Below are 140,124 nucleotides of genomic sequence, written 5' to 3' on the forward strand. Positions count from 1 at the left end.
ACATGTGCAATATGCCAGGTACTTGATAGGCATTTTCTTTTTTTTCTGTTTGTTTGTTTTGTTTTTTTGAGACAGAGTCTCGCTCTGTTTCCCAGGCTGGAATGCAGTGGCGTGATCTCGACTCACTGCAACCTCCGCCTCGCAGGTTTAAGCGATTCATCCACCTCAGCCTCCTAAGTAGCTGGGACTACAGGCACACACCACAACACTTGGTTGGTTTGTGTATTTTTAGTAGAGACAGGGTTTCACCATGTTGGCCAGGCTGGTCTCGAACTCCTGACCTCAGGTGATCTGCCCGCCTCAGCCTCCCAAAGTGCTGGGATTACAGGCGTGAGCCACCGCGCCCAGCCAGGCATTTTCAATGCTCACAACAACTCTATGAGGTGTAGGTACTCATTTATGCCTATGAGGACACTGAAATTTGTGGAGAGCAGCATTTGTTCCAGATCACACAGCTGGAAAGAGGCAGAGCTGATATTCAAACCCAAGTTTGTCCCTCAAGCCAACACCCCACACTGCTTTGGGAGTAAACATAGTGTCTTGAGGCTTGCAGGGTAGGTCACAGACACCAGAGCAGTGTCTTTGGTGCTGGGGATGAAATACTTGTTGGCATTTAGTGTGTTTACTGGGTGCCAGTCCCCTCAGTGAGCACTTGTATTATGTCCCCAACATGGGATTCTGCAAAGTAGAAATTTTAGGTCTCACAGGTGAAGAATCAAGCTCAGAGAGGTTCACTTGCCCAAGGTCTCATGACTAGAAAATGGCAGAGCAGCCAGGATTTGAACCCTGGCAGCCTGGTGCCAGAGCCCACCCTGTTAATCACAAGTAGAGAGGTTCTTGATATTCTGATCCCATTCATTATGAGGGAGAAAATATTTCTCTGCTGACAAACCGTTAAGTGGAAATTTACCCTCATTTCTCCTGAGCCTTAGGGGTGTCACTTAAAATCACCTATTCAACAAACAAATGCCTTCTAAGTACTGAGCACTGTGCATGACGGTTTTATTGTGATGTGTCTTATTTTTACGACAATTTAGTGTCATGAGTGATATGCTAGAGGTGTGTCTAGGGTGTGGCTTGTCACTTATTAGCTGTGTGACCTTAGGCAAGCTTCTCAACCTCTGTTTTCTCATCTGGGAAATGCGAGTGATGGTGCCTGTCGGTTCTGATGTGTGTAGGTGCTTCACAAGACGCTGAAGTGTGAAGGACAGGCAGGCATCACGAAGCAAGCAATAGCTAGAAGCTGACTCCGGATAGACCTCAATCTCCTGGGTGAGGAAGGTGGTGGAGGTGGTCTTGGGACTTTGGGCCAAGTGGCAGAGTGGTGGGACTGGGAATTTTAGACCAGGGTGCTTTTCCTCAGCAGAGCTCGAGCCATCCACTCAGGTTTTGCAGGCCAAGCAGGCTAGAAGGGCAAAGGGGTAACAGGAGTGAGGAGGGAAATGAATGAAATGCAGACCATAGAATCTAGGGCAGATGGGGAGGGGCATTAGGGTGGGAAGGGGCTGAGAAGGAGGGTGGACTGAGGACTGGAGGGCAAGGAACTGTCACAGTGAGGAAGAGTTCCGGAATGGGAAAGAGCACGTGGGTAGGCAGGGGAGCATGCGTCTGGATGCTGAAGGCCCAGGGCTCAGCCGAAGTGGATCGAGAGCATAAGCCGGGGCCAAAGCCCTTAATGTAGGCAGATGGGGTCCCCTCTTCATCCCAGGCCTGTCTCCTCTCCCCTGTCCCAGTGGGGCTCCTTTCCTTGCTGTAGCCTTGGGAACTCAGCCCACTCCTTTGGGAGCAGTGAGGGCAGCCACTTCCCATCCCCTGACCCAGCCTCATGTCCCTGGGGCCCCACATGACTAGACAGACTTCATTGGTTTCAAGGTTTTCACGGCGAATTTCTGTAAGGAAACACACACAAGCGGATGTGCCACATTCCTAAAAGTGGTCACAGTTTCTTGCTGACAGGTTGTTCCCTTCTCAGAAGGCAAACATCAGCACCAAAGGGCTTCTGCCCTTTGCTTTCATTACCCTCAGCATGAGGCCCAGTTAAGACTAACACCACCTCCTCCCACCCAGTTCTGCTTGTAGGGGCCCTTACGGTCTGAAGCCCCTTCCACCGGGAGGAGAGTGCAGCAGACACCTGTCGAATGGGGCCTCTTGTGCTGTGCCGTAAGGGCCACATGGGTGTAGACAGGTTGGATGACCCAAGAACACAAGCCTCAGAGGTGAAGAAAAGACACTAGTGTGTGGTGCTAGTCTAGAAGCAGTGGCAACTGGGGAGCCTCAATGACGGGCCAACCCCTGCCTCTGCCCACAACATCCCTGCATGTTCCCCCTAGCTGAAGTGCATGGGCCCAAATGGGCAGCCTCCTTAGTGAGCCACATCCACAAGAAGGAGCGAGGGTGTCATTCAGCTGGCAGGTGGAGGCAGCCACAGTTGAGATGGTCACGTTCAACCCGGACCCCAGGTTCCAGAGGGCACAAGGGGAAAGGCATAGCGAGGTAGCACCCAACAAACAGGGACCAAGATGGCTACTGAGTGCCGTGCTTCATCGGGGATTCCCTCCCTAATTCCCTGGTCAAACCAATTCATCCTTTTTCAGGGATGTGAAAATCTGGGCAATACTATTTTAGGTCAGAGTGGTTTCCATTTTTATGTATTTATTTGTCAATCAAATGTGGTTTTTACAGGTTTGTTTGTAATTCCTATGTTTCGTGCACCTGCACTGAACTGAGTATATCCTGGAAGGAAAATAAGTCATTTGGGTTTCTGGATTAGGAGTATCACCTTATAGCGAGTCCACCAGGCAGAATGAAAAGACAGGAGGCAGGTTATTCATATGCTGCTTTATTTCTGTAAGGATACACTGAAACGTTAGATGATAAGAGCTAATGACAGAATGTAGAAATGAGGCATCAGCTTCTCTAACCACTCCTACAAGAATGTTAGTATGTATTGCCATTACATGTTTACTTTTGATATTGTCTCATTATACTATGTCATATAATAATGTCGAATACAGTAAGTAGGTGATCCTGCATTTCAGGTAAGCGGTAGGTGGAAATCCAGATTTCCTCTTGAGGAAAAGTCCTAGGAATCACAAGAGAAGGGACGTTGCAGTCCTCATGAACACATGGACAAAGAGCAGACAACTACTACTTTACAAGGGATTCAACTCGTCACTGTTGTGAAATGTCATATCCATGTTGATGGCAGCCCTGGCGCCTGCTCAACTCCCCCTCTAGAGTTTTGCGGTTACTTCTGTAGGATGAATTTCAACACTGCAGGAATATGTGAGGGGCCTAAAATATTTTCATGCAAGTTTCCAAACCCATAAACTATTTTGCTATCAATTAAAAATGTTAATTAAAAACAATAAAAAGGACAGCAGGGTTAGTTTTTTGTTAAGCTTCCAGAAGTATTCGTTGTGACGATGTTCCTCTGAAACAGGCTCGTTTTCTCAGGTCTGTCTGTCTACACTTCCCAAATCACCTGCATGTTCCATGCTTTAAAGTAGGAACGCTCAGAAAACACGCCACACGGGGAAACCAAACGTTAGTACGGGGAAAGGTCAGTTTAGAATTACAGCTAAGTTCAAATGTTAATTTTCTGGAAATTCGTGTTAGTCATTTGAAAGCACAAAAGAACAGAAGGAAGGGCAGAGTTCTGATGAGGAAGTTAAACCATGCATGTCAGTAAGTTCTTTTCCTGCTCACAGAAGAGGGTGAGCAGTGAGTTGGAGCAGCCGCTGCAACTCTAGCATGTCGTGTGTCTACACGGTGGGTCCCAGCTGAGGCACGAGAGGCACCTCAGTGGGGGCTTTATCTCCTATGCTTCTTGCTTACATCACTAAGTGGCTAAATGATTAGCACTTTTCTGCTCTATGAGAAACATGCAGAAGAGTCAATCTACCTAAGTTTTCATTTTTAAATTGCAGTCAGACAGAAATTCACTTTGCTGCAGGGTTGCTTTTTACTAAATGCTAATATGATCACTGTGTGCCCTTATTTGAGTAATACTGTAAAATGGGAGAAAAGACGGAAGGAAAACTTTAAAGAGGGGAAGGACCACTCTTCCCCTATTGATGGTATAGGGCAGAAAGTAAGGACACAAAGAACGAGATTCAAATGCCATTTTACAGGACAGGAGCCCCTGTCAGTTTACAGCTTTTTGGCACAGTCGGGGCAATACACTTGCTCCTGGTGGAAAACAAAGCGCTTGTTGGCCAGATTCACGGAGCATTTTTTGCAGTGGAAGCAGTAGTCGTGCCAGGATTGTCCTTCATAGGCCACCACACTGGAGCCTTTACCAAACCCTGGGGAAAAAAAAAAGAAAAAAAAAAAAAAAAGAAAGAAAACAAGGAAAACAGCTGAATGAATACAGGTGAGGAAGCCACGATTCAGAGAGATAAAATGACGACCTGCCCCACTCACAGACTGACAAGCACGCAAGAGCCAGTGTCTGCCTGGCTCCCAGACCCCCCCTCCACTCCATCGTGCACAGTCCCCCACGCCGCCATTGTCCCCCATGCCGCCGCAACCCTGCTATGGCTCTCAAAGACCTGAGAAGATGCCGGAGCCCGGTCAAGGGCTTCCCTGATGTAAAGACCCCACACGTTCCCATGCCACCGCGCTATTGCCCTGTGACGCGCACCGACCTCCCAGCATAACCAGTTTCTTTGATTTAGGTCAGGGCCATGACATCAAAGTGGCCACCAGGAGGCAAACTTGGGCTGTTCGTAGGGTGTGCACTTACCGGGCCTCGAGGAGCTGCTAAGCTTCGATTTTTTCTATAAAGAACCACCACCCACGAGGGACAAGTCCTCTCTCCACCCGGATGCCTGCCCCGGAGGTTGGCGCTGGGAAACAGGGTGAGAGGCAAGCGTTTCCCGTGGCACACTGGGGGCTTCCTAGCTTTAGAGACTGGGTGGCTCACTCTTGACACAGTCCTTTTCCCTGAGGATGGCAAAAGTCTTCTCAAATGTACATTTCAAGGCTCCCCGGGAAGATGGGAAAATTGGAGACAAGGGAAAGGGCCCAGGGCACGTGGATCGCGGCCGCGAGATGAGGAATGAAGTGATTAGCTTTGCTGATCGCAAAAACAAACAGCAAACCAAAAAACAAAACCAAAAAGAAATCCTGCCAACAGGCATCTCTGAACTAGCCTTCAGCTATGGGGTATTACAATCCCAGATGATCACTCTTCGGCCTCCCTTCCCCCTTTCCCTTCCCCACCTCCCCCACCCCCCTTCTTTCTACCCTCCTCCCACCCCTCCCTGCAGAATCCCCCTGCAAAGTAGCAGTGCCTGCCGGTGTTGGCCGGCAGGTCTCAGGCTTGTGAACTCTCGGCATTGTTAGTCAACAGTCAGGAAGTGTTCTGTATTGCAAAGGCTAACCTGGCCTGGGGACGAATCCAAACTCTTGGGGGGCCTTTGGGACCACAATAGCAGGGGAGAAGGGCATACTCTGGGGGCCTTTGTGGATGAAACCGACGACAGGAAAATGAGAGATGGTTACCATGCGCAAAACCTAGCCTGGCAGACTTAGCAAGGACTCTTTAGCCTACCAGTGATGGGGTTCTTGCATCCAGCACACTTCTTGGCCACAAAGTTCTTGTAGCAATCCACGCAGTAATACTGGTCCTCCACAGCGGTGAAACGCTGCCCAGCCAGCTTCTTAGAGCAGGTAACACACACAAAGCAATCGGCATGCCAGGGCTGATCCTGGTAAGTGATTCCTCCAGATGTGATGGCCTAGACCAGGGAGTGTAGCACCGGATTCAGATTCACCAACCATTTTGTTGAATGCCTACTGCGTGCCAGGCACTGTGCTGGGCGCTTTGGTATACAATATCTCATTTAATCTCCACAACAGCCATGGGAGGCAGGGGCTATTATTATCCCCACTTTACAGATGAAGACACCAAGGCTCGGAGAAGGTGAGCCCCTATGTGAGGTTACACAACCCCTTAGTGGTGGAGGCAGGCCTCTAGAGCCAGGGCTGCCCAGCTCAGCATGCCGTACGGGCTACCCACACCACCAGGCTGAGGATGCATACCGACAGCCTGACTTGGCTTCGGCACTGCTTCCTAATCCACGATCTCCTCATCTGTAAAACGGGAATAATAATTCCTACGTCACAGGGCTGTCGTGAGGATGGAATGGGATAGTGTGTGTGGAAGTGCTCTGCAAACTGTCAAACACTTCTAGAAACAACGGTCAATGCAGAACTCCCTTGAAAGCATACCTTGTTGCACTTCACGCAATGCTTGGCAAACTTGGTCTCATGGCAAGTCACGCAGTAGAAGTCCTCCCCTTTAGGGAAGAAGCTTCCAGTCCCGATGACTTGCTTGCAGTTACTACAGGTGAAGCAGTCTTTGTGCCAGACGGTCCCCTTGTACTCCACGTTTTGATCTCCTGCAGGGGGAAGCAATTGGATAGCCCCACTGACAGGCTCTGCAGGGGGCTGCATCCGCTCAGCTCCCCTCCCCAGGCCCTCCAGAGGTGAGGGGATGCAGGCCCTGCAGTTACTGGCCTCACACCTCCAACTAACCTACCTGTGTTCTACTTATGCTTGTGCCAACCCAGGATTTCTGTCATGGGCGGGGACCCCAGCATTATTGTTTTAGGATCCGGTGCCTGAATGCCCCACTCCCCCACCTCTATACCCTGCGTGCACTTAGACATTAAATCAGGGACTACATGGCCCAGAATGACACCCTGAGGAAGAAGCATGCTTTCATCACTTACTACGCCCAAATGAGAAAGCGCTACATACTGTTCACTTCATTCTCTTGCCACAGGCTGTTCTCGCCAGTGTTCTTTAGTCTCCGAGTGTGTGCGTGTGTGCGAGCATATATGTGTACGCATATATACGTGTATGTATATGTGTACATATATATGCTAATATCTCAAAGCAGCTCAGAGCAACGTTAGCCCCACCGTGTTAAGCAAGCCCACATCACGTCTGCCCTCAGGGCCTCCTCCCTGGGAACCCGGGGTGGGAAGGAGGCAGTACCTGCCACAATGGCCTTGAAGCACCCCTTGCACTTGGGGGAGTCCTCCCGAGTGGTGCACTTGTTGCACAGGATCTTGTTGTCCTTGGCCACAAAGGTCTCATTGGCCAAGGGGTGAAGGCACTTGGCACAGCGGAAGCAGGTGTCGTGCCAGAAGCGGTTCTTATAGTGCACCTCCTGGAAACCAAGCAGACAGGGTGGGCCACCATGAGGGGTGCTGGGGGTGGCGGCAGGAGCCCTCCCATAAGGCTAATTTCCCTGGGACTGACCACTGAGATAACACAGTCCCTTACACCTGGGGACTGCCCCACAGTGACTGTTCTTATGAGTGATAGGAGGGACGCTGAGGTGAGGATAAAAATCTCACAATTCTTGAAATATTTAGAATGCAATCAGAAGAGCTGGCAAGGGCCTTGTCACTCATCCAGTCAAGCCCCACATTAAACAGCTTGGGCCACTGTGGCCTGGGGAGTGGAGGAGGCTTCCTTGAGGCCTCAAGGTGGCTGCAGTGATGCTGGGAAATCCTAACAGCCAGCTGCTGCTGCCATGATTGGGGGTAAAGGACACTCTGAAGCCCAGCCCTTCCCACTGGCACATGGGGATGCCTGTTACCTTGGAGTCCGCACCGATGGGCTTGCGGCATTCCACACAGGTGTTGGCACAGAACTTGTCAAAGCATTTCAGGCAGCAGTGGTGGCCATCCTTTTGCACATACTTCTTCCCCTGCAAGGGGTCCCTGCAGTAGTGGCAGTCAAACTTCTCCGCCATGGTGCCCACCTTATAGCTGGAGGGACCTGTGGGGGCAAGCAGGCAGGACAAATGACCACTGGAAATGCCCCAGCACCCTGAGCAGTGGCTCCCAGAGGCACCTGCGCAATGCTACCTTGGAGTCCATGGTCTGGGGACCAGGACCCAGCTTCCCCTTCAGCCCAGCTGACGACCAGGCACCAAGACAACAGATACTTCACTATGATTCCAGGAACAAAAGTGCCCCATGGGGCCAGAAGGCCGATGGCTACTGATTCCCTTGGGGAGATAGTAGAAGCCCCTGCTCAGATATACCAACTGTGCTGATTCACAAAAGACACGGAGCGGGGCAAGTGGAACAGAGCCTGTGTTGGCCGAGTGACCGGATAGGGGACAGGATGCTGGGAGGTATGGCTGAGCAGTCCTATTGTGCTATTGAGCAGTAACCCAATGGAGTGGAGGGGGTGTGATGGGGCAGGCAAGAAGCAGTTGTTTTATACAAAGGAAGAGTGTGGGGCAGAGGCTCAAAGGGGTGCAGAAAAGCAGGAGCCCCGCCTGCAGGCAGCAGCTTCTCTAAGACCACCATGTGGTCATCAAGAAGCCTCTCGGCCCGCTTTCAGCTCTTCCTCCATCACTTTTTAGGGAGGGTAGTATCCTCTGGAGGCCTCCCGTTCCTCCTATCTATAAAATTCTATTCATCAGAATAGAAACTGACAGCTCATTCTGTACCACACCAGGCACCTAAGCAATCCTTGTTAATTTGTTTAACGTGTTTAAATTTACTTGCAATCTAGCAGAAAAGTGTTAAATCCCTGAATAGACCCTAAAGAGTTTTGTCCAAGACAGTTTACTGACTTTTGAGGGCAGAGCAATATAGCAAGAGAGGACTTACATAAACAGCATTGTCAATTGGCACAAGCAAGTTTGGCAACCTTGAATTATTTGTCATAGTCACGGGTGGCTTTGTGACCAAAATCAAAGCCCCGCTTGAATCAAGCAAGTGAGAATCAATATGCTCACAGAAGTGTAACCAGTATTACCATTTGGGATATTTGCTGTCTTAAAAATTATAATCTTAAAATAGAGTCTGGAAAAAATTATTCCAAGAATCCCTTCCACTCCCTCCGTATGAACAGCCCATTTTCCCTCCCTGGTCCCCTCCCCGGCTGTGGCCCTAGACAACACGCCTGCAATCCCAAGCATTACTGAGGCACTCTGCGGCTTCCTTTGCCAAGGCATTTCCTATAGAATCCTGCCACCAAAAAGGTACCAAATATGAGTTTCTATTAGCTTTCAACTTCTTTAAACATATGCTAATTTGTTCCTCTCCCCCTGAAAAAGAAATTTACACGGGTAAATAGATAGCAATTATTTCATTTGCACAGGAAACACGAGAATTGAGACTATTTTCTAAAACTATCCACAAACATGGTTATTGTGCTAGCAAACATCCAGTGTAATTTAGAGAGAAAGAATGAGAGAAAATAAATGAGCAGTTGCCCGGTACTCACCGCAGCTCTTCCACTAACTGAAAGCCCCAAACTCTCACTTTAGGTTCCATTCCCAGGTTTTTTTTTATACAAACACATGTCCAAGTTATTTGGATCCTGTTGCCATGAGCAACCAAACAGCAGAGAGTGAGCTAAGGAAACCACACCCTGTGTTTGAGAAGTGCCTGGGCAAAGGCTGTTGAACTCTCACTCAGAACCAAGCCTCCAAACAAAGGAAATCAGGCCACTGGATGAGCCACAGGGCCTTCTGCCTCCTGCTGACACACAGACCCCCCTCATCTCCAAGGAGTTGGCAGATGAAGCGGATGAGTGACATTCTTGTGCAAGGACAGTTGCTTAGGACAGTTGTGTCACAATTAAGAGACTTAGCAAGACCAGAGAATAGTTCTTACTTGAACTTTTCTCTAAAAAGCAAACTGGGATGTTCCTTTATAATCATGGGTTAGAAACAAAAACTAGAAACGCAATGGACACAGGGTCTGTCTCCTTGAACTATGTACTGTTTAGGTAAGGCAGCTTTTAAACTGCTTTTAGCCTCTGTGTCTATAGAGAAAAGTACCTGTCACGGTGACAGCATATGGAAAATCACTCTCCTTAATCCATTCTTGCTGGTCTTTCCAGTATCACATAGAAGCCTCGTCTTAGCTCTGTCATACTGATAATATTGTGCCATCAACAAAGACTTGCTTTCTTGTTAAGGGCTGAGTTGAGGTTGAAAAACTAAATAAATCTCCAGTAACAGCAAGTGGCAAGAAATAAATTATCAGTTGCTCCTAAATGCCATTTGGCAGGAAAACAGAATTTGTAAGATTAGATAGCACTGGCTTCCTGCATGGCTAGTAACCATTGCTGGTTTAGCCTTTCAGAGACTATCTTCTGGACCATATTTGAAAATCCCTCATTCTCTCTCACCAAAGTCTCTCTATTTAGTATACAACTTTGAACCTACTCGTTTTAGTATCACTTGCTTTTGATACCTTTATCAGCAGAAATTGATTCCAAATATTTCTACGTTAAAGTACTATATAAAGTTCCACCTAAGGTGAGTCAAACCTCTTAGTATTTGAGTCCTAGCTTTACGGTAAAAAAATATAGGTTAACTAGTGTCATACACAAAAGAAAAAACACTAGAAAACACAATGAATGCCATTTAGAAGTAGAGGTTTTGAAGAGAAGAAAGACTGCATTATGGTTCAGAGTACCTGAGAGATCTTACCTGCCATGTTTTTCACACTTTAAAACCACACACTTTCAGAACTTTCACATTACCAGTGCAAAGTTCTTCATCGTTTAGTCTCATAGTTCTAGAACATGACTTGCTCAGAGTTCTAAGCATCCAGATGATAACATAATCCACGACTCACCAGTGAAGACAGAAGTAACAAAGGGTGTTGAAAATGTCAGACAATGAAGTCACTGGCCACTGTATCATTCCTATAGTACATGGTCTTAAACCAAGCAAAAGGAAAATTAAATGAATCAACCCTCAGTTAACAGGATCCAGAAGAACAGTTTCATCTCTTGGTATTTTTGAATCCTAGCTTTAGGCAAGATTTTTTCACTCTGTAGTTTGAAAACTCTAGGGTCACCTTACACCTTAGATTCCCCACCATTGTATACTTAAACCTACAGTCTGTATCCAGATGGAGAATCATTTCAAAGGGCATATTCTTTTAGAATTGATTTCTACAATTCACTTGAGTCCTTTTAATGTGTGTGGAAACAATTAGTCAAGATAAAATAGGCACTTCTAGGAATGTTGGACTTATTGCGTAATAGGTAAACAGGCTAGAAATACTTAAAGTATGTTAACAATGTCTATGTCAAATTCATGAACTTTCGTACTTGTTTTGCAATAAATCAAATTAAGTGGAATTCTGGGCAACCCAAATTAGCTTACATCATGTACTTCTGAATTTATGATTATTTGTTACAAAACGATTTCAAACCCTCATGCACGCAGTGCACTCAGCATGAAGTTGGAGGAGATACTGATCACATCACAATTTGTATAAAATATGAATGATGTGCTGATGTGCACAAGATCAAAACCACTCTAAAAAGTCAGCTTATAAATGACAATGCTGAGACACACATGCAAAGATCCTGAGTGTGGGCTCCCTAAAAGTCTGAGCTATTGTCAAGCTTTGACTTCATGAGGAGAGAGAAAAGCTTGCCCTTTCTTTCTTTTCTTTTCTTTTCTTTTTTTTTTTTTGAGACGGAGTCTCGCTCTGTCACCAGGCTGGAGTGCAGTGGCACAATCTCGGCTCACTGTAACCTCTGCCTCCTGGGTTCAAGTGATTCTCCTGCCTCAGCCTCCTGAGTAGCTGGGACTACAGGCCACGTGCCACCACGCCCAGCTAATTTTTGTATTTTCAGTAGAGACGGGGTTTCACCATGTTGGCCAGGATGGTCTCAATCTCCTGACCTCATGATCCACCCGCCTTGGCCTCCCAAAGTGCATTTTACAGGCTTGAGCCACCGCGCCCGGCCCAGCATGCACTTTCTTTTCTTTTGTTAGGAATGAGAGAATAGGGAAAAATAAAGATAACATTTTACCTCTTTGTCGTTGTTGTTGTTGTTGTTGAGACAGGGTCTCACTCTGTCACCCAGGCTGAAGTGTAGTGGTGCAGTCTTGGCTCACTGCAACCTCCACCTCCTGGTTTCAAGCAATTCTCCTACCTTAGCCTCCTGAGTAGCTAGGACTATAAGTGAATGCCACCACGCCTGGCTAATTTTTGTATTTTTAGTAGAGACAGGGTTTCGCCATGTCAGCCAGGCTGGTCTCGAACTCCCGACCTCAAGTGATCTGCCCACCTTGGCCTCCCAAATTGTTGGGATTGCAGGCGTGAGCCACCATGACCGGCCAGCATTTTACCTCTTCTTTTGGGCTCTCTTTAACCTTACAGAATTACATGTACTTAGGCATTTATCTCTTAGGGAATAATTTTTTATCCCCTTAGCTGTTTCTAAGTACATGAAATGTGAAGGCTTTTAATCTTCCAAAACTTCTAGATACGTTTGCCTTGACCTATTGCTGTTATCTGGGAATGGGCGTGTCAGCCATCACTGAATGAAACATTTGCTACATATCATCACAATGCTTCTTCCCTTACCACCTGTCTTTGTGGAGGGCATGTTTGCCCTTGGGCAGCTCTTTGACTAATTTTAATGTCTCGGTGTAGCCCTAATCTGTACATAGTAGGGATGCTAGAGTAGGTATTAGACATGAGCAAGGCAAGAGAGGGCGCCCCTGAACCACGAATGTCAGGCAGCCATCAGGTGAAGGTCAGATGGTTGTTAAACTATCTCGCCCTAAAACAATAATTGGTTGCAGCTGGCACCAAGGAAACACGGTCCCTAACAGACAGAAACACCTGAAACTGATGATCAGCCGCGTCCCCATGAGATCTCAGGAGTTGGGTGAGTGGGCTCAAGCATGTGCACTAAGAGGCAAAATGGCGGCGTTTAACTGGTGTAAGACCTACGTCTGGGAATGCTCCCCCGCTAAGGGAAAAAATCGCTTAAAGTAAGCATGCACACAACTTCAGTAAACACCACACGCATGCGGCGCTTCCCAAGTGCTGGAGGGCCACTGGGCATGCAGACAGCCCACCCCAAGGGAAGAATTAGGAGAGAAGTAATATAACACCCGAATCATGCCAACATATAAAAGCCCAGGTCAAAGGTCAAACCACGCACTTGAATCTCTCAAGTAGCCTGCTTGGTCATCTTCTAAGTGTACTTTACTTTCATTCCTGCTCTAAAACTTTTTTTTTTTTTTTTTTGAGATGGAGTCTCACTCTGTCACCCAGGCTGGAGTGCAATGGTGCGATCGATCTCTGTTCACTGCAACTTCCGCCTCCCAGGTTCAAGCAATTCTCCTGCCTCAGCCTCCCAAGTAGCTGGGATTACAGGCATGCACCACCAGGCCTGGCTAATTTTTGTATTTTTAGTAGAGACACGGTTTCACGATGTTGACCAGGCTGGTCTCCAACTCCCAACCTCAAGTGATCCACCCGTCTCAGCCTCCCAAAGTGCCGGCATTACAGGCGTGAGCCACCGTGCCCGGCCTCCTGCTCTAAAACTTTTTAATATTTTCACTCCTGCTCTAAAAGTTGCCTTGGCTTCTCCCTCTGCCTTGTTCTTCCTTGAGGAGGCAAGACCTGAGGTTGCTACAGACCCACACAGATTCCCCGCTGCTAACATACTTTGGTGCCGAGTGACTTGGATATATTCCTTAGTGCTAACAAGTGAGGTTTCTCTATCACAAAAAGTTCTGCTCATACACTAGGGGCCCCAGTACCTAATCCAGGGCCTTGTATACAGAAATCACTCAGTATATACCTGCTGATTGACAGATGGAAATAAGTTACCACAACTAAGTTTCTAAAACTTCGGTATGTGGACAGTCACTGAAAGTGGCTTCTGATCCAATTATGTGAGCCTCCATTTTGTCCATACCGAGCCTATTTCAGGATCACACTGATTTCCTTTCTGTAAGGACTTCTCTTCTTTGTTGGGCCTATTCTCCTCTGCTTTCATGAACTTAAGAACCTAATGCAATATGACATGCTATTTCCTGATTTTAAAAATCATCTTATATGACGTGTAAGGTACTGGAGTCTAACCTACACCTTAGGGTAACATAAATGTCCCCTCATTTTCTAAGACAGAAAGCATTAAACAATTTAATTTTTAAAATTAATTAAATTAAAAAGTTTTTACAAGCTTAGAATGCAGTTAGAAATGTGGCTGGGTGATAGAATTTTAGATATTTATTCCAAAAGGGTAGCCTGAATTTCTATGCCTGCTTCAAAAGACACATCATTTTTTCACTTAATAAACAAGCTTCCTTTTTCAGAAAATTCCTGAACTACATCCAACATGCTGAGAGGTGCCTAAATAAACCTCAGTATCTTAATTAAAAATTTTGGCTTTCAATTTAATCATGTACACATACGAGTAATATAACAACATTTGATTTTTTCTTTTTTTACTATAAACCTCTCATTAAAGAAGATTTGATTTGTATTTAATAAATCTTGCTCGTGTTTTTACATGTATTTTCTCATGTATTTCTTCCTAGTGTTCATTTTCTCCCTCATGCCTGAGTTGATCAAACTATGAGTGTTTAAGGAGAACGTGAATATCATCAGTAGGTAGCATTTTTCTATGTGCTTTCTGTGAAGGGTGTAATGTACAGTGCAAACAATGAACAATAACCCAAATGGAAAAAAATCAGGTTATTTCAGATCTGTTCATCACTAAATCCAACATACCAGTACATTAGTGACTCCACATATAAACACTGGCTTCTAAAGAAAGGGTATAATGCTTTCCTCAGAACATTCAACAAATGGAGCGAAGCCTTAGCCAATGAATAGGACACTTGTGTAGCAGACATGCTAATGCACCTGGAGGTGTCGTCAGACATTTGGGAATAAATACCTAAGGAGCTGCAATGAGACGAAGCTCGTGAGTCACGGCTGAAAAGTAGTCTTTCATACAATTTCATACAAAAATCAGAAAGTGTTTTTTTCCCTTCAAAACAGAACGTGTACAGAATGATTCAATGTTATTAGCAACTTCACTGGTATGCTGCATTTAGAAAAAAACAAATCTTTTTTGGGTCACTAATGTATAACTAATGCCATTTTAGATTGTATCAGGTGTTAGGAGGGTTCGATATAGATTATTAAAAGAAAAATTATGTGCCACTGAACTTCCTGCAGTCCAGATTCGATTCTAGTACCATTTTGTCTGTATATGAAGATTTTTCATAATGTTGCACAGATTATGTGCAGCGCAGCCCCTCTTTCATATGGGAAAAAAAGCATTTCTGACCCAGCTGCAAAAGAGCATGTGTTTTTAGTTTCTCCAGCTGTGGTGAAGTGGTAGGCAGTCATTTGGTGGTCATTAAAAGTACAAAATGTTCAGTTTCACCCTCACCCAAATCTTCTGAATTTTAAGAAGCCAATCCAGTTGGATTACTCTCCTCTCATCCTACCCTCTCATTTTCCATCCCTGCCCCGAGAAAAGACGGGCGGGCTTGTGCAGCCCACTAAGTAGTGGCTGGTGAAGGGAATCGATGGCTGTGTAATATGTCAAGTGACCTGATCCCCCTCCACACCCTGATCCTGGTCTTTGACTTGAAAGGCCAAAGGCTAAAGAAATTGAATCTACATAATTTTGCAGACTGAAAGTCTTCAATGTCAGGAGTATACTTTTTTTTGTCCTTGAAATGTCCTCTCAGTATATGGATAGTCACTAAAAATGAATTTGGATCCAATTATCCAGCTTCTATTTTGCCCATACTGAGCCCGTTTCAGGGCAACACTGATTTTCTATGAGGACTTCTCTCTCTCATGGACCGATTCTTCTCTGCTTTCATGAACCTATTAACCTAATGCAATACAAAATGCAATTTCCTGAATTCAAAAATCATCTACAAGGTATAAATAATTGGTCTCATTTAGCCAGTCTTATAGTTTCATGAGACGTCCTGAAAAGGTAAAAATATAGTGGTAACATGTTTATTTAGTTATTATAGCCTCCAGACTTACGTACACAAGAACGACATAAGAATCTGGTGCAATTTAAAACCCAAGGTTGGGTATGCTATAAACTTTTGGTCACTACTTAAACTTTTAAACTTTCTGTCACTATTCTGTCAATTAGTAAACAAAATGAAGAGTTATTCTACCAGGTAACAAGCATTTAAGGTTCATCGGGACAACTAGTACAGCTGACTAGTTTGCCTACACCCAGAGAATGTGTATCTTGGCTGATAACCACAATCTCAAGCATTTGGTATCATGTTTGTGAAACAGCTCCTGAGGGTTGGAAAAAAACAAAACAAAACAAAACAAACAAACAAAAAAAAGCTTTTGAACACTTGGGAACAGGGAAGACATTACATATTAATTCATTAAGGTAGGGAATTCCATTGCGCATATTTACTTTAAAACCCCAAAAAGAGAAATTTCCTAAAGTATTTCCATTGTTTAATACTGACAGGCAGCGAGTTTTTAAAAAATGATTTAAAAAAAAAACAAAAAAAACCATAGATAATGACTTTGTCCCTTAATCTGAAAGCTGGGAGATAGGACGAAGTGCCTTCTTTATACCTAACTGTCTGACTTTACCAGCTCCAAGAAAGGGAACCATTACTTAGGCAGAGGGCCACAGGGCCACAGCCACCCTCCTGGCTTCAAATAACTGGACTTCTGTCCTCTCAGCCCCTAGTTCATAGATTCCTTGTCGATGGCCAAAGGGCTTCCTTAATTGTAAGGTTACAAAACCAGAAGAAAATGCTGATGGCCCAAGGAGTCCAAAATGTGCCCCTTTTTCTGCTAAAAACAATTAATAACATACTTATCATATCAAAAGGAACATAGCTGTTACTTTGGGAAGATTTAAAACATTGTCAGCAAAAGGGAGAAGATGTGCTAGGTCATTATGCACTTTTTTAGTTAAAATGTTCCTCCTTCCGGCTCCACATTCGCTATACCTTCTCCAAACACCTTGGATGCAAAGTCTGTCAAGATGAAGAATTGTATCTTATAAAAAAGAAAGCCAAAAATTCCTAACCAGAAAAACCTTTCCTCACACAATCTCTTATAGTTTCATGAGACGTCCTGAAAAAGGTAAAAATATAGTGGTAACATGTTTATTTCCTTCTTTTTAAAATAAGCCACTCAAACTGCTCATTGTACTTGAATAATATTTTGTCTTTGAAATAGCATGAAAGGCAAAGGCAAAACAGAGACAAGCTATAATTTATTTACTATTCAGACAAGACTAAAATCATTTCATCAAAAACCATCTTTTAGCCAAATGACGGATTCACTGCCCTAACAAAACTGTGCTCAATATAAGATAAAGAGCATTAAGTTTTTACCTGAGTGTCTATGGGAAGCCATGGCTCAGAGACCAAGTTCAGGAGCAGCACCTAGACCAGTCTTCCCTCAACCCCAGCTGATAAGGCTGTGGCTCATTTGTGAACATACATTTAAGGGGAAGCGGCTAACACAAAAATAACCGAGAGCAGATGTCCCACCCCTCCCCAGAGATCACAACCTTAATCCCACTAGAAAATTCTTAACCATTTTAGGTGATCCAAGGGAGAAGAATAGGACCCAGTAAAAATACCAAACGCTACATATAAATACCTGCGGGGCTACTCAGCATCCAAATTAGCTCCAGAGCCAGAGAGGCCACATAGAAAGTCATCCCTGTACCGGAATAAAATTTGGACTCGGCTCTGGCATAGCTTAACGCTGAGCCAACCTTATTAATCCACTTTATATGCCTCAAGAGCTTGCATTTGGCCCTATAAATAATACATTTTTGTGCTATTAATGATAAAAGTAGCTCTAAGAGATAGACTTATGTTACCAGTGTAACTCAAGGAGATTAGACACTATGAATATAGAGATTAAGGGGATTATAGATGTTGTCACTCAATGTCCTCCTTGGTATGTTCCAGAGATCAGCAGATTACTGTACCGGAAAGGGGAGCGATCCTAATCTCCCCGCCTCCTTAACGGCGGAGAGCACAGAACAAGATGGGGAGACTATGCCTATCCCCACCACAGACACAATGAAGACATTTTGTCTCACAAACTCAACCTCTTGCTTTGCAGCGTCAGGGACAATAAAAGGAAAAATATGAATGAAAATGAAGACATCAACCTAACATGTTGTAATAGCTCAACAGGCCATCAGACGGCTGGAGGCTGGTCATTAGGAGCACATTCTAGGAAAAGAAAGCCCCTAAGTCCCTCCAGGACCTTCTTCCATATTCCTTCTCTGGCCTTACCCTCAGCCCCCTTTCCCTCACTCCCACCTCCCTGGCCTCCTCACTGTCCCTTGTGCCCAGAGTCATGGTTGTTCCTTTCCCTACTTCGAGTCTGCTGGTATCGCACTGATTTCTCTCCTTGTTGTCTGATCTCCTGCTCTGCTCCATGAAGGCAGGGAGTTAGTACTGGAGCTCACTGCAGTGGCCCCAGAGGCTAGAACACTGCCCAGCTCCCAGGAGGCTCTCAGTAACTATTCCTTGAAAGAATGAACTAATAACTGAAAAGTCCATCAAGCCTCCAAAACACAGTCCCACTTGCAATCCTGAAAGTGGTTTTGGCTACTCAACTTCAAGGAAGGCAGCTGACCTTCATGCTGGTACAGACACCTTTATAGCCACTGTCTTGTTTAACAGTGCATGTCACTGGTTTTGACCCTATTCACACATCTCCCCTACCAGGTTGATGGCCAGGGCAGTGCTTTGTTGGTCTTCATGTTCCTAAAGCACAGAGTAGGAGAGCAGTAAATGCTCCATGAAAATGAATGAATGAGTTCCCCAATTCTTATGATCTTCAAATGTTTAAGGAAAAATTATTCTAAGAGACAGCTGACATCAGTAACTCCCAGTTAGCTAGAAAATGACACAATAAAAGCCAGGTTGTTACGAGCAAATTTACTACATGTTAAAGAAAAAAAATAAGCCTGGGAAAAGAAGAGAAGCTACACTGTGCTCTTGCTCCACGCCTTTCTAGTCTCTTTCTTATCCAGCCTGATTAAAATTATGGTGCAGAGATTAGCCAGTTGTAACAACACCACACCCCTAAAATAAACTGAAACTTTTCACCTAGAGGAAATTCTCTTACTTTATTAGATGATTAACCTTAATGAACCCTGAATTTTTGATTTTCGCAAGGTACATTTTTAGGAAGAGCCCATGTATGTTGAAATACCTCTCTTGCAGCGCTGTGAACAATAGGTTTGGTGTGCCTAATACTTTCCTTTAGGAAGTCAGTTCCTGTTTCAAGCTATGCGTCAGGAAGTGTCTTCTTTTAGCAAGTATGGTAGCTCTTTAGGTTTCCGACCATTTTGAAAAGCGACAACAGAATATGGATGGACTGCTTTATGAAAGTATCAAAAAACAAATCTGTTTTGCCTAAAATACAAGAGAAAATTCAAAGACAAGAGAATCACTTTTTGGCCACCATGAATTAGTCAACCATGACCAGCCAGGATGGGCTGGGAGCTTGGGCCTCCAACAATAGCATTTATTCCAGTTATTTCCATTTCCATCAACCAGGTAACTCGGCCTTCCTAAAAACTTCATGAAGCATGACTACTACCTGCTCTGATATCTGGCCCTACTGCAGATGTCCTCAAGCCACAGAATTAGACCTTTCACAAAACCAAGACAGAAATGACCCCTTGCATGATGAGAAACAATTTCTTAGGGAGAATAGTTGGTAACTTTGTCCTGTCTTCAATCAGTGGCTCGGAACCGTTGCTGGTTATTTCACAGGTACCTGGAGTCATGGGTTTCATTGGTATCTGAGTCAATCTTGTTACACATTAACAGTATGATGTTTAATAATATCTTTAAGAATTACTGTACTGTTTACAAAGCACCTTTACATACTATTGATGGAGCTGGCTGGTGTTGGGAGCAACTCTCCTTGTGTATGATGGTTACATTTCAGGCCTTCTAGTCTCACACTCTAGCAGTATCAGGACGACTTTTTCAGTGAGTGCTAAGTATCAAACTCCCTAAGTTTCCTTCCATGTGATCCTCTGCAAATCATTTACTTCAGGGTTTATCTACACATCCTTATGGTCCTACTATCTTCAGATGCATTATGACCTATTGTTGGGTTAACCTGTAGATAATGCCACCCCAGCCACTGCTTTATTGTATATGACAAGCACTTATTGGACAGATGCCCTACTATGTGGTGCAAGATTTTTTGCTGGTCACAAATACAGTCCTTACTTTCAAGTGTAACAAGATAATATACAATGACTACCATGCAAGGCAGAGCCTTACAAGTATTACAAGAAAGGTATAAAGTGTTACTGAGATTTATCACAGAGAGAGATCACATCTGGTTTGGAGATCAGAAAAGACTTGATGGATGTTATGGCATTTGACCTGGTCCCTGAAGAATGATTAAGACTTTGGCATGTGGACAAGGGGGAGGAGGATTCCAAGAAAATGGTACCATGTCACCTGAGGTATGAGAAAAACACAGGACGTGTTCAAGAAGCAGGATGCAGCTGGGGAGTTTGGGGTGTGACAGAAGCACAGTATAAGGAAGTAGTGGGACCCAAAGCTAGAGAAGAGGGAAAGTCACACACGGAGGACCTTTCTGCAACTGGTGCAAGGGGAGAATGAGATGGAGTCATGCAAGCAGTGATAAGAAGAGCAGATCTCAGAGAAGAGAGAAGGCAGGGAGACAGCACAGGGTACTTCCATTATCCGCTGAGATGCAAAGAAAGACTGAAAGAATGACAGGCAGAGGCAATGAGCATGGAAAGGAAAAACCAGATGTAAGGGACACTGTGACAGGGCTACAAGGACTGAAAGAAAGGGAAGGAGCCAAGGATCTCTCTGAGGTTGTGACTCTGGGTGACTGGGAAAATAATGGGGAATATGGGAGGCAGAGCTGGTGTCGGGAAGAGTGGCACTTTATTTTAGACTTCACAATGAGCTTCTTCTGAGATGTCAAAAATGAACCCCCTTCAATGGATCCCAGTTATCAAGGAGCGAGAGAGAACAGTAAGATTACAGTAGAATCACGTTTGTGGGATTTCTCACACTGCAATCTAATCCTAGCCTCTCTACCTCAGAAACACCACTGGGAGGATCAAACTTCAAAAGTTCAAAGTGGTGCAACCGAAGAATCAAACACGGCAAATTCAGTGACCCACTTGGCCCACATTTCAGGACTTCCTCATTCACAGCTTGACTTGTGGTCACCTTTCTCCCTTTACTAGATTTTTCTTTTCCTGAAGAAATTTCCAAATTCAGACAATTACTGGTCATTAGTCATGGCCAGGGGCAAGAGGCTGATTAACAAACTGTAATGGAGTCTTTGTGGATTTATCCGTGTTTCATGTCCATTTGTTTTTTTACATTACTCTTCTTTCCCTCATATCTACTACTAATAAATTAATAGACTGCAAGTTTTTTTCTCAATATAATTTTGTCAGGCTACTTAATCCCTCTGCCAACAATTTCTCCTGAGTGAGTCCAACTGCAAGATTAAGGCAACTAGTCATGCACTATGATATGATGTGATTCAATGTTGAGCTCTCCGGAGTATTTCTTGTCCTATGTACTCTTGCCAGAAAAAAGCCCAGGACAGCTTCAGCCATCTCATGTTCCCGTCAATCTTTAAGGTGGGAAGAGTACTTTTTCCTACTGACAAGTCCAATTTTGCAAAGTCACTGCTTAAATGTCACAATTCATGGCATACCCGCCAGAGAGTAAAATGAAGGAGCACCCCTGGAACCCCAAGAGGGGGGATTTGGTCATGTAAGGTCCTAATGAAAACAAACCTGAAATTCGGCCTCCCCAAAGGGTCTCTGAATCTCAGAGAAAAGGAAAAGGTGAGTATGAAAGGAGAAGACCTGTAACAAATGAGATAAGATACATGAAATAAAGGACACTGTAAACAGCAAAGCACCTGGAAAATGCTAATTAACTCAACTGAAGACCTGTTCATTTCACAGTTGACCAGGGCTTCGAAGTTTCCTTATAATATTCACAGAGAGATAAAGAAGCATGAGCCACAGCCCCTGTCCTTTGATTTTTGGTAATGTCATGATCAGTTTTAAATGTCTCTTGTCCCCAAAGTCTCTTCCCTTCCTGTGTTACTACCAGACTTTTACCAAGAGGTAGGAACTATCCCAACCACATCCTACAGATACTTTTATGGGCCTATAACCAGAAATCACTACCAGGAAAACACCGAACAAATGACTTTCAGAGTATGCCTAGGATGATATTTTTCAAAAAACAGAAGCAGCAAAAAAGTAAAAGAAGTAAAGAAAATAGAAACCAGAAAATGTTTTAGAAAAAAATGTACAACATAAATACAGAATCTCAAATCAAAGGAAAATAAATGTTTTAGGAAACTGAGAAGCTGGTAAGGATAAATCCTTGTCACATTTTAGATGTTAAAATTCTCTTCCAGTTTATTTCTACCACCTACTTGTGATATATCTGTTTTATTTCCATGTTGCCATGTACCATGACTCAAAACACCCTTTCAACCATGCTAAGTCCTGGCATTCACCAAGCCCACCTTTTATGAACATTTCAAGCCTCTGATAAATGCTTGAGGGCTAAACATTCCATGACCCTATTCTATAATTTACCCAGCTGGTTAACATCCATAACAGGAAAGAAGAGCAAATAAAATAAGCTTCCATCCATACCTTTATTCTTAAAGCTGATAACTGAGATCGACTGCCTTGTTCAGGGATGTTATCATAATAATTCATGAGCTCTGCTTCCTTGTGTGAAACATCAAGGCTAGTAACATACAATCTATCTATATTTACCAAAAATTATAATTAAAACATTACTTTATTATGCATTGGTGTCTTCAAACCCCAAATAGAAGATAGCCCTAGAATTCAAGGTAAAGGTTGAAAAGACTCATGAGTGGTTCGCTGGAGTTTGGTCAGTAGAACATCTGAACCTAACATGGTGCACAGAAGTGGAAGCGTGAACATAGCAGGAGGAAAGAGACCGAGCCGTGACCTGGATGTCACTCAGGAAGTCTATATTTTGTTAGGCAACAGCATTGTCTATTTTGATAGCAGGGGAAATCCAGATTTCCAGAGGACTGAAAGTACATAAAGTGAAAGCTCACTTGGCTTCCATCTGCCAAGTTTCCCCGAAGACCATCATTTGACTGCCTGAGCAGTGTCTTGATTCAGATTCAATGCAGAAGTAATTACAGGTGGACAGAGGAGAGCAGTGGCCCACAGTGATTCGTATCTGAGAGAGCAAATAATAACTTTCTGTGGAAGGAGCTCTTCTGTTGTGCCAGGACAGGCACTCTTTTGTGAAAACTCAGCTGCAGAACCAGAGTGATCTTGTTGGTGTGTGGTCTGCCATTAGATTACCACCCTCAATGGCAGCTTGTCTTCCCTGTTTTTCAACCTGTGCATGGTGAGGACAGACTATAGGCTCCTCCACAAGTTGGAGAGGCTTGGCGGACCTGAAGAAAAGTGAGCCAGGTCTGAGGGTGTCTCCAGCTTCATAAAGATCGCATGATAGAGTTGGAAATAGTCTTAGATACCACCTAATCCAATCATCTCATTTTACAGATGGAAAAGCTGAGACCCAGAGATGGAGAGATGACCTGCATCCCTGAGTTAACAGCTGCTCCAGGTCTAGAAGCTGAGTGGCTGGACTCCAAAGGCACTATTCCTTGTACCATATTAGCAAGGGATCTTTACACATGACAATGTAAACCTTAGGAATGCTATGTACGGTAAATGGGGCTTGTTATCCCTTGACTTTATATTCATCAACAGAGGTTAATCTGGGTCACATACCCTGAGACTAAGGGACAGTTGTGTGTGCAGATGACACATTTTGCAGATTCTCTCATGCAAGGGTCCAGTCAAGTTATCTCAGCCACAGTTATGGTTAATGCTGGAGTCTCTTAGCCTACTCTGGTTCGAGAGGCCGCCTGATTCGCGAATCATTCTTTGCTCAATTAAACCCTATTAAACTTAAAAAGAAAAACAAAGTTCACGGATAAACTTTGGCTAACTTGGAAGCAGTAGTTGACGCAGAGCTGAGAGAGATATGGACTAGGTTGGATGGGGAAGCAGAGGCTCTACCTAAAACAGCTGACACTTAAGGAACAAGAGTGAGTGATTTCAAAGCCTCTGAAGTCAAATAACAAGTTCACCATGCCAGGCAGCAAGTACATGAAACAGAATGACAGGAACACGAAGTCCAGAAAGGAGAACGCAAGGAGAGTCTGCAGCTAGAGGAGCAGAAGCCACCAAAGAACATGTACTTGGAAAGATCACACCCCATTCACCTCACATCCCCACCCTTCTGGCTCATTTCCAATCAGTGTGATAATCAACACGAACAAACATGGGAAGTATGTACCTGACTGGTATAAATAAGACCAGATTATCTAAGGTACAGAAAATGAAACAAGGAGTGGTTGTCCTATTGCGTTCAATGAAATTCAGGTAAAATGATTTAGACTGGACCATAACTATTTTTGAAGGCTTCCATGAAAGAAATTTAAGGCTTAACTTTATATGAGATTGGTTGAACAATTAACATGGTTAGTTCCAAGACAAATAATAGGAAATCTGCCCTGAGATAGTATCAGTATCTTTATTTCATAATGATTCAAGAGAACATAGTGCAGTGGCTAAGAGCATAGACTGAAGCCAGAATATCTAGACTCGAATCCTGCCTCCACCACTTACTGGTTGTATGACATTGGCAAGTTTCACTTAACTTCTCTGTGACTAAATTTGCCTATCTATAAAATGGGGACGATAATAGTACCTATGTAAGAGGGTCATTGTGAGAAATAAAGCAGTAAATATTTGTAACATTTAGAACAGTGGCTGACACACAGTAAGCACTATATATTATTATTAATTCAACTACATGATAAAAATGTGGCTGATCCAAGCAGCAGATTCCTACAAATAGAATTTATCAAGTTTACTAACTCACAGGTGATATGTGGAAAAGAGATAAGAGCTCAGGATGTTGGCCAAGAGCCCAGCTGCAAGGACCATGGGCCTGAGAATGACTGGGGCAGCAGAGAGCAAACCTCAAAGTCCTAGGGACTCAGAGGAATTGGCCTCTAGCAGCTTGACAGCCCAGTGGAGACAGTCTGTGGATTCAACATGGGTCAGGAGGGTTTATGAACAGATGATGGACACCTGGGGAGAACAAATCTCTCCTCTGTTGATCCTCTAATGAAATAAATACCCAATAGGTCTAGGTCACCTGCCCAGTCTTGAGCTGTGGAGAGTCTTCCCTACATCCTCCCTGCCAGGAAAGGGCCCCAGTTAGCCCAATGGATAATTAGACCTTTTCTGGCTACAGTCAATAAACTTTCCAACGCAACAAATAAGGGCTTACCTTATGAGCACTAATTCATCAGGCAGGCCACCCTTGCTTCACATCTCTGAGCTTAAGTTGGCTATAAAGGCCAACAACGAAAAGAGGCTACCTATATGCAGCTCCAGCCAGAATGCAGATTAGCATCGTATTACATGAGTTAATTCTGAATAAATCTCAAGGACATGGATCTGAAAGACCCTATCTCATCAAGCCACTTACAGAAAGGACTCTGCAGCTCAGGAGATGAGGTTGTTTGTGCTGAGACACAGTTTGGGTAAGTACAGCAATGCCCAAGGTCCCAGGGTGGCAGAACCAAAATATGCACCATCTACCCAACTCTGGACCAAAAATACGTTGTGGTCAATCCCCCATACCCACCCCAAGATGAACTCTGGCTAAAGCATCTAGAGTTGGGATGACTGTAAGAAGACTATTATCTGACCATTGTGTAGACAGACCATTGCTGTATGTCCACAATGACCGAGCGCACCTCACATTCCCACCCAAAAAGAAACCCCAGACCTCTTAGCTGTCACTCTCCATGCATGAACAGTGACTAGGATCAGAGAGGCTATATTTTCAGGTACACAGATCTCATCCCAGAGTCCCAAAGCTAATCTCCTCCTATCACAATAGGGTCCCTAAACCCTGTGCCTCAGCTCACCACAGGAGAATGCAAGGAAGGGAACAGGGGCATATCAGCCTAAGGAGGCAAGGACAGCTCTGGGATGAGCTGTGAGGAGAGAAAGGGTACACTGGTCCCAAAGATTCTCTGAGGCTCCATACCTCCTCTCCTACTGGCACAGCCTGGGCAAGGCCTGCAGCTACAACATCTCAATTCCAGATAATCACACATTCTTTCTTCAGTTATTTTACCCAAAATTTTATCAATCAGGGTTTCATTTGGGTTAACAATCTTCACTTATAAAATGAAATAATCCCAGGTGAGCGTGAGTGAAGGTAGCTAAAGAACATGAAGTTCTTTGTCATTATAGAGATAGTATGTAAAATATTTTAGAATAAAAACATTTCTTAGGTGAAAACTTTAGTTGTTCATTGTTTTATATGTTCACAGTGATTCTTTAAGTTTCCATGTTCATGACTTCAAGTTGTTTTGCTACGTTATCTTATTTATTGAGATATAATTTACACGTCTGTGCTTTGGGAGGCCAAGGTAGAAGGATTGCTTGAGGCCAGGAGTTCAAGACTAGCCTGGGCAACATAGTAAGACGCCCTTCTCTAAGTAAAATTTAAAATAAACAATTTATATATCATAAAATTCACCTTTATAAAGTGTACAATTCAGCGTTTTTAGTATATTCATAATGTATATCAATCATTACCACCATCCGATTCTACATTTTCATCGCCCCCAAAGAAATCCTGGACCTCTTAACCATCACTCTGCATACCCCACCCCACCCCACCCCCTGGGAAACACTAACCTACTTTCTGTCTTTATGGATGTGCCACTTCTGGCAATGGAATCATACAATATATGACCTTCTGTGGCTGACTTCTTTCACTTAGTATAATGCTTCCATAAAAATGGAATCACACAATATGCAGCTTTTTGTGGCAGATTTCTTTCCCTTAGTATAATGTTTTCATGGTTCAACCATGCTATGGCATGCATCAGTATTTCAGTTCTGTTTATGGCTGAATAATAGTCTATTGTATAGATACACCACATATCGTTCAACCATTCGTCAGGTAATGGACATTTGGGTTATTTCCACTTTTTAGCCACTATGAATAATACTGCTATGAACGTTCTTTTTTTGCATAGATTTATTTCCAAAGATGTATTTTTGAAGAAGTATGAAAGAATACATAGTGAAAAGTCTTCCTCCCCCTACCTATCCCCAGACATCTACTTCCCCTTCTCCATTGATAACCAATGATACCAGTGTCTTCTTTATGCTTCTGGAGATACCGGGCTTATAAAAGGCAGGCAGCAATATATATTTTTTGTTTTTCCTCTTTTTTTAAAAAAAACATAAATAGTGGTATACTATACATACTCTTCTGCACCTTGCTTTTTCTATTTATTCTATTGCTAGTTCCATTTATTATATTCAGAGAATTTTCCTTGTCAGTACGTAAAGAGCTTCTACTTTTTGAATACGTACATAGTATCCAATTGTGAAGCTATACCACAATTAACTTAGTCTCTTATTGACAAATATCACAAACAATGATGTAAGAAAAAAAAAATATATATATATATATATATATTTTAAGATGGAGTCTCGCTCTGTCACCCAGGCTGGAGTGCAATGGTGCTATCTCAGCTCACTGCAACCTCTGCCTCCCGGGGTCAAGCGATTCTCCTGCCTCAGCCTCCTGAGTAGCTGGGACTAAAGGTGCGTGCCACCATGCCTGGTTAATTTTTGTATTTTTAGTAGAGACAAGAGTTTCACCATGTTGGCCAGGCTGCTCTCGAACTCCTGATCTCAGGTGATTCACCCGCCTCGGCCTCCCAAAGTGCTGGGAGTACAGGTGTGAGCCACTGAGCCCAGCCTTGAAATATATATATTTTTTAAAGATAGGATGAACCAACTAAAAACAGTAGTTAGTTTAATCAGATTGCTTTCTTCTAACCCCCAAAAGAGATCAGCCACACTAAAGGAATGGGAGTTTTGATTTACAAGAAAGGGAGAGAGTAAAAGGAAAGAGGTGAAAAGATCTAGAGTGGATCAGGGAGCACCCACCAAAGTTTACTGAAATGGCACATTGTTTTTGTTCATGCAGAGAGGATGCCATCTGGAAATCCCATGCCAGCTATGCGAAGGTTACCCTCAGCTAATCAGCCACCCAGACAGGAAGTGGCTTTTGATTCCAAATCCATGCTCTTTGCACCAAAACCCACGATGCCTTGCCAATGAACTAAAAAACAGTACACTCAGCAAAATGCTGATACTGATGATGCACACAACATATCCTCACGCAGTGCCACACCATGATAGATTAGTAGCATTGGAGATTATACTTCTCAAAATTAAAGAGGCACCTTAGTGTTCATCAAGTCTTCAGGCTGAAAAGTTATAAAGTACATATAGTATTTGAGTTTCAAATGTTCGTGTTGGCTTCCTTATCTATTTTAAAAAATGAAAGGTGGCTTCTCAGCTGGGGATTATAATGGAGCAAGCTGAGCTGGGCACAAGCCCTTCTGGACGATTAGACTGGCAACATGTCACTGATGCATACCACCAGGGAAGTGCACCGCTCTGAGTCATAAGTCTGACCTTAAAACTGCATGCTGGGAAAACAAAACACCATCCACGTTTGTTATATAAATCTGTCATGGATTTTTCAACTCTGTCCGCATCAGAGTTTTAAATTAACCCTGTCATTGTTTCTTCCTTAAAGTAGAGGAGTAGCTTGATGTCTGTAGCCTCAAAGGTCAGTCTTTTCTGAAATGGGCACTTGTTTTCTTAAAGGTCACATAACTAATTGAAGCCAGGTGACCCATGTTCTACAACTATTTGTCACTGATTTCCTAACTTAGATTGCACCTCCCTGTCTTTACAGATAAACAAGAAAAAGAAATGTCACCAGCACCCCCACTCCATTATCAGTGAACATTTTAAAAAACTAACTTTGGACTTCAGAAAAGGGGTTGATGTTTATAAAACAGCTTAATAGATGCAGACCGTTTTAAAATTAAGTATACTGGCAGCTATCTTTGTTAGATGTTTAAACAGCGATCCCCAGCTATGTCATGGCAATTCAGTGTGGCAAACCAGGAGTATTATAAGAATTGCAAGACCTAATTAATCTTAATTCCCTTCAAACTGTCTACTCATTTAATACCATAAGTAAATGCTAAAGCCTATATAAATTATCATACTGGAACAGGAAATGTACAGAGAAGAGATTAATTCAGGAACTGTGAAAAAGGATACTGATTTTAAAACACTTTCGGCAAATTTAAAAATCAATTTAAAAATTAACGTCATAAAATTAAATTAACAGTATTTTTATACTGTTAAATTTTATACTGTTAAAATTTTAAATTGATTTTAAGCTTTCAATTAATGAAAATAACAGTAAATGTTTTTGACTTTATTGTGTTGTAACCCAAGGAAAGCACACCAGACTTAGAATCAAAAATCTCAAATGCAATCTCTGATTCTGCTGAATTGCTTACAAGCCAAGTTCATTTTTCTTCCTTATCTACGAAATGGGAATATTAATATCTATCTCGCTTTCCCTATTGAATTGTTTTAGGAATGAAATTAAATAATATATGTCCAAGTACTATACACACTTTAATATAACATAATATGGTCATAAAAGAAATACATATAAAAGTCAGATTTTGTACCCAAGTAGGTAATGTCTTTTGATTTTTCAAGTATACTTATTTTTCATATGACTCACTCAAATTTCACAATAAACACACACACATTTATCATATACTATAAAATCTAGTGGTAGGTCATTGTGAAAAGACAGGCAATCCCCATGATAGGAATTCCCTCTTTCATATCAGCCTAAACTTTCAATTATACAGAATTTACAAAATACTAATATGGGTATTTTAGCTTTACTTAAAGTCTAGCTATTTAATCCTCTTGTATTTAGTTAATATTTAATTATTTGAAAAGGCACAAGTAGCTGGGAATAAGTATATAATAAGCAAGCTCCATAAAATCTTGCTTCTTCGCTTTGATCTAAAAATCAAAAGCATACTCCTCTGCATATCTGTACAGGGTATTTTTAGTTGCTTTAAGTAACTGACATGGTTTATCCTCCGTTCCTCACAAAGAAAATAACTGGAACGCCCTCAACAAAAGAAAAGAAAAAATTAAGCCAAGGTTAGTTATAAGACTTTTATTTGGGAAAAATTAAAATGAGGAACACTTTTTATTTCTGTTGTTTAAAGGGCTGGAGATTTAGTAACAACTTGAAGAAGTGAGTTAATCCCTTTGTAACACAGCCAGGATAGGGTTTATTTTCCTACTGTTATGGTGGTAACTTAGAACACACAGGAAAACAATATCAAATATCAATTCCCTCCAGAGTTGTAACTTTCTAAATGTAGTAATCAGTAATTTGTCAAGATTATCATTCAGCATACAAATACTTTCTATATAATTTGAACTTCCATGCCACCTTCTATATCAAGTCCTCAAATGCTACCAAATATAAACCTGGTACCGTTTTCATAAAATAAGACTACAGGTGTTAAAGATGAATAAACTGAGACATTAAAGAGATTAAGTGTCTTGCTTTAAGGGGGTGGGAGGAGGCAAGGTCAAACTAAGAATAGAAGCTCAAGTACTATCACCTGTCCTAAGCATAAATCTAAAAAACTTTCCACTTTCCTACTAGCCATAAATACATAGTCCCATCAATTTTCATGTATTTTAAACATACATTTTGCAGGAAGAAAATCTTCCAAACTGATTTGTGGAAATACCATTTAATTAAGGGTGGTACTGCGTGTATGAACTACAGAATATAAAGTATTCATACATGAAACTTTTTTCAAATTAAATTTTATCTGATTTGAAAGCTTAATGTTAACATCTAAACACTAATAATACATAAACTTGAGCTATAACGGAAACTAGATATAGTTTTAAACTTAACTATTCACTATATACAGTAAATCAGTTTTATTATGAGTGATTATGAAACAATCACAGGACAAGTCAGTCACTTTCCAAGATCAAAGAGCAAGTCAGGGGTAGAGAAATCAAAAACGTTGCAACCTAATAGTCTCTTCCAAGACCAAAGTTCATGTTATTCCATTGTGCCAAGGAGTTTTAATGGGTTTTAAAGGGTTATGTGTGTGTCTGAAGGGATTGGCAAATTTCTTACAACTCTCCATATATAATTTCTTTTTAATTCACGTTCTACACTGACATGACGCGTTTAAATATATCTAATCACCAGGTTCCCACCCACATCCCCCAGGTTTCCCACCCACATCCCCCAACTAATCCCTGCCCAAAATATTTTCTGTCCTCTTTTTTTTCTTTTTCTTTTTTTTTTTTTTTTTGAGACAGTCTCGCTCTGTCGCCCAGGCTGGAGTGCAGTGGTGCAATCTTGGCTCACGGCAATCTCTGCCTCCCGAGTTCAAGCGATTCTTCTGCCTCAGCTTCCTGAGTAGCTGTGATTACAGGCGCCCACCACCACGCTCAGCTAATTTTGTATTTTTAGTAGAGACAGGGTTTTGCCATGTTGGCTAGGTTGCTCTCGAACTTCTGACCTCAGGTGATCCACCCACCTCGGCATCCCAAATCACACCTGGGATTACAGGTGTGAGCCACCGCACTCAGCCTCTTTGTTCTTATACATTAAATTTACATGGACCGTCTGGAGATTGAGAACACAGCAGAAATCTGTTTCTTCCCAAGCAACAGCAGCTGGAACTGAAGTGGAAAGTACAGGATTTGCCCCCATAGGGAAGTGAGAAAAACTGCTTGGAAATGATTTTAAGGGATCTCCTGCCAGCTAACTCAAGAGTGCTAGTGAAGACTTCCAGAAGGAAACATACCCAGTCAAACCCCTGGGCCAAGAGAGAGTGTTTGCACACAATTCTGGGGACTGAGAATAAAGGGAACAACACAGCTTTGCAAGAATGTAGGGTGTGCTTTCCACATAAATAGGGGCAAAACTATACAGGAGAACCTTTCATCTCCATACCATTCTCTCTGTCCAAATTGTAACAAGAGTGTTTTCTTAAAAAAAAAAAATTAATTTGCACTTAACACCTTGACACCAGGGTTTGGAATCAGACCCTGCATAGATCAACTTAGTCCTCAGTTAACTGTTCCTCTGCCTTCCAAATGCAATCGATTCTGTGGGCGTAACCAACATTCTATGCCTATAACACTTTTCAACATGATCTTGCCTCTCTATAAGAACAGGAAGTTACTTGGCTCCTGCCTGGGATGAATATAAAATTTACAAGTGTATCCTCTCTTTTTTAGGGGTCAGCAATGACTGAGTCACAAAAAAGTTCCAATTTAAAAATTAGCTAGTATATTTTTTTCCAACTCCATGCCAGGATTCCAGAATACCTGTTACTTTTAAAATAAGGCTCCTAAATTTTTTCCCAGCAAAACTGGGGCATTTATTTTATACCTTCTTTCACAGCATTCTATAGCAATTTAGTCACATTTGTGTACCGTTCAAAAAGCTAGACTTCAAGTGCATAAAATATTATGAAGTTAACTGGCGAAATCTGCTACATTCACTTTGAAATGCATCCAAAAATAAGACAGACTGATGGATGGAGGGATGGATAGATACGTGATAAAACAGGTAGAATAAAATGCTGTTAATGGCAGCCTCTTGATGATGGGGATAAAGGTGGCCACTGCAAAGTCATTTCAACTTTGCAGATCTTAATAAATGTTAGGGGAAAATAAAATATACATCAGCAAAACCTTTAAAAATTGACTGCAGCTACGCACAAGCAGGTACTGGCTTCCAAAATGTTTTTCAAACTATGGGCATAGAATGTGGTACAGTCCGGAATGAAAAACACCAAAGTTGAGTACCATAGCCTCCAAATGAAAGAAATCTGCCAAACCCATTTTAAGGTTTTTTAAGGCATTATTAAAGAAGCCCTGAACATCACATCTCACAATGAAGTGCAATATTGTACACATACGTTTTCAGACTAGGTTGAGCAGTTTGGGCCAGAAGAGAGACCTTTTTGAAGGTTCCCTAATCCATTCACACAGGCCCATCTGAAGGATGACACTGTAGCCAGTCGCCTGCATCCTAACCATCTCTCTCCTTTTATGGTAGTTTCAAGTTTAAAGCAGATACTCGTCTGTTTGCAGATTCCTAAAGGTACTAGAAAAAAAAAATCTAAATATAACAGATGGATAACTGCTCATGGTAACTGGAAACCAAAACGTAACTTCAGCTTTTGCAGGCCAATGCCTTAACACCCATGGCTTTAGTGTAATGGTCCTGCTGTGGACCTTTTGTCTTTATTCCCACATAGAAATACTACCCCGACTTTGATGGATGACAGATAAGTGTTAGTCAAAACTTTATTTTAGGTTGACATTAATAACCTTTACTTATTTTAAAGTCAATCAGGGCCAGGTGCGGTGGCTCACGCCTGTAATCCCAGCACTTAGGGAGGCCAAGGCGGGTGGATCACCTGAAGTCAGGAGTTCACGAACAGCCCAGCCAACATGGCAAAACCCCGTCTCTACTAAAAATACAAAAATTAGTCAGGCATAGTGGTGAGCACCTGTAATTCCAGCTACTCAGGAAGCTGAGGCAGGAGAATCGCTTCAACCTGAAAGGCAGAGGTTGCAGTGAGACGAGATCACACCATTACACTCCAGCCTGGGTGAGAGAGCGAGACTCCGTCTCAAAAAAATAATACATAAAATAAAAAAGTCAATCAGTATGTGTTCTCCAAGATGTTAAAATTTTCTATGAAACACAGTCAAGTGTTTTTGTTAGGTTTTCTTATTAGTGTTTTTAAAAATAGTTCAATATACTTGCCAAAGTATAATTCAAATGTTAGTAAAACCTTTGAGACATTTCTATGAATTCTAGGGTTCCATGGAATATAATATGAACACCACTAGACTGGAAGGACTCTATTTGCACTCTTAGTGTTTATTCAATCCATGACCTTTAGGTCATATAAACAGCCACCAAACCCTCTCTAGACTTCATATATGAAAGTGGTATCGGCTGGGCGCGGTGGCTCAAGCCTGTAATCCCAGCACTTTGGGAGGCCGAGACGGGCGGATCACAAGGTCAGGAGATCGAGACCATCCTGGCTAACATGGTGAAACCCCGTCTCTACTAAAAATACAAAAAAAAAAAAAAAAAACTAGCCGGGCGAGGTGGCGGGCGCCTGTAGTCCCAGCTACTCGGGAGGCTGAGGCAGGAGAATGGCGTGAATCCGGGAGGCGGAGCTTGCAGTGAGCTGAGATCCGGCCACTGCACTCCAGCCCAGGCGACAGAGCGAGACTCCGTCTCAAAAAAAAAAAAAAAAAAAGAAAGTGGTATCATGCTGGTAACTTCCTGATCTGAATCTCTTCCCCATTCCTTATACCCAACTCTATCCTCCCTTTATAGTAGCTAACTCTAACCTTTTGCCCTACTATTCTCAACCCCAATTCTTTGAATTCATTCATATCCAAAACCCCTCAACTGCATTTCCTAGGCTGGCTTTCCAAGTTTCAACAATACAAATAATGTGACCATATAATGAAGCGGGGAAGGGACAGCAATATGTATGTGTCCGTATACTTGCTGGTAGTTACAAACAAAGAGAAACTCCCAGGGTCTGAAAACTCAGCATATTGCACATTCGAGTTATTACCTCTTCTTAGCCACCACCAAAATAAGTATCAGGATCTCAATAAATCTGAAAGCAGCTCTAAGAAAGTCAAAATTGAAACCACATAATGATAAAGCTGAAGTGTTTAGGGGTAAAGCATACAGATGCCTTCAGCGTACTCTGAAATACATCCAAAAATTAAGATGGATTAATGGTGGATATTTGATAAAGCAAATATAAATATAATAAAATGTTTAATTGCTGACTCTAGGTGGTAGGAATAGGAGCGTTCACTGTATAATTTCAACTTTTCTGTTTGAAAAACTTGCTGATAACATGCCAGGAAAAAATAATGTCATGCTACAATGCGGGAAGAGGGACTGTTCTATTCAAGGATATCCTCCAACAATTCAGGAATACAGATATTAGAGGAACAGGGATCCTGAGACAGTCCTGTGTAATACCACGGTAATGCTATGGTTTGTACTTTACACAATGCCTTTCATTCAATTAACTATATCTCTAGTAAATACCTACTAAGTCTCTGGGACTAAATAATAAATGATACAAAGGACATAAGAGGAAACATCAGGCTTCTTGCTCTTCAGAAGCTTCCAGTTTCCTGGAGAAAGCAGAGTACAATTTAAGACAGTAACTCTGACCAAATCCTTTACTCTTTGTGCCTTAGATTGCCCCAGTCAGGAAAATGGACAACACCCATGAGAGGACCAAAAGTCAGGTCAAGATCCTATGTGAAGTCTATGAGAACTGACAGTTCAAAGGGCAGAGCTGGGAACATAAGGGATAGGCTAAAAATATTGGAGCACGTTGTACTGTTTTCCAGTTCAAACCTGTCCCATGAGCCCAATGCAAAGGGTGGAACTCACCCTCTCCAATTAGTTTCCATTTGAACCACTGTAGGGAGCAAAAGACACTCTGGATTATAAATCCCTTTGCCTGTGCACGCTGACAATTATATACACAAACTCTCACCACCACCGATAGGAAAAGCTGTCCCGGTCCTGGGAAAGAAACATACAGAGTACCTTATCTAAATTATGAATTTTTAGCCCTAAAGACTGTGTACAGAAATGGTCCTATCGGCTGGACACAGTGGCTCATGCTTCTAATCCCAGCACTTTGGGAGGCCGAGGCTGGTGGATCACTTGAAGTCAGGAGTTCGAGACCAGCCTAGCCAACATGGTGAAACCCTGTCTCTACTAAAAATACCAAAAAATTATCCAGGCCTGGTGGCACACGCCTATAGTCCCAGCTAATCGGGAGGCTGAGACACAAGAACCACTTGAACCCAGGAGCAAGAGGTTGCAGTGAGGCAAGATAACGTCATTGCACTCCAGCCCGGTCAACAGAGTGAGACTACGTCTCAAAAAAAAAAAAAAAAAAAAAAAAAAAAAGAAAAAGAAAAAGAAAAAAAAAGAAAGAAAGAAAAAAGAAAGGAAAAGAAAAAAGAAATGGTCCTATCACATATGGTTTAAGAGATGTCCACAAACTCACAAAGACCACAAACCATTGTTTTTCTGCTTTTCTACTTAGGTGAAGAACTGTTCTTTGGTTTGGATTTTTTTGTTGTTTTTGCTCTTGTTTTTTTGACAGAGTCTCACTCTGTCACCCAAGTTGGAGTGCAGTGGTGCAATCTCTGCACCCTGCACCCTCTTCCTTCCGGGATCAAGCGATTCTCATGCCTCAGCCTCCTGGGTAACTGGGACTACAGGCATGGGCCACTGTACCCAGCCCAAGAACTGTTAAAGAAACTAATTGCTTATCCAATAATTAGGTATCCTTCAGTGAGAGATGCTCTGCAAAGCACAAAGCTTATCTGGCTGATAAGATAGGACAATGAGACTACTATTCTAAATACATTTTTATATATCTCCTCCTTTATATTTTAAATTGATCCCTACGCAGCTGTTCAAGCAAAACTGAAATATCAATAATGAAATACATAAATTATAACAATTATTAGCACAGTTCACCACACTGGGATTTCACCATGTGATATAAGGTTGATATAATAATGATGATGACAATGATAATGATAAAAGTGCCATTCTTTCTCAAGAATTATTAAGGACATCAGGCCTTAACATTGTGATTTCCATAAAAGCTTTGACCCCAGCTATGCTTATTGTACTGATCATAATAAAATTTGTACGATTTACCTATGACCTTAATCTAACAAATATTCTACGTCCATGGTTATAAGACAAGTGAGTCAAGGTTTCAAACTCAGAAATTAAGGAGCATCCAACATTCATCTCCCAAGCATGGTTCTCTCTTACAAGTGAGCATCTGTTGTTGGCTTCTCAAATCTTTGCCTATTAATAGAAGAGTTGATGATGGACAAAATCTTAAAACAACTTCCATATGCACTGAACTTTTATGATGTTCAAAAACCTTACTAAGTAATCACAAGTTCCTATTGGGCTTGAACTAAACTTGATGACAGATCTGAACTCTAATATTTTATACTTGGGGAGTAAGGACAGAAGAGCACTTCTGTCACTTCCCTTGCCTCAGTCTCTGCGCAATACTTGATAATTAATCATTTACTGACTCCTTTGTTTAGGGGTTTCAAAGAAAATTCACATGTGAGCTTATTCTTAGAGAAGCTGAACAGACCTGTAAACGGATGAATAAATTAGTAAATTCTTAAAACTGGAATGTTTTTGTAAGTCTCAAAGCACCATAAAGGAGAAGAGAAAAATGTTAAAGGCTCATTGAACCAGTTGAAGTCCAAGACTCTACCTACCTTAGAGTTTGACTCTACCTACCTTAGAGATCAGATATCTATGTCCTCATTTCACATCAGTTGTGTAGATGGAACACTAGATTTGAACTTAACTGTCCAAATCTGACTTCTTCCATGAGAATCCTGGTCAAACCCAATCTTTATTATGGACTTCCATGGCACAATTTAATATACTTGAACTCTAAAATATGGTTCAAACATTTATATGTGTGCAAATTTATAATCCTGTAATGGGTAAAGGAGATACTTTTAAAAAATGAAAACATAATGTCCAATCAGTGGTTCCACTGATTTGGTATTCTGACAAAAGGTTCTCTTTACAGGCAGTTCATTCACGTTAACTAAATAATACTTTATTTCACTAAAAAGAAAAGTATTTCCTTGAGACATTACCTGTGTGTGTGTGTGTGTGTGTGTGTGTGTGTGTGTATTTCTGCATGACTTCTTAGCTTTCTTTACAACCACAGTGGGTACTCTGGTTGAAGACTGTAAGAATCAAAGACTAGAGATTCCACTTTTCGAGACTCCAGTTAGGACCCCTTTTGTAAGTGAGACAGTTTCTCTCCTCAAGTGAAAATGAATTCTTTCTAAATCAGAGGCTGGGAAAAGTTAGGAGATGTTACAAGAGGTCAGAACTAAGTCCATTAAATCCCAGACCCAGATTTAGTCGCCATAGAGACAAGAGAGATAAATAAACCAGTAACCTTAACAAATGTGCTGCACCTTTGCCAGACATATCTCTGACTTACCATTATTTTTACTTAAGTATCTTTCAGTCCAAACACAACCGACTCTGAAGACTACAAAACCAAACAGAACTAGGCCCAAAAGAAATACGAACACTCACTGAAGCAAAGGGCAGGCAAAAGAGTCAAAAGCCATCCCCCACCCTTAGCAATGTGCTCTCCGCTCCCCTTGAAAAACTATTGCAACATGAAGCTCCAGAGGCAATGACATATGGGGAAAATATGTGGTGCCAAAGCCAGAAGAAACCATGTCAAAAAAGAAAAACAGACATGAAGTAACTGACCTAATTAGAAGAGAAAAGTGTACTTACAGCAGAGAAACAAGTATATCTGAAACAGGGAATACAGCTGAAGGTGAGGGGGACTGCTGTAAGGGGGCTCATGACCTTAAAGTGAATTTTTGTTGCTTATCTAAAAGAAATCAGAAGATGAAACGGGCATTGCTCTTGAGCTACAGCTCCATTAAGATGTTCCTTAAGTGAACACTGGACCTTTAACCATGAAGATTCATTCCCTGCCTGGAACTGCTACACATTCATTAAAAGCTCTGAAACAAATATTTATACTTGGTGTCATGTGGTATACCAAGATGCCTCTACCAACCACCAAATATGGAAGAAAGAGAAATGGGGGCTCTGGATGACGAAACACAACAAGCGAGAAGGAACTAGAGCATTGGAACCCCATGTTTAGACTCTGGACAGGAGTCCTTATGCTTCCTGGTCACTTACTAAGCACCTACTTTGTGATAGATTAGAATATCCAGCTTGTGCTATGGAGGTAAGTACATAAAAGTGGCAGATTCTCAACATCTAAGTGAGCATATACTTATAGAAAAATGTACAAACAACATCGCAACATAAATATAACTTCAAATAAAGTGATACTTACATTTTTTCCTTGTGCCTTCTAGTTCTTGTCCACAGGTACATATCACTTTGCATGTTACAATCACAGCATATATACAATTTTGCATCCTGCATTTCTTAGTAAGACCGTATTATACAAATTCTTTCATATTGCTAATGTATGAAAATTATAATTTTTAAGATTTATGAAATTCCACTGCATAGATGTATCATAATCTGTTCAACCAAAACTATTTGTTGAATATATGAACTATTTTTTTCACATTAGACATTTAAATTCTTTTTGACCTCACAAATAACACTGTGATGAACCACTATAACATGCAGCTTTTTTTCTTTTCTTAGAATAATTTGTTTCTTAGAACACATTTGCCAAAGTATTATTATTAAAGGGTACCAATCTTCGTGCCTTTAGCCATATATTGCCAAACAATGTTCCAAAAGACTTTGTACCAACTTACATTGCTACCAGCAGTGAATAAGTGCATATCCATTTCAAGTTAACCATATTAACATTGGGTTTTCTTTTTGTACTTCTGCTAACTGAGTAGAAGTGTGCCTTGTTGACGTTTAAATATGCTTATTTTTGCACACCAGTGAGGCTGAATGTTTTCCATGCATTTCTTTACATTGTGACATAACGCTGAGTGTCTTTTACCCATCTATCAATTGGATAATTCATTCAGTCAACAGTCACGAAGCACCGACCGCGTGCTAGGCCTGTGCACACCTTTCTTACAATCTGTATGAGCTCTGTGCATGATATAGAAATTAGGTATCTCGTCATATGTGCCACAAATTTTTCCTGGTATGCTTTTTCATGTTAATTATACTTTTTCACTATAGGACTGTATATATTTGAAACTGTTGATTTCTTTCTTTCCAACTTTTTAAAATTATTTTGTAGCTTACAAGGTTATCATATATCCAGGGATTTGATAATTATCCTGTTTTCTGTGGTCTAATTTACAAGTTTGCTAACAGCCCCATATTTTCCTAAATTTTCTAAAATTAAAAGCTCTAATCCCTACATTTCATGATTCTTGAGCATATCTAGCTTTTTTTTTTTTTTTTTTTAACCAGAGGCACTTAATTTAAAACAAATTTTAAAATCAGAGTTAGATTTATCTTTTCCATGTGCTATACTGTATTGAAAATAATTGATTTTTCACCTCCTCTGCTCCAACTCAAAGTAGATCCAGATTTATCTGGGAAGATTCAACCCAAAATACCCTAGTCCATATCTCTTTTTCTTTCTCAGGCCAGAGAAAAGTGAATGTTCTAAACATTAGCACCATCACTGCCTGACTCATTTTTCTTAGAACGTTGCTACTCAAGGAGAGGCAGGTCCTCAGATCAGCAGTGGTACAACCTGGCGCTTGTTGGAAATGCAGAATCTCAGGCCTTACTCTTGACCTGCTGCATCAGAATCTGCACATTAAAGTGTGAGAAGCACCAAAGTAGACTATAGGAATCCTCCAGAATAAAATAAAACACCCATACCTGTTGATGCTCCTTCTCTTAATCAGGTACCATCATCAGAAAGTATCCTTCCTCTGAAATGTTTGCCCTCAACCCTTTTAAAGCACCTCCTCAATATGACTGTCACCCTATATGTCATGCCCCTGAAAATTAGCAAGCTGGTATTTTGAGAGAAAGGATGACCTTAAGTTTGCAATCTCAGTTTTATCTAGACCTGGGGTTGAAAACTCACATGTCTATAGGGGTTAAACATTCAGATAATGGCAACCAACCCTTGTCCTTAGTGTCAAGGAGACTACAGAGACTGCCGGAGACTGTGGCAAACTTCAGAGTTCATGCTTTAGCTAGATAAACTGCAGCCGGCCAGGCATGGTGGCTCATGCCTATAATCCTAGCACTTTGTGAGGCCGAGGCAGGTGGATCACAAGGTCAGGAGATCGAGACCATCCTGGCTAACATGGTGAAACGCTGTCTCTACTAAAAATACAAAAAATTAGCTGGGCGTGGTGGTGGGCGCCTGTAGGCCCAGCTACTTGGGAGGCTGAGGCAGGAGAATGGTGTGAACCTGGGAGGCGGAGCTTGCAGTTAAGTGGAGATCATGCCACTGCGCTCCATCCTGGGTGACAGAGCAAGACTCCATCTCAAAAAAAAAAAAAAGAAAAGAAAAGAAACAGCAGCCATTTGGCTCCAGCCTAGTGTAACCAAACAGGAGTGAGGGCTCAATATTGCCAGATCTTCTGATATTTCAAGAGAAGCTGAAAAATTTGGACTTCAAAAAATATGAAATCTTTCCATTTTTAAATGCTGGCAATTAAAATTTTAAAAGAACACCTCTGTGTGCCAGATCCAGTCCACCAGTTTGAGACCTTGGCTCTAAACTGATTATTTCCAAATTCTCTAAGTCTGTGTAACCCATCTGTGTTGATTTTCCTTCTTATTGCTAGTGCACCAAGGAGAGGCTATATCAATACAAATGGCACAAATCACTTTGACTACTGTATTTTAAAATTTTGTTTTGTGAATATTAAAAAACTGCCAAATCAATAATGAAAATGACCATATGTCAGTGATACAAATATCTCCTACATGTGAAATACATGTGTAATTAACAATATTGTCACTACTATGGTACAAATACTCAAATTTAGCCCAGTTCACGTATGTGTTAAGAATTATGTGTTCAAGCTTGTGTTCCAAATAATTCTGTAAACTAAAAGGCAGCCAAATGGAATAATTCTAAGTTTCTGAATAATAAAGTTTATGATAAATACTGTACTAAAAGGGGATGCACCATCATTTAAAAGAACAAAATAGGCCAGGTGTGGTGGCTCACGCCTGTAATCCCAGCACTTTGGGAGGATGAGGCAGGCAGATCCCTTGAGGTAAGGAGTTCGAGACCGGCTTGGCCAACATGGTGAAATCCTGTCTCCACTAAAAATACAAAAATTAGCTAGGCATGGTGGCACGCATCTGTAATCCCAGCTACTTGGGAGGCTGAGGCTGAGGCAGGAGAATCGCTTGAACCTGGGAGGCACAGATTGCAGTGAGCCGAGATCACGCCACTGCACTCGAGCTGGGCGACAGAGTGAGACTTCATCTCAAAAATAAATAAATAAATAAATAAATAAATAAATAAATAAATGAACAAGATATCCTCACGTGGAAACAGCAAAGCCCATTTTACTAAACTGTTCAATTATTCCAAACAAACATTTTAAAAATAGAGTGTGAAACGCATAGTTTACATTTATTTTCATTTTAGGGCCTTCGGGTCCCAGGGACAGCTGCATCCATGGCAATTACTGAATACTTTATTTGCACATGCTTATATGGAAGTGGCATAAATCATAGGCTCAAAAAGTAGAGTAGAGACGGGGACTTGGAACTGTACCCCTGCATCCATACCTGTCTACTGAATACTGGGCAATATAATCGAGAAAAGCAAAGCCATTTTCGGTTTCCTCGTCTGCAAAAGGGAAAATAATCTTGGCATGTCCCACCCTTGAAGAATATCAAACCCAAAATGTATTTTTTGTTGTTTTTGTGCTCACCACTACATTCCTGCCCTCGCCCATAGTAGGGCTGAAAGAATGAATGAATAAAAGAAAGGAAGAAAGAACACAAGATGCAATTGTGTAATCCTATATATTTCTGTTACAGGGAAACAGAATTTAACAGATTTGGCTGGGCACAGTGGCTCACGCCTGTAATCCCAGCCCTTTGGGAGGCCGAGGCGGGCGGACCGCTTGAGGCCAGGAGTTTGAGACCAGCCCAGCCAACATGATGAAACCCTGTCTCTACTAAAATTACAAAAATTAGCCAGATGTGGTGGTGTAGAGACGCCTGCAATCCCAGGTATTTGGGAGGCTGAGGCAGGAGAATTGCTTGAACCTGGGAGATGGAGGTTGCACTGAGCCGGATCGCACCACTGCACTACAGCCTGAGCGACAGAGCAAGACTCCAAAAAATAAAAAATAAATTAAAAAAAAAATAAAACAGAATTTAACAGATTCTATTCAACTGACACACCTGAGAAACTCGCTGCTCTAAAAGAAAACCCAAGGACACCAAGTTTTGGTCAACGTAAAGATGTCACTGGGGTGTGCTTGATATGATAAAACCACTTGAAATGTGTGCTTGAAAAACTTCGATTTAAATGTTCCATTTTAAGAATACAGCCCTTGTACACATGGTTTCTATCAAAGTTTTCTGCCGATAAAGCTGATCGAATTTGCAGATTGCTATGGAATTACTAAGGGCAAACAATGCATGTGAATAGCCAGGTCTCACCTAGCTGGCATTTCCAGCTGACGAGAGGATGTCTTCATATCTCCTTAAAGAATCTTTATATCTTTCTATCTCCCTTCTTTATATCTCCTTAAAGAATCTAGCCTCTTTTCTGTGGGAAAATAAAAATAAGAACTGGGAAAGGGCACAGAGTTTAAATCTCTGCTCTTTCAATAGGGTTCACCCTCAGAGGAGGCTGACAGAGAGTCACAGCCTCCTACTTGAGCCAAAGCAGATTGTTGGTTTTCTCTATTGGGGTTAGATCTGAAGATTTGTATTTTTTGAAGATGGGTTTCTATCATTTATTTCTAAGCTTGAAAACAACCATTACAGGTAAAGGCTATGAATGAGAGCTACGGCTGGATTTAGACCCAGAAATGAAGATTCCATCCCCAGCAGCAGAGGGAAACTGATGAAAGCTTTTATCACTGAGCCTGCTTCAAGCCCCAGGGCCTTGAAAGGACTTATGACTACCACCATAATTAATGAAATGGATAAAATTCAGGTTTAGCATTTCTAAAAGTTTGTCCTATGCTTTTTACTATTTAAGGTTTAATACATTTAGGTATTTGAAGAGGTATTTTAAAACCTGGGGGGAATTCTGCAGCAAGTAGACATAACAAAGGCAATTCTTGTCACCTGGTGACCGTGTACCCTAACTGAAATCTAGGTATCTACACTGACCATGTGGCTGCGTGCAGGGGTGGGCAGAGTGAAGGTGAAGGCAAAAACACGGCAACCTTTTGAGGGATGAAATGGCACATCCTGACAGATACAGTGCTGGCAAAGGTTACATCCCCTCTTGTGAGCGCACGGAGACCGGGGCACAAAAAAGGAGGGACCATTCCTGTATTGTGCCTGGATGAGCCTTCTCTTAGATGCCTTCCTTTCATTATTTTCAAAGGTCAATGTCCCTCTCTCAAAGAGAAAATCGGGTAACCCTGAGTCATCACAGAGTATAAACAAGTCACTGTGGCTAAATGAAGAGGACAGAGAATGCTTATCCAATATAAGGATTGGAAGGTCTTACTCAACCTGGTTTCCCACAGGTTGTTCTGAACTTGAGGGAAAATCAGAAGAAAATCTCCTGGACCCTATTAATGTCACCCAGCAGAAGCACTCTTTGGCCTTCTATCACCAAATTTTGCAGGGCCAGTCCTGCACCCTGGCTCCTTCCACCCACAGAGAAAGATTCCTAATAGCAGATCAGGTCAACCTAACCTGGCTGGCAGCAGAAGTCTCCTCCGTCCCATCCCAGTATTTGCTCCATGTAGCTTTCCTGCTCCCTACTGTTCGTGCAGCGACATTAGCAGATCTTTATTTTCAAGCAGACCTTCAAATAGTTCTGTTGTGCCTAGCAAATTCCCTTTTCATATGCCCAGGTTGAAAGCAAATGAGATTTTCCCTTGAAAAGACATTCCCCCCGAGAGCTAATATTTAGGGTAAGCAGTGACATTGGTTGAGTCAATTAAAATGAACCTTCTGAAACCTCCTGTACAAATAAGGCCCTTTGTACAATGCCGCCCTTAATACCACAATTTGGAAGGTTGGAGATCAGTGTAAGAATTTGTGGCAATTACTAAAACTTACCTCACGCTGAATGTGTGGCAGATAGGATGTATTCAGCAAGGGCTGGATACGGTTGAAAACAACTTCCAAGGTGCCTAAGTTAGGGGAAAAAATGAGAATCAAGAGGCAAAGTTACCTTTTAGAAACAAAGTTCTGAATTCTAAAAAAATAAATAAAGTCAACTTTCTTTGAAATGGCTCATGGTAACACATTTTACTTTGTATTTACAACCCTTAGAGTTAAAGGAAAACTGCCAAGATGTTCTGCATATTTCTCCAAATGTCTGTTTATCATATAACATGAGCACTGGCAGTGGATCTGGCTCCCTCATTATCAAGCTGTATTAGCTCAAACACTCAGCATTGTTAGGGGAGTGAGCTCATGGCCTATTTCAGTTTTAAATTAACATTTGGCAATCACCCGGGTAATCAAAACAAATGACTCAGTCGTTTAGAATAGATTTATTAGTTGAGCCTTTTTTTTTCTCTCTCTCTCTCTCTTTTAACATCTTTAGAATATTTTGCCACAGGAGGGCTGTGATCCAGCCAGAATGTAGAGCACAAGTCACCAGAGGAATATTTAGAGGGGTTGCCATGGAGATGAGGTGCCCTGTGACCGCTGAAGTTATCTCCAATCAACAGCGGGATTAGGATGCAGACTAGCGGGCAGACTCATCCCAGGGCGAGGGTTCTGCACCACTAGGAAACAGGGGTGCCCTGTGCCTTTCCCATCCCTGACACAAATATGGCCCGCTACGACATGCTGCCCTCCCCAAGCCCGTGCAACCTCCCCACAGGCCCAATCACATCTCTGCCTTCCGCCCCCAACCCCACGACTTTTATTCAGAAAGGACTGGCTGGGGCAAAGGAGAAAGGGAGTGTGATCATTGTATTATGCCAAAAGTGTGAAATCCTAGAATTCACACCAAATGCCACTTTTAGATCAACTATGAAAATGTATATGAGCGAATGAAATCTGAGGAAAAGACAGTGCCCTGGCGGGGGACCCGGTCTGTTTTTTCACTGCTCTATCCCCATACCCAGTCAGTGCCTGGAAGACAGGAAGCTCTCAAGAAGTATCGATGAAAACAGGGCAAAAATAAATCAAGGATTACAACCAGGTGTGTAACCACCCCTCCCACCCCACCCTCCAACCACTTCCAGGCTGATCTTCACACAGGCAGTGGTTATAGACGGAAAAACCGTTAATGTGCTGGTAAATAAACAGCTGAGACAGTTGGTTCACTAGGCTAATGGGTTCATCTGTTTAGAGATCCTGACGATGATTGTCAGGATCGGTGTCAGGAAGACAGGGCTGAAGACAGTGCTTCCCAACTCAAAATAGATAAATATGCTGACTATAGGGACAGAGTTCTTGTCTGTCAGGCCAAAAGCCTGGAGGAAGGCAAATTTTGTGCTCACGGTTAAGCACTAACATTTGAAAGCAAATGTTTTAAAGTGACTTAATTCAAAGGAACACTTTCTAGTTCTCCTCCCAACTGTACTTAAGTAGAGACAGTATTTCCATATTCTATCATATGAATCTGGATTGTTTCATATTAGCTTTTGTTTGTCCTGAAAAATGTTAAGTATCTTGGTGGCAGGAACAAATATCATTATTTCATTTCTATCTCCCGGTACTTAGCATGGTATATTTACACAAAAGGCTTTACTCCATCTCATCTCCCATCACTACACTACACTCATATAGAACTCACTGTTTCTAGAAGATTCCACATCCTCTCATGCAGCTGCAGAAGGAATGCAGCATGGCACAGCTATTCACAGCAGGGGCACCAGTGTCAGACTGCCTGAGCTCAAATACTGGTTACACCTCATACTACCTGTCCAGCCTCTATGAGCATCATAATGGCCACCTACCTCATAGAGGTAAGGAGGTACATCCATGTAAAGCATTTAGCAGTGCCGCCCCATACAAGGTACCCACTGAATGTAATATACATACTTATTACTGTTATCATAGCAGGCAAAGAGTCAACTGTTATCAAACGTAGACAATGATTTCACATGCCACCACAAACGCTTGACACCAAACATACCTCTCTTTCAATTCAATCCAACTGAAGCTTCAAACCTGAATCTGTCACACACTAGTCTTATCATATTTCATCACACTCACCCTTCTGGAATTGATTTTTCCAAGAGATGGGTACAATTCATACTGATTCTACTTGAGGGAATCTGATTCTCTTTTTCAAGAACCGGAATCACTTCCTTCCTAAGATTCCCACCTTGCCAATGACTTCCCTGTCATCTCTCTGTGTGTTCCTCACCTCTGCACATTCCAGTTTGGAAGGGCTACAGGTGGGGAAGGGACAGGGAAAGTGTCTTCTAGTAACCAGACTGGGACCCTGGCTATTCTCTGCAGAAAACATTGTCGTATCCTATCATATGAATCTGGATTGGTTCATGTTAGGTTTTCTTAGTCCTGTAAGATGTTAGTTAAGTATCTTGGTGGCAGGGACAAAAAAAAAAAATCTCTCATTTTGGCTGGGTGTAGTGGCTCCCACCTGTAATCCCAGCACTTTGGGAGGCTGAGGTGGGTGGATCACGAGTTCAGGAGATCAAGACAATGCTGGCCAACATGGTGAAAACCTGTATCTACTGAAAAAATACAAAAATTAGCCGGGCATGGTGGCATGCATCTGCAGTCCCAGGTACTCAGGAGGCTGAGGCAGGAGAATTCCTTGAACCTGGGAGGCAGAAGTTGCCGTGAGCCGAGATTGTGCCACTGCACCCCATCCTGAGCAACAAAGCAAGACTCCATCTCAAAAAAAAAAAAAAAGTCTCTCATTTTTCACTTCTATCTCCCAGTACTTAGCATGGTACGTTTACACAAAAGGCTTTACTCCATCTCATCTCCCACCACCATACTCCACTCATACAACTCACTGTTTCTAGAAGATTCCACACCCTTTTATGCAGCTGCGGAAGGAATGCAGCATGGCACAGCTGTTCACAACAGGCGGACCAGAGTCAGACTGCCTGAGCTCAAATACTGGCTCTGCCTCATATTACCTGTCCAGCCTCTACCAGCATCATAATGACCACCTACCTCATAGAGGTAAGGAGGTACGGCCATGTAAAGCATTTAGCAGTGCCTCCCCCACACAAGGTACCCATTGAATGTTAAATACACACTTATTACTGTTATTATAGCAGGCAAAGAGTCAAACTGTTATCAAACTTGGACAATGATTTCACATGCCGCCACAAACGCCTGACACCAAATATACCTCTCTTTCGATTCAATCCAACTGAAGCTTCAAACCCGAATCTGTCACACACTAGTCTTACCATATTTCATCTTACTCACCATTCTGGAATTGATTTTTCCTAGAGATGGGTACAATTCATACTGATTCTACTTGAGGGAATCTGGTTCTCTTTTTCAAGAACCAGAATCACTTCCTTCCTAAGATTCCCACCTTGCCAATGGCTTCCCTGCCATCTCTCTGTCTGTTCCTCACCTCTGCACATTCCAGTTTGGAAGGGCTACAGGTGGGGAAGGGACAGGGAAAGTGTCTTCTAGCAACCAGACTGGGACCCTGGTTATTCTTTGCAGAAAATATTGTCATATTCTATCATATGAATCTGGATTGGTTCATGTTAGGTTTTGTTAGTCCTGTAAGATATTAAGTATCTTGGTGGCAGGGACAAAAAAATCTCTCATTTGACTGGGTGTGGTGGCTCACACCTGTAATCCCAGCACTTTGCGAGGCTGAGATGGGTGGATCACGAGGTCAGGAGATGAAGACCATCCTGGACAACATGGTGAAACCCCGTCCCTACTGAAAAAATACAAAAATTAGCCGGGCATTGTGGTGTGCGCCTGTAACCCCAGGTACTCAGGAGGCTGAGGCAGAGGCAGGAGAATTGCTTGAACTGAAAGGCAGAAGTTGTGGTACGCGGAGATTGCGCCACTGCACTCCAGCCTGAGTGACAGAGCAAGACTCTATCTCAAAAAAAAAAAAAAAAAAAAAAGTACCTCATTTCATTTCTGTCTCCCAGTACTTAGCATGGTATGTTACACAAAAGGCTTTACTCCATCTCATCTCCCATCACCATACTCCACTCATATAGAACTCACTGTTTCTAGAAGATTCCACACCGTTCGTGCAGTTGGAGGAGGAATGTAGCATGGCACAGCTGTTCACAACAGGGGCACCAGAGTCAGACTGCCTGAGCTCAAATACTGGCTCTGCTTCATATTACCTGTCCAGCCTCTGCCAGCATCATAATGGCCACCTACCTCATAGAGGTAAGGAGGTACCTCCATGTAAAACATTTAGCAGTGTCTCCCCCACACAAGGTACCCATTGAATGTTAAATACACACTTATTACTGTTATTATAGCAGGCAAAGAGTCAAACTGTTATCAAACTTGGACAATGATTTCACATGCCGCCACAAACGCCTGACACCAAATATACCTCTCTTTCGATTCAATCCAACTGAAGCTTCAAACCCGAATCTGTCACACACTAGTCTTACATATTTCATCTTACTCACCATTCTGGAATTGATTTTTCCTAGAGATGGGTACAATTCATCTGATTCTACTTGAGGGAATCTGGTTCTCTTTTTCAAGAACAGAATCACTTCCTTCCTAAGATTCCCACCTTGCCAATGGCTTCCCTGCCATCTCTCTGTCTGTTCCTCACCTCTGCACATTCCAGTTTGGAAGGGCTACAGGTGGGGAAGGGACAGGGAAAGTGTCTTCTAGCAACCAGACTGGGACCCTGGTTATTCTTTGCAGAAAATATTGTCATATTCTATCATAATCTGGATTGGTTCATGTTAGGTTTTGTTAGTCCTGTAAGATATTAAGTATCTTGGTGGCAGGGACAAAAAAATCTCTCATTTTGACTGGGTGTGGTGGCTCACACCTGTAATCCCAGCACTTGCGAGGCTGAGATGGGTGGATCACGAGGTCAGGAGATGAAGACCATCCTGGACAACATGGTGAAACCCCGTCCCTACTGAAAAAATACAAAAATTAGCCGGGCATTGTGGTGTGCGCCTGTAACCCCAGGTACTCAGGAGGCTGAGGCAGAGGCAGGAGAATTGCTTGAACTGAAAGGCAGAAGTTGTGGTACGCGGAGATTGCGCCACTGCACTCCAGCCTGAGTGACAGAGCAAGACTCTATCTCAAAAAAAAAAAAAAAAAAAAAAAAGTACCTCATTTCTGTCTCCCAGTACTTAGCATGGTATGTTACACAAAAGGCTTACTCCATCTCATTCCCATCACCATACTCCACTCATATAGAACTCACTGTTTCTAGAAGATTCCACACCCGTTCGTGCAGTTGGAGGAGGAATGTAGCATGGCACAGCTGTTCACAACAGGGGCACCAGAGTCAGACTGCCTGAGCTCAAATACTGGCTCTGCTTCATATTACCTGTCCAGCCTCTGCCAGCATCATAATGGCCACCTACCTCATAGAGGTAAGGAGGTACCTCCATGTAAAACATTTAGCAGTGTCTCCCCCAACAAGGTACCATTGAATGTTAAATACATTTATTACTGTTATCATAGCAGGCAAAGAGTCAAACTGTTATCAAACGTGGAAAATGATTTCACATGCCGCCACAAACGCTTGACACCAAATATACCTCTCTTTCGATTCAATCCAACTGAAGCTTCAAACCCGAATCTGTCACACACTAGCCTTATCATATTTCATCTTACTCACCCTTCCGGAATTGATTTTTCTTAGAGATGGGTACAATTCATACCGATTCTACTTGAGGGAATCTCGTTCTCTTTTTCAAGAACCAGAATCACTTCCTTCCTAAGATTCCCACCTTGCCAATGGCTTCCCTGCCATCTCTCTGTCTGTTCCTCACCTCTGCACATTCCAGTTTGGAAGGGCTACAGGTGGGGAAGGGACAGGGAAAGTGTCTTCTAGTAACCAGACTGGGACCCTGGCTATTCTTTGCAGAAAACATTGTCGTATTCTATCATATGAATCTGGATTGGTTCATGTTAGGTTTTCTTAGTCCTGTAAGATGTTAAGTATCTTGGTGGCAGGGACAAAAATTCTCTCATTTTGGCTGGGTGTGGTGGCTCACACCTGTAATCTCAGCACTTTGGGAGGCTGAGGTGAGTGGATCACGAGGTCAGGAGATGAAGACCATCCTGGACAACATGGTGAAACCCCGTCTCTACTGAAAAAATACAAAAATTAGCCGGGCATTGTGGTGTGCGCCTGTAACCCCAGGTACTCAGGAGGCTGAGACAGGAGAATTGCTTGAACCTGAAAGGCAGAAGTTGTGGTACGCGGAGATTGCGCCACTGCACTCCAGCCTGAGTGACAGAGCAAGATTCTATCTCAAAAAAAAAAAAAACAGTACCTCATTTCATTTCTGTCTCCCAGTACTTAGCATGGTATGTTTACACAAAAGGCTTTACTCCATCTCATCTCCCATCACCATACTCACTCATATAGAACTCACTGTTTCTAGAAGATTCCACACTCTTTCATGCAGCTTCGGAAGGAATGCAGCATGGCACAGCTGTTCACAGCAGGGGCACCAGAGTCAGACTGCCTGAGCTCAAATACTGGCTCCACCTCATATTACCTGTCCATCCTCTACCAGCATCATAATGGCCACCTACCTCATAGAGGTAAGGAGGTACCTCCATGTAAAGCATTTAGCAGTGCCTCCCCAACACAAGGTACCCATTGAATGTTAAATACACACTTATTACTGTTATTATAGCAGGCAAAGAGTCAAACTGCTATCAAACGTGGACAATGATTTCACACGCCACCACAAACGCTTGACACCAAACAGACCTCTCTTTCGATTTAATCCAACTGAAGCTTCAAACGTGAATCTGTCACACACTAGCCTTATCATATTTCATCTTACTCATCATTCTGGAATTGATTTTTCCTAGAGATGGGTACAATTCATACTGATTCTACTTGATGGAATTTGGTTCTCTTTTTCAAGAGCCAGAGTCACTCCCTTCCTAAGATTCCCACCTTGCCAATGGCTTCCCTGCCATCTCTCTGTCTGCTCCTCACCTCTACACGTTCCAGCTTGGAAGGGCTAGAGGTGGGGAAGGGACAGGAAAGTGTCGTCTAGTAAGCAGACCAAACCCTGGCTATCCTTTCCAGAAAGTCCTTGCATTTCATGTTCTCTGACACCCTCCAGAGGGCAGAAGAAAGAAAGGCCCAAAGGCTGAGGAGGCAAAGCTCTCACATGGGATCCAACTCAGGCCCATGCGGGAGCAGTCTTCCTTCCACAGTTCATGGTTTCACCACCCAGAATTAGTCCACAAAGAAGGAGAAATGTTGGCAGTCAGATCTGAACTGCCTTTGTATCTCCATTTCACTTTATCTTCTGTACTAGCATGTCCCACTTAACATTAGCTGGGGTCGTAAGGCTGAAGACACTTGTGGTGGGTATATTTGTGTGTACTTTTCAATCTGCAGCATGTAACTGTGTCTCTGACCAGAACATCACGTAAATTATGTTGACAATATTGTGCAAGGTAAAGAAAAAAAAACAAAACAGCACCGAAACACACTGGGTAAGATGACAGCAAAACAATGCAAAATAAAACTCAAACACTTTAGGGTTAGTCATGCTTTCACAGAGATCATGATAATCGTATCCCACCATGACAGAATTAATAAGTGAAAATAGACAAACCTCTTATATTATTCCAGAAGAAGCCAAGAGTTACTTTATAGTGACATTTAACACATACAATCACTCTCCTTCAGGTTTAGCAAAAGTATTGTGGTCATGGACACTGCGGACCCTTATCACTATTGACAACCAAGCTTCAATGATCCCCACATCACCAATCAATTGGATGAATTACGTGGAAAAGAAAATCTAGTGACAACAGCTGCTTGAATGAACTAAAAGAAGAGTCAAATCAATCAAAAGAGATGATCCCCCACAGACTCATTGTCTCCTCTCAATTCTTTGAATGTGATTGTCATGGTAACGACTCCTTAATCACATCCTTCAGAATATTCTCTCCTACCCAAGAAATCAAAGAACAGTGAATTCCAAACATCTGCTTAATTAGGTACACTTGTGATGGTACTAGGCGGCACAGACTTCTCATTTACCTCACTTTTATTCAAATACTTATGCTACTATAGAGGTCAGAAACATTGGCATGTGCACCATTAAAAGCACATTTTAAATGTTTGCCATAAAAGGCAATAATAAATACAACTGAGATAGCCACTGGCTCATTTTCTTTAACAAAAGAACTGGTAAACTGGCTCTCATTCGGCAAAATACTTTATTGGAAATAAGCAGTACAGATTAAAGATGCCTCATTTTAATAATTCCAACACAATCAAGATCCACAACATAATCAAATCTTTAACAGTATATTCATTTAATAAACAAGCAAAAACTAGAAGGATATTACCAGTTATAGAAATACAATAAAGTCCAGTTTTGTGTCCTTATATTTAGTATAGAGTATCATCTGGTGATATACTCTACACTCTTGTCTGGAAGATCATTTACTCTACATATTTCTATATTTATTTTATATGACATAATCATTCCTCACAATTTGGAAAGAGAGGAATTATCCTTATCCAGTTTGGGAAAATATGGGTTATATTTTTAAAAGTTATCTACTAGATATAATAAAATTTCAAGTTGTGATTAGTCCAGATTTTTCTGCAGATTTTTGCACTTCCTTCCAAAACTAAAATGCACACATTTACCAAAGTTGGAGTAGTGAGTCATTTTTAACCCTGCATAAGAATATATGCAACCCTTTAAAATACTGAGTCTGCTTTCATAGATTTTCAAATTAGTAAATAAAAGGTGTCTTTCCTTCCAGATGTGGCATGACTAGAAACAAACAAAAGGCCCCACCATGCCCTAAAAAGATACCAAGGAGCTCTTTCTGTGAGCCATTTCTGGATGCAAATTTAAATAATTTTGGTCATAAAGGAAGAATAAGTATATTGGGGGAAAAACACAAAGGGACAAATATATATATTTTTAACTGGAATATTAAAGCCTTAAGAATACTTACGAATAAAAAGGCCATCAAAAATAGAAGAGGCAAGGAGCAGTGGTGCATGCCTGTAATCCCAGCACTTTGGGAGGTCGAGACCAGCCTGGCCAACATGGTGAAGCCCCATCTCTAGTAAAAATACAAAAATGAGCCAGACATGGTGGTGCACACCTGTTAATTCCAGCTACTTGGGAGGCCGAGACATGAGAATCACTTGAACCCAGGAGGCAGAGGTTGCAGTGAGCTGGGATTGCACCACTGCACTCCACCCTGGGCAACAGAGCAAGACTGGGTCTCAAAAAAATAATAATAATAATAGAGGTAACTACAGTTATCAAGCACAAAGAACAAATTGGAACAAAGCAGAAACACAAATCAAATGGCAAAATCTAGCAAGAAAAATGGAGCAGCAAATATTTGCTAAAGTCAAAGTAAAACCTTGAAATTCTTGTCCTTTGCCCTAATGTTCAATGGTATTTTTGTTTTGTTTTAAAAATGTGAAGACTGATGTCCTCTCAATGACTATTACAGCAGCTCCCAAATAAAACAAATGATAAAATAAAAACTCACTTAATTGACTGATAGGCTTGAATTACTCATTGCCAAGTTTACAACTTTCCCACAACTCCAAGCATTCTTTCCTTTAAAGAAAAGCAACATTTTTTCCCTCTGACATGATGACCATGAGTAGCTTTTGAGGTGACTATAATTCTGTATTCTTCTATAACTTGCTATGGATCACCTTCGCATTATAACTCCTAAATCAAAGCAACAAAAAACAAAGAATTGTACAGATCCATACATGACAATTTTGCCAGATGCATCTAGAGAGCACTGGCCCTCCCATAAGTCTGAGAGGAACTCCTGAACGAAAGACATTCTAACACTGCTGTTACCCCAGCGACCATCGCCAAACCCTGCCCATTTTTCCTGCAAAAGAGCTTTCACACATTTTCTTCCTTATAATTTCATTTCTATGGTCCTAATTGGGCCCATTATCACTTCACACCAGACTATTTCATCAGTTTCTTAACTATGGGTATGCCCTCTTCTTCATATATCTAGTGTCAGAATCATCTCTCAAATGTTCAACCTCGAATGTATCACTCCCATTGTCAAAAACCTTTCTCCATTGTAATCTAAAGGCCAAGTTTCTTAGAGTGAAATTCAAGCCTCTGGCTTTGGCTGACTCCCTGCATCTGAGGTTCACTGCCGCTAGAGAATGACAGAAGTCTTGGCTCATGCCACTTTCCCCTAAGCCAGTGATTCTCAAAATTGGCTGCACCTGGGGAGCCAAAGCAACTAGTGATGCCTGGGTGCCTGCTACGGTTTTTAATGTGTCCAAGATTCAGGTGTTGAATCTTAATGGCCAATGTGATGGTATTGACAGGTGGGGCCTTTAAGAGGTGGGGTGATTAAACTGCGAGGGCTCCTCCCTCGTGGATGGGATTAAAGCTTGAAGAGAGCCTTTGGCTCTCTTGCCCTTTTGCCTTACACCACATGAGGGCAGGGCGTTCCTCCCCTCTGGAGGCTGGAGCAGTAAAGTGTCATCTTGGAAGCAGAGAACAGCCCTTACCAATCGAACCTGTTTGCACCTTGACCTTGGACTTTCCAGTCTCCAGAACCGTGAGAAATAGATTTCTGTTCTTTATAAGGTACCCAGTCTCAGATATTCTATTATAGCAGCACAAAGCCAGTGCCCCACCCCCAACAAAGTTCCCCTAGATGAATCTATTGTATGGCAGAGGCTGAGAATCACTGCCCCAAATTCCTATAGCCTGTAATTGTCAGACTTTATTGTGCCTCAAAAATCTCCTGAGAGAGGACCTTGTTAGGACACAGATGGCTGGGCCCCATCCCCAGCATTTCTGATTCCCTAGATCTGGAGTGGCGCCCATGAAAGTTGCATTTCTAACAAGCTCCCAGGTGATAGCTCACTGCAGCCTCCTGGGCTCATGTGATCCTCCACCCTCAGCCTCCTGAGTAACAGGGACTACAAACACACATCACCTTACCAGGCTAATTTTTTGTATTTTTTGTAGAGACAAGAGTCTCACCATGTTGCCCAGGCTGGTCTGGAACTCCTGGGCTCAAGCTTCCGTTTTCCAGAATCTCTTCCACATTTATGAATCAACCCACAGAATATCTTAGAGATGATCTCGTTCATTTGCCTTTTTATAAACTGAGACCCAGAGTGGGGAGATGATTTGCCCAAAGGTTCCAATGCTTAGTGGCAGAACTTGGGCTAGGATTCAAAACTCCTGACTCCCTCCCCACACCCTACGCAGTTCAATACTCTTTCCACCACATCCTTCATGTGTCTTGAACAGTTTCTCCAATTAGAATGGGTGTTCTTTGCTTGAAGAGATTGCTAGTATTTTGAGAAAAGGTCTCTCTCTCTGTCGCCCAGGCTGGAGTGGAGTGGCACAATCTCAGCTAACTGCCACCTCCATCTCCTAGGTTCAAGTGATCCTCCTGCCTCAGCCTCCTGAGTAGCTGGGACCACAGGCAGACGCCACCACGCCCAGCTAATTTTTGTATTTTTAGTAGAGATGGGATTTCACCATATTGTCCAGGCTGGTCTCAAAGTCCTGACCTCAAGTGATCCGCCCGCCTCAGCCTCCCAAAGTGCTGGGATTACAGGCGTGAGCCACCACGCCCGGCCTTGAAGACATCACTGTTGTTTTAAGGCTCCCCACAGCATCTAGCAAACCTAGTCAAGTGCCTTCTCCTTAGAGTAAGCACTCGATAAATATTTTTTATTTCATCTTACTAAGTACTCAGCCCCATACTTTTCCTAAATTGTCATTGTCACTCCATGAACTGTTTCCTACGCTTCAGCAACTGGGCAGCTCTGCTCCCATCAATTAGCCCTGGAGCAAATCCTTCATATCAGCATGCATGCTGCCATTAACTGCTATGGGGATAATCATAAACACATAAGGAAAATTTAGGGGGGTTTTAAAGTCGCAGGAATGATAATTAAGTGTGTAAGGTAACAAAATTCAACTTTCAAATTGTATGTCAGAAAACGTTTACAAAATACCCTAAGTCTCATTTAATACCCAACAAACCACTGCAGCAGTCCAAGAATTATAAAGTATGTTGCTCTGGTACTTTGAATACTTCAGCCAATTATTTTCATGCTGAGACCCTCCTGGTTCCTTAACAGAAAATTCAAAGGAAGATGGATTAAGGGTAAAGAGGAGACAGAGGGAGGGGAAGATGAAGAGGAGCCAATAGGTGGCAAGTAGCAGGTGGGTGAGCAACAAGGGGGCAAAAGGATGCTGTCACATGCCGGTCCCACAAGCCACTGCCACTACACCTCCTCAGTCCTTCCAGATACTTACAGTAGTTAGGGAGCATGACTATGCTAGGCCTAATGACTAACCCAGCCTGTCTATACCTGGGAAACAAACATATTATGATTGGGTTAGATGGTGACTTTTGCCATTTTTCCAATCAACAGGAATTGCAGTAAAGTCATGTCAGCTGCAGGATTTGGTATCAATTGTGAAGCTGACTGAAAGAAATCCAGTGGCAGTGCCACCATTTGGCTCACTACTGGCATCAAGTGACCAGTCAGCCTGGCCACTGAACTGGAATCCCAGCTTCCATCATGAAATGGGACTTGAGGGAGAAGTTATTTTTATCCTCTTTCTCCCCTTCCTCATCAAAATCTGCTTCTAACAGGTGGTACCACATATATAGTCAATTCAGGCAACCAATGAAATTAAGAAAAATAAAACTTTGTCTAACAATAGATATAACAATGAGTATACCTGACAGATCTGTACACAAAGAATTATTTCCAATATACAAAATAAAGTTTAATAAGCTAAACAAGCCAGGAGTTTGAGACCAGCCTGGACAATATAGCGAGACTCTGCCTCTACAAAACTAAAACATTAGATAGGTGTGGTGATGCACACCTATAGTCCCAGCTACGCAGGAGGCTGAGGCAGAGGGAATGCTTGTGCCCAGGAGGTCAAAGCTGCAGTGAGCCACGATCGTCACTGTGCTCCAGCCTGTGTAACAGAGCAAGACAGAGTTTCAAAAAAAAAAAAAAAAAAACTAAACAGAGGAACTCTATAACCAACTCTTCCCTTTATTGGTATCTTTCAGCTAATCACATGAACTATGAGATTTTTCACCCCAGGTCTTATCACAGACCTGACAGACAACCACTTCTTTAAGATACGCAGTGCTGGGGTTATGGCTCCCATCTGCCTTCTAATCCTAATGGCTTCTCAGTCCTTTTTCTTTCCTTTGCAGTTGCAATGCTCCTCTCAGACCTGATCCTCCCCTCAGCCCCACTACCACTTACCACAGAATGTTCTGTTCTCACAGCCAACTCAGGAAAGCAATGCGTACTTGTAATTGCCCATCATAGCTACCCAGGTCCAACATAAAGAAACTATTTACATTAATGACTATAAAAACTGAATGTTTGGGCCGGGCACGGTGGCTCAAGCCTGTAATCCCAGCACTTTGGGAGGCCGAGACAGGCGGATCACGAGGTCAGGAGATAGAGACCATCCTGGCTAACATGGTGAAACCCCGTCTCTACTAAAAAATACAAAAAACTAGCCAGGCGAGGTGGTGGGCGCCTGTAGTCCCAGCTACTCGGGAGGCTGAGGCAGGAGAATGGCGGGAACCCGGGAGGCGGAGCTTGCAGTGAGCTGAGAGCTGGCCACTGCACTCCAGCCTGGGTGACAGAGCGAGACTCCGTCTCAAAAAAAAAAAAAAAAAAAACACTGAATGTTTTCACACACGTTTACTGTAGAGCTGGTCATATTGAGTAAGTGCATGGAAGTTCGGGCATTGGGTCTACGCTCCTACAAGCCATGCAATAACAGCCTTTGGCCCAAAGCAATTGAACTCTCACCTGGATATTGGCTTGGAGTGGGCATAAGCTCACCAACTGTCACTGTTGCTAATGATACCACAAATGCAAGGGTCAAAAAGGGCCCACTGGGTTGTAGGGCAGGGGATTTGCAAAATCTGGGACTCCACTGCAAAGATGGCATGATGTTTCAAGGGTGGCATGTGAAGTCCCAACCCAGTGCTCCCACTGACCTATCTACTGACTATTGTGCAACTAGACATAGCATTGGAGCTACTGGGCAGCCCTCCTGGAACCTCATACTTCCCCTTTTCAGGGGCACATGCCACAGGTTACATCACTCAACGAGAAACACATCTCTTATTTCACTCATTCTGAAAAACAAACACTGGAATTTATTTATTTATTTATTTATTTATTTATTATTTAAAACAAGGTCTCACTCTGTCTCCCAGGCTGGAGTGCAGTGGCGTGATCTCGGTTCACTGCAACCTCTGCCTACTGGGTTTCAGTGATTCTCCCACCTCAACCACCCAAATAGCTGCGAATACAGGCACATGCCACCACACCTGGCTAATTTTTGTATTTTTAGTAGAGATGGGATTTCATCATGTTGGCCAGGCTGGTCTCAAACTCCTGGCCTTAAGTGATTCACCCACCTCGGCCTCCAGATTGCTGGGATTACAGGCATGAGCCTTTTAATTAGTAGACTTTTTTTTTTTTTTTTTGAGACGGAGTCTCGCTCTGTCGCCCAGGCTGGAGTGCAGTGGCCGGATCTCAGCTCACTGCAAGCTCCGCCTCCCGGGTTCACGCCATTCTCCTGCCTCAGCCTCCCCAGTAGCTGGGACTACAGGCGCCCGCCACCTCGCCCGGCAATTTTTTTGTATTTTTTAGTGGAGATGGGGTTTCACAGTGTTAGCCAGGATGGTCTCGATCTCCTGACCTCGTGATCTGCCCATCTCAGCCTCCCAAAGTGCTGGGATTACAGGCTTGAGCCACCGTGCCCGGCCTAGTAGACTATTTTTTGAGCAGTTTTAGGTTTACAGAAAAACTAAGCAGGAAGTACTGAGTTTCTGTATGCCTCCTTAGCATCCATCTCCCAGTTTCCCCTATTATTAACATCTTGTATTGATGTGGTACATTTGTCCCAATTGATAGGCCAACGTTAATACATTATAATGAACTAGTGTAGGGTTTACATTAGGGTTCATTCATTGCGTTGTGCATTTTATGGGTTTTGACAAATGCTGAAGGGGTTCTTTATTATCTTTATGGCCCATTCTGAAAAACAATAAATCACCTTATCTCAGGACAATTTTAATTGCTTTACAGTTATCAAAGGAAGTTTCCTAGGAATATTATAATGTAAACTATTCACTTATTTTTAATGATTCATGGTTTCAAAGACGGTCCATAACACAGCCCAACAAGTATATTCAACTTTGATTCTCCAAAAACCATCCTTTCACAACTCTCCAATCTCCAGTACAGCTCGAAACTGGAAAGGTGTGTGAAGAAGTGTTGGATCACAGGAGAAACAGCCTCCAAGACGCTAGACGCTATCTGACACTTTGGAATTAGTCTGCTGCCCTCTCAGTCTGGAGATGTTTATAAAAATGGCTTTCTCGTGAGAAAGCAGAGCAGTGCAAGAGAAGTGGCATCAGGATATGGGAAAGACACGGAGGAGGAAAATCAGGGAAGGAAGATAGGGCAGAAACAGTAGAAATCGAGAGTGGCAAGAGGAGACTAGACGCATGCCAAAATAATAGCAACAGAACAGAGAGCCAGCGAGATAGTTTTTGACACTTGGATTTTTCTAGAAGTTGATAAACAAAGGGGCAAACTGCATCTCAATGCTATAGCCTTTAAATTGCCCAATAATTATTAGTTCAATTAAATATATCAATGAGAATAACAGCATATGAAAAGCTTGCTTTTCACCTAACTTTGTAAAGATAGTACACCTTTCATGCACAAAAAAATTCCCTCTGAAGCCTTCAAATATTTTAGAATCCTCAAGGGATAGGGTTATTAATACATAGTAATTTTATACAGAAACATATATACACACACTAGCTGGAGGGATGGATGGATGGATGAATGATTAGATAGGTAGACAGAGAGACAGATAGATACATATAAAATCTTTATCTCAGTCTTCATTTGTACTTTACATATAAGTACGAAGCAAAATTCAAATTTTATTTTTCCGGGTCTTGAGGGATTTGACATCTCACTGTAACTACTTGAGAAGAACATACACTGCTTTTCTGTCTATCAGAATTGTTTTTCTCTTGGCTGTAATTTCTCTTCAATTCAAGCACATAATGAAACTATTTACTAAATAGCTTCTTTGCAGAGGATCAGGGAAAGATTCTAGGAAATCAGTACCTAGAATTTCTCTGTAATATTATTTTAAACATAGAGAACACAATTGCATTTTGGATGTAAATATAGTCTTTTCATAGAGGAAGGTCCACAAACTTTCAAATCTGAGTTTTGAAAGTGGCTCTCACACAGAAGCATAACAGGAGAGGGATGTCTGGGAAAAGGGGCAGGGGGAAGAATGTTACTGGAAAAGCGGCAAAGGTAAACTTGCGGAGGTGATAAAAACATTCCACATCCTGACTGGGGCAGTGGTTTCATGGATATATACATCTGTCTAAACTCATCAAATTGGAGGCTTTAATTGGATGCTGGTTTTTGTACCTAAATCATACTCGGTAAAGCTGATATTTTAAAAGTGACTTGAACAAAGGCCATCTGCTATAAGATGCAAGTATAAACTTTTACCTCCTCATATGATTAGTTTGGCTGCTTGGTTTCTTTCTTTAGTGTGATAACCTGTGCTTAGTGCATTAGAAAATTCCTTCCTTAAAAGAGGCAGACCTTCTGTGGCCTAGAAGGGACTGGGTCTAGGGTTTGAAAACTTGTGTTGACCCTGGCATCTGAAAGTGTGGAATCTTTGACAACTTAACGTGCCTCGTGGCTGAGGACTTTATCTTTTCATTGTTGTAGGTGAAATGACGATCATTTACAGGGTAGTTGCTAGAACGTGTTGAAAAACAAATTTTGTTAAGTCAAATGTCTAAATCCACTGCTCTGGCTTAGTGATATAAATATTTTTGGACGGATAATTTGCATGTCTGCATGTGTGTATGTGTGTGTGTGTGTGTGTGTGTGTGTATTCTTTAGTCTCTGAGAAACCTTGGGGGAAATCTTTTACTTCAGTCCACCTGACCACCTGAAGGTGCAGGTGATTGATTATGTCTGTAGGCAGACTTGCAATCAGCTTCCCAAACAAGAATGATGCATAAAACTAGACCTGGCAGAGTGCACTGAAAAACCAATTCTTAATGTCTCATAAATCATACATTTCAAATCTGACAAGAATCAAACAGCCTTATCCACACTCTAAAACTAAAAGTGAGTGACAAGACTTATAAATTAATCAAGTATAGAAATTTAGTTTTGTGCCATCCTTGTCAAAACAATCTTGCCAATAAAGCCTTTGCATTCCCAGCTATCATTTCCTTAGTACTAAAAAGGCAATTTAAAACCTTGTGAATATTACAAATTCTTGTTATTAGAAAGTCTACAGAACAGCTCACGCCTGTAATCCCAGCACTTTGGGAAGCGGAGGAGGGTGGATCGCCTGACGTCAGGAGTTTGAGATCAGCCTGGCCAACACGGTGAAACCCCATCACTACCAAAAATACAAAAATTAGCTGGGCGTGGTGGTGGGTGCCTGTAGTCCCAGCTACTCGGGAGGCTGAGGCAGGAGAATCACTTGAACCCGGAGGCGGAGGTTGTAGTGAGCCATTATTGTACCATTGCACTCCAGCCTGGGCAATAAGAGCGAAACTACATCTCAAAAAAAAAAAAAAAAAAAAGTCTATGGAATATTTAATGTCTTGCAATAGGAATAACATCCAGAGAGTTTTTATGTGGGTAAATAGAAACAGTAAAATGCTGACAAGAGATACTTATTATTTTGATTGTTATTTTCTTTTTCTAGGTTTCAATGCATTTCAAAAACAGTCCATGGGTATTTTCTATCTGTGCCTTTTATATCTATAGTAGTTCAAAAATGAGGCACAAATAAATCTCAGTGGTTTAAATACACAGGAAAATCCATTTTCAGAAGAGAAATACAGTGTACTACAGGAAGCTGTGGAGAGCTGGTCACTTACTGACAATGTACATATCCATTAGCAGGCAATAATAAGGAACAGGAGCAAAAGCTACTATGTCTTGCAAGAGGAATAAAATCCAGAGAGATTTTATGTGGGCAAATAGAATATCAATTCTAGAAGCAGTAAAATGCTGACAGGAGATACTTATTATTTTGATTGTTATTTTCTTTTTCTAGGTTTCACTGCATTTCAAAAACAGTCCACAGGTATTTCCTATTGTGTGTTTTTTTATCTATAGTAGTTCAAAAATGAGGCACAAGTAAATCTCAGTGGTTTAAATACAGAGGAAAATCCATTTTCGGAAGAGAAATACAGTGTACTACAGGAAGCTAGGGAGAGTTGGTCACTTACTGACAATATACATATCCATTAGCAGGCAATAATAAGGAACAGGAGCAAAAAAAACCCTACTTAAACATACACCCCTAGGCAAGAGTACAATTCTCTCACTTGTTCAAATAGTAAGCCCTCAGCAATAGGTATCCATACTCATTATTTCATGTAGCCTTAGCATTTGCTGGAACCCTGGCTGTAAAGGGATGATTTTGTGTTCACAAGTTTACATGTATACACAGCCTATGTAATCTCTGTAGGTATTTTGTTTAATCCTATTCTGTCAATGACATTTCTGTATAGAGTGACAACAACTCTTCCCACTCCACATCTGCCCTGGAGATCAGCTTCCCTGCCCAGCCTAAGCTGAAAAACAGCCCTGGCCCAGCCCAGGGTGGGGTAATTGTAACAATGGCAAATGGGGACAAGGGCAAGATGCAGTGGCAGATGAATGTGATAGAAGGATACGGATCCACAGAGAGCCTGGAAAAAGGAAAGTGGGTGCAGTCAGGTGGACTGAAAAAAGAGTCACCCTGAGAGTGAAATAGACATGAAGAGTGACCCTCACAGCTACAGAAAGAAATGAAATGGGGCAGGAGAAAAGGGAGAAGAAAGCAAATTAACTTATTTTTAAAGAATGTCAGGTTAAGGCTGGGCGTGGTGGCTCACGCCTGTAATCCCAGCACTTTGGGAGGCCGAGGTAGGTGGATCACCTGCGGTCAGGAGTTTGAGGCCAGCCTGGCCAAAATGGTGAAGACCCATCTCTACTAAACATACAAACATTAGCCAGGTGTGGTGGCACGTGCCTGTAATCCCAGCTACTAGGGAGGCTGAAGCAAGAGAATCGCTTGAACCCGAGAGGTGGAGGTTGCAGTGAGCTGAGAGAGCACCACTGCACTCCAGCCTGGGCGACACAGCAAGACTCCACCTAAAAAAAAAAAAAAAAAAAAAAAAGGATGCCGGATTAAAACAACAATTTCATGTATGTGTGCGCAGTTTAATGATACCACACTGCACACATTTACTACAATTTAACTTTTGACCTTAGTTTGGAAGCAGATGCAATCTTTAAAATCTCTATCCCACAATTTCAACAGATATCTCCCTTTATAAAGGAAAAAAAAAATACTTTCATGGAGCAAAAGCCCTAATTGTGATTTTCCAGGCTACCATGTCTAAAGACTCTTTTAATGTCATCTTTCATTTTTGTACCTACAGGCATACTTCATATATGTCTTGGCACTTGCCCCATAGGCTAGGGGAAATTAAACTGAGAGCTAGACCCATTCAAGAGGTTCCCCATCACTAAATATTCAATTACAATAAAGCAGATAACATGAAAAATTCCTGTACTGCCCACAACTGTTTGGAACATATTCTGAAATTAGGAAGTATTATACTCGGCCTTTTAGTATCCTTTATAGTATACTCCCACCAGAAGAGCTTGTTCTTTTGAGGGTCAGGCCATGAAAAAGTTCTTGACTAGGGGGAATCTTTAGGAAATAAAAAATTACCTACCTATGAAGACAACCTAAAAATTCAAGCTGGAACTCTGATGTTAGCACATTAGATGCTTGACCCCTTTGAGCCTCAGTTTCCTCATCTGTAAAATAATGGGAGGTGGGTACTGACAGCCTCTTTTAGCATTGAAACTCGATCATTCAAGTTGGAAGAGGAGAAATTTAAAGGAGTTATCCTTAAGCTCCTTTAAATAGCTGTCAGGAAGATGCTATAGCATAGTTCTCCAACTGCCTGTCAGCTTTCCCTTTTCATGGGTTATGACCGTGACTTCTATCTAGAGATGTAGCAGTCATTCCGAAAATCTTCTAGTCATTTTAAAAAAAATAACACACTATATAAGTTGGAGGTTTTGCAATGGGCTTGAATCCACCATTTTTAGAAAGTACTGCATTTTTAAAGGACATACAAAATATTGTCATTAATTTATGGGTGGTGAATTATGACTGATTTTGGTTTTCTTCTTGAAGCTTTTCTGTATTTTCTGCATTTTCCTACAATAAAAGGTACCATTCTTATTGACAAATTTGATTTTCAAAAGGATCATTCATTCTTGCAAGTTCCATCAGATCGCTCAAGTCTACTCTAGAATGAATCAGTGGGTGATGGGACAAATCAGATGGTATCACCATGCATGTCTATACACAGTGGTTGATTACCCAAGTGGCTGACTGCTGTAGTAGAATCAGAACATTATTATTATAATCAGAATCTATGACTCACAGTTCTACGTGGAAATCAAAACATGCATTTTATCTAATAACATTTTTTCCAGCATCCTGGCCCTTGAGAATCATGGTTAAAATTCCTTTCCAATGGAAGTAAATGAAATGAAACGTGCAGTCCTTTTCCTGTACCCCCCCCCCACCCCAAAAAAATGCTTTTCAGACAAAATGATTGTGATTGGGCTGTTTTTTAAATGTTTCCTCTTTTTGTGCTCTGAAACAAAACACATGAAAACTTAAATATTTAGTTGTCAAAACAAAACAACCCCATATGAAAAACACAAGAATGAATTTGATGCCGTGTATTATAAAAACATCTTCCATAGCAAGCACAAATGTTTAAATTGTGTAAAAAGAAGACAAAAACCAAATGTTGTCACTCCTATGTTCTACAGGACAGCCCTAAGAAAGGTGGAAGGTGAGCTACTGAAAGGTTAAGCACAGACTTCCATAACTTCCAGGTTCATGGTTATCAAAGCACAGCTTGGAAAATGCAGGTAAGATAGAAAATGAAGTTGGACAAAATGACAATCACTGTTTCAGTTGAGTAGATCTCTAGAACAAATTCCATGTAGAATTCAATTCTCATCAGCTGAGGAAGGTACAGCAATTCACCTCTCCATTCTCTACCTGAATATAATCCAACGTCTACTATACATTACCTCTCAAATTACTTTTTTTTTTTTTTTTTTTTGAGACGGAGTCTCACTGTGTCGCCCAGGCTGGAGTGCAGTGGCGCAATCTCGGCTCACTGCAAGCTCCGCCTCCGGGTTCCCGCCATTCCCCGCCTCAGCCTCCGAGTAGCTGGGACTACAGGCGCCGGCCACCGCGCCCGGCTAGTTTTTTGTATTTTTAGTCGAGACGGGGTTTCACCGTGTTAGCCAGAGGGTCTCGATCTCCTGACCTCGTGATCCACCCGCCTCGGCCTCCCAAAGTGCTGGGATTACAGGCTTGAGCCACCGCGCCCGGCCTACTTTTTTTTTTTTTGAGATGGAGTCTAGCTCTACAGAGCCCAGGCTGGAATGCAGTGGTGCTCTCTCGGCTCACTGCAACCTCCGACTCCTGGGTTCCAGCAATTCTTTCTGCCTCAGCCTCCCGAATAGCTGGGATTACAGGCACCCGCTACCACGCCTGGCTAATTTTGTGTTTTAGCCGTGATGGGGTTTCACCATTTTGGCCAGGCTGGTCTTGAACTCCTGACCTCAGGTGATCTGCCCAGCTCGGCCTCCCAAAGTGCTGGGATTACACGTGTGAGCCACCACGCTCTGCCTGAAATTACTTTTTACCCAGGCCTACCTTCCTTTCTCCAAGAGGCTCAACTTACTTCCAACTTTTAGAGTAAGCTGCAAAGAGTGGCTTGGTTGTGGGACATCATTTCAAATCCCAGCCCTGCTGCTTATTAGTTGTGCAATCTTAGACAAGTTAACTAACAAATATCTCCCCTCTCATCTGTAAATGTGCATCATAACTGCAGAGTTGCTGTGAGGATCAAATTAGACAATGGGTGTATATTAATTTGCATGCTTCCTGAAATTTTAGTAGATGTTCAATTAATGTTGGTTCTCTTTTCCCCTACTCCTTGTCACTTACTCCAAGTATGATCACATTTAGCATTCATGGTTTTAATTACTCTCAGGCAAGCCCAATGGTATATAGGACATATAGTAATTTTCACTTTAAGATTTTGAATGATGCATGCTGAAAGGGAGATAATGCATAGTTGTGCTTAAAACCATGAACTTCAAAGGAGTAATAATCTTAATCTTGATTTCTACTTCTAACCTTGACTAGCTGTGAGGCCCCAGGCAAGTTCCCTTACCTCTCTGAATATGGTTCCTCATTTACAAAATGAAGAGAATATATAATGTATACAAGTCCTCTGGCACAGAGTAAGTGCCATAAATGGTAGCTGTTATTTTCTTTAATTCTTCAGGTTGGTATGCACGAACTAGTCACTTTTATTTATTTATTTTATTTTTTTGAGACAGGGTCTTACTCTGTCACCCAGGCTGGAGTACAGTGGTGCAATCACAGCTCACAGCAACCTCCAATTCCTGGGCTCAAGCGATTCTCATGCCTCAGCCTCCCAAGCAGCTGGGACTACCAGCGCACACCACCACAACAGGCTAATTTTCTGTATTTTTAGTAGAGACAGGGTTTTGCCATGTTGGCCAGATTGGTCTCGAACTCCTGGACTCAAGTGATCTGCTTGCCTCAGCCTCCCAAAGTACTGGGATTACAGGCGTGAACCACAGCACCTGGCTGGAACTAGTCATTTTTGAGACTAATAAAGTGAGTTCTGCCAACTACTCAGTCACCTCAAGACGCTGTTATTGTTCTCTACTCTCCCGGAATTATGTTCTGATACATTTTGTAGAGGAAATTACATCAACCTCAGCATTACTGACATTTCAGACTGGATATTTGCTGCCGGGCACTGCCCTATGCACTGTTGGATATTTAAGCAGCATCCCTGCCTCTACCAACTGGATGCCGGTAGAGTGCATCTGGCAAAAATTGTTGAGGACCCCTGGGGGGGCAAAAGCGCCCTGGCTGAAAACCACCAGTGTGGCACTATCCACGCAGAGGGGGTTTCTCCAGGCACTCAGGAAGTAGCCTGTAGAAGGTCAAAGATTTATTCAAGCTACTATTTAGGACTATCCATTCTTCTGGGCTCCATCATGCATTATATCCATAATTCAAAGTTGACCCCAGAAAAATATTTTGGGGAGGCCCATTTGCCATCAGAGATGCATTAAGTCACAGGAAGGGATGCTGGCCATCCACTTCTCCCTACTCTACACAGTAATACAAAGCTGAATGTAAACATCAAGAAATCGGCTGTCTTATTTATTTTTTTAAAAAAGAAAAGGCCATAGACCCTAACATGACTTAAAAAATACGATTTCCAAAATGAAAAAATTAAAAAAAAAAACAAAAAAACATGTCTTAGTTGAGAGGGCAAGGTACAGTTTATGCAGTGAATAAGTGACTGGAAAGAAACGCCCCCACCGTTTGCATGGTTGTATAGAAGGTTGCTATGTGTCTCTCCAAAAAACTCCAGACAATTCTCGATTATTCACAACAGATTCACTATTTTTCATTTTCAAAACTGCATCAGAAAGGCGGAAGCCATTTCTTATCAACCAAATATCTCCACACCTAGCATGGAGCCTCCAACAGAGGAGATAACTCGGCAAGTGTTTGTTGAATAAACGAACAGTCATATATTCTGCTTAATTAAGTACACCATTGACCAAAAAAGAACCTTTCTCCGCTCTTCTCCACAGGAGCTAAAAGAAAAGATCTTTTAAGAGAAAATAATTACAGTCTCCTCCCTTTTACCCCAAATCCAAACAACTAGATAGTTCAATTAACAAAAAAAGTTCAGTAGGCAAAAGTCGGGGAAAGCAGCCAAATAGATAAGGCCTCAAGTTCAAGCAAGCAGGAACATTTGGTTCAACTCCCATAAGATTATAAAAGCCAACGTTGCTAGCACCAGAGGGGGGAAAAGGGAGAGGCATGGGGAAGAAGGGAACTAGGAGGTGGAGAGTGGAAAAACAGGGTTCAGTCACAGGAAATTACCTTCCATGCCTTCAACAAAATTTTTTAATGCTCAAACTTTAGAGGTGAGGGTTAATTTCTCACATGAAAATCTGATTTACAAATTTTCAAATGCGTATCAGCAAAATCTTTAAGAATATCTAGCAAGAGAATTTGATCCGACTTCTGTTAATTCCTGAAATGTCTTTCATGTCCTCGAGGGCAACAGATTCTCAAAAAGCCAGGTAAAAAAATATGCCATTTACACCTTTTGTCCAGAGAGAAACTTAAAGCCCACTTCCTATCAACATGCTTCTCTCTGTAAAAGATTTTTACCACTTCTGCATTCTACTCCTCAGAGAAAAACACATTAGGCTTAAATTTTATTATAAAAATATGCTATTTTTTCTAGTTATTTGGGCACAGAGTGAATACCACATTAACATTATAATATAATAGTGTAAATAAATACATTTTTGTCGATCTTTGTAACTAAAAATCTATTTCCTCTTAAACATTTCCAGTTTGACGCTTCCAGGAAAAATAATAATAATAATACTTTTTTTTAGTGGTCCATTCATTTAATATATATTAAATTACCTCCAATGCACTAGTATTATACAGGAGGAATTTTATCAATTTAAATCTTACACAATGTTTCTTAGTTTCACTCAAAAATCTAGACTTGGTTGAAAAAAATATTTTCCTTTTCTGAAAATTAAATATGGGAATGGTAGCCTAGAATTTCAAAAACCATATATGGTTACAGAATCTATATGATAGTCTTAGACTATACTTATTGTGAGGTGGTTTGCACAAATCATGGCCTATCTGACCAATTTCCTGTTGCATAAAGATTATATTGGCCCTTAAAAATGTTAACTAAGCATTTTTAAAGACTGAAGGTAAACACTTGATTGGAACCTTATGTAACCAAAAACGGGAAAACACTATAGTCTCACCACATAAAAGGCAAATGCCTGCTTAATACGTATTCTTCTTAAGCAAATATGAACATGAGTTTGTAAACGCAAAGCTACCATCCCAGAAGCCCTTGCTTCTTCAGTGTAAGGATCCGGAGGTCCTGGTTCTTGGAGATGAGCTGGGGCGGGAAAAGCTTTACAAAATTCCAGGGGGGGCCATAATTTAAACTTGTGCTATTCTGCAAATGTTCACATTTCCAAGGAACACCATAACATTTACATTAAAACTGTCTTAATCAAGATGACGGAAAAAATTATTCCTGCTGTTCTATAAGCTTGCCATAGATTTGATAACCCAGAGAAGAATTACAAGCAATTACAAGATGATGGCTCCAATTAGGAAAACTGGATCTCTTCCAAATCCAAATCAAAGGGGGGCTCGGATAATCCCGAAGGGATAATTTAAATGAATACAGGAGACTTCCAGCAAATACATACGCTTATTCAACTATTTCTACTCTTCTGAAAACCAAGCGAAATGCTACAAGGATGTTATCACCTGCCCTTCAGGAATTCAAAATCCAAACCTGGCATACCATTAATAAGCCTTGTCCTTTTATTTTCCCAAGGGGTCTCCCTAGCATGGCGTGTTTATTGTAAGGGCAATCAAAACAAACCTGAAAAACTCGCACATTCCCAAATGCAGAAAATAATATAGCGCTCACCACGAACGACACAACAGTGACTTAGCCTTGATGATTTTTTTAACGTTTACCTAGTCCTGGACGACTAAAAGCAGAGAGGAAAGGAAGAGAAACTTCGAAAGCAGAAATCTCTCTCCCAGAGCCTAGAACAGACGGCACCTTGTAAGGATTTCATGCTTTTTGAGACGGGAAAGGTCACGCCCTGCAGTTTTGAAAACCCACCTTCTAAGACTCAACCCCCGTGATAGAACCTTCCTCGTGCTTCTCTAGATTCCACGCTGGAGCTGAAATACCCCCTCCCCACCCCCACTCGCCAAACCCGCGCCATCCCCCTTGGACAGAAGAACCACAGCCGGCCCTCCCCCTCCCTCCTTAGTCTGTACCCCACCCCCATCCTCCAACCACCCGCAAGCATCCGCGTCAGGAAAACCCAGGCGGGCCCCCTCACCTCTACGCCTCATCGCCACCCCAGCCATTTCTCGTTAAGCGAAGCAAAGCAGGTCTCCCACCTCCCCCCCTCCACGATCCCCGCCATCCTTGATGGAAAACCAAGGGAGTCGATCCACCGCTTCATCCTCACTCGCTCCCCACAGCCCCTGCTAGCTATCCTGGCTGAAAAAACCAAGAGGTGTCCCCACCTCGCCGCACCCCCCACTGCCCGCCATCCTTGGTGACAAAACCAGGCCCCCCCCTTCACTCCCTTCTAACTCCCCACCATCCCTGGCACAGGAAAACATGGAGAGCCCCCATTTCACTCCCAATACCCCACCTCCACCCCAGTGCCTCCTAGTCCCCATCGAGGTGAAAACCCAGGGGAGGCCGAGGCACACACAAGGGGGGACCTCGCAGTCCCTCGTCCCGCACGCCGCAGCCCGGGACTCCCCCCGCCCCCGGCCTCAGCGAGGCCGCCGAGGCCGCAGGTACCCAGCCCTGGAAGGCCGAGCAGCCGGGACCGCAGGGACCAGCCCAGAGCGGCGGCGGCGGCGGGGCAGGAGGGCAGCCGCTCCCCCGGGACCCAGGACGCGGGCGGGCGGGCGGGAGGCACACACGCGCGCACAAGCGGAGAGAAAGCGGGCTTACTGCGTGGGGATGCTCGCCCGCGCAGCTGTCTCGGCGGCGGCTGCCACTGCCTGCACCGAGGCCGAGGCGCGGCGGTAGCAGCGGCGGCGGCTGCGGACTGAGCCCCCTCCGCCGGGCGGTGGATGTAGGGCGCGGGAGGGGCGGGAGGGGCGGGAGGGGCGCGAGGGGAGGGGTGCGCGCGGGGGAGGCGGGGAGGGAAGGAGGGGAGGAAGCAGGAGCGCGGGGGCGGGCGCGGCTGGCCCGGGGCGGGGCGCAGCGCGCGCCGGGCTAGGTTCTGCCCACTGCACGGAAGCTGTGTGCGGGGCGCGCGCGCGGGAGGCGGCCGGACTGGCGCGGGGAGGGGGGCGGCTCGCCACGCACCCCGCGCGCCCACGAGTCACCGCCACTGGAGAGGCCCAGGCGCGCGGAGAGGGTGGCTGCGGGGACGCGGTGGCAGGCTCTTTCCCGAGGGCCGGCTCGGATCCGAAGGCCGGGAGGAGGGCGGGCCGGGGACGCCTCGGGCCCCCTCCCTCGCGCAGCGGGCCTTAGAGGCCGGTGGGAGTCACGAGTCACTGCGGGCAGCCGGGGCTGGGGAGGTGGGAGCAACAAAGACAGCCAAGTGAGGGTGGTGTCTCGCCTCACTGGGGGTCTCGCTAACCTGCGCACTCCCTGAAAAGCGGCCCCGGTTCGGGGCGCACGCCGTTTCGGCCGCCGACTTCGGAACCCGGTGGCTCGGAGCGGCGCAGAAAGGCCCACCGACGACCCCTCTCCCTTAGTAACAAGCCGGAGGGAGCTGAAGAAGCCCCATCCATAATCCTAATGCCACCATCCAGAGCGTTTTAGCGTCACTCAGAAAGCACCCATGGCAAAGCAGCGCGTGGCGTCTCATTCACTCAGCATTCAGTTTACTGAGCCCTCGCCATGTGCCAAGCTCAGTGCCGGGCGCTGGTGATAACAGCGTCGTCTGCAGACAGTACCCACCCTGCCCTGGGAGCTTGTAATCTAGTCGGGGAGACAGACAATAAAGAAGTGAGAAAATAATCAAATTTGGATAAAGCTTGTATAGGAAAAGTGCAAATAGTGTGATTAGGAAAGGAGGAGATGACATTTAGCTGAACCCTGAAAGATATGAAAGAGCCAGGAAAAAGTTTTCTAGAAAGCAAGCCAGAAGGAGGGACCAAATCTTGATGTTTTGCAATTAAAAGGTGGTGATCATGATTGGCGCCAGGAGAGCTGGGGAGAGTACCAGAAAGTAAGGCTGGACAGGTTGGCAGGGACCAGATCGTGGATTGCATGCTTGTCCATGGGCAGGTGCAGTCCATGGGCAGGCCACTTCATTCCAGAATCAATGGGAGGACATTGAATGAGTGGCTTAACCCCAAGGCGTGACATGGTCTGACTTACATTTCTTTTAACTGAGCTTTTGTCTTTTGGGATGATTGTAGATTCACATGCATTTGTAAGAAATCATACAGAGAGATCTGGTGTCCCCCTTGCCCTATTTCCCCCAATGCAAAACTACACTGTAAGATAACTAGAATGTTGACATTAGTACAATCTACCAATCTTATTTTGATTTCTCCAGTTTTATTTCTAGTGTGTGTGTGTGTGTGTATGTGCGTGCGTGTCTGGTATGTGTGTGTTTAGGTCTATACAATTTTATCATGTGTGGCCTCTTTCCATTACCGTGGTCAATGCATAAAACAGTTTCATCATTGCAACGACCTTACCTGTTGTACTATAATTATAAAATAGCAATAACCATCTCCTCAGTTCCCCAAGTCTTTCACCATTGGCAACCACTAATCCATCCTCCATTTCTGTAAGTTTGATATTTCGAGAATGTTTTGTAAATGACTCATACAACATTCATTTTGAGATTGACTTTTCTCACTCGGTTTTGAGTTCCTTGAGATTCATCCAAGTTGTTGGGTGTTTCCATAGCTTGCTCTTTTTTATTGCTGAGTAGTATTCCAGATCTGATTTACATTTTTAAAAGACCACCTTGACTACTATGTGGAGAATAGTTCAGAACACATTAAAAATTGAAATAGGGACATTAGTTAGGAGGCTTTCTCAATAGTTTCTATCAAAGCTGATGGTGGTTTAGATTCGGGTGGTGCTAGTGGAGGGAAGTGGAAGGATTTGATGGAACAGGGTTGCAGAGGGAATTGGAGTTGAAGTAGAGACAGCATAGGGTAGACAACTGTTTTGAGACTTTCCAATGTAAAGGGGAAGAACAATGGAGCAGAACTGGAGGAGCGAGTAGGGACAAGAAAAGATTCTCTTCTCTCTTTGTGATTTGAGAGATGAGAGCCTGTTGGTCAACAGTTTAAGGATAATCAGTAGAGGGGTTGGTGAGGCATGACAGGAGGGTTTACTAAAGGAGTAAAGCCCCCTGCCTAGGTGAGATGGAATAAGGACTGGATTCATGGGAAGAATTGGCCTTCGATCTGCTGAAAGTCATTCTTCCCTGTACAGAAGACCATGGAGGTAGATGATGATGGCAGGAGCGGGTGTAGGGGTGGTGTGGTATACATAGATCCAGCAAATAGATCCTCATGATTCCTATTTGCCCCGTGTCGCACAAACTGGCTAGTGGTCTCCCTTACCAGAGAACCAGCAGCGTAAGCCCTTATAAAGTCCCCTTCTCTGCCCCTGGCACCAGGGGCCTGGGCTTTCTCTTTTCCCTTTCTAAGCCCTCAGAAGCACTGAAGTTTGGTCCTTCTAGATGGCAAGAGAAGTCCCGCTACACTGCCTAGGAGAAGAGGAAGCCAATCTGCCCCCACTCCATCGTGGAAAGGCACTGAACAATTAGCTTGGCCACAGACAACTCCCCACCCCATACCAGCCCTGTGTCCAGCCCAAAAGAAACAGCCAAGAGGCACCCATGATGGAAGGCTCTGGACAGAGGACCCTCTTTCAGGGAAACTTCAGGCTATTCTTTGGCATTCAATCAGTGTTAGTTGTGATTCATTCTTCTCAAGACTCCTTCCTTTCTCCCTCTTCCTTTATTCATTCTTCCGTCTTGTTTTTCCCCCTTGTCGCTCCCCCCATCTCTGCTCCATTCCTACCTTCTTGCTTCCTTCCTTCCTGCCACCTCCACTTCTTTCCTCCCTTCCTCCCTCGTGCAGACATTGGTGATGCTCTTACTAGGTACAAGGCATGTCCTGCCTCCGACATTGCCCCAGCTTAGTCTGCACCCAAGGCCAGCCCAGTCTGCCTCTTAACACTGCATCTCCTTGAGACAGACTCAAATTATGTGGGTCATGGAAACACATCGTTCCAATGAAAGCATGTCAGGGACTGTAGTTTGTGTTGCAGAACAAGCAAAACGAATAAAAAGAAAGGGGTTGCCCAAATTGTGAACTTGTGTGCTACATTTTGGTAATGTTGTCAGTGTTAAGAAGTAAAAAGAAATTAAATAGACTAAAAGCAGGTAGTGTGATCTCAAATCTGATCATTTGGATTTCTGTTTAGTAAGGAATAGGGTGCGAGGAAAACGGCCTTCAATTTCAATAGAATTTAAAGCACCCTTGGAAGGAAATATGAAGCATTTATCATCACACAAAGTAATCGAGTCCTTTACATTCTCTTCAAAAAGTACCATTAGAACTAATAATTCTAACTTATCGAAAATGTATTATGTAATGGACAGTTTGCATACATCATTTTATTTACTCTTATATGAGATACTTTACAGATGATGAGGAAACTGAGACTTAAGCAACTTTGGAACCAGGATTTAAAACCAAGCAGCATAGTTCCAGAGCCCACAATCCAAACCTGTATACTCTGCTTCCAAAACAATGAAAGTAGAGTGTTCATCACTTTTATTACAGTCATTCAAAGTGGCTGCTTCTTTCAGGTAAGTGATTTTTCCCTCAAAGTGGTGCTCATCTGACTTTGTCAATGGAACCCACAGGGAAGCAGTGGCTCCATTTCATGATCATCCCATGTCCTGTCAATGGTGGAGCCCAAAACAACTCTCAGAGAACACACTTACTTCTCCAGCCAACCTTACCTCCTGCCTCTCCCCAAGTAGGCTGTTAGTCTGGGATCTAGAAGGATCTCCAAAAACATCCTGTGCATTCCCCTCTTGAAACCTTAGTTACTGCAGTAACTAAGTAACCTTCTGCCTAGAAAAGTTTCAACAACTTCCTGTAGGTCCAAGGCTGAACTCTCCCCAGCCTGCCCCCACCCTGATCTATTTCTCCCCCCCCAACACCATTACCTGTCTCTGTTAATGGCACACCACCCACCCACGTGGCCAAAGTAAAAGCTTCTATTACTTTTGACTCAGTCTTTTTCACATCCCATAGGTCATCAAGCCCTAGAAATTCTATTTCTGAAATAGTGAAACCTCACTGTCCCTTTCAAGCCGTTCCTGACCAACTCAGGCAGAATCCAGTTCTCCCGTGGCATTTGGTTCATGCCGATAGCACAGCAGGTAATCATGACATACCTGGTCATTTCATGTGTCTATTTTCCCCAGAAGATCATAAGCTCCTTGAGAGCACGCAATTTATTTTCCTTGTTTATACTTCCAGTTTCTTGGAACATGGTAAGCATTAAATTATAATAGTGTTGTTTTGTTGTTGTTGTTGTTGTTGTTGTTTTTAAGATGGAGTTTCACTCTTTTGCCCAGGCTGGAGTAAAGTGGTGTGATCCCTGCTCACTGCAAGCTCTGCCCACAGGGTTTAAGTGATTCTCCTGCCTCAGCCTCCCGAGTAGCTGAGATTACGGGAGCCCACCACCACGCCTGGCTAAGTTTTTGTATTTTTAGTAGAGATGGGGTTTCGCCATGTTGAAAACTCATTATGGTAAAATATAAACATATACATAATAGAGAAAATAATGTAATGAACTTCTATGGACCCAACACCCAACTTCAGAAATTATCAACACATGATACTTCAGTATATGTGGCTAAAAGATAAAGATGCTTTTCTCCTTTTTATAACATAAGAACAATATCATCATCACACCTAGGAACAGTTAGTGAAAATTTCTTAATACCAAAAAATACCCAGTCAGGATTCTGAATTCTCCAGATGTCTCCCAAACGTTGTTTTTACAGTTTATTTATTTCAAGCAGGATATTTTTTGTGACATATAAAATTCATATGAAATTCACATTTCAGTGTCGAGAAAGTGTTATTGGAACACAAGTACATTCATTTGTTTACATATATCTGTGGTTACTCCTCAGTACAATAGTACAACAGAGTAGTTGTGACGAGATCATATGGCCCACGAAGTCGAAAATACTGGTTTTGTTCTATGAAGAACCAGTATTGTTGACCCCTGATATAAACAATTTCTATTTTGGTGACCTGGTAGTCTGTTTAATGATAAGCATCTTTCCATGTCAAGAAATAATCTTTTTTTACTATTATTTAATTGACACATAATCATTGTGCATCTTTATGGGGTATAGTGTGATATTTCAATATATGTATACAATGTGTAATGATCAAATCAGGATAATTAGCATACCCATCACTTCAAACACTGATCTTTGTGTGTGTGTGTGTGTGTTTGAGATACAGTGCCCAGGCTGGAGTGCAGTGGTGCAATCTCAGCTCACTGCAACCTCTGCCTCCTGGATTCAAGCGATTCTCTTGCCTCAGCCTCCCGAGTAACTGGGATTACAGGCACACACCACCAGGCCTGGCTAATTATTTTGTATTTTCAGCAGACGTGGAGTTTCTCCATGTTGGCCAGGTTGGTCTCGAACTCCCGACCTCAGGTGATCTGCTCGCCTTGGCCTCTCAAAGTGCTGGGATTACAGGTGTGAACTACTGCGCCCAGCCTGATCATTTCTTTGTGTTGGGAACATTCAGATGGGCTCTTCTAGCTTTTTGAAAATATACAATAATTGTTAACGATAGTCACCCTACAGTGCCATACAACACCAGAACTTATTTCTCCCATCGAGCTGTAACATTGTTTGCATTAACCATCTTCTCACTACTACCTATCCCCTTACCCTTCCCAGCCTCTAGTAACCACTATTCTACTCTGTACTTACATGAGATTAACGTTTTTAACTTCCACATATGAGTCAGAATATGGAGTGTTTGTCTTTCTGTTCCTGGCTTATTTCACTTAACATAATGTCCTTCAAGCTCATAATGTTGCTGTGAATGACAGGGTTTCATTCTTTTTTTATGGCTGAATAGTACTCCATTTGTGTGTGTGTGTGTGTGTGTGTGTGTGTGTGTGTGTGTGTGTGTATCACATTTTCCTTATCCATTCATCTGTTGATGGACACAGGTTGACTCTATATTGTGGCTGCTGTGAATAGTGCTACGATAAAACTTGGGAGTGCACATTTCTCTTTGACATATTGATTTCGTTTCCTTTGGATATATACCCAGTAGTGGGATTTCTGGATTATAGGCTAGTTCTATTTTTAGCTTTTTGAGGAACTTCTATACTGTTTTCCATAATAGTTGCACTAATTTACATTCCCACCAACCATCTACAATAGTTCACTTTTCTCTGCATCCTTCCCAGAATTTGTTATTTTTGTCCTTTTGATAATAGCCATTCTAACTGGCATGAGGAGACATCTCATTGTGCCAGCCACAAATTTTAAAGACTCATTTATTACATTTAGTTGCTATGTCTTTGATTAATGATTCTTGGGTGGATAGATGGATGGGTGAATGAATTCTCTCTACCTTCTTTCACCCATTTCTACTACAGTCCAAATTTTACCTGTTTTACAAATATCTGTCTATCTGATGTTGGAACCTGCTCAAATCCTTCAGTCTCTCTCTCTTTTTCTTTTCCTTTTCTTTTTTTTTTTTTTTTTTTTTTGAGACGGGGTCTCACTCTGTCACCCATTTGGAGTTCGGTGGCACGATCTTGGCTCATTACAACCTCAGCCTCCCAGGCTCAAGTGATCCTCCCACCTCAGCCTCCTGAATAGCTGGGACCAGAGGCATGCACCACCACACCTCACTTCTCTCTCTTTTTCTGTAGCACGTATCATAATTGTCTCTTGCCCTTATCACGTTTAATCTTATATTAAAGATTTTATGAAGGCAGCTTATCTCTCATGTAAGGTTTTTAACTTCTTGAGAGTAAGTAAAATGCTTACTCACTACTGTGTGTTAAAACCGCAATTACTTTTGCACCAACCTAGTAACCTAGTGGCACCAAGCATAGGGCCTTACTCATATTAGACAACCAAATACATTATTTCTAAACAGAATGGAGTTAATAATTAAGACCAACATTCATAACATCCTTTATCTCCTCAGGTATAGTCTAAGCACCATGAGCCTTGGAATCTTGCAAACATGGGTTCAAGTCTAAGCTTGGCCTCGGTTGGTGGTGTGGCCCAGGGTAAGTTATAAACTCAGGTGTGTTCAAACATTTTTGCTCATGTGCTTCCTAAAATAATTTTGAAAACCTGTGTGCCCCCACACCATTCAGTTTAGAAATAATTTATGTGGTTGTCTAATATGAGAAAGGCCCTGTGCTTGGTGCCACTAGGTACACAGTAGTGAGTGAGACATTTTACTTACCTTACCATTCACGTTATAAGCTGGTATCTAAACTTTTTCATCCCATGTTTAAATAGTTACAAAACGAAGTTATTTTGGGCATATAGTATATATTGACATTCTAAAATAATTACATCACTTTTTTATTCTATTCAATTAGATTTAAATAGAGTAGTTGTTTCATACCCACCATTAGCCATCTAAATATTATACATGATTAACTTCATTAACAGTTGGAAATTTTACATTGCTCCTTTTTTCTCCTTTAAGTCATATCTCCTTCACTTCCTTCACAGAATTTTGTACTAATGTAATATATTTTACACGTGTAAGTCTGTTTTTCATCACTCTATATACATCTCTGCAATGCAAATATGTACATAAATTACATTTTAAAATTCTTTCACCATAAAGTTCTACGTGTTTAAAAAGTGTTTTCTAGGGGGTGGAATATAAAAAAGTTTTCTGCGTAGAGTTATCTTTAGTACACAATTAATCAAAATAACTTAAATATGTAACAAGATTTGAAAAATGGTTTAAATGCACAATGTAAACTTTTTGGAAATGTAGTTCTTAGAGATGGATGAAGTCTTTTTCAATTAGTTCATGCCATCTGTGGATAAATATTGCTTATGGTTAGAATGAGACAGGGCTCTGTATAAGTTTTATTTTGACTGTTTACATGTTTTGAAAATATTAAGGCTAAGAAGCTTTGTTTACATAATTAAGTAGAAGGACGTTTCTCACAGTGTTACTATACAAACGTTTGTATTTCTTCTGAGTTATATAACCGAAATCCCATCCCATCATGAATCTATTGCCAAAAATTAATTTTAATGATTTATTGGTTGACAATTCCATTAGATCCTTCAGAAATTTTTTGAAGACAAAGAATTGGAAACCACCGTGTTGCAAAAGGTCTTGTTATGCAGTGTTCAGGGTCACTCATTTTCCACAACAACACCCTTATTTTGGCTTCTCCCTTTGTTTGGCACAGGGAGGTTTATATCCCTTGGGGCAATACGTCAAAGTCAGATTAGTGATGGAGAAAGGGGTTGTCTTTCTTTTGTAAAATGGGAGAAGGGCTGTTGAGAAAAAGGAGGTGGAAAAGGAGAATCCACCTGCCTCAGACACAGCTTTCTCAGGCAGATCATTTTTTAAAAGTTGAGGGTCTAGAAATTGATTTCTTCACAACTGACTGTGCCCACGGATTCCTGGAAATTCTTCATGTATCCCCAGTGTTATGTATACCCCAGTATGACTTAATTTACCTCATCTCAGTTTCTACATCTGCAATTCAGGGCCAGCATTATCTAAGTCACAGGATTATTGTGACAATGAAATTAAATTACATAACACATGTAACAAGCCTAGCACAGCATCAGACAGATAGTAGGTGTTCAGTAAATGTTAGATTCTTTGTCCACCTTTCCATCTTGGCACTCCCATTTTTACACAAGTACGATGAATTATCTTTAGCTTTTTTGTTTTTTGGGTTTTTTTGTTGTTTTTTTTTCAGTGACGGAGTCTCACTCTGTCACCCAGGCTGGAGTGCAGTGGTGTGATCTCCGCTCACTGCAAGCTCCACCTCCTAGGTTCACACCATTCTCCTGCCTCAGCCTCCCGAGTAGCTGGGACTACAGGCACCTGCCACCACGCCCAGCTAATTTTTTGTACTTTTAGTAGAGACAGGGTTTCACCGTGTTAGCCAGGATTGTCTCAATCTCCTGACCTCACGATCTGCCTGCCTCGGCCTCCCAAAGTGCTGGATTACAGGCGTGAGCCACCGCGTCTGGCCTATCTTCAGCTTTTTTATAATTTTTTTTTTTTTTTTTTTGAGGCGGAGTCTCACTCTGTCGCCCAGACTGGAGTGCAGTGGCGCAATCTCTGCTCACTGCAAGCTCCACCTCCCGGGTTCACGCCATTCTCCTGCCTCAGCCTCCTGAGTAGCTGGGACTACAGGCACCTGCCACCTCGCCCGGCTAGTTTTTTGTATTTTTAGTAGAGATGGGGTTTCACCATGTTAGCCAGGATGGTCTCGATCTCCTGACCTCGTGATCCGCCCCTCTCGGCCTCCCAAAGTGCTGGGATTACAGGCTTGAGCCACCGCGCCCAGCCTTTTTTATAATCTTTAGAGAAAGGTTATATGATTAGGCCAAGATTACAGATGAAATTAATAAATGTGGGCTGTAAATCTAATCAGCACACTTCCCCATATATTTTTAAGGCTTTCAGATTTTTTTTTTTTTTTTTTTGAGACGGAGTCTCGCTCTGTCGCCCAGGCTGGAGTGCAGTGGCCGGATCTCGGCTCACTGCAAGCTCTGCCTCCGGGTTCACGCCATTCTCCTGCCTCAGCCTCCCGAGCAGCTGGGACTACAGGCGCCCACCACCACGCCCGGCTAGTGTTTTGTATTTTTTAGTAGAGACGGGGTTTCACCGTGTTAGCCAGGATGGTCTCGATCTCCTGACCTCGTGATCCACCCGTCTCGGCCTCCCAAAGTGCTGGGATTACAGGCTTGAGCCACCGCGCCCGGCCTTTTTTTTTTTTTTTAATTGAAGTCTCACTCTGTTCCCCAGGCTAGCCTGCCGTGGCTTGATCTCCGCTCACTGCAACCTCTGCCTCCCGGGTTCAAGCGATTCTCCTGCCTCAGTCCCCTAGTAGGTGGGATTACAGGTGCCCAACACCACGCCCGGCTAATTTTTATATTTTAGTAGAGACAGCATTTCACCATGTTGACCAGGCTGGTCACGAACTCCTGATCTCAGGCAATCTGCTCCCCTCAGCCTCCCAAACTGCTGGGTTTATAGGCGTGAGCCACCACATCTGGCCTAGACATTTCTTAAAAAGCAAGGTACAAATATAATATAAAACTTATGCTCCCACTACCCAGAATTCACAATTATCAAGAGTTTATATTTACTTTGTCTCTCTGTTTTTTATTTTTTTTCAGACTTGGTCCATGGGAATTTTTTTTGTTTTGTTTTGTTTTGTTGCTGTTGTTGTTTTTACTTTGTTTCTCTTTTGGGAAGTAAAAGAATTGAATATTGCAGATAAAATATTTAATATTGTCCACTGTCTGCAGTCCTATTGCCTTCTTTCTCCTGAGTCAACCACTGTTCTGAGTTGGTTTTGTTTCATGATTTTATATTTAATGTACACTAGTGGTACCATTAGTCTATATCATTCTGCAGTTTTGTTTGTCTGTTTGACTCGACCTTCTGACTTTATCTTTTGGTGTTTTTGTTGTTGTTGTTGTTGTTGTTGTTGTTGTTTGAGATGAGGCCTTGCTCAGTTGCCCAGGCTGGAGTGCAGTGGCACGATTTTAGCTCACTGCAGCCTCCACCTCCCAGACTCAAATGATCCTCCTGCCTCAGCCTCCCAAGTAGCTGGGATTACAGGCGTGCACCACCATCCCCAGCTAATTATTATATTTTTGTAGAGATGGGCTTTTGCCTTGTTGGCCAGGCTGGTCTCGAACAACTGACCTCAAGTGATCCACCCCACTTACCTCCCAAAGTTCTGGGATTACAGGTGCAAGCCACTGTGCTCAGCTTTATTCTTTATTCATGTCTTCTCCCTGCCACCCCAGTCATTTTAGAAGTCGTGCATTCTATTTATATCATACACTCTGAATGTAATCACTATCTCCATCCTTCTCCCAAACAAGGCAATTTCTCCCACCCCACCCCCAACTCTAATGTTTTTGTTCTCTGTGATTTTAGTTCCAGTTTGGGTGTTTTTTTTTTGGCTTTCTTTTGTTTTGAGACAGTCTCTCTCAGTCATCCAGGCTGGAGTGTAGTGGCACCATCATGGCTCACTCTGCAGCCTTGACTTCCTGGGCCCAAGTGATCCTCCTGCCTCAACCTCCCAAATAGCTGGAACTACAGGCACTCACCACTACACTTGGCTAACTTTTTAATATTTTGTAGAGACAGGGTCTCGCTATATTGCCCAGACTGGTCTCAAACTCCTGGCCTCAGGTGATCTTCCTGCCTCAGCCTCCCAAAGTGCTGGGATTAAAGGTGTGAGGCACTGTGCCCGGCACATGTAATTCTTTTAATTTCTGTAAGGTCAGTAATAATACACTTTCTTCTTTTATTTCTAATTTTAGTAATTTGAGTCCTGTATTTTATTTATTTATTTGTTTTTGGTCGTCATAACTGAAGGATTGTCAAGTTTGTTGATATTTTCAAAGAAACAACTTTTGTTGATTTTTCTGTATTTTCTATTCTTTATCCAACTTTTTTCTTTCTTTCCAATGGATTTCTTATTGCAGGCTCCTGTTTCATAATCATTATTATTATTTTATGTATTCTATTTTGTATTTTTTGATCTCTGGAAAATTGTTTTTGTTTGTGCTTTTGTTTTTTGTCAACTTTTATTCTGAAATATTTCAAACCTTCAGAAACATTGCAAGAATAACATAATAAAAACCTATATACCCTTTATCTACATTTATCAATTGTTGATATTTTTCACATTTGCTTTATTTGTGTGTATGTCGATATCTATCTATTGATGAGCTATCTGATAGTTGTAGCTGTGGATGATATGACACTTCACCCCTAAATACTTCATGTATCTCTTAAAAACAAAGGCATATGCCTACATAACCACAGTATAATAATCATACTTGGAAAATTTGACATTGATATAATATCAAGTTTACATCCATAATCAAATATTCACAGTTGTTCCAATAATATACTTCATAGCATTTTAAAATCCAGAATGTAATCAAGGATTGGCCAGGCACAGTGGCTCATGCCTGTAATCCCAGCACTTTGGGAGGCTAAGGCGGGAGGATCGCTTGAGCCCAAAAGTTTGAGACCAGCCTGGTGAACATGACAAAAACTTATCTCTACAAAAGTTGTAAAAATTAGCTGAATGTGGTGGTGCACACCTGTGGTCCTAGCTACTCAGAAGGCTGAGGCAGGAGGTTCCCTTGAACTAAGAATTTGAGGCATCAGTGAAAAAAAAAAAAAGAACCAAACATCACACTGTTGTCAAGTCTCTTTAGCCTTCTTTGAAATCTAGAATATTTCCAAGCTGTTTTTCGGGGGTGAGGTGGTTCTTGTGATATTGACATTTTAAAGAGCTCAGGTTAGTGTTTGTTTGTTTGTTTGTTTGTTTTGTTTTGTTTTGTTTTCACCCAGAATGTCCCTCAATTTGGATTTGTGACCATTCCCATTTTTGGCAGGAATACAACAGAAGTGGTGTCGTGTTCTTCTTAGTGCACCACATCAGAGGGCACATAATGCCAGCTTGTCCCATTATTGTTAATGTGAGGTTTGATCACTGAGTTGAGGTGGTTTCTATCAGACTTCTCCATCATAAGAGTTTCTTTTAGCCTTAGAATTAAAAGGCAATCTGTGAAGTAATTATATGGAAGGGAGGCAGGGAAGTGCTGGGAAGGGAAGGGCGTGGTCCCTGTGGTCCCTGTGGTCCCTGTGTCCACAGACTTAGGTGAGGACCGGCATATCTGTTTTCCTGCCTAAATATTGCATTTCCCAAGACCACCCTGGCCTGCCACGCCCCCATCCTGTGCCTATAAAATCCCCGAGACCCTAACAGACAGGCACACAAGTGGCTGGACTTCGAAAGGAACACATCGGCAGAAGACGACACAAAGTGACTGGATGTTGAGAGGACGTGGAGGGGAGCACGCCAGTGAAAGAGCACACGACAGACGCTGGCACGCCAGCAGGCCATCAACTGGTGGAATGACATGGAGTTTGGTCAGGGTGGTTGGAGGAGAACCCAGGCCACTGAACAGCTTGACTCCAGGGGAAAACCTTCTCCCTTCTGGCTCCCCCATCTGCTGAGAGCTACTTCCACTCAATAAAACCTTGCACTCATTCTCCAAGCTCACATGTGATCCGATTCTTCTGGTACACCAAGGCAAGAAACCCCAGGATACAGAGATCCTTCTGTCCTTGTGATGAGGAAGGGGGTCTAATTAGGCTAACACAAGTCGCCTATAGATGGCAAACTAAAAGAGCATCCTGTAACACACTCCACTGGGGCTTCAGGAGCTGTAAACATTCACTGTTAGCCACTGCTGTGGGGTCGGAGCCCCACAACCTGCCCATCTGCATACTCCCCTAGAAGTTCGAGCAGTGAGGCACGGAAGAAGCGAGCCACACCTCCATTGCATGCCCTGTGAGAGGGATAAGGAAACTTTTCCCATTTCAACAACACTTCGAGAGGGTGTAAATATTCTATTTCTCAATATGTTTTCACCTGATAGTTTCAGCATTCATTGATGATTTTTACTTGAATCAGTTAGCTATGGTGGTTATAAAATAATGCTTTTCTATTTTTGTCATTTATCTTACATTTATTAGTTGGATTTCTCCTATAAAGAAGAGCTCTTTCAATCCTTTTGTAGTTCATTAGCATGAAGACTGGGTGTTCATGCACATGTGTGAAATGTGCCACCCTTGAACCTTGTTATGATGTTGGCATCTTACCCATCTGGCCTGAAAAAAAGAAAAAAGATCTTTCTCTTCTTCCCTATCCTTTTTTGAACTTTTTTCTTCAGTATCAATATGGACTCATGAATTCTTTTTTTTCCTTCTTTTTCTTTTTTCTTTTCTTTTCCTTTTTTCTTTTCTTTTCCTTTTTTTTTTTCTTTGAGACGGAGTCTCGCTCTGTCACCCAGGCTGGAGGGCAATGGCACGATCTTAGCTCACTGCAGCCTCTACTTCCTGTATTCAAGCGATTCTTCAGCCTCAGCCTCCCAAATATCTGGGACTACAGGCACATGCCACAATGCCTGGCTAATTTTTGTATTTTTAGTAGAGACAGAGTTTCATATATTAGCCAGGCTGGTCTCGAACTCCTGACCTTGTGATCCGCCCACCTCAGCCTCCCAAAGTGCTGGGATTACAGGCATGAGCCACCACACCTGGCCGAATTCTTTATTCAATATATTACAATCCATTCCTGTCCTTATTCATTTTGATGCTCAAATTGCCCCAAATTTGGCTAGTGGGGGCCCCTTCTAGCTGGCTCCTGTATATTTATTTATTTATTTATTTATTTTATATATTTATTTTTGAGACAGGGTCTCACTCTGTTGCCCAGGATGGAGAACAGTGGCACGATCTTGGCTCATTGCAACCTCTGCCTCCCTGGTTCAAGTAATTCTTGTGCCTCAGCCTCCAGAGTAGCTGGGATTACAGGTGGGCGCCACCACACCTGGCTCATTTTTGTATTTTTAGTAGAGACAGAATTTCGCCATGTGGGCCAGGCTGGTCTCGAACTCCTGGCCTCAAGTGATCCACCTCTCTTGGCCTCCCAAAGTGCTGGGATTATAGGCATGAGCCACCACACTCAGCCTCCTATGTCTTTTTTACATGAGCCTACCAATTTTCGAGTATTCCTTGCTTCCTCACGTTACTAGATGTTCCAGACTCACTTTGTTCTTCCTTTGCCCTGGACATGGAATCAGTCACTTCTCCAAGGAGATCTACTCCCTTTGAGTGGGAACAGTGTTTTAGACATGAACATGTGCCACCCACATCATCTTTTAAGAAAGAACTTGAAGCTGAGCATGGTGGTACACGCCTGTGGTTCCAACTACTTGGGAGACTGAGGTGGGAGGATCACTTGAGTCCTTGAGTCCTGGAGATCATGCCTGCAGTGAAATATGATTGTGCTAATGCACTCCAGTCTGGATGACCTAGTGAGACTCCATCTCTAAACAACAACAACAAAATTAAATTAAATTTTAAGTAGAAAGGACTTGCTGCCTATCTATCGGGGGTGTAGTCAGCGGGCAGCCTCCAGCTGTCTGCTCCTTCAATGTCTGCCTCAGTTGCAAAACACTTTCACTTAGGTGCATGCCCTTCCTGGGGCCACCTACATCTAGTGACTGAGACAGAAGTAAAAAGTCTGGCTTTTCAGCCCTATTTGGGACACTACTGGGACAAAATACTTGTAGCAGAACACCCCGCTGGGTTGGTTGAGGGCCGCAACACAGTTCATCTTCTTTCACTTCTCAGTCCTGCTTCCTTCGGTCCTTCCATAGGTATACATTGGTTGATCTCTAGTAAACATCTTGTACTTTGTACTCCATCACAGCTTCTGTTTCCAGAGATCCCCCCACCTGAGGCATGTGGTATTCAGAATATAGTAGGCCCCCTGAAACCAACCCATAGATACTTTTTTTTTCATAAACAGAGAAATTGACAGGCACTTCTCATCTCAAAGCTTGGAACTTTTTTTTTTTTTTTTTTTTTTGAGTCAGAGCTTCACTCTTGTGGCCCAGGCTGAAATGCAGTGGCGTGATCTTGGCTCACTGCAACTTTTGCCTCCTGAGTTCGAGTGATTCTCCTGCCTTAGCATCCTGAGTAGCTGGGACTACAGACACCTGCCACCATGCCCAGCTAATTTTGTATTTTTAGTTGAGATGGGATTTCACCATGTTGCCCAGGCTGGTCTCGAACTCCTGACCTCAGGTGATCCACCTACCTTGGCCTCCCAAAGTGCTGAGGTTACAGGCATGAGCTACCAAGCCCGCCCAAGCTTGAAATTTGTATTTGTTTTACCTGAGTTCTTTCCTCAGGAAAGTACTGTCAGGCCTCTCAAAAAAAAAAAGAGGATCAACTTTGGGAGGCCCAGGTAGGCAGATCACTTGAGTTAAGGAGTTTAAGACAGCCTGGGCAACCTAGCGAAACCATGTTTCTATTTAAAATACAATAAATTAGCCAGGTGTGGTGATGCAGGCCTGTAGTCCCAGCTACTCATGGGGGCTGAGGTGGGAGGATACCTTGAGCCTGGGAGGTGGAGGCTGCAATGAGCTATGATACTGCCATTGCACTCCAGCCTGGGTAACAGAATGAGACCCTGTCTCAAAACAAAGTATCAAAGAACTGAAACTCACCACATCACCTCATGGAGACAATGAGATGTTGGACCCCTTATTCATCATGATTGCTTCCTCTCCCCTCCCTAGTTTCTGTTTTCTTTCTCATTGTTACATTTCTTCCCTGCTGTTTAAACCCCTAGTTTTTGTTGGTCTGGGAGATAGATTTGAGACTGAGCTCTCATCTCCTCAACTGCAGCACCCAATTAAAGCCTTCTTCCTTGGCAGTAATCATCATCTCAGTGATTGGCTCTCTGTGCGGTGAGCAGCAGGACCTAGACCAAACCCCTGGTGTTTCTGTAACATTCCCTTATCCTCAGGGGCTACGTTCTAAGACTTCCAGTGGATGCCTGAAACCACAGATAGTACCAAACCCTATACACACTGTGTCATTCAATATGATAACAGGCACAGGCAGGTAGTGACCACAGCATGAACATCCTGGACAAAGGGATGATTCATGTCCTGGGAGGGATAAAGCAGGACTGTGCAAGATTTCATCATGCTACTCAGAACAATTTAAAGTTTATGATTTGTTTATTTCTGGAATTTTCCATTTAATATTTTTGGGCTGTGGTTGATTGTGGGTAACTGACACCACAAAAAATGAAACCACAGATAAGGGAGGACTACTGTACAAGAACTAGGTGCTGTGTGCTCACCGCCATCGGGATGTCATTGATTCTAGGCCCTTTTACTAGACAGACATACATTTTAAAATCATGAGTCTGGCCGGGCGCGGTGGCTCATGCCTGTAATTCCAGCACTTTGGGAGGCCAAGTCGGGTGGATCACAGGGCAGGAGTTCAAGACCAGCATGACCAACATGGTGAAACCCCGTCTCTACTAAAGAATACAAAAGTTAGCTGGGTGTGGTGGCACGTGCCTGTAATCCCAGCTACTCAGGAGGCTGAGGCAGGAGAATTGCTTGAACCAGGAAGTGGAGATTGCAGTGAACCGAAATCGCGCCATTGCACTCCAGCCTGGGCTAAAGAGCGAGATTCTGTCTCAAAAAAAAAAAAAAAAAATCATGAGGCCAGGCACGGTGGCTCATGGTTGTAATCCCAGCACTTTGAGAGGGTGAGCCAGGCGGATAACTTGAGGTCAGGAGTTCAAGACCAACCTGGCCAACATGGCAAAACCCCGTCTCTACTAAAAATACAAAGTTTAGCGAGGTGTGTGGCATGCACCTGTTGTTCCAGCTACTCAGAAGGCTGAGGCAGGAGAATCGCTTGAACCGAGGAAGTAGAGGTTGCAGTGAGCAGAGATCATGCCACTGCACTCCAGCCTGGGTGACACAGTGAGACTCAGTCTCAAAATAAATAAATAAATAGATAGATAGAATTATTAGTTCATACTGGTAGCTGTAGTCCAGTCCAACATCACATGGTTCTTCCACTCCCTCCCCCGTAACATAACTTGTATTTCCCCTTTCCCACAGTGAGATTCCCGACTCCCAGTGTATTTATGCATTTTTCAGTATATTTACTCATTTGCTGAGTCCAATGATACACAAAATGCTTCAGAATTGCTACAGCAGTAGTGGTGATATCAATAATAAACCACTAACAAATGTTCAAGGTTGCTTTGCCATTATTTTTATCTATATAATATATCTTACTGAGTGTGCACAATGAGATTGCTGTGTCAAAAGTTAGTGGACTAATTCTTTTTATTCTGCTGCATAGTTACATCTTCACTGTGATATGCAGTTATGTTATTTGTTTATATTGCATTTTCGTTTTTTCTCATATTCAGTTTTATTTTTGAATATGTAAAATATTAATGTAATTAAAAGACAAAATATACACAAATATACTCAGAGAAGTGCCATTGCTTTCTTTCACATCCCATTTCCACCCATTCCTTTTAGGTCATCAACTTCTTTAATATCTGAAAAAATATATTTTGCAGATATTAGCTACTTTCTTGTACAAAAGGTAGAATACTATATATAATATTTCACATCTTGCAAACACAAGATTTAAATTAAATTAAATTAAATTCTAACTTTAATTTAAAATTTGGAGATTTTTAAAAATTTTTATTTTTATTGAGATTGAGTTTGGCCCTTTCCCCTAGGTTGGAGTGCAATGGCGTGATCTCGGCTCACTGCAACCTCCGCCTCCTGGGTTCAAGTGATTCTCCTGCCTCAGCCTCCCAAGTAGCTGGGATTACAGGCGTGTGCCACCATGCCCAGCTAATGTTTGTATTTTTAGTAGAGACAGGGTTTCACCATGTTGTCCAGGCTGGTCTCGCACTCCTGAGCTCAGGTGATCCACCTGCTTCGGCCTCCCAAAGTGCTGGGATTACAGGCATGAGCCTCTGTGGCTGGCCAAATTTGGAGATTTTAAACATGCTTGCTTGAAAGTCCTTTTTAGGTTATTCCGTTATTTTCATATCCTCAGATATTGGGTCTATCTGGCCACTTTTTGTGGTGCCCAACTTCCCCATAGATGTTATCGTTTTGTTTGGGAGCTAATTTTCTATTTTCTTTTGCATGCCCATCCCCATGGAGGTGGTTTCTCGGTTCTCCCAGTCCTGACTCCTTGAGTTAGCAAAAGCTCAGATCAGGGCTTCTTCCTGTAAGGTGTAGCAGTTCCAATGCCCATACTTACATGGCACAAACCAGGCATAGGTCTTTTGTTAGCTTGAGTTTTCTGCCTCAGCTGCTGCTTCAGACAAGCAGGAAGATTCTGGTCCAATCCTAGTGGGTAGGCAGACCAGGAGGGAAGCACAGCTGTAAACCTTGCTTTCACACAGAGATCCTGGTGCCAGCCTCCTACCACATACTGGGAAAGTTTGGCCACATTTCCCCATGGACTTGAAGCCCTATCCTAGACTGCTCCTAGCTCACCACTCTAGTTTCTGTCTCTGTTCTGGACTGTGACAATTTTCAATTTTCCTCTCACAGTTGATGGTCATGTACTTTTAAATATCTTCAAGACCTTCTAGATCATTCCTATGTGTTTGAAATAATATGGGGAGAATTAGACATATGATCACTTCACCATCTTAATGTGAAACTATTTATCATGTATTCAACAAATATTTATTGGGACTCACTATGTGGCAAGCACTGGCCCAGTTTCTTGGAATACCAAAAAAACTAAAGAAATTATCATAGCTGATCAAAGCTCAAACTTCTTTCTCTTTATGCTTTGTTTATTAAGAATGTGCAATTTACCTTCATAATACAACAAAACCTTTAAAATACATTAGGATTGAGGCAGGGCGCAGTGGCTCCCGCCTGTAATCCTAGCACCTTGGGAGGCTGCGGCAGGCAGATCACCTGAGGTCAGGAGTTCGAAACCAGCCTGGCCAACATGGTGGAACTCCATCTCTACCAAAAATGCAAAAAAATTAGCCAGGCAGCCAGGCACAGTGGCTCACACCTGTAATCCCAGCACTTTAGGAGGCCAAGGTTGGCGGATCACGAGGTCAGGAGATGGAGACCATCCTGGTCAACATGGTGAAACCCCATCTCTACTAAAATACAAAAAAAAAAAAAAATAGCCAGGCATAGTAGCACATGCCTGTAGTCCCAGCTACTCGGGAGGCTAAGGCAGGGGAATCACTTGAAGCCCAGAGGTGGAGGTTGCAGTGAGCCGAGATCACGCCATTGCACTCCTGCCTGGCGACAGAGCAAGACTACGTCAAAAAAAGAAAAAAGAAAAAATTAGCCAGGTGTGGTGGCATGCACCTGTGCTCCCAGCTACTCGGGAGACTGAGGCACGAGAATGGCTTGAACCCAGGAGGCAGAGGTTGCAGTGAGCCGAGCTCATGCCACAGCGCTCCACCCTGGGCAACAGAGCGAGACATCATCTCAAAAAATTTATATATGTATATGCCCATTTTGCCTACTTCTTCCTCCCTGCCACCTATACCTGGATATACATTCTCAACATAAAACAATCTTAAGAAATAAAAGCTCACTCTGAAGAGAAAGCTTTTCTTTCATTCTTCTAATCCTTCTCATCAATTGCACTGATGACACCCTCTGAGTCCTTAAATGCTAAAGTAGACCACATGAAACTGCTTCTGGAAAAAAAACCCGCCACCTACTCAATACTCTACTACTCCCTGGGACCTCTTTTAGTGGAGATGGGAGCCTTGACTGTTTTAACGGTAAATTATTTTAAAGAATTCACTTGTGAGGATGAATTCTGGTTTCTGGGCAGACCTCTTACTTAGGCTGCCACCCTCCTGGCATTTTACCTTTGACAAACGTGTACTTAGGCGGTGCGTGACATTTTTCCCAATTATCTTGTTTTATATCTTTTTTTCCTCCTGTGGAAATGCTAAAATTAAATGCATTTTCAGTATCTGGTTCAATGCTGAGACAAAAGGCCTCCTCTGCTCTTTGATATTTAACAGGCTGATGTGCTGACTAACTCTGCAGCAGCCTTCTCTATTAGTTCAGTTGCTAAATATAGAAGTGGACATGGTGTCTGATAAAAGTAAGTTAATTAAACATTCCTTCTCATCCATTAATATTTCGGTTGTTCACTATTTAAGCACAAACAATATTATAGAAAAAGCAACTCAAAATAAAAGTACATATACATATTCAGAATATTTAAATGTAATACTCAACCATATTTTCTGTGAATTCAGAAGTGAAGCTCAAGTATGAATTTTTTTTTTTTTTCAAAATGAGATCACACACATCATAGGCTAATGTTCCCTTTTTTAGGACTATGGGAGTTGAAGGAGGCTAGAGACCCACTGAGGAAGAGCCAGTTTAGACTTTGGACGTTTTTCTGTTTGGGGTTAAATCATGATATTATGATTGTTTTGATCTCTTTGGGGTTAAATCATTCTATGGTAATTATTTTCTTGGTCTAGATTATCACATTCAGACTTGTCCCCTATAGGCTTATGGTAAAAATATGCACAGCTCCTCTCAGCCTGAGATTAAGTTATGCTTAGAGTTGGCTGAATATTAACAGCAGTTGAATTCTGAAGAGTCAGATGATTTATGTTGTTCATTGATTAATGGGCTTGGCAAAATTGAACAAAATGGAAGAAAATGAATTCGTGACTTGTTTTCTAGACTGGAATGATTTAGGAGAGCCGTGCTTGGTCGAGATTAGGCCTATATTTGGGAATCGCGTAAGAAGTGCTTCTCTATAAAGGTTGTTAAGAAAACAGCATGAAGTAGAAGACAGCGACTGAAATTACTAACACTGTCTCTTTTCTGTCCCTCTGCAAAAATAATTTTCAGCTCAAATAGCACACTGCTAATTGCTACAAATGCAATGCAAATGTAAATAGTCTTAATTCTGTGCTTTTTAAAACAAGACAGGAATAAAGAAATAAATAACAATAACTAGTGTTTGTTGAAGTGCCTGGCAGTGTTTTTTTTTTTTTTTTTGAGACGGAGTCTCGCTCTGCCGCCCAGGCTGGAGTGCAGTGGCCAGATCTCAGCTCACTGCAAGCTCCGCCTCCCGGGTTCACGCCGTTCTCCTGCCTCAGTCTCCGGAGTACCTGGGACTACAGGCGCCCGCCACCTCGCCCGGCTAGTTTTTTGTATTTTTTTTTTAGTAGAGACGGGGTTTCACCGTATTAGCCAGGATGGTCTCGATCTCCTGACCTCGTGATCCGCCCGTCTCGGCCTCCCAAAGTGCTGGGATTACAGGCTTGAGCCACCGCGCCCGGCCGCCTGGCAGTGTTTTAACTGGTTTTCATGTATGATCTCATGTATCATTACAGTAACCTTATGGGATGAGATACTATATTATCCTATTTTACACATGAGAAAAGTGGTCACTCAGTTCTTAAAAGGAGTTACCAGTATTTAAACCCAGGAACTCTTACTACATTATGCTAGAATAGACACACTTATTTTCATGTATGTGTTCCTGATCCCACTGTACATACCTTTTTCTTTTTTCTTTTCTCTCTCTCTCTCTCTCTCTCTCTCTCTCTCTCTCTCTTTCTTTTTGAGACAGAATCTTGCTCTGTTGCCCAGGCTGGAGTGCAATGGCGCGATCTCGGCTCACTGCAATCTTCGCCTCCTGGGTTCAAGCAATTCTCCTGCTTCAGCCTCCCAAGTAGCTGGGATTACAGGCACCCGCCACCCTGCCCGGTTAATTTTTTGTGTTTTTAGTAGAGAGAGGGTTTTGCCATGTTGCTCAGGCTGGCCTTGAACTCCTGACCTCAGGTGATCCACCCACCTTGGCCTCCCAAAGTGCTGGGAATTGCAGGTGTGAGCCACCGTGCCTGGCCCACTGTACATACATCTTTTAGAGATGTTGGATCATAACTTGCCATTGAGGTACATAATAATTATTTGGGGGCAATTTTTTTCCCCATAGATCAGCAAGATTCCCTTCTCCCTGCCACTTTGTATACGTCAGTGAATGGAAGGTTCAGAACTCTAACAGAGATTGCAGCCTAGAGGAGTTCTTGGCAGAACCCCTTTAGCTTTCACTCAAGCTGATATTTAGTAATCATCAGATAATGATCCACACTGGTTTCTCTGACATCTCTTGGGAAGTTTCTGCCTTAACTGCTGATCTGTTTCAAAGGTCTGAGCAGATTCCAGAGGTGTGCACACACACATGCACATGCACACACACGTGTGCAAACACACAGACACGCGCGTGCGTGCACACACACACCCACACCCCATTCAGAACCCACAGTTCTCTGAGGGCCAGGCAATAGGCTCGTCCACAGCCAAGTACTGGGGCCTCACCTGCTCACTGCTGCTCCTCTCAGGGGAGACCTGTTTGTATCTTGTATACTCAAGAGGATGGACGCCATTGACACTAGTGACATCCAATGACAACTTCTTTTGCATTTGAGTCACTGAGTCAAAGGCTTGCTCTCTTCTGCACAGAGGTGTTACAGAGTTCTCAAGACATCGTGTAAGATGGAAACACTATAGAACTCCTGGTGCTTGCTTCCATTGTCCTTGTTTTATCCTAAGGAAACTGTCTCTTGCAAATGAGGCATTCCTAAGCTTTGCCGTTCCAGGTCCTCCTAGTGCCAGCCTACTTCCAGAGGATACTTAGGGTCCCTGACCCAATTATCAACTAGTCAACGCATTAGTAAGTGTGTATTTACTTATTCCTATATGCCTAGCACTATGCAGTCTGCTATGGAAGACTCAGAAGAGACACAGTTAGCCTTCCGTATCTGTGAATTCTGCATCCGTGGATTCAACCAACCACGAATGGAATTTTTTTTTTTTTTTTAAAGACAGGGTCTTGCTCTATCTCCCAGGCTGGAGTGCAGTGGCGTGATCTCAGCTCACTGCAACCTCCACCCAGACTCAAGTGATCCTCCTGTTACCGGTAGAGGGTCTTGACCACAAGTTGTCCAGGTTCTTTGCATTTTGAACAAAAAATTGGACAAAACGCACAGCAAAGCAAGGAAAGAATGAAGCAACAAAAGAATGAAAGCAGGGATTTATTGAAAATGGAAGTGCACTCTACAGTGTGGGAGCCAGCCAAGCAGTGGCTCAAGGGTCCTGATACAGAACCTTCTTGGGTTTGAATACCCCCTAGAGGTTTCCCATTGGCCACTTGGTGCTCACCTCATGTAAATGAAGTGGTAGCCTGCAATCAGGAGTGAAGTTACAAAGGTCACATTCCTGCACAAATGTCTGATTGGTTGCAAAAAGCAACCAATCAGAGGTACTTTAAATTTCTCATCTGCCCATGCAGAAAAGATGAGGGTTTGCAAAGGGAGTCGCCTCTGGTCCTTTTGTTACTTAGGCATGGAAACTTAGGGTTTTCTTTTCAATTTAGATCTAGGAAGTTGACGTGAAACAGCCCTAGGTTTCTGCCTCCAGACCCTATTCTCCTGCTGCACTCCCACCTCAGCTTCATGAGTAACTGGGACCACAGGTGGGTGCCACCACTCCTGGCTAATTTATTTATTTTGGGACATGGTCTCACTCTGTTGTTGGGGTCTATTTCTGTATGGGGAAATAGAGCCCAACCCCAGCTCACTGTCACATTGTCCTGTTTTTACACCCTCGGAGTGCCTGTAACTATCAGAAATGATCTTCTTTGTTTACTTACCATCTCTTTCTCCCACTAGCATGTAAGTGGCGCAAGGGATTTTTGTCCTTTTTGTTCACTGTGCTATCCCAAGTGCCCAGAACAGCACCTGGCAACTAGTAAGCACTCAAATCAATATTTAATGAATGAACAGATGATTAAGGACTAACTTACTTGTGACCCAGATATATAAATAAATCGTAGCAGTTTGTAAGAAGAGGAGAGAAACAAAAGAAAGACAAGAAAGAAAATTTTGAAGAGGAGATCAGATATAAACTGGGAGATAGAGTAAAACAATGAGGATTCAGAACACATTTTATTGTTTCTAGGTATAATCAGTCTGATTTGCTGTGGCTCTTTTGGATCCTCTGTCAGTTTGTTACTTTTCTTTTTTTTTTTTTTTTTTTGAAACGGAGTCTCGCTCTGTCGCCCAGGCTGGAGCAGTTTGTTACGTTTTAAAAGCCTAACTACATCAATGGGGGTGCCATTCAAGCAAGAAAGTCCTTTGAAAATGTAGAATAATTAGCCCTCCTCTAACTTTGTCTGTTTTATAACTAATGCTCTTGGCATTATTAAGAAATTGACAACTAGAGCAGACAAGGTGGCTTATGCTTGTAATCCCAGCACTGAGAGGCTGAAGCAGGTGGATGGCTTGAGCCCAGGAGTTCGCGACCAGCCTTGGTAACAGGGAGAAATGAAACCCTTTTGCTACAAAAAAAAAAAATTACTGCACATGCCTGTAGTCCCAGCTACTCAGGAGGCTGAAGTGGGAGGATTACCTGAGCCTGGGGAGGTCAAGGCTGCAATGAGCTGTAACAGCACCACTGCACTCCAGCCTGGGCAACAGAGTGAGACCCTGTCTCAAAATAAATAAATAAATAAATAAATAAATAAATAAATAAATAAATAAATAAAATTTAAAAAAGAAGAAAAGAAGCAGTAATTGACAACTAATTAGCTGTTTACTAGCTTTGGGCAGTAATGATTTTTCCAAACTTCAGTCTCAAAACCTCAGAAAGGGATTATGTTAGCTTAGGAGTTACAGATGCAAAGGGCCCCCCAGGGTCAGCAGGTCATACAACTGATAGAAGTGAGCCTACAGGAGGACCCCGAGAAACTGGATGGAGTGCACATGCCCCCAATATGTACCATGCTGCAGCGTAGCCCTGAGATGGCCAGGTTTACCCACTTTTTCAAGAAAATGCAGAAATCCAGATTTTTATGACTTGTAAATGTTGGCAACTAATTTAAATAGTTTTGAAATACTACCAGGGCCAAGTAAAACATGTCTACAGGCTGAACTTGGCTCACAGACCCCTGTCCTGGATTTCTAAGGTTCTTTCCAACTTCTCAAATGCCTCCCGTCTATGAAATTTCTTTTTAAAAGTTGACACAAAATCTGAGTAAACATTCTAAAACCCTGACTAGCATAAAAACCTTTTTTAAGATAAAAAATATTGTTTCAAGTAAAATAAATGTTCACTGTATACTTGATTTCTGGCCAATAACATACTAGATATTTTGATAAAGTTGTTTATTATTTAATTAGGCATAAAGCAAGGAGAACCAGCAATTCAAAGAGAAAGGACTATGCTAAGTGTTTGTCTTAAGGGAAAAATAGAGAAGAGGAGGGACTGACTTCTCTAGGTGAGGAGTTGGTATGAATTTATGTCTACTGCAAAATCAAAACTCATCCAGAACATTAACTGCAGAGTTCAGATCTTGGTCCTTGAGAAAATTTTAATCTGATTGGATCTGATTTTCAGTTCATTAAAGAAAACGGGACGTTTAATGCCAACACCCAGGAATTTTCCACGTTTTTAGAGAAAGAACTATAATTATGGAAATACCCAGTCACCCAAGGAGCATATTAAATACTTTAACTATTAGCAGACAGGTTTCTGGAACAACCAAAGTAAACAGTTTCACATTAACTTTTCTTAGATACGATGGTATTGGCTTAGAATTTTTATGATAATCTTAAATCCATTAGTGAGGTCAATTGTTTCCACATTACCAAAACGTACTAATGGGATAATTTTTTAAAGCCTTGTTACTATGCTGGACATTGTAAAACACTGGAAACCCTGAAACAACAACCTAAAAATATGTATTAACCACCTTTGATTTTAAACTTTGATTGATCATGGTGATTTTTTGTATCTTATCCAAACTGTTATAGTAACAATCTGAAAATAAAATTAAGAAAATACTTCAGTTTACAATAGTATCAAAAAGAGTAAATTGCTTAGAAAAAATTTAACAAAAGAGATGCAAAACTTCTATTCTGAAAAGTACAAAACATCCCGCAAAGAAACTAAAGAAGACCTAAATAAATGGCAAGATGTTCCATGTTCATGGAGCAAAAGATTTAATATTGTTAAGATGCCAATATTCCCCAAACTGATTCATAATTTAATACAATCCCCATCAAAATTCCAATAGCAGTTTTTGCAGAAATGGCAAAGCCAATCCTCAAATTCATTTAGAATTACGAGGGGCCCTGAATAGCCAAAACAATATTGAAAAGGAAAAATAAAGTTGGAGGACTCACGCTTCCAAATATCAAAACTTACCACAAAGCTACAGTAATCAAAACAGTGTGCTATTGGAATAAGGACAGACATATAGAACAATGGAATAGTATTGAGAGTCAAAAAATGAACCAATAAGTCTATGATCAACTGATTTCAACGTGGATGCCAAGTCCATTCAATGGGGAAAGAAAGAATAACCTCTTCAACAAATGCTGTGATACCCGGATCTCCACGTGCAAAAGGAATGAAGTACTGATACAAGCTACAACATGGGTGAACCTATCACAAGAAGAGAAAACCAAACACCGCATGTTCTCACTCATAGGTGGGAACTGAACAATGAGATCACTTGGACTCGGGAAGGGGAACATCACACACTGGGGCCTATCATGGGGAGGGGGGAGGAGGGAGGGATTGCTTTGGGAGTTATACATGATATAAACGTTATGCACATGTACCCTAGAACTTAAAGTATAATAAAAAATAAAAATAAAAAAAAAAAAAAGAAAACGTTATGCTAAGCGAAAGAAGCCAGTCATTAAAAACTTACATATTTATGGGTCCATTATGTGAAATGACCAGCTAAGCTAATTTGTAGATACAGAAAGTAGATTATTGTTTGCCTAGGGCTAGAGAGTTGGTAGGAAATAGGGAACACCTACTAATGGCTACAGGGTTTCTTTTGGGGTGATGAAAATGTTCAAAATTGATTTTGGTGATGGATGAACAATTCTATGAATACTAAAAACCATTGAACTGTATGTTGTTTGTTTGTTTGTTTATTTATTTATTTATTTATTTATTTATTGAAGAGTCTCACTCTGTCACCCAGGCTGGAGTACAGTAGCATGATCATAATTCACCGCAGCTTCAAACTCCTGAGCTCGAGCAATCCTCCCACCTCAGCCTCCTGAGTAGCTGGGGCCTCCACAGGTGTGTACCACCATGCCTGGCTAATTTTGTTGACTTTTTAGAGATGGGGTCTCGCTGTGTTGCCCAGGATAGTCTTGATCTCCTGGGCTCAAGTGATTCCCCCGCCTTGGTCTCCCAAAGTTCAGGGTGTCAGACAGGAGCCGCTGCTCCTGGCCTAACTGTACCTTTTAAATAGGTGAATTGTCCGGTATTTGAATGATATCTCAATAAAGCTGTTAAAATGTGATGGTATTCTTCCATACTTACAGAAATATAAGATGCATTTATTTCACAGGCATTGGTAGAGTACCTACTATATGCCATGCACTGTGCTAGGTGCCATTGAAGCCAAAACAAAATTTTATATCACTACTGTCTCAGAGTTTATAGTACAGTTGTGTGTATCAATAACTGGAAAACATGGAAGAAAGCCAAGACTGAACCCAAGGAGGCATCAAAAGTTATGATGAGAATAAAGTCAATTCTTAATGGAGGAAGTACTTTTGGGGCTTTGGAGGGTAGCGGGACTTTGACAGGTACAGGTCAGTGAGAAAGGCAATTCTAGCTGTGTGAGGTGATTAGGGTAGGATGGGGTGGCAATGCACAGGAAGAGCAATGGAAGTGAGATGCACCTATTGTGTTTAGGAAGTGTCAAGTACCCTCGTTGGCCCGGAGGTAATAACTGAAGTGTAGTAACCCACTAAAGCAGTGCAGGTAGGTTAGGCCGTATCCTAGAGGGCATTGAATGCCATGCTAAAAAGTTTGGACTTATCTCACTAGGCAAGAGATAAATAGGAAGGCTTCTGAGCAGAGGAGTTACATGAGCAGAGCTGTGCTTTAGACAACACCCTCATCCCCTACCCTACCTTCACTCCCACCCTCTCCCTGAATCACATGGTGCTCATTATACATCTCCTCAAATGAGACATCTGAGCACATGAATTTGAGAGGCTCATGAATTGAAGACACCAGGCACAGAAGAGGCTGAAATGCCAACACAACAGGGATTGAGAGAAGATCTTAAAACCCTCCAGAGAATCAGTCACACAACATACAAAGGAGAATCCGAACAGTATCAGGCTTCTCAAGAGCAACGCTATATGCTACAAGATAACTGAGCAATGCTATAAAAATGTGAGAGAAAATCATCTTCAACACAGAATTCCATTCCCAACTACAGTACTCATCAAGTGTGAGGTTAAAGACCTTTTCACAAATGCAAGAGATCAGAAACTTTCTCTCTTGTGCATCCTACTTAGAGACTACTGGAGGATATGCTCTAGCAAAACAAGGGAATAAAACAAGTCTAGAGAACAATTGGGGTTCAGGAAACTGGACCCAACCTAGGAGAGTGGCATGGGACAGGATCAGGATGGCAAGTGTGCGTGTGCAACAGACCTAGAGAGCAAGCAGTCGAGATTTGCACAGGAAGATGCTAGGCCCTAGAAAGGTCATGTCTGGGCCGGGCAATGGGCTCACACCTGTAATCCCAGCACTTTGGGAGGTCGAGGGGGGCTAATCACAAGGTCAGGAGTTTGAGACCAGTCTGGACAAACATGGTGAAACCCCGTTTCTACTAAAAATACAAAAATTAGCCAGGCGTGGTGGCATGCACCAATAATACCAGCTGCTCGGGGGGCTGAGGCGGGAGAATTGCTTGAACTGGGAGGCAGAGGTTGCAGTGAGCTGAGATCATGCCACTGCACTCCAGCCTGAGTGACAGAGTGAGACTTCAACTTAAAAAAAAAAAAAACCAGGAAGATCGTGTCTGAAGAAGCAAAGGGGGACTCGAGAGAATATGGAGAAGCTATAAAGAATTTATGATAAGTGGATGATAGATAAACAAAACTAAACTAAAGGTAATTAGAGGTTCCAGGAAAAAAACATATATGACAAGAAAAGAGGCCGAGGCGGGCGATCACGAGGTCAGGAGTTCGAGACCAGCTTGACCAACGTGGTGAAACCCCGTTTCACTAAAATTACAAAAAAAATTAGCTGGGCGTGGTGGCGTGTGCCTGTAACCCCACCTACCTGGGAGGCTGAGACAGGAGAACTGCTTGAACCCAGGAGGCAGAGGTTGCAGTGAGCCGAGATTGTGACACTGCACTCCAGCCTAGGCAATAGAGCAAGACTTGTCTCAGAAAAAATAAAGAAAAGAAAAGAAAAGAAAAGAAAAATAAGCATAGTATATTACTTGACGGCTCCACAATAAGTGTTGTCAACATAGTTGTAATAGTGTAAATACTTGTTTTATTTTAAAACACAATACAAATATATAGTGAAAGATTGGTAGATCTTCATCTTTCTAGTGCCCTTCTAGCATAACAAGAAGTCAATACGTAGTGTCTGAAATGGATGAATCTAGAAACGGCAATAAAATCATACTGTAAAGGAATGTGGTCATAATTACGATTAAAAAACAGCTAGAAGTATTTAAGTGGTTGCTTTTGTGGAGCAGAACTAGGGTATGGTAAAGGGTGGGTAGGGGGATTGTGGTTTGTCTTTCTTTCTTTTTTTTTTTTTCTTGAAACAGAGTTTCATTCTTGTCACCCAGGCTGGGGTGCCATGGCTCGATCTCAGCTCACTGCAACCTCTGCCTCCTAGGTTCAAGCAATTCTCCTGCCTCAGCCTCTCAAGCAGCTGGGATAACAAGCGCCTGCCACCATGCCTGGCTAATTTTTTATTTTTAGTAGAGACGGGGTTTCACCATGTTGTCCAGGCTGGTCTCGAACTCCTGACCTCAGGTAATCCGCCCGCCTCGGCCTCCCAAAGTGCTGGGATTACAGGTGTGAGCCATCATGCCCAGCCTGTGATTTTTCATTATATGACTTTTGATTCTGAATTATTTGTTTTGTATTATATAAATGTATTCTATTAATACATATTTTAAATTATGCAATTATTTAAAATATCTAACTCTGGATGTGTTGCCAAGGTTGACTGGAGAGGGTAGAAAAATAACTAGAAGAATAGTGTTATAGTCCTGATGAGATAATAAAGGTCTCTGAACTATCCACGAAGACCCTTTTCTGTTAAGAGTCTCATTAGAATGTAATCTCTTAGAGTAGAGACCTTGTCTATTTTGTTCACTGCTATATCCCCAGCATCTAGCACAGTGCCTGGTAGCTATAGAAGTTGGACAGATATTTGTTGAGTGAATGAGTGAATAAATCTTGATGTGTTTCTACAAGGCTAAATTGCATTTTTTTCTGATTCCTAAGGTGATGCTTATTAATAAAAAAATGCTTCCTTATATGGAACAAAGTAATAGCCATGCCACTCTTGTCTCCACTTTCCCCAAACAAAACAGAATAGGGAGGGGGACCCGCTTCATCTCATGGGAAGTATGGTGATAGTTTCCTGAGGAGCACAAATAAAATCTGTAATGCTGATGTGCAGATTCCCAAGTACGTGGTTAGAGGGGATAGTAGGGAGGGCTTGTTTTATTTGGACCTAAGTGTTTAGTGTTTCCAAGATTCAATTCTTTAGCAAACAGGTCCCAATCCGATTCATAATTGAAAAACCATGATCTGAATATTTTTCATGCAAGGTGTTTTAGCAGAATTTTGTATAAAATCACCACAGGCTTAGGTGGAATTAGATAAACAGATACTTCAAGAGGCTAAGTGCCTGAGAAGTAACATGTCAAGTTGTACAACTATCTATAAGTAGTGTTAAGGGAGCTCTGCATTGAAATATTAGAAAATAAGAAAGAGAGGCCAGGTGCAGTGGTTCACACCTGTAATTCCAACACTTTGGGAGGATGAGGTGGGAGGAACGTTAGAGCCTATGAGTTTGAGACCAGCCTGGGCAACATGGTGAGACCCTGTCTCAACAAAAAAATACAAAATTAGCAGGTCATGGTGGCGCGCACCTGTGTAATGCCTGTAGTCAGATTACTAAGCTCAGGAGGCGGAGTTTGCAGTGAGCCATGACAGTGCCCCTGCACTCTAGCTTGAACGACAGAGTGAGACCTCGTCTCAAAATAAAAAAAGAAAGAAAGAAAATAAGAAAGAGATGTTGGTTACCCTCTAGCTGAAAAGAACGGAATGTATATTTAGGCTGCAAGCCCACTTCCTGATCCTATCGGAACTTTGAAGTTTGAACTTTCAAGCAGATGTTCTGCTGGTAAAGGACATAGCAAGTCAAGATTTTTACAATAAACCCCATCAGCTCAGCAATTGCTAGGCTGATAGTAGACAAAATTAATTCATCCATGTGTAGTGGTTACACTCCCTAGACATTTAAGCTTAGGGTCTTATTACATTAGTATGGCACGATATCGTATCCATAAAATAAAAACTTATCTGTCAACTGCATGAAGACAAGCTACCAAGGCAAGAAGCCAGATGCAGGGGAGGAAGACATGAATCATATCAGGAGAAATAGGATGCAAGGTGGAGACTCGATTTGGTTCCCATATCTCCCTCCCCTCTGGTCCACGTTGATTTCTCAATATCCCCAGCCAGATCCACTCTGCCACAACTCTCAGCAGCTGCTCTACCTCCGACAACACTCCTTCAAATTGTGGACTCTACTACTTACCTCCACTTGTAGCAGTTAACCCTGTTATTTCCTGCTAACCACTGGAATTTCTAAGCTAGTCAATGTAGCCCGTGTTATATGGTTTGGTTTCATTGCTACTTTTAAAATATGAAAAAGGGTTGGTTTGTTTGTTTGCTTCTTTTTTATTATTATACTTTAAGTTCTAGGGTACATGTGCACAACGTGCAGGTTTATTACATATGTATACATGTGCCATGTTGGTGTGCTGCACCCATCAACTCATCAGCACCCATCAACTCGTCATTTACATCAGGTATAACTCCCAATGCCATCCCTCCCCCTTCCCCCCTCCCCACAATAGACCCTGGTGTGTGATGTTCCACTTCCTGTGTCCAAGTGATCTCATTGTTCAATTCCCACCTATGAGCGAGAACATGCGGTGTTTGGTTTTCTATTCTTGCAATTGTTTGCTGAGAATGATGGTTTCCAGCTGCATCCATGTCCCTACAAAGGACACGAACTCATCTTTCTTTATGGCTGCATAGTATTCCATGGTGTATATATGCCACATTTTCTTAGTCCAGTCTGTCACTGATAGACATTTGGGTTGATTCCAAGTCTTTGCTATTGTGAATAGTGCCGCAATAAACATACGTGTGCACGTGTCTTTATAGCAGCATGATTTATAATCCTTTGGGTATATATCCAGTAATGGGATGGCTGGGTCATATGGTATTTCTAGTTCTAGATCCTTGAGGAATCGCCATACTGTTTTCCATAATGGTTGAACTAGTTTACAATCCCACCAACAGGGTAAAAGTGTTCCTATTTCTCCACATCCTCTCCAGCACCTGTTTTTTTCCTGACTTCTTAATGATTGCCATTCTAACTGGTGTGAGATGGTATCTCATTGTGGTTTTGATGTGCATTTCTCTGATGGCCAGTGATGATGAGCATTTTTTCATGTGTCTGTTCCTGTAAGAATGTCTTCTTTTGAGAAATGTCTGTTCATATCCTTTGCCCACTTTTTGATGGGATTTTTTTTTCTTGTAAATTTGTTTGAGTTCTTTGTAGGTTCTGGATATTAGCCCTTTGTCAGATGAGTAGATTGCAAAAAATTTCTCCCGTTCTGTAGGTTGCCTGTTCACTCTGATGGTAGTGTCTTTTGCTGTGCAGAAGCTCTTTAGTTTGATTAGATCCCATTTGTCAATTTTGGCTTTTTTAAATTAAGAGTTTGGAGAATGCTAAAAAATGAGAGGCCATTTGCCTTTTCACAGTGCACACAAGGCATATAAAATGTTTCTCAATATTGCAGCTGCTAAGTAACACAAAGAGTTTTCCAGTCGCCTAAACATTTGCTTATGCACTTCTGCATTCCTACAATACCATTCAAAATTGTGCTGAAATCCTCCATGATTTAGATGCATAACAGGAATAGAAGGTCATTTCTCCTTCATTCTTCTTCCTTTGGAACCATCAGCCAGTGCCACCGTAATTCTAGATTAAACAGTTAAAAGCAAGCGATTTCACTCAGGAAGAGGTGACCATGGTGCTTGCCCTAAATGTAAAAGCTAAGGCTTCATCACTGATCCAGTGTCAGGGCCTGGGCTGGGTACTGGGGATATAGAAGTGAGCCAGGGAGACCTGGTTCTTGCCCTCATGTACCATCACAGTCTAGTAGGGAGAGCCAGGCCATAACCAAGAACTCAAATAAAGCAGCTTTCAGGTTGTGATTAGAGCTATAGTGGAAACAAACAGGAGGGGATGGTAAGAGTCCCTGTGGAGGCACCACTATGGAGATTCAATATTCTTCATATGAGTACGATAGCCTTCCCCTGAGAAGGTTTCAGTCTAGTGAAGGAGGCAGAGTAAAACAAGTAGACAAATAAACAATCTAATTGTGCTTTATGAGGAAAGAAACAAAGGGTGGTCAGAGAAGACCTCTCCCAGAGGTGCTGTGTTAGCTGAGACCTCATGGATGAGAAAGGATCGCTTGAATCCAGAGCTGGACAAAGAACATTCCAAGCAGAGGGAACAAAGGAATCTAAGGTCTCTACGATGGGGAAAAGCCAGGCATTTCCAGAAAGGAGGCCGTGGTGGCCTGTGGAACAAGAGAGAAAACAGAAGGAGAGGAGGTTGGAGAGACAGACAACAGCCAGCTTCTTTGGGGTCTTCCAGCCCATGGTGAGCAATGGAATTCTTATTCCAAGTGCACTGAGAAAATGGAAATGTTGCCTACCATCACCTATTGCTTGACCTTCTGTTCCAGAGTGTCTCTTTCTTGCTGGGCAGATGGGTACAGAGTGTCCATGAGAAATAAGTGTCTCAAAGCATAATAAATTAGCTTTGGCCTTACAAATTTCAAAAATATTTAATTGGATATTTACATATGGTCATTATCCGCACACCTATTCTCGGAGATTGTTATAGCCAAGTAACCTAGTAAGTCAAGTGGAGCCTGAGTTCATTCCCCCTTCACTCTCTCTAAAATGGTTAGCAGCAATGGTGTTTCCAACATGGAGTAGCATTTGTTATGTTCATACTGCCTTCCTCTGTTAACTAATAAGTAACCAAAGGTAGTGGTTTGGTCGGTTACATACTGCGTCCTTCCAGAGAGGATGTGAACTGGGTTACATCAACCTATGTAATGTAACAGGATAAAAAATAATCAATAGATAAAATTCATGACCAGGGAAAATATAGGAAGGAAAATTAAGTGAAACAAAAAGTAAAGTTAAAACAGTGTGCTGGAATGCCATAAGTGAATTACAAAACTGCCTCTGGGCTTCTTGGTGGACAAAGAAAAGAAGGAAGTGAGATAGAGTTTCTCTTGTATATAAGATAAACCAGTCTGGGCACGGTGGCTCACGCCTGTAATTCCAGCACTCTGGGAGGCCGAGGCAGGCGGATCACAAGGTCAGGAGACCAAGGCCAACCTGGGTAACACAGTGAAACCCCTCCCTACTAAAAATACAAAAAATTAGCCAGGCATGGTGGCACACGCCTGTAGTCCCAGCTACTCAGGAGGCTGAGACAAGAAAATCGCTTGAACCCAGGAGGCAGAGGTTGCAGTGAGCTAAGATTGTGCCACTGCACTCCAGCCTGTGCGACAGAGCAAGACTCTGTCTCAAAATAAATAAATTTAATAAATAAATAAATAATAAAATTTTAAAAAGATAAACCATAGTTTTGCTTAGGAAGAGTGCAGCTTTTCCTGGCATAGGAACCTGAGAGAAGTTTCTTTAGTGGGTTCTATTAGATTGGAGACATTGCTCTCAAATTGATCTATGCCTTTTTTCAAAAGCAGCTTTTGTAACGTATATTTACACACCATCAACATCCATTTTAAATGTACAAGTTCCTGTGTCTTCTTAAGGACTTCTACATGGGAACACCTCAGAAGGTTCTGTAATTGGAGGGCAGAATTATTATCTTTCCTTCAGATAAAGTGATTCATACTTTCTCCTAGCAAAAAGCTCTACAATTATTACTATATTCCTTCTCATTGCTAATCTTACAGACTACAGTATTTCCATTTTATAAGATGGAGATCCTAAGGCTCAGGAAAGTTGGGCAATTTAGCTGAAGTCAGACAATTTAGCCAAGGCTAAACTTCAAAACTGGAATGTAACACAAGCCATATTCCTATTTCAATTGCTAAATATGTGTTGATTTTCCCTGTTTACAGATTGCTACTGTTGCAGTGTGTCCATCTCACTCAATAGAAGTCCAGAAATGTGAAAGAGTTCCAGGAATTCAAACACTCTTAAGGCCCTATTTCAGATTGCTAAACACAGATTAAGTGTAAGTAATACACTCCAATACTAAAAATGAAGAAATAAGGTTTACTTTTTTAACTTTTTAGATAAACATAAGAAAAATTTATTTTGAGCCTTTAAAAGTAGGCAGAACATTCCATCACATTGGTTCAAAGATCAGTTTCTCAGAACTTCGCTGGTTGTGGTTAATGACATATGGCCCAACAAGAATATTAATATATAGATAAATAGCTCACAAGCAGAATGTGAAATATTAAGGTATTATTGCAAAAGACTTTGCTGCTTTCCAGAAGTATATTAACAAGATAACATGAAGCCCAAAATATTTGTAAATTCATCCTCTTTGTTTATCCAGCATTTTCAAGCTTCTTGTGAAGTATCCTACAGAGCCAAGCAAGGATCTGACCATCCTGGAGCCAATTATCTTGGAGCAGAACATGTTTATGATTTCTTCAGACTCCATCCAGCACAGACCAAGGGCTGGAGAGGGACAGGAAGGCCAAAGGTGCCTGCTTGGATCATCTAAGAACCTAGCACAGTGCTGGGAACATAGTAGGTACTCAAATAATTGGATTTTAACCTGCAATAAATGGGATAGGAAAGAGTTTTTACATTGCTTATTTTTTGTACATTAAAAAAAAAAAACTTTTGTATTGAGTGTAAGTGTAGAGCTTGATGGATTTTTACAACCAGAACACACCTGTATTGCCAATTACCCCTTCCAGTGGAGGATTTTTTAACAAGGGAATGAAAAGAAATGGGTAAAATCTGCCCATGATCCTTGAGGAAGACATAGTAGAGTAGGGGAGACACATAGCAAATAAAACAGTTACATTAAAATCAATGTGCTGAGTACTCTAATAGAAGTGTGTACATGATACCTAGGGGCATGATGGAGGAAGTGGCTCACTTTACCCTGATTGTTAGTGAAGTCTTCACAGAGGAAGGGGCACTTGAGATGGGTCTTAAAGGAAAAGAGTTTGCCAGGTGGAGAAGGATGGAGATAGAACTTGGCATATGTAAAGAGAAGTGTGAGCAAAGGCAAGTGTGGGAGAGCTGGACAAAGATAGTGTGACCGGAACACTAGGGGCATGAACATTCCTTCATTGACCCACAGCCCTCTCCATCTGATACTTTTTTCTTGCTCCCTTCTTTGCCCAACTTCTCCAAAGAATTATCTACTCTCACTGCCTCTCCCTCTTCACCTCCCATCCACTCTTCAACCCACTCCAACCCATCTTCCAGACTCTCCACTTTATTGAACCTCTTGCTTCAATGTTGGCAAGTCCAAGGAGCATTCTTCTATCTTTATTTAGCTTCTCAGTGATATCCAAAAGTCAGTCATTCTCTCATTCTTAAGACAATCTTTTTTGTTTGTTTGCTTCTGTGATATCCCACATCCTCAAGCTTCTCCTGCAGTGTCTTTTACTTCCCCATTTCCTCTCCATATGCAAAGTGTAAATAAGATAATACATGAAAAGTCCTTAGAATAGGTCGTGGTAAATAGTAAACCTTCAATAAATATTATCTGTTATTATTTCTGGTCTCCTGGCAGCATTTTTTTCATTTTTCCAGTCCTGTTATCAGTTATTTTTATTTTAAGTTATTTCCCAATCTTTAAATGTTGTTATTCATCAGAGCTCATGTTTTAAATACCTTCTATATATTCATGAATCACAAATTTATATCTTTAGCCTTTACTTGTTCACGGATCTTTTTTTTTTTACACAGCAGCCAGAATATTCTTTTAAAAATTAGTAACAGAGCAAGGATGTCCATTCTCATCACTTTTATTCAGCATCATACTGGAGGTTCTAGCCAGGCAATAAAGCAAGAAAAATAAATAAAAGATATAGGAATTGGAAAAAAAGAAGTAAAACTTTTCTTCAGATAACATAATTGTGTATAGAAAAAAAGCTAAGGAATCTACAAAAGGAATACTAGAACTAATAAGCAAATTAAGCAAGATTGAGATACAAGGTTGACATACAAAAAGAATTGTATATTGTCAATGAAAAACTGGGAAAAGAAAATTTGAAACACATTATTATTTATAAAATTTTAAAAATTTCAAATACTCAAAAAATATAATGAGAACAGTTCAAGATTTTTAGGCTGAAAAATAGAATACATTGCTGAAATAAATTAAAGAAGGCCTAAATAAATGGAGAGATATATCATGTTGATGGATTGGAAGAATCAATACTGTTAGCATGTCAAACTATTTTAAATTGATCTCTGGATTTCATGCAGTCCCATTTATAATTCCAGTCAATTTCTTTTATAGAAATTGACAAGCTGATTCTAAATTTATTTGAAAATGCAAAAGACCTAAACAAAACAAACTTGAAAAAGAAAAACTTTGGATGATTCACACTGCCTGTATTCAACACTTACTCTAAAGTTACTGTGTGGTACCGACATAAAGATAGCAAATAGATCAATGGAACAGGATAGAGAGTCCAGTGATAACCCCATACAGTACTGCCTGGTAATTTTCAACAAAGGTGCAAAGACAATTCAATGGGGGAAACGATAATCTGTTCATCAAATGGAGCTGGAATAACTAGATATTCTAGATATTCTTTTTCTTTCTTCTTTTCTTTTTCTTTTTTTTTTTTTTTTGAGACAGACTTTCACTCTTGTTGCCCAGGCTGGAGGGTGCAATGGCGCATGATCTTAGCTCACTGCAACCTCTGCCTCTCAGGTTCAAGCTATTCTCCTGCTTCAGCCTCCCAAGTAGCTGAGATTACAGGTGCCTGCCACCATGCCTGGCTAATTTGTTTTTGTATTTTTAGTAGAGACGGGATTTCACCATGTTGTCCAGGGCTGGTCTCGAACTCCTGACCTCAGGGGACCCACATGCCTCGGCCTCCCAAAGTGCTAGGATTACAGGCGTGAGCCACCGCACCTGGCCACAACTAGATATTCTTATGTAAGGAAAAGGAACTTTGACCCCCTAGCTCACTACTTAATTAAACATTACTTTTGGATGCATCATATGCCTAAAGGCAAAAGCTGAAACTCTAAAGCTTCTAAAATAATACGTAGGCAGTTATCTTCATGACATGAGATAGGCAATGGTTTCTTACATAAGACACAGAAAGCACTAACCTTAAAAGAAAAAAATGATAAATGAAACAATTAAAATTAAACATTTCTCCTCATAAAATGACACCATTAAGAAAATGGATAGTCCAACCATTGTGGAAAGCAGTGTAGCAATTCTTCAAAGAGCTAAAAATAGAACTACCATTCCACTGAGCAATCCCGTTCCTGGGTATATACCCAAAGGAATATAAATCTTCCTACCATAAAAACATATGCACACCAATGTTCGTTGCAGCACTATACACGATAGCAAAGACATGGAATCAACCTAAATGCCCATCAATGGTAGGTTGGCTAAAGAAAATGTGGTACATATATGCCATAGAATATTGTGCAGCCATAAAAAAGAATGAGATCATGTCCTTTGCAGGAACATGTAAGGAGCTGGAAGCCATTATCCTTAGCAAACTGACGCAGGAACAGAAAATCAAATATTGCATATTCTCACTTATAAGTGGGATCTAAATGATGAGAACACATGGACACATAGAGGGGAACAACACACACTGGGGTCTAATTGAGGGTGGAGGCTGGGAAGAGTGAGAGGATCAGGAAAAATAACTAATGGGTACTAGGCTTAGTACCTGGATGATGAAATAATCTGTACAACAAACCCTTGTTATATGGTATACCTATATAACAAACCTGTACATGTACGCATGAACCTAAAACAAAAGTTTTTTTTTAAAAAAGAAAATTAACAGTCAAGCCACAAACTGGGAAAAAAATATTCACATACATATAACTGACAAAGAACAAAATACAGAAACTTAATAGAAACATAGACAAAAGACTTGAATAGACATTTTAGAAACGAAGATCTATGAAGGGACAACAAAAACATGGAAAGCTTATCAGCATTATCCACTATCAGGTAAATACAAACTAAAACTGCAGTGAAATGCCATTTCATACCCTCTAGAATGGCTAAAATCAAAAAGACTGGCAGCACAAAATATTAGCAAGGATGTGAAGTAATGAGAAACCTCACACATTGCTGATGGTAATGTAAGATGGTGAACCAGGCTGGGTGCGGTGGCTCACGCCTGTAATCCCAGCACTTTGGGAGGCCAAGACAGGCGGATCACATGAGGCCAGGAGTTCAAGACTAGCCTAGCCAACATGTTGAAACCACATCTCTACTAAAAATACAAAAATTAGCCAGGCATGGTGGTGCACACCTGTAATCCCAGCTACCTGGGAGGTTGAGGAATGAGAATCGCTTGAGCCTGGGAGGCGAAGTTTGCAGTAAGCCGGGATCATGCCACTACACTCCTGGGAGACAAAGCCAGATCTTGTCTTAAAAAAAAAAATGGTGAACCACTTCGGAAAAGTGCTTAGCAAACTCTTGTTAAACATGTATCTACCTTTATGATCTAACCACCAACTTTAATCCTAGGCATTTATCCAAGATAAATACAAGCATATGTCCATGAAAAGACTCATACAAGAATCCTCATAGCAGCCTTATTCATGTGGTCAAAAACTAGGGATGGAAGACCAAAGCATGCATACGTCAATAGGAGAAAGGAGGAATTGTAATAAATTAATACAATGGGATATTACTCACCAGTATGAGGAACCAACTACTGTTACATACAACAACATGGATAAATCTCAAAAGCACGAACAAAAGAAAGCAGACATAGAAGTATATAATGTGTGATCTATTTATATGAAGTTCAAGAACAGACAAAAGTGATCTATAGCAGGAGTCCCCAACCCCTGGGCCATGGATTGGTACTGGTCTGAGCTCCACCTCCTGTCAGATCAGTGGCAGCATCAGATTCTCATAAGAGCGCAAACCCTATCGTGAACTGCACATGAGAGGGATCTAGGCTGCACACTCCTTATGAGAGCTGAATTCCTCTGAAAACATCCTCCCACCTTCTGTGGAAAAATTGTCTTCCAGGAAACCGATCCCTGGTGCCAAAAACGTTGGAGACCGTGGATCTAGAGGATAGAAATCAGATCACTGTGTGTGGGGAAGGGGTGATTGCCTGCAAAGGGACATGAAATTTTTTTCTGGAGTGACGGAAATGTTTGATGGCTTGATTTGGGTGTTGGTTACACAGGGGTATATAATTACCTAAACTCGCTGAACTGAACACTTAAGATTTATGAATTTTTGTTATATATAAATTAAATCCAATTAAAATTAAAACATAAACCTCCAAAGCCTAGAACAACAACTAAAACATCTCTAACTCCTTAATTAACATCACTACTTGGAAAATTAAATCAACGTCTTAAATGGAACTCAGATATTGAGTGGTGGTCTCAAAATCCTTTCCCACCCATGAAGAAAATAAAATAAAGTCATTTGATAGACTAATTTAGATAGGGTAATTAGGGAGCTGAGGGAAGAATATTCCAGACAGAGGGAAAACAAATGCAAAGACTAAGAAACGATTTTGGCGGCCAGGCACGGTGGCTTTCGCCTGTAATCCCAGCACTTTGGGAGGCCGAGGCAGGTGAATCATGAGGTCAGGAAATCGAGACCATCCTGGCTAACACGGTGAAACCCCGTCTCTACTAAAAATACAAAAAATTATCCGGGCGTGGTGGCAGATGCCTGTAGTCCCAGCTACTCGGAGGCTGAGGCAGAAGAATGGTGTGAACCTGGGAGGTGGAGCTTGCAGTGAGCCGAGATCGTGCCACTGCACTCCAGCCTGGGTGACAGAGTGAGACTCCATCTCGAAAGAAGAAAGGGAAGGGAAGGGAAAGGAAGGGAAGCGGAGGGGAGGGGAGGGAGGGGAGGGAAGGGGTAAAGGCAAGGGAAGGGAAGGGAAAGAAGGAAGGGAGGAGGGAGGGAGGGAGGAAGGAAGGAAGGAAGGAGAGAGAGAGAAAGAAAGAGAAAGAAAGAAAGAGAGAAAGAGAGAAAGAAAGAAGGGAGTTTGGCATGTGCCTGGAACTTAGTAAGCAAGGGAAAAGCAGTGGGTGATGGGAGATGGTATCAAAGAGGTAGGGTCAGATCGTGTAGGGCCATATTGGCTATAAAGAGGTTTTATTTTGAGTGCGATGAGAAGACACTGGAGGGGTTTCAACAGGTGTTTGACATGATTGCATTATAAAGGATTCCTCTGAGTGCTTTGTGGAGAATAGATCTGGAATTTGGAGGATGGGAAACAGTGGAAGCAAAGTGGCCAGTCAGAATGCGTGTTCAGCATGGAATACTATTAGGCCATTAAAAGAATGAAATCATGTCTTTTCCAGCAACACAGATGCAACTGGAGGCCATTATCCTAAGTGAATTAACACAGGAATGGAAATCAAATACCACATGTTCTCATTTATAAGCGGGAGCTAAACATTGGACATAAAGATGGGAACAATGGGCACTGGAGACTCCAAAAGTGGGGAGGGAGGGAGGGAGGGAGGGAGGGCAAGGGATGAAAAACTGCCTATTGGGTCTATACTCACTACCTGCATGGCAGGATCAATCACACCCCAGACCTCAGCATCACACAATATACCAATGCAACAAACCTGCACATGTACCCCCTGAATCTAAAATAAAAGTTGAAGTTATAATTTTAAAAAAAGATGTGTTAGTTATTCCCCTAAAGACTTTTACCCATTCTCCAATTTCATTCTATGCTCCCCTCTAACCCTAAAGGCTGATCTTTGTAGACGGCATTTCCAGGGCTCTGTTGCTGGCTGGTTTTTGGTTGACTTTAGCCAATAGAGGCACTGGCAGGAGACCAGAAGGTGGAATAAGAGAGGCCAGGGTACTCCTTACACTCCCATATACCCCATTTCCTTCCTTCCTTACCTGGGTCCCAACTGTGACTGTGTTGCTGCAGCCATAGATCCTGTTGCTTGTTCCTGGTGTTTCACCATCTTTTGGTGTTTTGTTAACCCTATCCACATTTTGGCTAATAGTTGCATCATTAAACTCTCTTTGGTTAATCTCTTTGAAGTGTGCCATCTGTTTTACACTGGTGTCCTGAATAGCATAGGTGGCTGTTGCAGGCAAAAAGATGATGGTGGCTTGGATGACAGTGGCAGTGTTGCAGGTGGTAAGAAGAGGGGAGATTTGAGATAAATTTTGGAGGTAGCAATCATAGGATATCTTTAAGGACTAAATATGGAGGATTGGGGAAGAGAGAAATGGAGGATTTGGGTTCAAGTGACTGGTAGTGCAGTTCAGTGAGGCAGGAAGTCTGAGGGAGATGTAAGCTTATAGGGGTGGAAATGGAGTAATCAAGAATTTGTTGTCAGCTATAATCACTTTGAGTTGTCAATTAGACATCCAAGTGGGGATGTCATGAAGGCATGAAGACATAGGAGTCTGGTACTTAGTAGAGATGTTTGGCTAGAGACAGCAATTTGGGAGCCACCAGTCTGTCCTAGTGTTTAAAGCAATGAGACAGGATGAGATCACCTGAGGAGAGAGTGTGTTGGGGAACTCCCATTGTGTGAGTTGTGAGGGGAGGCAGGGCCCATCATCTACTGAGGAAATTGAAAAGGCCAGATACTTGCCTTTCCCAACCTCTGGCAGCCTAGGCAAGGGCATGTGACCTAGGCTTAGCCACCCTGGGACCCCTATCCAGGACTTAGAATCTGGAGCCAGTGTTGCAAAGAAGCAAGAGATAGCTCCAAATTTGTTCTGATGGCAGCAGCTGCAGGATCCAGTGTTCATTGGCACTGATTATTGGCATGGTATCCGTGACCAGTGCTAATGGTGCCAATGTCAGCATTCAGCATCCAGAGGGGATGGCAGGGGGGCACCTAACCAGTCTGTTCCTGTGATGTTAGCTTGGCTAGGACTCTGACTCCTGAGATTCCCTCAGATAGATAGATAGATAGATAGATAGATAGATAGATAGATAAATAGATAGATAGATCTCCAGAGACAGAGTCTCGCTCTGCCACCAGGCTGGAGTGCAGTGGCGTGATCTCGGCTCATGCAACCTCTGCCTCCTAGCTTCAAGCGATTCTCCTGCCTCAGCCGCCTGAGTAGCTGGGACTACAGGCTGGAGCCACCACATCTGGCTAATTTTTGTATTTTTTGGTAGAGACCGAGTTTGATCATGTTGGCCAGGCTGGTCTCTAACTCCTGACCTCAAGTGATCCGTCCGCCTCGGCCTCCCATGGTGCTGGGATTACAGGTGTGAGCCACGATAAAACCTCAGACCCTCACAGTTCTTAACACATACTTTTGTTACCAGTGGAGGGTGTCCAGATTCTTGGCGTTTTGAACAAATAATTGGACAAAACGCATGAAAGAAGGAAAGAATGAAGCAACAAAAGCAGAGATTTACTGAAAACAAAAGTACACTCCACAGTGTGGCAGCAGGCCCGAGCCATGGCTCAAGGGCCGGAATACAGAAACTTCTCGGGTGCAAATACCCCCTAAAAGTTTCCCATTGGCGGCCGGGCGCGGTGGCTCAAGCCTGTAATCCCAGCACTTTGGGAGGCCGAGACGGGTGGATCACGAGGTCAGGAATCGAGACCATCCTGGCTAACACAGTGAAACCCCGTCTCTACTAAAAAATACAAAAAAAAAAAAACTAGCCGGGCATGGTGGCGGGCGCCTGTAGTCCCAGCTACTCGGGAGGCTGAGGCAGGAGAATGGCGTGAACCCGGGAGGCGGAGCTTGCAGTGAGCTGAGATCCGGCCACTGCACTCCAGCCCGGGCGGCAGAGCGAGACTCCGTTTCAAAAAAAAAAAAAGTTTCCCATTGGCTACTTGGTGCTCACCTCATTTAAATAGAGTGGTGGCCTGCAATCAGAGATTAAAGTGAAATTATAAGGTTGCACTTTTATGCAAATGAAGACTTGGCTCACAATCAGAGGCTGAAGTACAGTTAGAAAGTTACACTCCTATATAAACGTCTGATGGGTTGCAAAAAGCAACCAATCAGAGATACTTTCAATTTCCCATCTCCCGTGCAGAAAAGGTGGGGGCTTGCAAAGGCAGTAGTCTCTGGTACTTCTGTTACTTAGGTTAGAAAGTTAGACTTTTCCTTTCTATTTAGTTCTAGGAAGTCAGCGTGAAACGGCCTTTGGTTCCTTGCCTCCAGACCCTATTCTCCTGCCTCACTTTCAAATGTTTGAGCGAAAACAAGTGTGTGCTTATGTATGTACACTAGATTATAAAATCAAGAGAACACAGATATGTACACACACACACACACACACATGTGTGTATATATATGTATGCATATATATGTATGTGTATATACATATATGTGTGTGTATATATATATTTTTGAGATGGGATCTCACCCTGTCGCCCAGGTTGGAATGCAGTGGCATGATCTCAGCTCACTGCAGCCTCTGCCTCCTGGCACCCGGGCTCAAAGGATTCTCCCACCTCTACCTCCTGAGTACATAGGACCACAGGTGCACACCACCTTGCCCAGCTAATTTTTGTATTTTTGGTAGAGACAGGTTTTCACCATGTTGCTCAGGCTAGTCTCAAACTCCTCAGCTCAAGCGATCCACCTGCCTCGGCCTTTCAAAGTGCTGGGATTACAGCTGTGAGCCACCAAGCCCAGCCCATTCGCCATATCTTAAGCAACAGTTAGAGAAACCCCTGAATTCCTGATTTTAAGCTATGTATCCGTAATGAAAGCAAGGATGCCTGTTGTCCTTTGTGGCTAGAAAAAAGAGCTGATGCTTCACTTTTCAAAACTTCTCAAGGTAATTCAATACCTCCCTTCTCTCCAGTGTGTTAAATGAAAGTCAACTGTTGACTTTGAGGAAAATTAAATAAATCATTGTGACAACTGGAGTCTCAATCTGCTTTGGCAAAAAAGAAAATACGTAGAATTACCCTACAGGGTTTTATTTTACATTTTATTGATTTTGAGCTGCATAAGGAGGCATCTGCTGGGGCTCCTGAAAAGAAACCAATTTTTTGTCTCCAGACAGCTCCAGATCCAAAGAGAAGGTCAGCTTCTCAGCTGTGGTGGGGACCCAACCTAGGAGAGTGTGCAGTCAGTTGGAACTCTGTTCACCAAAAAACGGGGAAGTCAGTAAATGGAGAAATAAGGCAATTTTAAAAAGATTAATACAGCTGAGGCTAAATCCTGTTGACCCCATCTTAATTACTCTCCCATATCTACAGCCTCATCTCCATCCCCATTTGGTCTTGGCCAATGACTCTCAAACTTTAATATGGGCACCAGTCACCTGGGGATCTTGTTATAATGTAGATTCAGATTTGGCAGGTGTGCAGTGAGGCCTGAAATTCTGCTTATTTAATATGATCTCAGGTGATGCACTTCGAGTAGCCACTGCTGTAGCATAGCTTATGTAGATATTTGCAGAATATTTGCAGAACGTGGTCTGCAAATATGATCTCCTTGCCTCCAAGCTTGATCTTATTTTCAATTGATTCTTCACAGAGAAGATAGAAATGATTGATTTAGGGCCAGGCATGGTGGTTCACACCTGTAATCCCAACACTTTGGGAGGCCCAGGCAGGTGGATCACTTGAAGGCAGGAGTTCTAGACCAAGCTGGCCAACATGGTGAAACTTCATCTCTGCTAAAAATAAAAATAAAATGAAAAAAAGGGGGAAACATTAGCCAGGTGTGGTCGCTTGTGCCTGTAGTCCAAGCTACTTCGGAGGCTGAGGCAGGAGAATCACTTGAACCTGAGAAGCAGAGGTTGCAGTGAGCCGAGATCACACCACTGCACTCCAGCCTGGGCGATGGAGTGAGACTTCATCTCAAAAACACAAAAAAAATTAAAATTAAATAAAGATTGATTTAGGAGCTAATCCTGAATCCGTAACATTTCCCTCACTCCTCTCCACTTAAAGTCCCTCAGTGGCTCCCACTGTTGCTGGAATACAATCCAGACCCCTTACTGCGGCCCCAAAGGCCTCTATGCCCATTAACCTCCAAAGGCCACTCTGCTCTCACAGCCCTGTGTCCTTGCAAGTCTTGTTCTTTCTCCTTCCATTGGACCTTCTCCCCCCATCTGCCTAGTGAAGAGTCAGGCCTTCAATACTCTCTGGCAAGCCTTCTCTTTCCCTCCAGAGCTCCTCCTCCCTTCACAGAAGGAGGACCCCTTCCCTGTGTGTTCCTACTCTACCCTGAATATAGCTCTACCACCAATTTAATCAAACAGATTTTCAATCGTTTACATGGTTATCCCCTAGTACAAAATCATGAGCTCCTTGAGAGCACAGATTTCCTCTACTCCTTTCTTCCTCCCTCCCTGTTCTTTTTTCCCTCCCTCTCTACTTCCTTCCTCTTCCTCCTTCCTTCCCTCTCTCCCTCCCTCTTCTTCCTTTCTTCCCTTCCCCCCTCCCTTCTCTTCCCTCCCTCTCTCCTTCCCTCTTCTTCCCCTTCTCTCTCCCTCTCTCTTCTTCCTTTTCTTCCTTCCTTCCTCCCTTCCTTCCTTCTTTCCTTTCTTCCTTTCTCTCTCCCCTCGTTCCTCCCCTCCTTCCTCCTCTCTCTCCTCTTCCTTCCTCACTCCATCCCTCCCCTTCCTCCTTTTCCTTGCCTTTCCTCCTTCTCCTCCTTTCCCTTCCTTCCTGCCTCCTTCTTTCTCTCCTCCCTCCATCTTTCTTTCTTTCCTTTCTGTCACTCTGAACTATCTAAAATTTCTGAAGCTTCTGGCATATAGGACTTTGCAGCACTGTTTTAATTTCCCTGGAATACCCTTTCCCCACTTTCTAGGCCTGAAAACTCCCACTCATTCTGCAGGATTCAACTCAGATGTGACTTGCTCTAAGAAATTTTCATTAATAATTCTTAGCCCCACTCCACCCCCAAGTCAGACTAGGGATTCCCACAATACCTGGTATAAAGCTCTCCTAGCACTGATCACACTGCTTTGCAATGGAATGTTTACTTCTCTACTCACTGGACTATCCATTCATTTGTTCACTCAGGAAATACATGTTGAACACCTACAGTTCTAGGCACCAGGGATACAGCAGTTCACAAAACAGACAAAAAGCCCTGCTCTCTTGAAGCTTACATTCTAATGAAGGGGAGACATGTAATACACAGATACATATGTCAGGTGGCGATAATGCCTTTACATAAAAAATAAAGCAGATCAAGGCCATAGAGAAGGATGTGGAGGTATGCCATTTAGGGTGGTGAGGAAAGGCCTCTTGTCTAAGATGGTACATTTGGGCAGAAACCTGAGTGAAGTAAGGAAGTAAGCCATGAAGATATCTGAGAATATTCTAGACAAGGAACAGCAAGTGTGAAGGCCATGAAAATGGAGTGTGTGGGACATTTTTGAGGACCAGCATGGAAGCCAGAAAGGCTGGAACTATGTGAGCCAGTGGGAAAGCGGTGAGAGGCACTGCTGAGCCTTACAGGAGGACATAAAGGAGATCACAGGGCCAAGCACAGTGGCTCACACTTATCTACAATCCCAGCACTTTGGGAGGCCCAGGCAGGTGGATCGCTTGAGCCCAGCAGTTTGAGACCCACCTGGGCAACATGACAAAACCCCATCTCTACCAAAAATACAAAAATTAGCTGGGGTTGGGGGCACACCCCTGTGGTCCCAGCTACTCAGGAGGTAGAAGTGGGAGAACCATCTGAGCCCGGGAGCTCACGGCTACAGTGAGCCAAGATTCCACCACTGCACTCCAGCCTGGGCGACAGAGTGAGACTGGGAAAAAAAAAAAAAAAAATCAGGAGGTTTCACTTCTGTTCAGCACCTACCCACCATATAATAAAGTGTAGCGAATGTCAAGAGCTGTCTTTTATTGCATTCCTTCCATGGGCCCATTATCTCTAATGCTTACAGTAACCCCATAAGGGAGCTGTTGCTAACCCAACTGTACACACGAAGCAACTGAGGCTAAATGATTTGCCAAAGGACACTCAGCCAGTAGGTGGTACAGGAGAGATTGGAACCTGGATGTGACTACAAAGCCTGTGCCATTTCTGCTATATTTCATCATGTATTCCTGTAATTAAAAACAGTATTGAAAAATTCCAGACTTTTACAGAAGGAGGATAAAATGAGACATTCTCATAACTTAAATGGTAAAACACACACACACACAAATCAAAAAAAGGTCAGTCAGCTTGATGGTTCATGTCTGTAATCCCAGCACTTTGGGAAGCCGAGGTGGGTGGATCACTTGAACCCTGGAACTGGAAACCAACCTGGGCAACATGGCAAAACCCTGTTTCCACACACACACAAAATAATAATAATAATAATAATAATACAAAAGTAGTCGGGCATGGCAGTGCACACCTGTAGTCCTAGCTACTTGGGAGGCTGAGGTGGGAGGAGCGCTTAAGCCTGGGAGTCAGAGGTTGCAGTAAGCAGAGATTGTGCCACTGCACTCCAGCCTAGGCGACAGAGTGAGAACCTGTCTAAAAAAAAAAAAAAAAATTACAAAAGTGACCAGGGCGTGGTGGCATGTGCCTGTAATCCCAGACACTTGGGAGGCTGAGACAGGAGAAGCACTTGAACCCAGAGTAGGAGGTTGCAGTAAACTGAGATTGGGGCACTGAACTCCAGCCTGGACAACAGACTGAGATCCCACCTCAGAAAAAGAAAAAAGGCCGGGCGCGGTGGCTCAAGCCTGTAATCCCAGCACTGTGGGAGGCCGAGACGGGCGAATCACAAGGTCAGGAGATCGAGACCATCCTGGCTAACACGGTGAAACCCCGTCTCTACTAAAAAATACAAAATCTAGCCGGCGAGGTGGCGGGCGCCTGTAGTCCCAGCTACTCGGGAGGCTGAGGCAGGAGAATGGCGGAGAAGCTCGGGAGGCGGAGCTTGCAGTGAGCTGAGATCCGGCCACTGCACTCCAGCCCGGGCGACAGAGCAAGACTCCGTCTCAAAAAAAAAAAAAAAAAAGAAAAAGGAAAAAAATAAAGTCGTCAGTTTAAAAGTTTTAAGTACAAGAAATACCAAGGACTTCTGTAAACAAACATTCTTTCTTGGTGTTTTCTTTGTTGTTTTTTGGCAGGTTCTCACTCTGTCACCCAGGCTGGAGTGCAATGGCACAATCTCGGCTTGCTGAAACCTCCACCTCCCAGGCTCAAGTGATTCTTCTCGTGCCTCAGCCTCCCAGGGACCACAGGGATGTGCCACCATGCCTGGTTATTTGTTTATTTATTTATTTTTTTTTTGGTAGCGACAGAGTTTCACCATGTTGCCCAGGCTGGTCTTCAACTTCTGAACTCAAGCAATCCACCCGCCTCTGCCTCCCAAAGTGCTGGGATTAAGGCATGAGTCACTGTGCCCGGCCAGAAATAAGAAAATTTACCTTAAAGTCTGTTAAAGAAGCTTATTGGTGGAGATAGATATAGATATAGATATAAATAGATATCTATCTCTTATTGGTTCTGTTTCTCTGAAGAACCCCAACTAATACATTACTTATACCACAAGTTGAGTAGCACTTATCTAAAATTCTTGGGACAAGAAGTGTTTCGGATTTTGGATTTTTTAGATTCCTGGATATTTGTAGATACTTTAACCACCTGAGCATCCCTAATTTGAAAAGCTTACCTCCAAAACGCTCCAATGAGAATATCCTTTGAGCGTCATGTTAGCACTCAAAAAGTTTTAGATTTTGGAGTATTTCAGATTTGGGATTTTCAGATTAGGGACACTCAACCTGTATTTGATTTCCACAACAACTATGTGAACATAGCAGAGCATGATATTGCATAGAGAAGCAAACAAAATCAGAAATCAGAGAAGTTAGCTGATTTACCTGGGATCACTCAGTTTTGTGTGTCAGATGCAGGCCTAGAACTCAGGCCTTTCTGAGTCTTCATCCAGTACTCTCCCACTCTAGCAGGCTAGATCCCCTTGGGCAGGTGTAGTTTCATTTGTAATGAATGTAATTAGGGCTGAACATCTCTTCAAGAAGCTGTGACCAGGGCAGTGGTCAAAACCCAAAAGGACTGTGGGAGCTGGCAGTGAACTAAATGAGTGAGACCACCTTGAGGTGAAGCAGAGAGAGAGTGACGGAGCCTGTGCTGATCTAGAGAGTACATATCTTGCCTAAAGGTGTTTAAAATAAAAAATTATTTTATACTCAGCTATCCAAACAAAACACGTCTACTGGCCTCACACAGACCACAGATCACCTGTGTATGTCCTCTGATACTCTAACCATCTCAATGACAGATGATAAAATTGAAATTCAGAGAGGGCAAGTAATTCATTCAAGCTCAAACAGCTTGTTAATGACAGAGCTGAGACTAAAACTGAGCTCTGCTGACTCCCTGCCCAGTCCTCTTCCCATCCTCATCCACAGGCTGCAATTGCCCCTATGGTGCCCTGATAGGACTGCCACCCAGGACTGTGGCCCATAATCTCAGCTTTTACTATGCCTGTGGCCCCAAACTGCCTTGTTCCTCATAATAATTCCCCAGTCCTTCTCTCAGTTCCCTCTGGACATTGTTTCATGTTTGGCCTAATCTGAAAAAAAGAATTGATATTAAGGTAGCAATGAGAGGCGATGGCTTAATGTAAATTAGTATAACCAGTTATATCAGTTAATATGTCAACTCAAAGATTAAATCCCTTTATTGCAAAGTCATTAGGGAAGTCATTAGAGAACATTATAACTAAGAGTTTGGGATTTGTAGTTATAGAGACCTGGTTTCAAATCCTGGTTGTGTGATTTGGGAAAGTTACTTATCCTCTCTGTGCCTTAGTTTCATTCTCTGAAAATGCATATAATACTAGCTTCTACCTTATAGCAATGGTCTGAGGATTAGAGAGAATGTATGCAGTTATTAGCACAGTATCTGGCATATAGTAATTAATCATAAATGATGAATTTTTGAAAAAATCTTAGACAATAAAAAGGATGCATCTCATTGTGAGTTTTACTTGGCAGTCTGGACTGCTTCGGTGCTTTAGGTCTGGCTGGGGTTTAGAGAACAGAAAAGTGAGGAGGGAGGAAAAATTCCTCTAGGTCTTTAATATTTTCTCCCAATTCGTAGGTTGCTTCTTCACTCTGTTAATGTTTCCTTTGCTGTGCAGAAGCTTTTTGGTTTGACGCAATCTCAATCTCTCTCTCAATCTCTCTCTCTCTCTCTCTCTCTCTCTCTCTTCTCTCTCTCTCTCTCTCTCTTCTCTCTCTCTCTCTCTCCAGGGTTCCACTCCTGTCGCCAGGCTGGAGTGTGGCGGCACACTCTAGGCTCACTACAGCCTCTGCCTCCCGGGCTCAAGCAATCCTGCCTCAGCCTCCCCAGTAGCTGGGACTGCAGGCGCACGCCAACACACCCAGCAAATTTTTGTATTTTTAGTAGAGACGGGGTTTCACCACATTGGCCAGGCTGGTCTGGAACTCCCGGCCTCAAGTGATCCTTCTCCCTCAGCCTCCCAAAGTTCTGGGATTACAGGCGTGAGCCACCCTGGCATTATTATTATTATTATTATTATTATTATTATTATTAAGACAGAGTTTCACTTTGTTGCCCAGGCTGGAGTGCAGTGGCGCGATCACAACTCACTGCAGCTTCAACCTCCCAGGCTCAAGTGATCCTCCTACTTCAGCTTCCTGAGTAGCTGGGACTACAGGTGTGTGCCACCATGCCCAGTTAATTTTTGTATTTTTTGTAGAGACGGGGTTTCACTGTGTTGCCCAGGGCGGTCTGGAATTCCTGGACTCAAGTTATTCTTCCATCTCTACTTCATAAAGTATTGGGCTTACAGGAGTGATCCACCGCGACTAGCCTCCATGCAATCTCATTTATCTATTTTTGTTTTTGTTGCCTCAACTTTTGTAGTTAAATGCAAAAATTTGTTGCCCAGATGCATAAAATAAAAGTATTAAAAGTGTATAAGGCCGGGCGCGGTGGCTCAAGCCTGTAATCCCAGTACTTTGGGAGGCCGAGATGGGCGGATCACGGGGTCAGGAGATCGAGACCATCCTGGCTAACACGGTGAAACCCCGTCTCTACTAAAAATACAAAAACTAGCCGGGCGAGGTGGCGGGCGCCTGTAGTCCCAGCTCCTCGGGAGGCTGAGGCAGGAGAATGGCGTAAACCGGGAGGCGGAGCTTGCAGTGAGCTGAGATCCGGCCACTGCACTCCAGTCCGGGCGACAGAGCGAGACTCCGCCTCAAAAAAAAAAAAAAAGTGTATAAAATTATGGTTGGGTGCAGTGGCTCACGCCTATAATCCCAGCACTTTGGGAGGTGAGGGTGGGTTTATCACTTGAGGCAGGAGTTTGAGACCAGCTGGTCAACATGGTAAAACCCTGTCTCTAGGAAAAAAAAAAAAAAGGGCCGGGCGCGGTGGCTCAAGCCTGTAATCCAGCACTTTGGGAGGCCGAGACGGGCGGATCACGAGGTCAGGAGATCGAGACCCTCCTGGCTAATACAGTGAACCCCGTCTCTACTAAAAATACAAAAACTAGCCGGGCGAGGGGGCGGGCGCTGTAGTCCCAGCTACTCGGGAGGCTGAGGCAGGAGATGGCGTAAACCCGGGAGGCGGAGCTTGCAGTGAGCTGAGATCGGCCACTGCACTCCAGCCTGGGCGACAGAGCGAGACTCCGCCTCAAAAAAAAAAAAAAAAAAAAAAAAAAAAGAAAAATGAGCCAGGCCCGGTGGTGCGCCCATGCCTGTAATCCCAACTACTTGGGAGGCTGAGGCAGGAAAATAGCTTGAACCCGGGAGGCAGAGGTTGCAGTGACTCAAGATCATGCCACTACACTCCAGCCTGGGCGACAGAGCAAGACTCCGTCTCAAAACAAGAAAGGAGAGAGACAGACAAGAAAGGAGAGAAGTGGAGAGGAGAGGAGAGGAGAGAAGTGGAGAGGAGAGGAGAGGAGAGGAGGAAAGAAGAAAGAGAGAGATGAAGAAGAAAGAAAGAGAGAGGAAGGAAGGAAGGAAGGAAGGAAGGAAGGAAGGAGGAAGGAAGGAAGGAAGGAAGGAAGGAAGGGAGAGAGAGAAAGAAAGGAAAAGAGAGAAAGAAGGAAACAGAAAGAAAGAAACTGAAGGTGAAAGCTTGGAAGAGGGGTTAAATATCTTGCATGACAGCATCAGTTTTCGAAAAGGCCCAGAAAGAAATGGCTTCCTGGTCCTATTAAGATGAAACAGCCGTGGCGCAGTGGCTCTCGACTGTCATCCCAGCACTTTGGGAGACAGAGGTGGGCAGATCACTTGAATCCAGGAGTTTCAGACCACTCTATGGTGAAACCCCGTCTCTACTAAAAATACAAAAATTAGCCAGGCGTGATGGTGTGCATCTGTAATCACAGTCACTTGGGAGGTTGAGGCAGGAGAATTGCTTGAACCCCGGAAGGAGGACGTTGCAAGGAGCTGAGATCACGCCACTGCACTTCAGCCTGGGTGACAGAGGGAGACTCCATTAAAAAAAAAAAAAAGAAAAAAAAAAAACCTAGGCCAGGCTCGGTGGCTCACACCTATAATCCCAGCACTTTGGGAGGCCAAGGCGGGTGGATCACGAGGTCAGGAGTTCAAGACCAGCCTGGCTAAGATGGTGAAACCCTGTCTCTACTTAAAAAAAAAAAAAAAAAAAATTCAGACATAGTGGTGGGTGCCTGTAATCCCAGCTACTCAGGAGGCGGAGGCAAGCCTCCTGCTTGAACCCAGGAGGCGGATGTTGCAGTGAACTGAGATTGCGCCACTGCACTCCAGCCTGGGTGACAGAGGGAGACTCTGTCAATAAATAAATAAATAAAGTGTATAAAACTATATACATACAGCCATGCATCGCATTAATGACCTTTCATTTAACCATGGACTTTTACATATGGTGGTCCCACAGACTATAACGGTGCAGAAAAATTCCTATCACCTAGTGTCGTGGTAGCACAATGCATTACGGACGTGTTTGTCGTAATGCTGCTGTAAAAGAAGCTACTGCGTTGCTTGTGGTATAAAAGTATAACAAATGCATTTCTGTACAGTACATAATTGGTAACAATTGTCAGCAGTGCACGTGTGGGCAGACGGTTGAGTCACACCACCGAGAACCGCTCGTGGCGCCCTGCCCACTTCCGTCTGCGTCTGGAGCTCCTGGGCTGGGCCGTGCGTGGCGCGGCGCGTGAGGCTGTGGCGCGGCGCGTGAGGCTGTGGCGCGGCGCGTGAGGCTGTGGCGCGGCGCGTGAGGCTGTGGCGCGTTTTCTGGCGGACCAGAAGGCCTAGTCGAACTGCACCTCCGAGCAGGCCTTGGACCCGCTTCGTGCTGAGTATTCAGAAGTTGGTGAGTTGGGAGCGGTGCTCGAACTGCTCGAGAGAAAGCGAGAGAGCTTGCGGGGTGTGAGGGCCGCGGGCCGTCCTGCCGAGCAGCATGAGTCAACAGCAGCCTGCAGGAAAGTTCAGCAACCTGCCCATTAACCCGGCGGAGACGGTTCGCCGCCGAGACGCCACCAATGCAGAGTACCCGTTGCCATCAACAATGAGGATTAATTCCAAAGATGATATACAACCTGAGTCTGAAAGAGAAACTGTAAATATGAAACCTCATAATAAGGCATCACTGGCTTTTACAACGCGAAAATTTTTAGATATTCTCAAATCAGCTCCTGGAGGTGTTCTTAACTTAAGCCAGGTTGCAGCAAAAATGGCAGTTCACAGACGAAGAATATATGACATTGTCAGTGTCTTACAAGGAGTCAAACTAATTAAAAAAATGCCTGAGAACCATATTCAGTGGATTGGACCTGATTTTAATTCTGGAGCAACACCGAAGAAAAAAAGTTAGAAGAGGAACTTTCCAAATTATCAGCAACAGAAGATGCCTTGGATAAGCTAATTGGAGATTGTTCTCAGCAACTGCGTGAGTTAACAAATGACAAAGAATTGGAAAAACTAGCATATGTTACGCATGAAGACATTAACAACTTGGAAGCTTTCCAGGAACAGACCATTTTTGTAGCTAGCGCGCCAGTAGAAATCACACTGGAAATTCCAGTTTCTGAAGACTGTTTCTTATTATCTGCAAGTAACACCAACAGACCTGGTGATGCCTGTTTGTGTCTATTGAAGGATGACGAAGCTAACTGCACGTCTGAGGGTGCCGGGACTTCATCTGAGGGTGCCGGGACTTCATCTGAGAACACTGGGACTTCATCTGAGAGCGGATGTACAGAACGCCCTGAAGAAGAAGAAAATCCTTAGCAAAGTGAAAAATTGCTTGACATGAGCAACTGATAACATTTGGGAATTCAGGTATTGTTGAGGTTCTGGGGGAACATCCTCTGTGGAGAATTATACATCACATTTGATTCTTACAGCAATGGACATGGAGTGCTCTTGTTTTCGGTTAGTAGCAGCATTACCCCCATACTATTTTTGAGTAGTTCACGACTTAGATTCCTGAATATTCTGGTTTGCACATTTGAAAACAACTCAATGTATAATTATGCACTGCTTTTTGTCATCGGAATAGACATCTTGCCTCCTGAAATAGCTTCATCACAAAGGATGTCATCAAAATGACAGTCAGGCCTGAAATGGACGGTTGTTTGAGGACGCTATCCTTTCCTTCAGGGATTATGTCATATATCACAAAAGAAATTGCCTTACACTGGTTCATGTTTACAGTTACCGTTGTACATTGGATCCAAATGTGATGTCTTTGTATATATCTGTATAGAGCTTAGATTACTTATCCACTACTTTCAGGCGACACTTTTTGCCCTTGTACAGCCGAAATAGTGTATATATTGGAAAGTGACAAATTATCTAATTTCTTTGGTATCAATTATTAGAATACTCTGGATGAGGATTAGAGGAGAGTTTGTCCAAACTGCTACATGTAGAAGTATCATAAATGTGCTGTACATTTACATTCATTCATTTAATTGAAGTGTTTTAATATGGTTCCTAATGCTAAAATTGGAGTCGGATACTTCTTGATTTTAAGCTGTCTACTAAATTACTGTGTCTCAGCAGATTGATGGCATGCTCCAAGGCTTTGGGGCCAAGTATAGAAATGCTATCAAATGATAGATTAATTCATTGTGAGACATAAATTCAACTGTGGGGAAAACTGGTGATTAATTCATTGTGAGACATAAATTCAACTGTGGGGAAAACTGGAAACTGAAGGTTTTTGTAAGCAGATTTTGTAATATGTTTCTGTATGCAGCCCAGCTCTTCAATCAAAGGGGTTTTACTTATAGTAAGTTCTACCATGCCCTCTCTCCAGCTCCAGTCCCACGTTTCCACATACCTAGCTATTTCCACCTCATTGGGTAAGTCATTTACCACTCTGTGCCTCCGTTAACTCTGTGGTTTGCCATTAGACTATGAGCTCCTTGAGGGACTTTGTTGTAATTACTCTTACGTCCCAGCACCTTGCACAGTGCTTGTCCCATAAAAAATGCTCAATAATTTTTTTTAAGAGATGAGGTCTTGCTCAGTTGCCCAGGCTGGAGTGCAGTGGCAGCCACTAACATCTGGGATCAAGCAATTATCCCACCTCAGTCTCCTGGATACCTGGGATTGCAGGTGTGCACTACCACACCCAGCTAATTTTTTTTGTTTGTTTGTTTTGTTTTGTTTCTGTAGAGAAGAGGTCTCGCTATGTTGCCTGGGCTGTTCTCAAACTCCTGCCTTCAAGCAGTCCTCCCACTTCAGCGTCCCAAAGTGCTGGGATTACAGGCACGAGCCACTGTGCCTAACTTAAATGTTTGAACAAAAACGAGGTAGTAAATGACTATGTTACTGGTTTATATATTTACTATGCTATACTTTTTAGCATTACTTTGCGGTATACTCCTTCTACTATATAGAAAAAAGTTAATTGTAAAACAACCTCAGGCAGTTCCTGCAGGGCATATTCCAGAAGAAAGCATTGTTATCACAGGAGATGACAGCTTCATGTTTATTGCCCCTGAAGATCTTCCAGTGGTGAACAAGATGTGGTGGTGGAAGACTGTGTTATTGATGATCCTGACTGTGTATGCCTGATCTAATGTGTGTGCTTGTGTCTTAGGTTTAGCAAAAATGTTTAAAAGGTTAAAAAATATAAGGAAAAGCTTATAGAATGCGGATATAAAGAAAAAATTTTTGTACATCTGTACAATGTTTGTATTTTAAGCAGTGTTATGAATAAAGTTTATAAAATGAAAACGTTACAGTATGCTAAGGCTAATTAATTAATTAATTTTTGAGACAGGGTCTTGTTCTGTCACCCAGGCTGGAGTGCAGAGGTGCAATCATGCCTCACTGCTGCCTCAACCTCCTGGGCTCAAGTGATTCTTCCACCTCAGCCTCCCGAGTAGCTGGGACTACAGGCACATGCCTGTAGCTAATATTTGTATTTTTTGTATAGGCGGGGTTTTGCCATGTTGCCCAGGCCAGTCTTGAACTCCTGAGTTCAAGCAATCCACCCACCTCAGCCTCGAAAAGTTCTGGGATTACTGCATGAGCCACAATTTATTATTGAAGAAAGAACTTTTTTGTTTGTTTGTTTGTTTACAAATTTAGCGTAGCCCAAGTATACAGTGTTTATAAGTCTACGGTAGTGTACAGTAATGTCCTAGACCTTCACATTCACTCACCACCCACTCACTGACTCACCCAGAGCAACTTCCAGTCCAGGATGTTCCATCTATGGTAAATGCTCTATATTTATTAGGTGTATTAATACTTTTATTTTATCTTTTGTACCATATTTTTACTGTAGATTTCTATATTTAAATATGTTTAAATACACAAATGTTTACCATATGTTCCAATTGCCTACAATATTCAGTACAATAACACACTGTACAGGTTTTTAGCCTGGGAGGAATAGGCGATACCAAATAGCCTAGGTGTGTAGTACACTTACTTGTGTAAGTACACTCTATGATGTTCACACAATGACAACATTGCCTAATGATATATTTCTCAGAGCATATCCCTATAACCACCCAATGAGTTCATTTTTCTCATTGCCCAGATAAAGCCAATTTATCAAGACAGGGAATTGTAATAGAGAAAGAGCTTAAGTCACACAGAGCCAACTGAACAGAAGACCAGAATTTTATTATCACAGCCTCCCACAAAATTCAGAGGTTAGAATTTTTCAAGGATAGTTTGGCAGGCTGAGGAATGGGTAGTGCTTATTAGTTGGGGATGCGATCATAGGAGTGTGGAAAATGGTCCTCATGTGTACTGAGTCCACTTTTGGGTTGGGCCACAGGACCACTTGGTGGGTCTGGGTGGAGCCATCGGTTGTCAGAAATGAAAAACCTGAGAAGATATCTCAAAAGGACAATCTTGGGTTCTACAATAGTGATGTTATCTGTAGGAGTAATTGGGGAGGTTGTAAATCTTATCATCTCAGGAAAAATGGGTGGTAATCGTTTATATCCACACTTTAGCAGAATTCAGTCTCCTCTCATCCTCCTAACCTGGTGGTCTTTCACTAGCTTTACAAAGGCAGTTTAGTTTTGGGGGAAGAGTTATTACCATTTAAAGTATATACTAAATTTTGACTGGGCGCAGTGGCTCACGCCCGTAATCCCAGCACTTTGGGAGACTGAGGCAGGCAGATCACAAGGTCAAGAGATCGAGACCATCCTGGCCAACATGGTGAAACCCTGTCTCTACTAAAAGTACAAAAATTAGCTGGGCGTGGTGGCACATGCCTGTAGTCCCAACTACTCAGGAAACTGAGGCAGGAGAATCACTTGAGCCCAGGAGGCGGAGGTTGCAGTGAGCCCTGGGCAACAAGGCGAGACTCCATCTCTAAATAAATAAATAGTAAATTTCTCCCCAAGTTAGCTTGGTCAAAGCCCAGGGATGACTAAGGGCAGTTTAGACATTAAAGGAAAATGGGGGTTGGTTAAATTAGATCTCTTTCACTGTCATAATCTTCTCATTGTTATAATTTTTGCAAAGGTGGTTTCATCCTCATCTTTACATGGCACATGACTACATGTATGTGTGTGTGTGTAAATCCCCTAAGTCAAATGGTGTTCCCAAACATTAATGTATATAGACACCGTCACCAGATTATTTTTATGTAACCAAGAGCTTTTTTATATACTTTAAGTGTAAATGGGGTTACTGGCAATGCTATTCTGTGGTGGACCAGGAATAAAAATCACAGAAGCAGAATAATCAAGTAATAGACAAATTAGAGCTAGTATGTAGAACTGAGAGTATTGGCCAGGAAACTGTGAAAGGCAGGACATAGACTAGGAATAAAGCACAAAAAGCGAAAGAAGGGTTAGTAAGCAGGGTGAACTACTTCTTTGTTAAGCTCAACATTTCTTATCAGTAACTGGAATAAAGACTGGAAATCGGGTCATGCATGGTGGCTCACGCCTATAATCCCAGCACTTTGGGAGGCCGAGGTGGGCAGATCACTTGAGGCTAAGAGTTCGAGACTAGCCTGGTCAACATGGCGAAGTCCGTCTCTATTAAAAATACAAAAAAAAACAAGAAAACAAAAAAAAAACAGAACTGGGGTTGGTGGTGCATGCCTGTAATCGCAGCTACTCAGGAGGTTGAGGCACGAGAATTACTTGAACCTGGGAGGCGGAAGTTGAAGTGAGTCCAGATTGTGCCACTGCACTCCGGCCTGGACAACAGAGTGAGACTGTATCTCAAAAAAAAAAAAGAAAAAGAAAAAGAAACTGAATGTGGAAGTGGCATAAAACTTGGAAGAAGTGGTTAAATACCTTGCATGACAGCATCAGTTTTCAAAAAGGCCCAGAAAGAAATCTGACTTCCTGGTCCTATCAAGATGAAAGAGCCAGCCAAGCACCATGGCTCACGCCTGTATTCCTAGCACTTTGGGAGGCTGAGGTGGGTGGATCACTTAAGGTCAGGAGTTCGAGACCAGCCTAGCTAACATGATGAAACCCCGTCTCTACTAAAAATACAAAAGAATAAGTAAGCCAGGCATGGTGGCGCGTGCTGCCTGTAGTCCCAGCTACTCAGGAGGCTGAGGCAGGAGAATCACTTGAACCTGGGAGGTGGAAGTTGGAGTGAGCCGAGATCACACCACTGCACTCCAACCTGAGTGACAGAGCAAGATCCTATCTCAAAATAAATAAATAAACAAATAAAAATACTGTTATATTAAAAACACAACTATACTATAAAATAAAATTCAAATGAGGCAACATGACTGTTGTTGTGAAGGGCGGTTCATGGCCGAAAATAAACATTCAATCTTACCACGAATTTCCTCATTTATACACTGAAATACCTCACACTTTTCAAAGGAAATGTATTCAAATGACTTGGTGCAGAAATGAATAAATTGAACCTCAACACTTAATTGTTTCAGGACATGAAATCCAAAACAACCTTCTGTAGTGGCCAATGATTGGCACTTGTGAGCATTTTTAATTTTATTTTATTTTTATTTTTTGAGACAGAGTCTTGCTCTGTTGCCCAGGCTGGACTGCAGTGCACAATCTCGGCTCACTGCAACTTCCACCACCCAGGTTCAAGCAATTCTCCTGCCTCAGTGTTCCGAGTAGCTGAGACTACAGGTGTGCACCACCACACCTGGCTAACTTTTTGTATTTTTAGTACAGATGGGGTTTCACCATGTTGGCCAGACTGGTCTTCAACTCCTGACCTCAGGTGATTCACCACCTGGGCCTCTCAAAGTGCTGTGATTACAGGCCACTTGTGAGCATTTAGTGTCCTAAAACAAGCTCTCAGACAGATTATATATATGTGCATTTTTACACTGGAAATACCACAAAAGAGGCCAGGCATAGTGACTCACACCTGGAATCCCAGCACGTTGGGAGGCCGAGACGGGTTGATCACCTGAGGCCAGAAGTTCCAGACCAGCCTGGCCAATATGGTGAATGGTGAAACTCCATCTCTACTAAAAATACAAAAAGCAAACAAACAAGCAAACAAACAAAACAGCTAGGTGTGCACCTGTAATCCCAGCTACTTGGGAGGCTCAGGCACAAGAATCACTAGAGCCCGGGAGGTGGAAGTTGCAGTGAGCGGAGATCGTGTCACTGTCACTACACTCCGGCCTGGGTAACAGAGCGAGACTCCTGTTTCAAAAAAAAAAAAAAATGCCCTTCTTACAACTAAAAAAGTCTGGGCATAGCAGAACAAACAAACATATGAAGACTTTCAAAGGTGATGCTGTGGTCTGAAGATTTGTGTCCTACTCAAATTCAAATGTTGAAATCCTAAACCCCCAAGATGATGACATTAGAAGGTGGGGCCTTAGGAGGTGAACAGGTCATGAGGGTGGAGTCCTCATTAATAGAATTAGTGCCCTTACTAAAGTGGCTGAAGATACGTGTTCCCCCATTCTACCATGTGAGGACATAGTGAGAAGGCACTGTCTAAGAGCCAGAAAATGGGCCCTCATCAGACTCTAAATCTGCTGGCACCTAGATCTTGGACTTCCTAGCCTCCAGAACTGGGAGGAATACATTTCTATTGTTTATAAGACACTCAGTCTATGGTGTTTTGTTCTAACAGCTTGAACAAACTATGACAGGTGGAAAGAAGACGGTTAACTTGGCAGGGAACTTGGGGCTTCAGGAACAACATGGTGCTGTGTTTTCTGGGTTTCCCTTTGGCCCCTTATATTTTCCAAACAGGGTGCCAGAGAAGCCTGAAAGTGGAACCTCCAGCAGGCACAGACCAAAAAAAAAAAAAAAATCTCCAAGAAGAGCCTGCTCTCCCTACCCAAGGGATTAGGAAAAGGACGGCCCTAATGGAAGAGAAACTTTTTTAGATAATACCTGCCCTACTCCCACTAAACACCAGTCTGTGTGACTATCTTTATACCAACACCACACTGTATTGATTACCACAGCTATCTGGGAAGCCTTAATATTGAGTAGAATGATTCTTCTCACCTTATCCTTCTTCCTCAAAATTGTTTTAAGCTATTCAAGGTTCTTGCCCTTCCATTTCAATTTTAGAATACATCTGTCTATATCCACAAAAACCTTATTGGGATATTGGTAGGAATTATGTTAAATCTGTAGATCTTTGGGGGATAATTAACATCTTTACTATGCTGAGTCTTCCTATCCAAGACTCTTGTGTCTCTCCAGTCTTTTAAGTCATCTTTGATTATTTCCTTTCTTGCATTTTTTTTTTCTGTTTTTGTTGTTGTTGTTTTGAGACGGAGTTTCACTCTTTGTCCGGAGCCATGAGGCCCGGAATTAGCCGACCTCTGTTGCTTGATCTCCGCAAAGCGGAGACAAGACGGCACGTTTCCGGATTCTTTATTACAAACCCTTCCCGCGCGCGCCTAAACCTTTCCCGCGCGCGCCTAAACTCTTCGCGCGCGCGCTAACTTTTCCCGCGCCCGCGCAAACATCTTTCCCGCCCAGGAAGATATGCAGCCTACGGCGCAGGCGCGATCCCGCGCCCGGGAAAATTACAAACCCACGGCGCATGCGCAATTGTAATTTGAGTAAGCCCAGCCTCCTGTCACCGCCCTGGCCCAACCTCTTCCTCTGCCAGCCTATATAAGGCATTGCACTGCCACCATTAAAGGAGACTTGATCAGGCTATTTGTCTTGTCTCCATTTCTCATGTTTTCTTGTCTCCTCCATTCCTACTCCCCCTTCCAGGGTCCGTTCGACTGTCCTGCAGGTCAGGACAACTCTTGTTGCCCAGGCTGGAGTGCAATGGTGCGATCTTGGCTCACTGCAACCTCCACGTCCTGGGTTCAAGCAATTCTCCTGCCTCAGCCTCCCAAGTAGCTGGGATTACAGGCAAGTGCCACCACGCCCAGCTAGTTTTGCATTTTTGGTAGAGATGGGGTTTCACCATGTTGGTCAGGCTGGTCTCAAACTCCTGATCTCAGGTGATCTGCCCACCTTGGCCTCCCAAAGTGCTGGGATTACAGGCGTGAGCCACCATGCCTGGCCATCTTTGATTTTTTTTCATCAGAATTTTGGAATCTTCTGCACACATATCTTACACACGTTTTGTTAGATTTATATGTAATGATTTTATTTTGGGCAGCAATTTTAAATGGTATTGTGTTTTGAAATTTCGTTTTTGGCCAGGCGTGGTGGCTCACACCTGTAATCCCAGCACTTTGGGAGGCTGAGGCGGGTGGATCACGAGGTCAGGAGATCGAGACCATCCTGGCTAACATGGTGAAACCCCGTCTCTACCGAAAATACAAAACATTAGCCAGGCGTGGTGGTGGGCGCCTGTAGTCCCAGCTACTCAGGAGGCTGAGGCAGGAGAATGGTGTGAATCCGGGAGGCAGAGTTTGCAGTGAGCCGAGATCTCCCCATTGCACTCCAGCCTGGGCGACAGAGCGAGACCCTGTCTCAAAAAAAAAAAAAAAAAAAAGAAATTTCCTTTTCTACACATTCATTGCTGATATATAAAAGAGTGATTAATTTTTATTTTGTATTTTATTTTATTTATTGTTTGATTTTTGAGAGTGGGGAGTGCAGTAACATGATCTCCACTCACTGCAACCTCCGCCGCCTCCCAGGTTCAAGCGATTCTTCTGCTTCAGCCTCCTGAGTAGCTGGGATTACAGGCGTACACTACCACACATGGCTAATTTCTGTATTTTTAGTAGAGATGGGGTCTTAGCATGTTGGCCAGGCTTGTCTCGAACTCCTGACCTCAAGTGATCTGCCCGCCTCAGCTTCCCAAAGTGCTGGGATTACAGGCGGGAGCCACTGTGCCTGGCCAGGTTTGCCATTACTTTTAATGATAAAAAAGCAATTACTTTTGCACCAACTTAATACCTGCTTGCTATCAAATTGAGGAATTTTCTTTCTATTCCCATTTTTCTGAGAGGTTTTAAACCATAAATGGGTGTTAAATTTTGTCAAATACATTTACAGTGTCAATTGACATAATCATTACGATCATGTGATTTTTCTTTAGCCTGTCGATATAGTGAATTATATTGGTTGATTTTCAAATGTTGAACCACCTTTGCAAAATGGGATTCAATTTCACTTGCTCATGGTATGTAATTATTTTTGTACATTGTTGAATTTTATTGGCTAATATTTTGTGAAGGATTTTGTGTCTATCACGAACAATATTGATGTGTAGTGGGTTGTGTGTGTGTGTATGTGTGTGTACTATCTGTCTGTTTTGGTATCTGGTTAATATAAGCTTGCTAAAATGACAGGAAGTGTATTACCAGGGTTTGTTAGAGAAACAGAATAGGCATATTTAGATCATTTACATTAATATAACTATTGATCTGTTATACTTTATTTGCTGTTTTATTATTTATTTTCTCCTTGTTCCCTCTACCTCTCATTCCTCTGTTTCTCTTTTCCTGCTTACCTGTGAATCCCTTGAACATTTTTAAAAAGTAATTTTTTATTTATCTATATTTGAAAAATGAAGCCATGTGCAGTGGCTCATGCCTGTAATCCCAGCACTTTGGGAGGCTGAGGTGGGTGGATGACCTGAGGTCAGGAGTTCGAGACCAACCTGGACAACATGTTGAAACATCATCTCTACTAAAAATCCAATAATTAGCCAGGCATGGTGGCACAGGCCTGTAGTCTCAGCTATTCAGGAGGATGAGTCATGAGAATCACTTGAACCCAGGAGGCAGAGGTTGCAGTGAGCTGAGATTACACCACTGCACTCCAGCCTGGATGACAGAGTGAGACCCTGCCCACCCCCCAGAAAAAAGAAAGAAAAGAAAAATGGGGAGGGTATAGTGTCCTGTCAATATTTTCTTTATAATGACATATGTATTCTCTAAGAAGATACAGGTTTTTCTACCATGCTCCTGACTTTCTTTTGAGCCCTTCCTGACAGAATCGTTAACATCTATATTTGTATCAATAGTCTATCCAAGGCAATGTAGGATTTTTCTATCGTGCTCTTCAAAATTCTTCTAGCCTCTACCCATTACCCAATTCCAAAGCCACTTCCACATACTTAGGTACTTGTTGCAGCAACACCCTATTTCTGATGCCAAAATTTGTATCAGTCAGGATTCAACCAGGGAAAAAGAACCAATAGGAGATATATTTTAGGACTTATTGCAAGAAATTGGCTTATGCAATTGTGGAGTCTGGCTAGACAAGACTGAAATCTGTAGGGAAGGCTGACAAAAAGGGCAGTCTGGAACTCTCAGGCATAAGCTGAATCTGCTATCCATAGGCAAAATGTCTTCTTCTGAGAAGCCTCAGCTCTGCTCTTTTAAGGCTTTCCACCTGACGGAATCAAGCCCACCAAGATTATCTAGGATAATCTCTCATGCTAAAAGTCAACTGACTGTGGACTTTCATCATATCTATAAAGTACTTCCACAGCAACACCTAGATTGATGTTTGATTGATTAACTGAAGAGTATAGCCTAACCAAGGACATATAAAACAGCATCACAGAGTGTAAATTACCACAATCACTTTTTTTTTTTTTTTTTTGAGACAATGCCTAGCTCTGTCACCCAGGCTGGAGTGCAGTGGTGCGATCATGGCTCACTGCAACGTCTGCCTCTCAGGCTTTGAGTCATCCTCCCACCTCAGCCTCCCAAGTAGCTGGGACTACAGGCACGTGCCACCACACCTGGCTAATTTTTGTATTTTTTGTAGAGATGGGAGTCTCACTTTGTTGCCTAGGCTGGTCCCAAAGTCCTGAGCTCAAGTGATTCGCCCTCTTTAGCCCCCCAGAGTGCTGGGATTACAGGTGTGAGCCACTGTGCCTGGCCCACAATCATCTTTTGAAATGTTTGACAATATATACTAAAGCTAAACATACATATACGCTATGATCCAGCAAGTGTCATTTCAGGTTTATACCTAATATAAATCCATGTATTGCCAAAAGATGTGTACAAGCATGTTCATTATAGCATTATTTATATTAGCCAGCAATTGGAAACATCCACAATTTCCATCAAGGAGAATGGATAAACAAATTGTATTAGATTCATTTGGCCAGGTGTGGTTGCTCATGCCTATAATGCTAGCACTTTGGGAGGCCAAGGTAGGAAGATGGCTTGAGCCCAGGAGGTTAAGACCAGCCTGGGCAACATAGTGAGACCCTGTCTCTACAAAAAATACAAAGAAATAAATTAGTCAGGTTTGGTGGTACCCAGCTGTGGTCCCAGCTACTCAGGAAGCTGAGGTGGGAGGATTGCCTGAGCCCCAGAGGTGAAGGCTGCAGTGAGCCAAGATTGTGCCACTGCATTCCAGCCTAGGTGGGATAGTGAGACTCTGTCTCAAAAATTAAAAAATTTTAAAAATAGATTCATTCAATGAATTACTACTTAGCAATGAAAAAGAGCAAACTATTGCTATCCACAACAGTATGGATGAATCTCACAAAGACAAGCAACAAAAAAGCCATTCACAAATGAGTATATTCTGCATGATTCCATTTATACAAAGTTCAAAAATAGGCAAAACCAATTTTGGAAGGAGGCACAGGGGGGTCTTTTTGATGCTGGTAATGTTCTGTTTCTTGATCTGAGTGGTGGTTTTATAAAAAATATGTGTGTGTGTGTGTGTGCTAAGCTATACACTTAAGACCTATGCACTTTACATAAGTTATACTTTAATAATTTTTTTAAAAATCCAGACATGCAAGAAAAATAAGTTGAAACCAATAAGATAATCTATAATGTCTAGTACTTTTAAAGTAGAGCATGAGAAAGACCTATTTGGCACCACAGAGAAAGACGTGGGGGCTTCAGTTGACCACAAGTTTTGTGTGAGTCAGCCATGTGACATGACAATTTTAAAAGTTCGTGTAATTTAAGCTGCTTTAGCAGACGCAAAATCTCTTATATTTCATCTTGTTGGTTCCAGCCCATCATTTTCAAATCTCTTTGAATCCTAATTATTTCATGTAGGACAGAATGGGGTTGTTGAAAGAATATTAACTAGGAAAATAAAGTAAAGCCTTCTGACTATCTTTCTAATATTCATTAGAATATTCGAATGTTAAATTCATAACAATTTTAATGTTGAGCAAAAGTCAATGGGTTATTTTCTTTTATTTAATTATTATTATTTTGGGACGGAGTCTCACTCCGTTGCCCAGGCTGGAGTGCAGTGGCGTGACCTCAGCTCACTGCAGCCTCTGCCTCCCAGGCTCAAGCGATTCTCATGCCTCAGCCTCTCTAGTAGCTGAGACTACAGGCACCCGCCACCACACCCAGCTAATTTTTGTATTTTTTGTAGAGATGGGATTTCACCACGTTGGGCAGGCTGGTCTCAAACTCCTGGCCTCAAGTGATCCACCCACCTCGGCCTCCCAAAGTGCTGGAATTTCAGGCGTGAGTCACCTTGCCCAGTCCTTTTGTGGTATTTTCTTTCTTTTTTTTTTTTTTTGAGACAGAGTCTCGCTCTGTCGCCCAGGCTGGAGCGCCGTGGTGGGATCTCAGCTCACTGCAAGCTCCGCCTCCCGGATTCACGCCATTCTCCTGCCTCAGCCTCCTGAGTAGCTGGGACTACAGG

General features: G+C 42.6%; 1 protein-coding gene and 1 non-coding gene across 10 annotated transcripts; one reads left to right on the plus strand and one right to left on the minus strand.

Moving 5' to 3' along the window:
- Positions 1 to 2,823: 2,823 nt before the first annotated feature.
- On the minus strand, positions 2,824 to 71,838 carry FHL1 (four and a half LIM domains 1). Of its 9 annotated transcripts, none has more exons than XM_033201725.1 (8): positions 71,594 to 71,838; positions 44,711 to 44,784; positions 7,619 to 7,800; positions 7,009 to 7,183; positions 6,238 to 6,407; positions 5,558 to 5,744; positions 4,748 to 4,947; positions 2,824 to 4,307 (listed from the first exon to the last, which is right to left on the minus strand). In XM_033201725.1, exons 3-8 carry the CDS (start codon positions 7,772 to 7,774, stop codon positions 4,224 to 4,226), a joined length of 972 nt encoding a protein of 323 aa, XP_033057616.1. In that variant the 5' UTR covers positions 7,775 to 7,800; positions 44,711 to 44,784; positions 71,594 to 71,838; the 3' UTR covers positions 2,824 to 4,223. The 9 variants fall into 9 exon arrangements, with proteins under 9 accessions (XP_033057616.1, XP_033057617.1, XP_033057621.1 ...); XM_033201726.1 differs by lacking the exon at positions 71,594 to 71,838 and adding an exon at positions 51,169 to 51,258; XM_033201730.1 differs by lacking the exon at positions 4,748 to 4,947.
- Positions 71,839 to 85,472: 13,634 nt separating this feature from the next.
- Positions 85,473 to 85,576, plus strand: LOC117078676. The gene has a single exon (XR_004435109.1). It is a non-coding gene; the product is annotated as a small nucleolar RNA U13 (small nucleolar RNA).
- The last annotated feature ends 54,548 nt before the right edge of the window (positions 85,577 to 140,124 follow it).

Source organism: Trachypithecus francoisi, unplaced genomic scaffold (genome assembly GCF_009764315.1).
Source record: "Trachypithecus francoisi isolate TF-2019V2 unplaced genomic scaffold, Tfra_2.0 Lachesis_group6, whole genome shotgun sequence".
Lineage (NCBI taxonomy): Eukaryota > Metazoa > Chordata > Mammalia > Primates > Cercopithecidae > Trachypithecus > Trachypithecus francoisi.

Coding starts and splice junctions, on each gene's coding strand:
- FHL1 (XM_033201724.1), bottom strand. CDS start 17,189: ATGGCTTCCCATAGACACTCAG. Junction 7,184..7,618: donor CCATCGGTGCGGACTCCAAG/GTAACAGGCATC, acceptor CTTGGTTTCCAG/GAGGTGCACTATAAGAACCG. Junction 4,308..4,747: donor TAGCAGCTCCTCGAGGCCCG/GTAAGTGCACAC, acceptor TTTTTTCCCCAG/GGTTTGGTAAAGGCTCCAGT.